Here is a 144,179-nt window from a genome sequence, read left to right on the forward strand (position 1 = left end):
ACTCCTGACCTCAGGCCATCCGCACACTTCGGCCTCCCAAAGTGATGGGATTACAGGCATGAGCCACCACCCTCGGTCCAACGCAATCATTTTCTAGGTGCTATTGATTTCATTTCTGCAGAACCTCCACTATCCCCTTCTCTCCATTTCCATCCCTTTCATTGCTTCTCGCCTGAGTGCGATTGGGGCCTCAGCACTTGTGGTCCCTCACCAGTGGTTCTCTAACTTTGCTGGACATTAAAATCATTTAGGGAGATTTGATTTCCCCATGCCCACCACAGACCAATTACATCAGAATGTGTGGCCATGGACAGAGGTACCAGTATGATCCAGGGGATTCCAATGAGCCTGCAAGGCTGAGAAGCACTGCTCAGTCCATGGCCCACACTACTGCAAGACTGGCCTTTTGAGAAGACAGCTCCACCCAGGCCTCTCCCCTTCTGAAAAACACTGGCGTCCCCCTTCTTTTTCAATTCAAAAGAAATCTTATTGCTGGGAGAATCCATCTATCTTAATAGTTCCAAGCCCTATTTTAAAAATAAGTTCACTGACTTTGCATACGTTAGTAGTTTTCCATTTGCAGAGTATGTGGACTGACGAACAGGTACTATGAATTCAGTAACACTTTTAAATGAATGGTGTTTCTTAGTCATCACTACAGAATCTCCATATACTTGAAAAATAGCACATATTGAGAACTGTTGTGCCACTTATGTATACATAGACTTATTGACTTAACCCAAGAACCCCACAGGCCCCAGGGTCCATAGCCCACAGAAACTGCTAATTATGGTCAAGGTAAAAACTTCACTGAGCATCAACTTGAAGCCATAAAATGGTTAGATAGGTTTTCTAAGGCCATACAACCAGAGGTGGAGCAGGGAGTTGAGCCCCAGTCTTCTGATACCAAGTTCAGTGCTGTTTTTACTGCAGAAGATTCTCAAGACTTTCTATATCTGTCCCAACACACCTGGTATGGTTTGACTCTGTCCCCACCCAAATCTCATCTTGAATTGTAGTTCCCATAATCTCCACATGTCATGGGAGGGACCTGGTGGGAGGTAATTTAATCATGGGGTTGGTTACCCTCATCCTATTCTCATGATACTGAGTGAGTTCTCACAAGATCTGATGGTTTAATAAGGGACTTTTCCCCTTATTACTCAGCACTTCTCCTTGCTGCCACCATAAGAAGAAGGATGTGTTTGCTTCCCTTCCACCATGATTGTAGTTTCCTGAGGGCTCCTCAGTCATGCTGAACTGTGAGCTAATTAAACCTCTTTCCTTTATAAATTTTCCATTCCCGGGTATGTCTTTATTAGCAGCATAAGAACAGACTAATACACCATTTCTTTTGATTTATGTGGCACCATCTCCCAACAAGCACAGATAGGCCTAATAAAATAGATCCTGTTATAGGACCAATATGTTTATATGCCCACTGTGTAGTAAAAACCCAATTACACAGAGACAGTAGGGTTTGCAACAGAGAAAGAGTTTAATGATTACAGAGCACCAAGCTAGGAGATGGAAAGCGATCCTCAAATTCATCTCCCCAAGGAATTCTTGACTGATGTTTTTAAGGGGATTGTGGAGTGGAAGGGGCTGGAGAGTTGCAGTCATTGACTGATTTGGGTAAGAGGGATGAAATCATCAGGAAACTATTTTTTGGTGAGTCAGTTCCTGTGAGGTTCTTCAGACCAGATGATGTCAGTAGTTTCACTGGTATGCAGGACTTGAAAGGAATATCTCAAAGGGAAAACTTAACATCTCATAATGTTAGAGTTGTTATCTATAGAACAGTTGAGGGGAACTATAATCTTATAACAGGGTGTACATGATTCTGAGGCAATAGGCTCCAAACAGCTATGAGGAAGCAGGTCAGAAAGCAAGCTGACCTAATGATTAATGAGGAGTTTGCTGCAAGCTTGGTTTATTTACATATCTCCCCCTCCCTTCTTCCCTGATTTTATAAGGTTTATAGGGGCGGTTTGAATCCCTCACACCATAACTTCTTGTGGTAGCAAGAATGATGGTCCCTAAAGATGTCCATGTCCTAATCCCCAGAAAATGTAAAAATGTTACTTTATATGCCAAAAGAGACTTTGCAAGTATGAACAAGTTTTGCATCTTAAGATAGGGAGATTACCATGAATTATCCACATTGGCCAAAGGTAATCAACAGGATCCGTATGAAAGGGAAATAAAAGAGTCCAGGAAGAACATGTGTCAATGGAAACAGAGGTCAGAGTGATACAGGGTTAGGGCTATGAGCCTAGGAAGTCAGGCAGCCTCTAGAATCTGAAAAAGACAAGGAAGAGACAAATCAAGAGCCTCCAGAAAGAACACAGTCCTGTTGGTACCTTGATTTTACCCCACTGAGACTAATTTTGGACTTCTGACCTTCAGAATTGTAAAATAATAAACTCGCATCATTTTAGACCACTGAGTTTGTGGTAATTTGTTACAGCACAACATGAAACTAAAACACCCTTGTATACACCCCTGGGTTTCTACCTCTACATTTACAAATGAGCTCTGCCTCTTCACCTCACATCACCACTTGTTAAAATGCTACCCGACTCCAGAGTGGAGAAGAAAAACTTATAAAGGAAAAATTACTTAAACACCCAATACATGTATAAAAATATTACAATATTAAAAGGGAGTGTAGTGGTTAATAATACTGAGGTCTTCACAATCAGAGCTGCATTATCCAGCTCTGCCACTTTAACAGCTATGTGATTTGGGGTAAGTTATTGAACCTCTCTTGGGTCCTTGTGATGGTCTTTTGATGTACAACTTGTCCAGACTACAGTCTCCAGTTGTTCCATCACCCCCAATCCAGGTGTTGCTGTAAGGTGTTTTGTGATTACAGCTCATAATCAGTTGCCTTTAAGTAAGATAAATTATCCCAGATAATCTGCATAGGCATAATTTAATCAGTCAAAAGGCCTTAAGAACCGAACTGAGGCTTCCCTGGTGAAGAAGAAATTCCATCTCTGAACTACATCTTCAGCCTGTGCCTAAAATTTTCAGCCTGCCCTTCCAGGGCCTGCCCTACAGATTTCAGACTTGCCCAGCCAGCACCCACAATTGCATACAACCAACTCCTTGCAATAAATCTCTTAATATATATCACATACTTGTTCTGCTTTCAATTGATATAATCCTTAAGCTCTAAAACTGAGATAATAGCACCTACTCACAGGACAGTTGTGAGGATTCCATGAGATAATGCATGGAAACTGTTTGGCGTACAATTAATTGCTAAACAAATATTTGGTATTGTTCTATTTTGTTTGTAATAACCTTGGTAGACTGCCACGAGTTATTTCCCTCATTCTGTTCCAGCCTCTTTGCCATGTGAACAGCAAGGAACCTGCTCCCATGCTGCTACCATGTCACCTGGTTTAGCCAGTGGCATGTTAGCAGGTGCTATTCAAGCAGAGACTCGAAAAGAATTTGTATCTCAGAACTCCTTGCCAGCCACATAAGGAAGCCCTTGATGGATGATGAGAGGTACATTATCCAGTCAGAAACTTCCCTGCCCTTGTTACCCATAAGCAGCAAATCCTTTAAAAGTAGAGCCCTTATCTGATAGTAGCTGCATGAGTGACCCCAACTGAATGTAGCCCAAATTTCAGACTCACAGATCATTAGCTAAATGAATGGTTTTTTTCATAAGCCACTATTTTGGGAATGTTCTGTTATACAACAAAACTAACTGAATCAGGAATAAAAGTGAGATTCTTTTTAAACCTTTCAAATTGGAATTTTCCTTTTTGGTATCAATGACCATTATTAATTTGGGCATAGGAAAACAGATCTTCTCTTAGATTTCTTGTGGGCATATAAATTGTTACAACCTTTTGAAGGGAAGTTGATTAATAGGTATAATATGTTTGAGAACTTTATGTACATATTCTTTAATCCAGTAATTCCAGTTCAATAATGTATTGTAAGAAAAGAATTAGAAATATGCACAAAGATTTATGAATAATGATGTTTAATGAGGTGAGCATTTTGAATGGAAAGTGGAACTATCTACATAATAGTAAAGAAAACAATAAATTTCCAACAATGGAAGATTATTGAACCACTCCTGGTGCAATATAATTGAATACCAAGCAATAAATAAAATTAACATTTCAAAGATTAGTCTTAGAAAATGCTCATAATTTGTTCAATGAAAAATGATACTGTAAACTTGTGAACAGTTTGATCTAAGTTTTATACTGTGTGTGATTGTGTAAACTGATTGATTATATAATTGTACAAGGGAAATTGATTCTATAGGGGAAAGAAAAAGAAAACACATCGAAATATTAATAGTGATTATTTCTGGGTGTGGGATTATTGGTGGTTATTTTATATTTTGCATTTTACAACATTTTTGTGATGAACACATATTATAGTAATATTTATTACCAGAACAGTAAAAAGACTTTAGAAATTCTATCCATTCTTGAAAACCATGTCAAAAGCCAAACCAGCAAAGCCTTTAATTATCCCTGATTGGGAACAAAAGGAACATCCCCTAGTGATTTGCTCCTCTCTGTGTTGCTTATGACATGCCTTGTATTGCAGTTATTTCTTTACTTTTCTTATCACCCCACCTTTATGGTGAGTGCTTCAGGGTCGTGCTGTATTTGCCTTGAATGTAGAAGGCACACGTTGCATATTTGTTAACTAAAGCTGTATTGGATGATTTGTTGTGATATTCAGAATATGCCCCATATCAGACTACTTCTCCACTTCAGCTCTGGTCCCTGGTACCATGCTGACCTCATGTCTTATGACTTTTTCCTAACTCACAGTTCAGCCATACTGGCCTCCTTGCTCTCTTCCATCTCCCCATACAGGTTCCTGTCTCTAATACTTTGTGCTTCTTGGTATTGCTGCCTGAAAGGACTCCTGCCCTGTCATTGGTGTGACTTTTTACTCTCTAATCCTCCTTCAAGTCTTTGCTCAAATGTCTCCTTTACCTCCTAAAACACAATGGCAAAACTTCAAATAACCCAACTTAAAAATGGTCAAAGGACTTGAATAGACATTTCTCCAAAGACAACACACAAATGGCCAACAGGTATATAAAAAGATGTTCAACGCTGCTGAGCATCAGGGAAATGTAAATCAAAATGACAATGAGATATCACCTCACACCTATTTGGCTATTCTTTAAAAACAAAAGATAAGTAGTGGTGAGGATGTGGGGAAATGGGAACCTTTGTACACTGTTGGTGGGAATGTAAAATGGTGTAGCGGTTGTGGAAAACACTATGGCAGTTCCTCGAAAAATTAAAAATAGAACTATCATATGATCCAGCAATCCCACTACTGGGTATATATCAAAGGAAATGAAATCAGTATGTTGAAAATAAGTCTCCAGTCCTATGTTTATTGTAGCATTATTCACCATAGCCACAATAAGGAAACAACCTAAATGTCTATCAATGGATGAATGAATAAAGCAAGTGTGGTATACACACATAATGGAATATTATGAAGCCATAAAAAAGAAGAAAATCCTGCCATATGCCGCAACATGGCTGAACTGGAGGACATTATGCTAAGTGAAATAAGTCAGATACAGGACAAACACTACATGATTTCACTTATATAATGTATCTAAATGTGTCAAACTCATAGAAACAGAGTAGAATGGTAGATGCTAGGGGTTGAGGGAGGGCAATGGGGAGTTACTATTTAAGAGGCATAAAGTTTCAGTTATACAAAATGAGGAAGCCCTGGAGGTCAGCTGCACAACATTGTGCCTATAGTTAACTTAAATTTTTGTTGATGGGATAGATCTCATGTTACCTGTTCTTACCACAATTTTATATATATACATACATATGTCTCCCCTTCTCAGCGAGGCCTACCCTGAACCCCACTCTCCACCCCTAGAACTTTCTTTCTCCTTCTCTTGCTTTGCTTTTCCCTATAGTTCTTTTCACCTCTATATGTTTCACTTATTTGCTGTGGTCCACCTCTCTATTAGGAAGGTCTTCATCAGAGCCCTGCACAGAGGAAGAGCAGGCACTTGATAAATATGTGCTGAATCATTCATGTCTCATGCCACAGCCACTGTGCTTTACTCCTCTTGCTTGACTCTTAGGACATAGCTCCAGTTCCAAGTTTAACTTGAAACTTTGAAAGGCAGTTTCTTTCAAAATGAATAATGTTCAAGTGGCAAAGTTCAGTTGCAGCAAAGCACTATTTGCTCACGTGAACATCAAGGTTTCCAAAGCCTTGTGACCTTGCTTCTCTAAGACCCAGAAAGGGGAGTCCTGGACATCAAAGGAACCCATCAAGTGTTACCGACAATCATTCCAGCGATGCTGAAAGTCTAATGTTTTCAATGACCTCTGGCCTCTCACTTGAGCAATAAACTCAACAGTGATTTTCCTCTTCAAATTTCCTTTCCCTAGTCAGACTAACAGGCACACACAGAAGCATGAAAGGATGGTGAAATAGAACAAGGCTAGACTAAGAACTCAGGGAGCTAACTTCTAATCTAGCCTTCTCCACTTCATATCTGTGAGTATGGGCGAGTCCCTTACTGTCTGAGCCTCAATTTCCTCATTTTAAAAAAGAGAATTTAATCTAGATTATCTCCATATACCCCCTTTTGTTGCTCTGAAATGTTAGTGTCCCATGAAATGCTAAGTCTCTGCAAAGAGGATGCTAGAAACATCCAAGGTTGCATTTCCTCAATTCCTCCATGTGAATCCTGTCGTTTTTCTTCATTTCTTTTCCCCATATAAAACTACCTTCTGTCATATCCCAGGGCAATTCTAATTATGAGGTTCTTAAGAAGATCTCCTGAGCTTATTCCATCCCTAAACTGGAATAGGCCTGAAGACCTGTTGGGGCTCTGTGAGTATGAAATGCACTAATGTGTACAAACCATCTGTCTCAGTGCCGGCATATAACAGGCTCCTGGTAAATATTCATTTTGTCCCTTTCATGTCCTTTTCAGGGTTCTATTCTGATGAGCCCAAGAAAAGAGAGAATGCATGAAATCATTAGCCCAGCCTCCGTCTGATCACACTTGCCATCTCCATCTTCAGAAATGACAGGGCAGCCGCCTTGCCTTGGTCCATACAATTCCCCCAGGGCTTGGTCAGATCACCATGGTGTCAATGAGCGTTTTGTGGATCATTCCCAACGGCTTTATTTTTTGCAACATATATTCTCTCATGTAATCTTCACAACAGTCCTATGAACTAGCTATCATATTCCATTCTACAGATGAGGAAATTGAGGAACACGTGTGGCTGAGGATTATCACAAGCTGGTAAGTGACGAGTTGGGCACTCAAAATCGGGTTTTCCAATGTACAGCTCCTTCCTCCTTCCCAAAGCTGTAGAGTGAAATGGGTTTGAAGGAATGAGTCACTATCTGAAAATGCTGGGTCGACACGCGCCAAGTTGGAGGAGTTAACATTGGCCTGGTCCCTAACGTATTTTTCCGTTAAGGGGTAATAATGAACAAACCTTAACCTGTTAAGCATTCGTATGCACATAGTATTACATCTGATTTCTAATTTTTCCAACAACTCTGAAAGCGAGCTGAGCTCAAAGAGATTAAGGAACCAGCCTGAGGATACCCAGGCAGTGGCTGGTAGAGCTGTGGGCCCTACCCAAGTTCCTCTGGCTCCATGGTTCCCCCTCCCCACTCTGCAATTCTCTCTAGTAATGTCAACTATTGGGCCCTCGGGGTGAGATTTTACCACCATATCATCTGAGTACCTACCCTGCACAGAATCCTGCTTACCCCATCTGAGTCTCTGGCATAGGAACCAACAGCACGAAGTTAGCCTCAGCTCCACCTCCCGTCACCTGAGCACCACCTGAGCCTACCAGATGCCTTCCCTGCTTCAAATGCATAAGATCCTCATGAGCTTCCCTGCTCACCAGGCCTTGAAATTGCCATATTTTGCATCACTCTCAACACTTCCTTATGGACAAGTGATACCTTGAGGGCAAAGCTTATGTGGGGTATGTTTCTGTTTGCTCATGGCACCTGGTATAAAGCCTTTCTTATAAAATCCTGAGAATAGATGGATTTATGCTCAATGCTTTGGGAATTGTAATGAAGCACACTGTGCTTCATTAACATGTTTGTGCATCCTTGCATGGAAGAGGCTATGAAATTTAAGGGTTGAGCAGCAAGAAACTAGGTTGTGAGCAACTCAAGAACAGGAACAATGTCTGATTCAAGGTCTAATGCTTAGGCCAAAAGCCCTTCCCCTAGCGCTTAGGACCTCAATGAACAAACAGACTTCAGCAAGTCCAGCAACCCCCTAAACATGTATGTAAATGTTTTTGAGGATGTTCATTTTTACACTTGTCTGCCGCAAAAACCCAGAGCTTTCATTTAATCCTCAAAGCCTGTTAAGACTCACTCTCCAAGTACACAGTAGATGCACACTCACTCATACATCCAACATATGCTAAATGAGCACTTCCTCAGAACCATTTGCTCTATGGATTGATGAAGGAAGGAAAAGAAGTGTGCAAGGTGCAGACTTTTATAGTTGGATTCATTTATTTCACTGGTTTTAGTTAAAACTTTTGGGGTACTGTTAGGGGGTCAAGTCCTTCTTCCCAATTAGAGTCCCCCTTAAGTCATTTTAAAGGCTAAAATGTAAAAGCAGCAATATTACACAAGCTTCAGGCTAGAAACTGGGACACCTGAATTCTGATTCCAGAGTTATTACTGATTAGTCAGAGTGGCCTTAGGCAAGTCCCTGAAAGCAGGTGGTTTGTGACACTTCTCAAAGTCTGCCACAACCCAATGACAGATGACTTTTCCATAGGAGAAAAAAAAATTATTTTTTTTTTATTATGGAAAAGTAAAATATAACCATAATTCATAAATTCTATACTGACAACATGTTCTGGAAGATTCTTTCTAATACCACACCCTCCATCCCTCTATTCCCCTATATCCCTTACTCACCCATGCCTCCCCTGTCATTTCCACCCAAGAAAGCATGTGAGCAGGTGAGGAATAGTGATTCCTCCTAATTTAAAAGTGAATTGTTTGCAGACATGAGCACTTTGATGGTTGTGTGTTACAGACTCCCGGAACATTCCTCCCAGGATGTCGTGAGTCTTTGGAGCTCAAGAACCTCAATGTAGGTGGAGAGATCCCTGGATTTAGAGTCAAGGCAACTACAGAGCAAATCTCAGCTCTGCTTATTGGCTGTGTGACTTTGGGAAGTTAGATGACTTCTCTGAGCCTCTGTTTTGTCATCTAAAAAATGGAGATGACACCCATTATCTCACAGGGTTGTGAGGGTTAAACAAGGCATAGGGTGGAAAGGGCCAATTAGCACTGTGCCCATCCCATAAATAATGAATTTCAGTGTTTTTCTACTAATTACTTTCTCTGGACCTCAGGTTTCTGGTCATTAAGGTGAAAAGGTTGAATTAGATCAATGTTGGCAGGACCTATATTGGTTTCCCTCACCTCCTGACTCCAGCATGGATCCCAGCTACCGTGGAGGTGAGGCGTTAGTAAGATGGAAAAAAAAAGAGAGGCTGGGCACGGTGGCTCACATCTGTAATCCCAGCACTTCGAGAGGCCAAGGAGGATGGATCACTGAGGCCAGGAGTTTGAGACCAGCCTGGCCAATATGGTGAAAACCCATCTCTACTGAATATATACCAAAAAAATTAGCCAGGCTTGGTAGTATGCACCTGCAGTCCCAGCTACTCAGGAGACTGAGACATGAGAATTGCTTGAACCGAGGAGGCGGAGGTTGCAGTAAGTCAAGATCACGCCACTGCACTCCAGCCTGGGCAACAGAGCAAGACTCTGTTTAGAAAAAAAAAAAAGAAAAGAAAAGAAAAAAAGAGACAGAAACCCTGTTAGCAAAACAATACATCAAAGATTTGCCACTGAGTTAGCCAATATTATCAAGGGAAACTTTTTTGCAGATACTTGTCTCTGAAGGACAGGAAAGGTCATCCTTCACCTCTGTAGCAACCACAAAGGAAAAACTGAAAGAAGTGGCCTGTCCTGGCCTTCCAGTCCCCACAGATAGAATTAAGCAGTTACAAATCTTTGCTTCTCAAACTAAGGGACAGGTATCCTTGCAGGAATGCAGCAGGAGCTAGGGATGCCCGAGGCATGAGAAAGCCAGCTTATCTTGCTGAGACACTGGTTGTATTGCAATTTTTTTAAAAATTATTTTTATTTTTATGCCGTTTTTTAAAATGACAATATAAAACTTTATATTTTGCTTTTATTTTTAAAAACACAGATACATTATGATAAAACTGCTTTTATAGATTTTTAAGACCAGGGTGGGGAGGGGGCATAACCCATTCATATATTCTATTATGAGGTAGAAAAGTTTGAGAAACACAGGCCAAGATGGTCCCTAACATCACGTGTGGTTGTATATCTGTGCCAGCTCCAGGCCTGCCTCTCCAAACAAGACTATCGGAGCTTATCAAAAACAAATAACTAAATTAAAATATAAAACTGGGTCAGAAATTTGAAGTTCACCTTGAAAAGAATTAGCTCAAACACAAGCAAGCCAGGAGCAGCTGAACAAACTAAGTGCTCCCTGGCACAGGCTGCAGGGTTGCATGGTCCTGAGGGAGCATTTCCACTTTGTGCCCAGGACAAAAGGCCTTCATGGACATCACATGGACTGAGGCAGGCGCCCTTGTGATGTTGCAGGCAGATAGGGAATAGGCCAATCGTTTTTATGGTGTGTAAAAGGAAAGCAAGAGCTATAAGCAATCCTGTGGACAGAAAGGTCACAAATCAACTAAACATCAAGAATGATGAAATTCTAATCATTTCTGGATACTGCCTACATGTTGAAAGCAATTCATTTTATTGCATAAAACTGGAGAGATGTAGAAAAGTATAAACTAGAAGTAAAAATCACCCATGATCTCTTTGCTCAGAGAAAATAAAGGAAGAAGTATTAACATTTTGTTGTAGCTTAGACAGATAAACAGATGTGTGTGTGTGTGTGTGTGTGTGTGTGTGTAATTTAAATTTGGGATTATACTATACACAATGTTTTGTTACCTATTTTTTCATTAGACATTAAATTATGGGCAGTTTTCCATGTACTTATTCCAAAAAATTATAGTTTTTTTTGTCCGTTTATGTTTTAGGCAGACTCACTCTATCACCCAGGCTGGTGTGCAGTGGCTCAATCTCAGGTCACTGCAACCTCCACCTCCAGGATTCAAGCAAGTAGCGGGGATTATAGGCACCCACCTTCACACCCGATTAATTTTTGTATTTGTAGTACATACTGGGTTTCACCATGTTGGGCCAGGCTGATCTTGAACTCCCAACCTCAGGTGATCCACCTGCCTTGGCCTCCCAAACTGCTGGGATTACAGATATGAGCCACCACGGCCAACCTAAAATAATAGATTCTAATAATTTCATTACAATGCATTTTATATCTTATTATGATATATAATACATATAAAGTAAATTCATAGAGATATCTCAATTATGCAGTTATATATACACATTTCAATATTAATGTATGTATATGTATACTTAATTTACTTAACCAGTACTTTTGGAAATTTATATCTAAATTTTCACCATTACAAACAATGACAGTAACAATAGCTAATATTTATTGTGTTAAGCACTTTATAAGGATTATCTTATTTCATTATTTCACAAGAATGCCACACACTGGGTATTGTTGTCATCTCCATTGCACAGATGAAGAAATAGAGGCAAAGAGAAATGAAGAAATTTGCCCAAAGTCATAGAGCTAGTAGGGGATATAGCCAGGATATGAACCCAGGCATTCTTTTAATCACTGTGAAATCTGAATTTCTGTTTCTTCATTAGTTAAAAAACAATAGCAACAACAACAATAACAACAAAAAACTTTTCAGCACACTGGTCTAAAAGGTCCCTTCCAACTACATATTCCAGTTAATCCATTTCATCACTAAGAGAGATACAACAATACAACAATAGTAAAAGCGGAGACTTTAAAGCCAGACTTGTCTGAGCTTACAATCCTAGTTATACTACTTACCAGCCTTAACTCTTAAACTTTAGTGTTCTCTTCTTAAAAATGGGAATGATAGAAGTGCTTACTGGGCTGCTTTGAGAAATAATTGAGATGATGCTTGATACATGTCTCAAACAATCCTTATAACTAGTAACACTTAGAAGTGACTTTTAGTGAAAGCACTGTTGCCAATTTAGCCCCAAACTTTCTTCTAGTAATGCAATGGCAATCAATGAGGCCTTTGATAAAGGATAAAGAGTTCGGTTATTCTAGAAGGTTGAAATGAAGCCAAACAATATCCAAGTCACACTAGAAACCTCATCTGCTTCAGGCCAGATTTGACAATCAGGCCCCTCCCTCAAGACCAAGTACTGGTGGGGAGAGTCCTCTGGCCTCCATGAGCCCAGACTGGCCAGTCACAGACCCACAGGGAGACCTGGCCCCTCCAGGCCATATCCAGGGAGAAGTCCTTGCAGAGGGTCCCAGAGGGGCAAGGAAACCAGACTCTAGCATCATCTGCTTCTGGGCCAGGGGTGTGAGCACAAGCAGGCACCAATCATGATCTATGCTTTCTCAAAGGTCTCTGGAAATATGCAACCATAGTCTGCTTACAAAAAAAAGGAAAAAAAAAAAAAAGGCTGGTTTTATTTCTAACCAGTAAGAGGAAGATACTTTTCTCCTTGGATATGTTCAAACTCCTGGAATTCATTATCCCAGCGGGAACACCAGCCCCCTACACAGCCAGGCATTTAGGTAGATGGTGTCTCAAGATGGCATCACATGTAAGAAATGAGGCTTCACTCTCACCATCAAAGGGACTTTTCCCAGGAGACAATGCACTAGTTGCTGATCTACCTACAGGGGCAGGAGCTGCTCTGCAACCACTGCTATGAACACTGGGCAGACACAGCATTGCCAGACCTTGTCACTTTTCAGGTCAACTTAAAAGTTAAGTGATTATATAAAATCTGCCAATTTTTAAATGTTGGCTCAAATTCATAAAACCCTAAAACGGATTGAATCAACCCATGGCCTGCGAGTCCATAACCTCTGGTTTAGGGACTGTTCTTCCAGAAATACTCACAAATCAGGAAAGTAGTAGGAAACAGCCCTGGAAAGGAAGGAAGGAAAGAGGAAAGGGGTCATTACTAGCAGGGTGGAAACACTTAAGCAAGTCAGGAGGTGTTCGTCAACAGAATACAACAAAGAGACTGATTAATCCAGTAAAAAGGATGAGGAGAAAGGAAATAAAACTGGGAGCATAACTTAAGGGAGATCATTGGGAGACCCAAATATTGGTATCTGGAGATTTTATTTTATCCTGGTAATAATAGGGTGCCATTGAAGATGTCTGAGCAAGGGAGTGGCTGACACTTGGCTGCAGAAGGGTTATACAAAATCAGGCCTCTTTTACCAAAGTATGAAAATCTCTCTCTCTCTCTTTAACAAAATGAATACACACGCAATCAAAGGAAGACCTCTGCAGGGCTGCAGCACTTTTTGCAGCACTGGGTCAGCTGAAACTCAAGCCCAAATCAGCTCCACTGATTCACTGACTTGACTTTGTTCTCTTTTCCCAAAACCACTGTCTTGTCGTTCTCTCACTTGCAATGTGTAAGCTGCCTCGAATGAGCCACCTTGAAGTTATTTAATATGAGTTCCAAAAGTCCTGGGACAATGAGTCGTACTCCATGGAGGATGCTATCAGCTCCCTTGAAATCCCAAACGTAGAAAAATGGGATTGCCTGGTAGGATAATGGTTCCAGTGTACAGAAAAGGAGGCCCTGGTGTGAAGTCATGGGTTTGAGTGATATGGAGGAGAGAATTCTGGTTCCACTCAGGATAAGCTCAAGTGCAGAGGGGAGAGAGAGGTCAACATTTGCATTTTCCAGCAGCCATTTGATAGGGGACCTCTACTGGGCCCTGATGAGATTCTGGTGGGCAGCTTATGGGTCACATTGCAGTTAACCCCACCTGACTCCCTTTACCAGCTAGAAAATAAAGATTTTGCTGTAAGTCACCCCTCCCTCAATGGCAATGAGGCTAAGTGAGGTGATTCTTTGAGGCTTCAATTCTACAAACTCCACCTGGGAGAGGACTGAGTACAGACGAGACAGAATCTTGAACTTCCCCTCTTACTCAGTGGTGTGGAGCTCAGGACACCCCTGGCTGTCACAGTTGAATATTTGAGGTTTATTCTATATTTACACATAATCCTGAAAGTTCAAGATGTGAGTCATTTGTTATTTTTCATCATTTGAATTTGAGTTTCAAGCATGGTGAATGGGGTGATAAGATTCAGTTCCATAGTTATTGATGGACCCCAGTCAATGGGCCATGATGGACCCCAGTCAATGGGCAATTGTCATCACGGTCCTAATTTATGGAAAGTAATGGGAAGAGACCCTGAACAGACTCAACTGCTGAGGGAAAGAAAGGAAGGTGTTTCAAAGAAGGGAAGTTTGATTGGGGAAATTATATTCTATGCAAGTGTTAGCAAATATGGAAATTCAAGAAGGTCTGAAGAGCCATCCCCAGTGATCGTCAAGGTTCTACTATGCTGTAATAAAAAATGAGGGTTTAGCAGGATATCAAAACTTCATAAGCAAAGGGCTCTCAATGAATAGTTGAGATCCACCTCCTGTCTGTCTGTCTACCTAGTGTTAGTAGAAAAATGCATAGTTAAAATGCATAGTTGAAAAATAATAACAACAGCACAAGATAGGAAATAGGTCAAAATCTTAACAGAGTTTGACTCAAGAGGATGTAATTCTGTGTTTTTCTCTGCTTCTTTAATATTTTGTACATTTTCTAAATACTTCGGCAATGATCAGTATTACTTCTGTAGTATGAATAAATAAAAACACAAAGGGAAAAGAGGAAGAGGGCAAGAAGCACAAAAGGAAGAAACTGTGGGTGGTAAAAGGCTAAGAAAATGTCTCAGCCTAACCTCAGCCATGCAAACCAGCTCAGTCACTGTTCAAAGCCCCCCTCCACTTACCCCTCCAAGAAATTGCAGTCCGTACAGTGGTCTACCCAGCAGCCTTTTCTCAAGATAAAGGCACCACTAGCCACAGGTGGTGGCTACAGAGCCAATTGCCACAGAGCCAATTAACAGCTTCACTGTTAGAAATTGCAATCTCTAATAGTGCCTTGCATGCACGTGCGACCTTGTAGTTTTCAAAATGCTTTCACAACTTCCACCTACCAGTCTGTCTCTCTACCTAGTGTTAGTAGAAAGAAATGTCATTAATTTACAGGTAGAGGGAGAGGGAGATGTGGCATAATTCCTTATGAGTAATTAGTGCTTTGATATACAACTGGTAATTTTTCGAAACATCTTGTGAATGCCTCTCCTCTGACTTCACCACAGTCTTATGAGAAGTGAAGTGGAAATGAATGACCAAAGAAATGGAACCATTTGCCCAAGATCAGACAGAGAGTTAAGGGAAGAACCAAAACTGGGGGAGAACCTAAGTGCCTCCGAAGTCCAAGTCCTTCTGCCTCTCCAAGGGTAGACCACACTTTGCTGTAGTTACCTTGGAGGTGTGCACACAGCCATACACGGATTTCCTGTCAATTTTAACCATCTTTTAAATCCTCTGAGGAGGATCGATTTTCATAGCTTTCTTAATCCAACGGTAAGAGAACAGAGAGTTGGTTTCAAACCAGAAGCTAAAGTAACGTGAATGGTCGGAGGTCACGGGTAAAGCGATGGAGTGCAGAGGCCAGGGCGTGAAACTGTGGAACTATCCGGTATCAACAATACTTGGAACAAATCGCAGGCCTGACTATGCAGCTCCCAAGTTCCTCAAAATCAGGTTACTGGATTACTCTGTTTTGTTTTTTCTTTCAAAAGAAGAAAAAAATCATTGCACTATATTCTCCCATTAAAAAAAAAAAAAAAAAAAAAAATCTTGCAGCTATGCCCATATGAACACAATGCCGAGTGATCCCAAAATATCACCACCGTTATTGGACCAGCCTGTTGGCTCACTAAGTCACTGACAGACAGAGACCTTTAGTTGCAAATTGTTAATGAAGTAGGGAAATAGTCAATAACCAGAAAATCACTAAATAAATTGGGCCTGTAAAGACAGGGCCAATTAACATGAAAGCGAATGGGAATGCAACCAGAAAGATACCTCCAGCCCCATGTCCCAATACTGCAGGTGGAAAGTGGTAAGGGGTTGGCCTAAATTTCTCCTACAAGCTCAGATCCAGCATGTTCTTCTGCTTTGAACTGGTTTACCAATACTGAGAAGACATAGGCTGGTAAGACAGAATTGATGGATGATTAGTTCTATAGGATGTGATTTAAAAGCAAGTAGTATCAGAAAAGTCTTTAGTATCAGAAAGACTCACTGCAGGGCATGAAGCACTTTGGGACTCGAAGCACCCAAAATCTTGAAAGCAACTGTGCTGGCATCATGTAAAGGTAGGCCATCAGCTCCCCATACATAGAGAGTCCCTAAGAGCCTCACCTGCAGAAGCTGGAAGGACTCAGATAAAAGATGTCATCTAAATGGTTTAAATGTCATTTAAAGACTGAGTAACTTATCCACAGACACAGAGGTGGGTCTGTCTCACATTCACGCCCTGGCTCCTAACCATCCACGTGGCCCCGCCCATCATTACTGAAACAATTGCATCATATTCATGGGCTAAGGCAATGATACTTTCTCCTGGTATGAAAAAGACTCAGACTGCAATCACTGCATTTTATGTCATCATTTAACAATTATTTAGTTAAATGCCAGGCACAAGGCTGGGTGATGGGAATTCAGCTGTGGACAAGCCAGAGACAGTTCCCTGCCCTGCAGCACTTACAGTATAGTGGGAAGACAAGAATTCAACAAAAAATAATAACATGACCATTAACACAAAGTTAACACCTCAAAGGTGCTTAGGAAATAAAAATGCAGGGCCAGGCGTGGTGGTTCACGCCTGTAATCCCAGTACTTTGGGAGGCCGAGATGGGCGGATCACGAGGTCAGCAGATCGAGACCATCCTGGCTAACATGGTGAAATCCCGTCTCTACTAAAAAATACAAAAAATTAGCCAGGGCGTGGTGGCAGGCACCTGTAGTCTCAGCTACTCGGGAGGCTGAGGCAGGAGAATGGCGTGAACCTGGGAAGTGGAGCTTGCAGTGAGCTGAGATCACGCCACTGCACTCCAACCTGGGCGACAGAGCAAGACTCCGTCTCAAAAAAAAAAAAAAATTATAATGTAAGTGGTCTTTTTTTGTAATTAACTTGGACCAGCAGTTCTCAAAATGTTGTCTCCCAGGCTCTTTGCATCTCTAAGATTGTTTCAGAGAGTCAGTGAGGGCAAAACTGTTTTCATTACAATACCAAGATGCTATTTGCCTTTTCCACTAGACAGACATTTGCACCAATCACACAAAAGCAATGGTGGGTAAACTGCTGGCGCCTTGGCAGGAATCAAGGTAGTGGCGCCAAACCAAAAGAGTAGTCGTAATTGTCAATACAACATACTTGTAGTTTTTAAAAAAAGCTGTTTTCATATAAGAATTTTCTTGATGAAGCAGCAAAATTTATTAATCAAAATAAATCCTGACTCTCAAGTAAATAACTTTTTAATATTAATATTGCATATGACAAAATGGAAAGCATGCATGAAGCATTTCTGCTGCCTATCAAAGTATAATAGTTATCTTGAAGTAAAGCACTAAGATCATGTGAATTAAGGGGTGAGCTAGCCACTTTTTAATGAAACAACATTTTTTCTTGAATAAACAATCTACAGAGGAGTTATCACTCTTCAGACTTGCATCTTTGGCAGACATTTTCTCTAAAATGAACAAAGTGAGCTTTTCACTACAAGAAACAACTGACCATGTCTATTGCCAACAACAAAAGTCGAACTTCCACTAGAAAACTGGAATTTCCAAAGTCTAGTTCCACCATCGTGATCTCAATACTCATTGAATTTTCTAATTCTGGCTGTAAGGAATGTGATTTCTAAAAATATCTATAATGAAATGTGTTAACCTTTAGAAGCTCTAATAACTTAGTGAACCAATATTTTCTGAAAGATCAATGCATGGTATTATCAATTCTGCATGAGCAAAAATTCCATTTGAGTGCAACAAAAACCAATGGATTTAAGTGTTACAGAGTACAAAAAGTTTATTGATACGGTTTCGGATTCCACATTGCTACTGATCTGTAAGATAACTACTATATGTTGGCCAGGTACGGTGGCTCATGCCTGTAATCCCAGCACTTTGGGAGGCCGAGGCGGGCTGGTCATGAGGTCAGGAGATAGAGACCATCCTGGCTAACACAGTAAAACCCCGTCTCTACTAAAAAATAAAAAAAAAATTAGCTGGGCATGGTGGCGGGCGCCTGTAGTCCCAGTTACTGGGGAGGCTGAGGCAGGAGAATGGCACGAACCTGGAAGGAGGAGCTTGCAGTGAGCTGAGATAGCACCACTGCACTCCAGCCTCGGCGACAGAGCGAGACTCCGTCTCAAAAAAAAAAAAAAAAAAAAAAAAAAAGAAACTACTATATGTTGAGTTTTGGTGTAGTTATCAAAAAAGAATGTCTACAATCATCTTAAAAAAAATCTAAATTTACAGTTTTTCTAACTATAAATCTCTGTGAAGTCAGATGCTCTTTGTATACTTCAACCAAAACAACATATCTCAGAAGACTGAATGCAAAAGCAGATATTAGAATTTATCTGTCTTCTATTAGGCTAAATTTTAAAGACACTCATAACAATCCAAAAACAGTGGCATTCATGAATTTTTTGTTGTTTTGGAAATATATAGTTATTTTTTGTTAAAAATACATTATTTGCGTTAGCATTTATGGGTTAAGTATTGCTATGTTCAAATAAGTAAATGTTTTTAAAATTTTCAGCTTTAATTTCTAATATAGTTAAATATCAGTGGACATAGCCCACATAACCCAAAGCCCTCAATAATCTTTAAGAGCACAAAAGAATTCTGAGATCAAAAGGTTTAAGAAGTGCTACTGACTTAGATCTCTATAGTCAATACTAAGATTATTAACAAGACAGATAACTGCCTGAATACTTAGGTGTTGCCATTCCAGGGCTTCTCACTTTCTTTTTTTTTTTTTTTTTTTTGAGACGGAGTCTCGCTCTGTCACCCAGGCTGGAGTGCAGTGGTGCAATCTCAGCTCACTGCAAGCTCCGCCTCCCAGGTTCACGCCATTCTCCTGCCTCAGCCTCCTGAGTAGCCGGGACTACAGGTGCCCGCCACCACGTCTGACTAATTTTTTGTATTTTTAGTAGAGATGGGGTTTCACCGTGTTAGCCAGGATTGTCTCGATCTCCTGACCTCGTGATCCGACTGCCTCAGCCTCCCAAAGTGCTGGGATTTACAGGCATGAGCCACCCCGCCCAGCCTTATTTTACTCATTTAATAAATATGTATTAGCTTCCAGGCTGTGCTAATATAATTATTAGCTAGCATTTCTGCTAATAAGACTAGCAGAACTTTTTGCTTTCCTTTTCATGTTACAAATTGAATTGAATTAATAACCAGTTGAATTAATGCAAACCTGGAGCCACACAGCTTAGGGTCATAGTCAGGCTTCCTTAGGCAAGATCCTGAGCTTCTCAGCTGCACATTGAGGATAACCATATATACCCAACCTCATACGACTGTTGCAAAGAGTGAATTTGTCAATGCATGAAAAGTGTTTATGATAGTACTGACATAATAAAGGTTGCATAACTATCAGCTGGAATTGTGATATTATAAAATAGCTTGCTATCACTGCAATTCAAATTTGAAAAATATCGTACAATGGCATTTTTATTTTGAAGAAGAAGAAGTAGGGCCTGTCTGAATGTCCTGGACCTACCACTCTAAGGGTCTTGCACACTTATGACCCTCTCTAAAGGAAGGAAAGAACAAAATTCTCTTATACCTGATCAGCATACTTTATCCAATTTGAACATGGCTCTCTGATCTCAGCTGATTGGACCAGGGATCGAACCACCTATAGGCCAGTCAGCAACCACTGAGATAGCTGTCTTGGCAAAAGAGCTCTGCCAATAGGGTACTAGCTGACCAAGGAGATCCTCCCTTGGGGTGAGACCAGGAATCTACAGAAGGGCTCAGCAGGCACTTCAGTGGGGAAAATGTCTGCCCAGGGCAGGAGAAGATGCAACAGCTTTAGGTCAAGATTAACAATCTCTGGATAGATAATCTCAAAAGTCCCTGTCAGCTTCGACAACCACTGACACATCCAGCCTAGAATCCCAAATTCTTCTCTGCCTTTCCCCCGAGTCTGAAGCTCAGCATGCTGAGGCCTGAGGTTTGGCTGCCTTGGGTCAGAAGACCCAGTCACACTGCAACATGTAAAGTCTTTACACTAACCCCTGCTGCCATGATCTCTACAGGGCCTGCTCTTTAGAGTTCATCACTGGAGGGCAGGAAAGGGAAGATGGGCCCCACACAGTCAGCTGCCATCAAAGCAATCTCCACACTGTCTGCAGATCTTCTGTTGGGCCCGGGCTCAGGAGGTAGCTGCTGGTGGACACTTCTAATGCAGCTGGGATTGGCAGGCATAGCCTTGCAGTGTTTCCAAAGGAAGCTGAGGTGGGAGAAATAGGTGATGAAGAAAAAGAGGCAGAGAACCTCAATACTGCAAAAAGTACATCCTAGGCAGTACAGCAAAAAAGATGGGGATGATTGGAGAAAACCCGGCTTTTCATGATTCACATTGCTCATTTCAATCTTTGATTCAAACAATTAAGATCATTTTCAACCTTATGTAAGGTGCCCTTAATCACTCAAATATCCCACTTTATAACTAGATTGCTGCCTTAAAGCCCTTCCTTAAAGAAAATCTGCTGCCACCCTTGTACATAAACTAGTTTTTCTAGCTAAATCACTGGATTAATTAAACAGAGCCCCTACACAGGCTTGGGAATCCACTGGGACGTTTTCCTCACCCACAGCCAGTGTGCACGGATTAGTGAATTCAAGAGCTGGGTGGCAGGTCCAAAGGCTATTTGTTCTCTTCCTGCCAAAGACTGAGGTCTGTGTGATCAAACCTAAAGGTTTTCAGGGAGTAAGATACCTAACCATTTCTGGAATAAAATCAGGAAAGAAGTTATTCTTCTGATAACCCACAATCAATGGGTTGTTGTTTGTGAGCACAGCCTTCTCCAGGGCTTACCATAGAGTGTTAGGACATTCTGGGACCCAGTGCATATGCTCAGAATTGTCCAGATTCTTTCTGGATAATTCTCTATGGGGGCCTTTGAAATCCAGGCCAAAGCCTTTACTTTTTATTTATTAGGGAGTCAGTTAACAAGTATTTGCTGAGTGTTTACTGAAGGTTTTCAGGCTGTGAATTGATAAGGTCAGAGCTGTCTTTTAAGAAGATTGATCTGTCAATAATTTGCCTGGTCAGCTGACATCAAGAAGACAAGACACATACAAAGCACAAGACACATACAAAGCAGCCATACACATGATGCAGCCATATACATGATGTAGACAACATAAGTTTTAAGTTTAAAAAGTTCAGAGTCCCCAGAAGTAGGGGGATCTGAGATGGCTTTACATAGCAGGTAGCCTTGAGCTTGTCATTGAAGAATGGGTATGAATTGTCTGGATATGGAGACACAACTCATTCACCAACACTTAAAAACATCAATACGAAATCCCCCATCATCCAGTATCCACCCCCATAGTCTGTAGAACACTTTGGCTCTTAATATTTCTCCATTGCTCATGTCTTCTGATTTCCAGAGTGATCTGGTTCCTAGTTTCACATGCGATGGCCTTCAATCATCTGCAGTTACTCCCCATTTCCAAAGGCTCTGGCAAGAAAGCAAGGACCTCTAGCTTCAGAATCTTTTTTTTTTTTTTTTTTTTTTTTTTTGAGACGGAGTCTAGCTCTGTCGCCCAGGCTGAAGTGCAGTGGCGTGATCTTGGCTCACTGCAAGCTCAGTCTCCTGGGTTCACGCCATTCTCCCGCCTCAGCCTCCCGAGTGGCTGGGACTACAGGTGACCACCACCATGCCTGGCTAATTTTTTGTATTTTTAGTAGAGACGGGGTTTCACCATGTTAGCCAGGATGGCCTCAATCTCCTAACCTCATAATCCGCCTGCCTCAGCCTCCCAAAGTGCTGGGATAACAAGCATGAGCCACCGCACCTGGCCTACTTCAGAATCTTTTATATCCTCTCCCATGGGTCCATTACAACCTTGGGTCTGTGGCTTTAAACAAATGGCTGGAAAATGAAACCGTAACTGTATATTTATATTACTCTAGCATTTTGCCATTCTTGTAGCTATGGATCAATTAATCCATTTTAATTACCATTTCCGTCTAGTTAAAGCTTCAGGCTTTAACTCAAAGAATTGCATTTCGGAAATCAGAAGGCTGATCAATCCATTGTATTTTAATTATTACCATGTGAAGAAAGTTTACAACATAAACTTACTGTTCATATTTTCCTCTCTCAAATAACAAATTATAGATGATACAATAGAAAATATGCTATGAATTATAACTCATTTTTGCTTTCCATAATCAAAACTATTGCTTTTTAGTCTTTAAAAGCAGTTGGAGTGCCGTAATACAAACTACCTGTGTAACTTCCTGTTTTCAACTTTCCCCAGAATACTTAACATAGGCATTGCAATTCCTCAAGGTCAGAAATGCTCAATAGTTTTAATTAGCATAATTCTCCCTGCTTATTAAACAAATGAGACTCACATACTTAGGGTCAAGAAGAACAGAAAAATGAAACTACTCAGAATTTGGTACAAAAAATCATTTAAAACTCATTTAATCACAGTGTCAAGCTTGCATTTTGTAGAGAAGGTACTGATGGAGCTGTAGGATTTTGAAAATACTTTCACCCCTGATCTCAAGATGCAAAATTTGGTTCCTGGAACAAAGAAAACATTGGCAAGTGTGTGCACTACAGTTATATAGAAACCCCTTTCTTTTTTTTTTCGGAGATGGAGTTTTGCTCTTGTTGTTCAGACTGGAGTGCAATGGCACAATCTCAGCTCACTGCAACCTCTGCCTCCCAGGTTCAAGCGATACTCCTGCCTCAGCTTGTTCCCAAGTAACTGGGACTACAGGCGCCCACCACCACACGCAGCTAATTTTTGTATTTTTAGTAGAGATGGGGTTTCACCATGTTGGCCAGCTGGTCTCGAACTCCTGACCTCTGGTGATCCACCTGCCTTGGCCTCCCAGGGTGCTGGGATTACAGGCATGAGCCACTGTGCCTGGCCCAGAAACCCCTTTAGTGCAACGTGGAAATGGCCTGCTCCTCAGAAACACTTAAACAATAGTGCCTACAGTAACTGTAGGAATTAAAACTAGTATTGAGAGCTAGTATTGACTGCAAGGAGTTGGCTGAAGAAAACTTAGAGAGGGCCTTGGAAGGAGTCTGTCTGGGTCTACATATGCTAACTGGCCAAAATCTAATTGACTTTAGATGGCCTGGTCAAGAAAATCTCTTTGAAGAGAGACTTAAGATGAGGCCTGAGGCCAGGCGCAGTGGCTCAGGCCTGTAATCCCAGCCCTCTGGGAGGCTGAGGAGGGCGGATCACGAGGTCAGGAGTTTGAGACCAGCCTGACCAACATGATGAAACTCCGTCTCTACTAAAAATACAAAAATTAGCTGGGCATGGTGGCATGGGCAGTTGTGTTGCAACTTGAAAAGTACTTTGACTTATTCCAAAGAACATCTTTGTGTCATTCACACAGTCAGTAAATCATTTGCTAAATCAACTATGTGCTAGGTATTGTGTTGGAAGCTAACGATTTAATGCTGAACAAAAACCCAGATGGAAGGCTTGCTTTAATAGGGCTTTCAGCCTAGTAAAGGAACTTCATGCAAAATAGTCACAACTATCATAGCTATGATAATCATTATGAAGGAGAAAGTGCATGGTGCCATAAGTGTATATCTCTCAGTCTTAGAAGCAGTACAGTTGCTTACACTAGAGATCACAAATGGGTTTCAACTCATATGCTAATTCCAATTGATTAATAATGTCTGCTTGGAGAACGGTGGTGAGAATGCTTCTGAGGTCATGCTAGAGGCTAGAGGGGAAGACTATCTTGATTAATAATGTCTGGCATGGATGCAGAAGGGAGAAGCAGCAAGATGTGTGCCACGTATTTGACATGTCTGGTATCCATCTAAAGCATGTAGGTATCTGGGAACAAAGTGAAAAGAAGTGTGGTTCCAACTGCACAGTCACCTAGCGGTAGCACACAAGATGTTTCTATAGGTCTTTTCTTCGGCTGCTTCTTTCCTCTACCTCTTCTTACTGAGGACTAGGCATAACCTCTACAATAAACTGTCACAGACATGAAGGGAAATGGAACTCACCCCAGGCCTGGCATAATTATGATGATATCTGACTTGGTTAGCCTCTCACTGGGCCTGAGGAAGAAGCCAGGGGGTGTGTATACACACACACACACACACACACACACACGAGGTTGATAAATGAGAGTCTCCGTTTAAGCATCATACCCCCTGTATAGAATACACTGCCCCTACACATATGCGCACTCATGCACACGTGCACACACACACACACGTGCATGCACATCTGCACAAATTCCACTGTCACCCATTCCAGCCTTCAGCCCTCATCTTTTTTTTTTTTTTTTTTGAGACAGAGTCTCACTCTGTTACCCAGGCTGGAGTGCAATAGCACTATCTTGGCTCACTCTGCCTCCCGGGCTCAAGCGATTCTCCTGCCTCAGCCTCCTAGGTAGCTGGGATTACAGGCCCATGCCACCACGCCCAGCTAATTTTTTGTATTTTTAGTAGAGACGGAGTTTCATCATGTTGGTCAGGCTGGTCTCAAACTCCTGACCTGTGATCCGCCCTCCTCAGCCTCCCAGAGGGCTGGGATTACAGGCCTGAGCCACTGCGCCTGGCCTCAGGCCTCATCTTAAATCTCTCTTCAAAGAGATTTTCTTGACCAGGCCATCTAAAGTCAATGACTCCTCTCTGCCCTATTGTTTTTTAATCTCTGAAGCCCACTTGTGCCCTTCCTCCATATCCTTACATTTACCCCAAGTAGAAGATGTAGACACAGATTACAGATGGATAGTTGATTACTGCCCGGCAATAACACACACTCATTACATATTTGGTAGATGAATGAATGGGTAAATAAATAAAAGAATACAGGAATGATTCTTTGGGAGGTTTCAAGAACAGAATAAGTTATTTGCCTTGGATGTTTTAGACCAGTAATGAGATCCCTAAACTTGATCTGAGGAGGAGCAATTTTTAATTCTCCAGTCTGATGATTGCCAGTGGGGGTGAGGAGGGAGAGCGGGAGACAGGTAAGGGAGGGGTTGATGGAGCCATAAGAGATGTGACTGTGGGTCCCCCTTTTCTGAGGGAAAGATCAGAGCATTGCTTAGAAATTAGCCAGAAAAGATTCCAAGATCTCCTGGGGGGGCCGGTTTATCTGCTTGGAGCAATGTGGGTTTCTGAAGCTGATAGCTTCAGGGTCAGGTGAGAGATGGGGGAGGCAGGGTGTCTTACCCTTAATTCCTGACGCACTATTACCAGTGGATCTTTTCTTACTTCTCAGTTCTCCTTTTCTACCGCTTCCTCTGGGGAATTGTTAATTCCTGGGGAGTAGTGTGAAGTTTGAGCCATTGAAGCCTGTATGGAAACACCCACTCATTTGCAAATTGGCAAACAGAGCCTCCCACAAAGTACAAGAAGGCTTGATTCAGAGCTTTAAGGAAACAATGGAGTTTGTTTAACATTTAATGAACTCAAAATAGAGTACTCTAAAAAATAAGTCAATAAAGCAGTTTTTTAATCTTTAATGCACACTTGCTAGCATTATGTCTGAAGTATTATCTGTTAACCGCAGTATGGGTTTACTGGTGGTGTTTATCAAATGATTCATTGCCTGTATGATTTCCAGGCTGTGAATGAAAATATTGATTGGAATTGTGCAAATGGAAACGCTTTTGTTTCTGGCCATAGCTTCCCCAAATCATTCAGGGCTTCGAATAGAATAGGTACCTTCTACTGCTAGGCAATTCACAAAAGAAAGATACAGGACAGACAGGCCTATCTTTCAGATAAGTCTGCCATAAAATTCCCTTTCTTGGGCTCATTCAAGGTCCTGTGAATGTTAAGATCTTCCATTCAGTTTCATTTGTGTGTTTTTGAAGAAATAGCAAAATTCAGTGTGCTTCTCAGTGGGAGACTTTTCTTTTGCATTCCATCTCCCAGTGGCACCCCCTCCCACTCCATCTTCATCTGAGGGAGAGTGTTGGAAAGCAGAAAGGGGATGGGCTGGGGCATTTGTATGGGGGCGGGGGTATTACCAGGAAAAATAGAAGCCTCCTGCCTTTTATCAGAGCAAGTATCAAATACCATTTGGCCCAAGTACATTTTGTCCCATTCTGTTTCTTATGCAAATTAAACATCTAGAGACCAGCCTGCCACAAAAGTTAAATCTACTTCCCAATTTCATTCAGCTTGTCCTTGAAAGGAGTATCATGTACCTGATGGTTAGCTGGATTCCCACCCCAAGAAATTGTAGGCGACATCTCTTTCTCTGTCCCAGGATCTTATCGCTATCAGACTTCTCTAGAAATCAAAAGCACCTTCTCTTTTGAGGTGGGCTTCTAAAGAGAGAAATATTACCATTAGAAAACACCCAGAGTTCACATGAGAACGCCACTGACATGTCCTTCCAGCCTGAGGATACCAACCTCAGAAGAACACACGTCAGGGTGGCGAGTCTTCATAGAGCACTTACTGTGTCCAGGCACTGTGCTCAGCAATTTATATGCCTTATTTTATTCTATCTTTGTAAAAGCTGTAGGCAATGAAAAGCCCCATTTTACAGATTTGAAAACTGTAGGCTTAGAAAGGTTAAGTTATGAACCCACGATAACACCATTGGAAACGTGACAGCACCATGACTTCTAATTTCAGAACCTGTGATCTTAGTTACATATGATGTAATCCAGGGCTGATGACAATAATGTGTGTTATCTAGGGGTGACCCACTCCTACTAGGCTTCCCTCTTTGGATTTCCCAAGTAGAACTGAGCATAGCAACAAAAGACTTTCCTGGTACCTTGCCCTGATTGGGGAAAATAAGCCATGTCTATGCTAGCAGACATATATCTCATTTAATAGTCTGAGTAACACTGTGTCATAGATATTAGCATATCCTTTCAGGAGAGGAGGAAATTAAAACTCCCAGAAGCTAAGTAATCCGCTCAAGAACACACAACTAGTAATGACTGAGGTGGACTTTGGATTCCAGGCCAAACAGCAGAGTCCAACTGTCCAGGCTTCTCCTATCACATCTCATAGCATCTTGCAAGCACCCATCAGACATTTCTGCTGGGAGAGAGGAAAGGTGTTTATATCCACTGCAACCCAGTCCATGAGTGACCTCTGCCCTGCCAAGTCAGAGGTAAGATGACACTGTTGACTTCCCTGGACCAAAGTTGGTTGAAAAGAGATATGTATCTGTAGAATCCTCTTGAAATGGGAACAAGTACTCCAACCCATGTAAAATAGCAATACTGAGGCCAGATACAGTGGCTCATGCCTATAATCCCAGGACTTTGGGAGGCCGAGACGGGTGGATCCCTTGAGCTCAGGAGTTCCAGACCAGCCTGGTCAACATGGTGAAACCCCATCTCTACTAAAAATACAAAAATTAACCAGGTGTGGTGGTGGGTGCCTGTAATCCCAGCTACTCGGGAGACTGAGCCAGGAGAATTGCTTGAACCCAAGAAGCAGATGTTGCTGTGAACTGAGATCATACCACTGCCCTCCAGCCTGGGCGACAGAGTAAGACTCAGTCTCAATTAAAAACAAAAACAAAAAATGAACCAAAAAAAATACTGAATTGCCAGTAATTAATAATCATTTATGTCACATCAGAAGCCCTTCCTTATGCAGTTGGACTATTACACTCTTCTGTGGCTTGACTTACCTGCCAAGCATTTTGATTATCCCTTTTTCCTCCTCTCCATCCCATAGTCCTATTTCTGTGCACTCTCCTCCCCTAGTTCCTCAGGGAAAGAAGCCACATGAAGTGCATGCATCTTCCCAGGGCCTGGTCCAGTATACCACAGGGGCTCAATAAATGCTTACTAAAAAAAGAGGGGAAAAGAAACACAGAGAATTCGTGCTAAGCCTCAGGAAAGAGGAACTCAGAGAATTCACACATATTTTCGAGATTCAAGTGTCTTTTTTCTGCTCAGGAATGAACTATGGAGAACAGTGGAAATATGCCAATGTTACTGTTCACAATAGCAAAGACTTGGAACCAACCCAAATGCCCATCAATGATAGGCTAGATAAAGAAAATGTGACACATATACACCATGGAATACTATGCAGCTGTAAAAAAGGATGAGTTCATGTCCTTTGTAGGGACATGAATGAAGCTGGAAACCATCATTCTCAGCAAACTATCACAAGAACAGAAAACCAAACACCACATGTTCTCACTCATAAGTGGGAGTTGAACAATGAGAACACATGGACACAGGGAGGGGAACATCACACACTGGGGCCTGTCGGTGGGTGGGGGCTAGGGGAGGGAGAGCATTAGGAGAAATACCTAATGTAGATGACCGGTTGATGGGTGCAGCAACCACATGGCACGTGTATACCTATATAACAAACCTGCACCTTCTGCACATGTATCCCACAACTTGAAGTATAATAATAATAAAAAAGAAATATGCTAATGTTTCCAGGCCACAATAAACTTGATCTTACTGTTTAAAAATTTTTTAACTACATTCTTTCTCTTCTCCCTTTCAGCTCACTTATTCATCGTCCATAAAGTATTTTGCATATGTGTTTTACAATACAGATATGCCTCCTGTTACATGAATCATAAATCTACAATCAGTCACTTTGTGGTGCATCTAAGGAAAGGAAAAGTAATTCATGGGACACATACATGTTACCGGAAACTGTTCGTTGTCTTTTCATGTAATCTACTTATTTATCTACTACTTACAGTTTACAAGAGCCTTCATATCATTGCTTTCCTACTCTGTAAGTTCAGCCCAGAACCACAGCCACCATTTTACACAGAAGAAAACAGAGTTACAGAAACTTTTAATGGCTTTCCACATGGCTCTTTCCCTCTTTCTTTGACACTATCATTATAAAACATCCCATCAATTTAACAATAGATTTTGAGGAAATAAGGAAACTGTACTGTATTACGTATGCATATTGCTTATAAGACACCTCCCAATGTTTTGAAACATTAAATGATGTGTAATATCAATAATATATCTGGAACCTTCATGGGAGTAGCCTGTTACCTGTTGTTTTCAGTGGGATCTTGTTGGGTGACAAAGGATTGAATTATAAGAGAGGCTTTCTAAGTTTCTTCTTCCAATGTCATTGCTCTGGGAGACAAATAAAGCTTTAGAAATCTCAATGGTGTACAATTAAAAGTTGTTCTTCAGGATGAAGTTCAAGACACTAGAGTTTTTTTTTTTTTTTAATTAGAAGGAAAAATTCTTTTTTTTTTTTTTTTTTTTTTGAGACGGAGTCTCGCTCTGTAGCCCAGGCTGGAGTGCGGTGGCCGGATCTCAGCTCACTGCAAGCTCCGCCTCCCGGGCTTACGCCATTCTCCAGCCTCAGCCTCCCAAGTAGCTGGGACTACAGGCGCCCGCCACCTTGCCCGGCTAGGTTTTTTTTGTATTTTTTAGTAGAGACGGGGTTTCACCGTATTATCCAGGATGGTCTCGATCTCTTGACCTCGTGATCCGCCCGTCTCGGCCTCCCAAAGTGCTGGGATTACAGGCTTGAGCCACCGAGCCCGGCCGGCAGAAAAATTCTTTAAAATGTTTATGGTCACACACAAACACACACACACACACATATATATATAGTTATCAGGTGCAACAATGTTAAACCTGAATTTTCTTAAGTTCAAAGTTTAGTTCACCTACATACAAAAATAAGAAAGCAGGAAATAAAGCAAAGAAAGCAAGACAAAAGAATTAAAATTGTCACCTGGAATTGTACAGAAGTAGTTTGCCTCCATTCAGAGTTATTTTGTGTACAAAGGGGTAAAAATCAACTTTTCCTCCCAATCTTGGTTGCGGCAGTTAAAAAAAAAAGTTTTTCCAACTCTGTAAAGCAAAAGAAATTAGACTCAAGTAACTGAGCTTCCCATCGGATTACTGTGCAGGCCCCCCTTTTATTCCCCACACAGTGGATAATGCATGCTCATTGTGACTTATCTGGAGCCAGTTTCTTTTACATCCTCGGGCTATATAAAGTCAAACTAGGACTGGGGCAGCAGATTTGGGGAGCATCCAGCAGGCAGCCTCCACAGTCCGGAGAGAATGAAATAGTCGGGAACATGAACAACTCCATGTGTCACTGACTCTTCCAACGGTATGAGCTCCACTTTTTGCCTCTCAGTGCTAACAAGAAACAATTAGAAATGACACAACATCATTGATCTCCCTTGAAAATTTCCCCAGGACTATATGTGTGGCTTTGTTCTTCCCTTGATTTTAACTTTTCATTCATGTTTCTGACTTAGAATGATCGAGGCTCAGGCCCTGGAAGGACCGTAAAATTTGGCCAGCTTGGTTTGGACACCTGGCAAAGACCAGGTTCTGAGAAGCAATGGTGATGAAGGCCTTTGTCCTGTTGGCCATCTTTGCAGAAGCCTCTGCGAAATCATGCGCTCCAAATAAAGCAGGTATGTCCTCGCCACAGTCCATTTTCCTGGGAAGAAAAGTTTCCTTTTACAATGCTCAGCACTTCTGTGCTTAACTTGTTATAAAAATGCAATGATGGAGCCAAGTAGAAAAATACTTAAGTCTCCCCCACCAATATCAATCAGACTTTTCCCAGATGGAGCAAAAATGTATTGGATAAACTCAGACATTTTTTAAATTAGAGAATGCTTGCTGTATTTCACTCTCTTGCTTACACGCTCTCTCCCCACATCCCATTATATATATATATAAAAAAAAAATCTCCACTTGTTTTTCCATTCAACTACGGAATTTCTATCCTGTGCCCTAAATCAGTATTTCACAATATTATGCATGAAATTGACATTTAAAATGTTTAAGTTATGTGCTCATTGTGACGGAGATTTTAATATATATTTATATATGTCTAAAACATCCTATCTGTGGTTTTACAGATATATTCTTTAAAGTTCCAAATGGACTAATTTTAATTCCATGTTAAATGAGCTGCGGTCATTAAATAAATGCAGCAAAAACTGTAGGAGTGACTCTCCAATGACTGAGTTTGGGGAAAACGTTCGTCACAGCTGGTGAATAGCAGGGAAGGTGTTTTTAACCCACTGCTTTTGCATGCTCAGGTGTAGCTGGAACCCACTGTTCTTTATGTAGGTTAGCATGATTACCATAACTGATTTTAAACTATATGTGTGCTCTTTCCAGATGTCATTCTTGTGTTTTGTTATCCCAAAACCATCATCACCAAAATCCCCGAGTGTCCCTATGGATGGGAAGTTCATCAGCTGGCCCTCGGAGGGCTGTGTTACAACGGGGTCCACGAAGGAGGTTACTACCAATTTGTGATCCCAGATTTATCACCTAAAAACAAGTCCTATTGTGGAACCCAGTCTGAGGTAAGACCAGGCCACACAGTGCAGAGTTGTTTAAGGTAAGGCCACTGGATCCAAGAATGAGATGTCCACCATCCGTCCTTGAAAGGATTCAGAATGTACCCACTTCCTTTTAAAGGTCAATCCTGATTCCCAAATATCCTGGAATGTGAGTGTTATTTAACATCTTATCTTCTGCCTAGTTTAGATAACTCTTTTGGCTTGACCCTTATCCTCCTAATTTGTTGCCAAAGCCAGTGAAGCTATCTTCTAGTAGAGCAAAGTACATTTCCCACTTTCAAGTTCTGAGCCTGTGCTCACAAGCTGCCATCCTTCCTGGATTGGATGGGTGAATGGATGAGCCATTCTCTGCCTGAGACCGTAAAGTGGTGATAAAGAGCATTTGGAAGGGCAGTTTAGGGAGTGACCAATGTATAACACAACTTCTAACTCCGTCTTGTGAAGTGCCCAGGATGGGGTATCATAAGATAATTATTAGGAAACAGATGCCCTCTTAACAAGTATCATATGACAGATGAGAAATCTGAGACTCCCCAATAAAGTCACTCATTCAGGGCCACAGAGCCTGTAGGGGTGGAATCACGAAAGGAGGCTAGGTCTCCCAACCTCCCCACCAAGGTCTAGCATTCCTACTGCCCTACCTGCCAGAAGGCTGTGTATCTGTCCATCTCAGAGCATGAGAGCAAAGAGCTTCCAGGGCCAGCTCCTCTTTCTGAAGGCTTCACAAGGATTCAGTGATTTAATGGGAAGAGTCATGAGCATGATTAACAAGACGCCATGTCTTTGAGTATATCCTGGTGAACTAGAAATCATCTGTGTGGTCTCAGGTCGGTCACTTTTCAAGTGGATGTTCAAGATCCCCTCTAGCTCTAATATTCTGTGATTTTAGAGCCCAAAAAGTCAGAGGAAAGAGTCTCAGAAATCGTGCTTATAGTCAGAAGAAGGAAAGAGCAAAGAACCAGAAGGGAACATACTAGAAACTGGAGATGGGTGAAGCATTCATTTAGGATACTTGGACAGGAGAAATGGATGAAGAGTTGACCTTGGGAAATAGAGATTCTTGAGCCAGTTCTTTTTGGTCAGAAGCCCAATGGGAACATGGAGATGTTAAAGCATACAACATCAACCTAGATTGTTTTTAAACACTCGTAGTTGAATAAACTAAGGAACCCTTTACAAAATTATCAGTTTACCCACAGACAAGAAGAGTTGATGCCACTGTCAGTGGCAGACATTCCTGTCTCCCCACTGGACTTGTTTCTGAGCCATCTTTCCGCACTTTTCCCAGAACCCTTATTCCCATCACAGGGACACAGATTCATCCTGACTGTCTCCTTTCTTTGTCCAGTACAAGCCACCTATCTATCACTTCTACAATCACATCGTTTCCAATGACAGCACAGTGATTGTAAAAAACCAGCCTGTCAACTACTCCTTCTCCTGCACCTACCATTCCACCTACTTGGTGAACCAGGCTGCCTTTGACCAGAGGTAAGTTGCTGTGCGGCATGAAGGGCTGGCTGCCTCATGTGTGTGCTGCAGGTCCTATCAATCAGTGTGTTTCAGTCCTTATGCAAAATTCTCTCCCCTTTTCAGAGTGGCCACTGTTCATGTGAAGAACGGGAGCATGGGCACATTTGAAAGCCAATTGTCTCTCAACTTCTACACTGTAAGTAGCCTCCAGGTTCCCATTACTTCCCTGTGGCCTTTCTAGGAGATGGTGGGATGCTTCCTCGGTATTCAGTCTTCCTCAAGCTCTGTGCAGAGCCCCATTCTTAAATTCAAGTTGAAACATAAACTTTGGTTTAGCTTTAAACTTCTTTAAAAACTAAGTGTCACAGAAAGTCAGATTCATAGACTGGATAGAAGAGCTGAAAGGTATAAGATATAAGCTATAAGACCAACCTCCCGGCCAGGCACAGTAGCTAATGCCTGTAATCCCAGCACTTTAGGAGGCTGAGGCAGGCGGATCATTCGAGGTCAGGAGATCAAGACCAGCCTGTCTAACATGGTGAAATCTCATCTCTACTAAAAAAAATACAAAAATTAGCCAGGTGTGGTGGCACGCGCTTGTAGTCCCAGCTACTCGGGAGCCTGGGGCAGAAGAATTACTTGAATCCGGGAGGTGGAGGTTGCAGTGAGCCAAGATGGCACCACAGCACTCCAGCCTGAGAAACAAGAGTGAAACTCTGCCTCAAAAAAAATAAAAAAAAATAAAATAAAATAAAATAAAATAAAAACACCAACCTTCCGCAAAGATATAAGACCAACCTTTCCATTTTACAGATGAGAAAACTGAGGCAAAGTCAATAGACAATAAGACAGCCAATGTCTGATTCTTGGTCAAGATTAGTTTTCACTACAACCCACTCCAGAGATTTATATTTCAGATCTAGCTCTTAAAATTTTTGGCACAAGGTATTGAGGTTCCTGACTGGGACAGGGCTAAAGAGAAGGATTGGGGTCGGCCTCCGCTGCCTAATTCTTTTGTCTCTGAAGCCTTTCAAGTAGCATTTCCTACTTGCTTAATTTAGGCAGGCTGCCTATGTTGACATAGAAGTTAAAGGCACACTTTGGTCTCTCTCAAAATAGAGTGCTCCAGAGAAACTAAATATGCAGTGGCCACTTGCCCAGCTGCCCTCCTCTTTAGAAGGGGTGCTTTGTTTCTTCAAACCTGCAGCTTGCATTGAGGACACATGCACACAGAGACACTGTCCTGGCAGACTAAAGGAAGATGTGGGCAGAAATACAAACCTTTGCATAGAACATTAGAACCAGAGGACCTCCTTGGAAGGGCTTCATGTCCAACCCATTCACTTCTCAAAGGAGAAATATCATACTACCTGTAACTCCATTAACTTTCAACTCTTTAAACTTGCTTAACCTGCTGCCTGGAAGCTATTAGCCCTGCTGAGCTCAGAAGGCGAGAGCTGTAAGGGATCCTAGAATAACCTAGTCTGTTTCACAGATGAGGACCAGAAGCCCAGAAAGAGGAAGGATTAGCCTGAGAGCCCACAGGTAGTTCAGAGCAGTGGCCAGTCTTGAACACAGATCTCCTAGATATGGTCACTTTGCTTACTGCAAAGGGAATGAAACTCATTTCAAGGCCCTTTGAAGACCTTGTGTCTAATTCTGTATTCAAAAATGTGATTCTTTTCATTAAAGAGGACTCTCCACATTGTAAAAGTTTCAAGATCCCAGAAAATCTAGATCTGCCCCTAGCCACATACCACTAGTGGTTAAGTACTGAGAAAAGGAATCCATACAGCCCTTGACCTATAATCGGGGGCTAAATACAGCATGGGTCACCAGGGTGATGATAAGGTGGTGAAACCGCTACGGTCACTGATGAAAGCCATCCGGAGAGGAAAATAGGCTTCCACGCACTGACAACAGTCTCAGGGGACTCCCTGATGACAGGCTGCCTTTGCTACTGAGTCCCTGTCTGGAAGTGAATAATTGTTGTTTTAACCGGACAAAATTATAGATACGATCCTATGAAGGTTTTACAGCAGTAGGCAACACAGAGACACCAGGATTGTCAAAAATCATCGCCCACCATCAGCCTTGTAGAGCTGAGCTTCAGGCATACGCAAAACATCAAGTCTTAGAACTGGAATGAGCTTATGTTCTTTTAAAAATAATAATAATAATAAGAGACATGTCCTCAGCATCCTCCAGGCCATCCTCTGGGCTGGATAGACAGATAACGGGACACCCCCTTCAACAAGTATAAAACTAAGGGTCAAGCCTCCCCTGAGGCCCACCAAGACCCTTCTAGGACAAATAGGCCTCAGCAAAGAAGGGATTGTGCTGTCCTGACACTTTCGTACTGATTAATATTCCCGCCATGGGCTCAGTTCCCTATGCCTGACCCATGTGGTTGGTATTTTTTTCTCCTCCCTTCTTCCGCTTTCAGAGAATTCTTATGTGTTTCTGAAGCAACAACTGCTCCCTGCATATATTTCCATCAAATTACCAGAAAGAGAGCTGTGCCCTAGATAACACAATGGAATCAATGCACTGCTAATTGCTTAGGATCCTGAGAGCTTCAAATGCTGGGCTCTAAAAGCACCAGTTCTACTCAGCAGGCTTCCTCTTTCTTTTCTCTCCATCCCCCTCCCACTCACTCTTGACAATATCCCATGGTTGGTATTCCTAGTGAAAAGTTATTTTGACCCTCAATACAAAATGAAGGAAGGTAGTTGGCTTACGGAAACACCCTAGTGCTGTGGTTAAGAAAATGGGCCTTCTCAACAGACCACTAGTTTGAAGCCTTGTTCAATCATTTACTAGTTGTGTGACTTTGGGCAAGTGAGTTAACCTCTCTGGGTTTCTATCTCTGCATTTGTTAAACAGGGATAATAATAGCACTTAACCCACTGGTTTGTTATAGGATTAAATGAAATAATCTTTCGGAAGCACTTAGCACAGTGCCTGGCACACGTTAAGTGCCCAAGAAAGTAGCCCTTCTCATCATTGCAGACTTTGACTCTATTTAAAGTGGAAACTCTGAGGGCTTCTAGCATTGTTACCTTTATAAGGCTGAACATCGATGTTAGTGTGGGATTATGTACTTTTATTCAGTCAAAAGAGTACTGATCATTCCTCTTAGAGAGAGAGAGAAATAAAAAAGCTTAAGATGGAAAAAATGCAAGCAATAGAGGCCAAAATCATAGACTGCAAGAGTCAAAACAAACCTCCGAGGTGGTGAACCTCGGCTTTCCACCCAAAGCCCAAAACCCTTCTGCAAGATTGCTGTGGGGTGGCCTCCCTGCCTCTTCCAAAGAATGATATTTGGGCCTTCCCATTTTAGATCAGCTCTGATATCTGACACCCTGAACTCTCGCGCATGTGTCCTGGTTCTGTCTTCTGAAATAATATCATATAATTATGTGGCTGACAGTCCTCCAAATATCTCCACCTTCTCCAAGCTAAACCTCTTGTCTCTGTTGGTGGTTCATTCACCATCCTAGTCACTCTTCTCTGAATATGATCCAGTTGCTCAGTACCTCTATTAAAAAATGAAGCCCAGAGTTGAAGTGTTATATTCTAGACTTTATCAGACCTGTGCAAGCCATCAAGGGTCAGAGGTGACCTTCTAGGTTTTGGAAGATTCCAGGAATGTGTCCTAGGAAAATAACTTTAGGGCAGTTTTTTTTTCACCACTATTTCACATGGAGCTTATAAGCAAAAGCAACTCAGAGATTTTTCCACATGAACTATTGTTAAGCCAGGTGTACTCATCCTTAACTTGTGACACCGGCTAGTTGTGACTCAACCGTTCGGTAAAGTAGTCCCCTCTTACCCACAGTTTTGCTTTTCATGGTTTCACTTACTGGTCAACTGTGGTCCAAAAATATTAAATGGAAAATTCTAGAAATAAACAATTCTTAAGTTTTAAATTGCACACCTGTTCTGAGTAGCATGATGAAATCTTGCACCACTCGCTCTGTATTTCCTGGGATGTAAATCATCCCTTTGTCTAGAATATCTACACTGTAGACACTACCTATCTGTCAGTCACTCAGTAGCCATCTATGTTATCAGATAAAAAAAAAAGTGATATATATACGGTTTGGTACTCTCTGCAGTTTCAGGCATCCACTGGGGATCTTGAAACATATCTCCTGTGGATAAAGGGAGGTTACTGGATCTGGAATAGGTTTCTAATTTTCACATTATAGAGAAGGTAGGGGAAAAATTATTCCAAGCATTGCCTGAGCTGCTGGATGAGAATATAAAGAACTCAATCATTAGTGTTCTATTTCAGAAATTGCATTAAGGGTGCCAGCTCTGTTCTTCACTTTGTAACAGAATCAGGCAGGTTCTCCCATGAGGAGAGGTGTTATTCCAATATTCTAACATTCTGCTGGCTGGTCCCTGGCAGAAAGAGTTGGGAGTAATACCTCTGACAGGCTTGGGGACTACATCAGGGTCCCCAGGTAAGTTCCCATATTTGAAAATGGCCTCTCAAAATATGACAAATCTCAGAACATAACAAGGAACATTAAAAACCACTGTAAATCTGCCACTTCAACCTGCATATTAAGCCAGTACATCCCTTATGATTAAAAACATTATTATCCGATTATTGCAGCCATTTAAATGGTGCAGGGGCTGACAAATGGGAGGAAGCAACTGACTTCTAGGTGACTGAGTCAGGGAGCCCTTGCTGGACTTGCCATCAGTAAAATACTGTCAGAGGCACTAGGAAACTAAAGAGATTCTGAGTCCTCTCAGCAAAGTCTCTGTGCATTTGACATGTGAGGGGTGAAGTCCATTTTATTTTGTTTTTGTTTTTTTATCTTTATTTGTTATTTTTATTTTAAGTTTAGGGGTACATGTGCAGGTTTGTTACATCGGTAAACGTGTGTCATGGTGATTTGCTGCACCTATCAACCCATCACCGAGGTACTGAGCCCAGCATGCATTAGCTATTTTTCCAAATGCTCTCCCTCCCCCAACCCCACCTGCCAACAGGCCCCAGTGTGTGTTGTTCCCCTGCCTGCGTCCATGTGTTCTCATTGTTCAGCTCCCACTTATAAGTGAGAACATGCACTGTTCCTGTGTTAGTTTGCTGAGGATAATGGCTTCTAACTCCATCCATGTCTTTGCAAAGGACAAGAACAACCATTTGACCCAGCAATCCCTTTACTGGGCATATACCCAAAGGAATATAAATCATTCTATTACAAAGATACATGCAACCCAAAGGAATATTAATCATTCTATTACAAAGATGCATGCCTGCATATGTTCATTGCAACACTATTCACAATAGCAAAGCCATGGAATCAACCCAAATACCCATCAATGATAGACTAGATAAAGAAAATGTGGTATGTATACACCATGGAATACTATAAAGTCCATTTAAACTAAACATCCTTGCTGAAATCCGTTCCTCCTGCCACTGTCTACCTATTGCAGTTCTGCAAATCTCCAGGTCTATGAAACTCAATCTTTCAAACAGTAACCTGGTCTAAGCTTTATTCCTCTATTACATAAAGTCACAAAGGTTATGCCCATTTTGCACAGGAAGAAACTGAGGCCTGAAAGGCTGACTTGCCTATAGTGTGTCCCAAGTTAGCAGTGGGAGCTCGGATTAGCCCAGCATCCCTGCCCTTCCATGGTAATGCTTTTGTCTCTGAAAGCTAATCCACAGAGCAGTTCAAGATTGTTACTAGAATTGAATGAACTCAAGACTAAGAGAATGGAGAAATCAGCCTCCTTTGAGTAAGTCAAACAGAAACACTGCTGTTACTCCTAACAGCTCACCCAGCATGTCTTGATGAGAATGGTAGGCAAATATCACATATGCCAGGCCAGTGATCAGCACCTGCTGTTCCTATGCTCAAATCATGGTGTTGACTCCTTATTGCCCCTCTGCACTCAGAGTGTAAGATCCAGTGTTTAGTTTTTTGAGGTGTTTTTTTTTAGAGTCTCACTCTGTCACCCAGGCTGGAGTGCAATGGTGCAATCTTGGCTCATGGCAACCTCCACCTCCCAGGTTCAGGAGCTCTTCCTGCCTCAACCTCCAGAGTAGCTGGGACTACAGGGATTACAGATGCCTGCCACCACACCCAGTTAATTTTTGTATTTTAATAGGGATGGGGTTTTGTCATGTTGGCCAGGCTAGTCTCGAACTCGTGGCCTCAAGTGATCTGCTTGCCTCGGCCTTCCAAAGTGCTGGGACTACAAGTGTGAGCCACAGTGCCCAGCCAGCCCCAGTCTTCTTGATCAGTCCCCATAACTTCTCTAACCTCACCCAAGCCCCGCTCCCCACTCTCCACCCTCCTGACTCACTTACTTACTCCAGCCACACTGGCCTCCTTGCTGTGCTGCCAGCCACGCTCCTGCCCCAGGGCCTTTGTCCTGACTCAAGCATTCTTCCATGGATGGCCACATGGCCCCAATCTTCACTTCCTCCAAATCTTGCTCAAATGTCACATCCTCAGTGAGGCCTCCCCAACCACTGTATTTAAAACTGCAACCTGCCCTTCCTCATACTCCTGATCTTCCTTATCCTGTTCTGCATATTTTGCAGCTTTTCTAGATAATGTCCTATGGTCTAGAGTTGCATATTATATCATTTACTTACTTATTGTTTGTCTCCCCTGCTAGAATATGCCAGATCGTTGGAGGCAGATACCTTTGCTTTGTTCGCTAACAAAATCCTGACTTAGAGTCCATCCCAATACACAGAACAGTGCCCAATACGTAGTAGTTGATCAATCCATTGTGGCTGTGATTGTTATTGTTGATGATTGTACTGGGAATCAGATCCTACACTTCCCAACCCACGCTGAAATCTGCTCAGGCAAAAAGTAGAAACAAGTGAGGGCGGGGGGGGGTGTTGTATGTGCTCGGTCCCTGTGTCCTTGGGCGATTCAGTATAACACAGTGCCTTAATATCCCTGAATTTCACTTGTTTCCCATTAGTCAAATTTCATTGGTGTAAATGAGACATACGGTGTGTGCCTCACCATAATGAGAAAATCTAGAATACACGATTATATGATATCCTCATCCCTTCTAAGACGGCAGAGCATCCTAAAAGACAGAGTTTCTCTGCTCCTGGAGGATCGCTCTGTGGTCTCACGTGCTTCTGTCTTTGGGTTGATTCTCATCCCCACCCCATCCCAATTCATCTGCTCCTGGCAGACCCAGCTGCTCAATCTGAATGGTCATAATGCCCAGTGTCAATTTCCTTCCAAAGAATGCCAAGTTCTCCATCAAGAAAGAAGCTCCCTTTGTCCTGGAGACATCCGAAATCGGTTCAGACCTCTTTGCAGGAGTAGAAGCCAAAGGGTTAAGCATTAGGTAAGTACATTTCCTCCAAGTTTATATGTTTAAATGCAAAGAAATAAAAAAAAGACTAGCTGACATACTTTTTAATCATCAGATATTTGCAGGCATAAGATTCTCTGTTTCAAAGTGATGCCATTTTGTTTTATTTCCAGGTTTAAAGTGGTCTTGAACAGCTGTTGGGCCACCCCCTCGGCTGACTTCATGTATCCCTTGCAGTGGCAGCTGATCAACAAGGGGTAGGTACACTGTCTAGAAACAGGGCTGAGCGGTGGAACCGGTCATTTATTGGGCTACTTTGCTCTGGCGTGGCAAAGCTTGGGAGGAAGAGGTGAAGCCTGCTGGAGCTACATCAGTGATATCCTCTGTGGTTCCAGGCAAAGGACAAATACTAAGAAACAGGACATAGTGCATTCTAGGGACTAGATACTGTTCTGAGAGCTTTACCTTGTATCAACTTCTTTAAGCCTTACAACAAGGAAGGTAGTTTTCCTATCATCCTCATTTTACAGATGAGGATACTGAGGCACAAGAGAGGGTAAGGTCTCATAGTAAATGTGTGTGTGCGTGTATGTGTGCATGTGTGTATGTGTGCAAGAGGAAGTGAGCAGGCTGAATTCAAATCCAATTATTCTGACAACAGAACCACGGTGATGATGACTAAATTAAATAATCCATATCGAAAGCTTAGCTGATGGTACCTGCTAGAGAGTCCAACCATTTTAAATAAGATCATTGTTTTTATTACTAATTAGGTAGATAACCAGGAGCTCTTACAATCTGGAGTAAAGCACTAAAGTAGTACTACAAGTGCGCCCTAGAAAAGCAACGCTGGAAGTCACACACAGGATGGTTTAGAAACATGCATGGAAGGGAGAAAGACCAGATTACAGGCCCTGGCAGCTATTGTGCAAGAGCGATAAGACATGAACTGCTATTGTAGCCAAGTGAATGAAACAAGGTAATAAAAAGTAGGGAGATGCTTCTACAGGAATGAGAAAATGTAAGAACAAATCAGATAGGAAGTGGAGGAAAGGACAGTGCGAGAAACATGGGGAGTAATGGAAAAAAAATGGCTTTGTGTTCTTAAATCTCTGAACTACGAAGCTGAGGAAGAGTATTTGGATTTGGCTGTTGGAGAAGGAGGTTTTTGGATAAGGAAATATGGATTCTCGCTGAATTCACTAACAGACGTGTTAAGCTTCAAATGATGATTGCCCAGAAGTACTTAGAATTGTACCATTGGAAATCAGAGGAGAGACAGAGCTAGACAAGAGATGTGGACATCATGCACATAATTAGCAGTAAACAAAGAAGAGAACATTCTCTAAATACAGCACATAACAGACCAATGTGCCTGTGTTATTCTCAGAACCCATCAGGCCAAGGACAAATTAATGTCAAGGATAAAGATAATTAGATAACTAAAGTGGAGCTATTTTGAACCTGTATTTTTATTTAGCAAACACTTATACAGCTCTTACAATATACCAAATATTGTTCTAGGTAGGTGTATTACAAATATTAATTTATCTAAATGTCATTAATTAAATCCTCTATAAAGTAGATAGTATAATAATCATTATTTTATAGAGGAGAAAACTGAGGCACAGGTCCAGAAACGTGCCCGAGATACGGAGCTAGTAAGGAGAAGGCCTGGGATTCGTACTCAGTCAGTGTTACCTCCTGAGTGGCCTGGACAGGACAGGCTGGCCGAGGCACGTCTACGCAGCCCAGCAATGCCTCCTGTAGAGATGGCAGCTTAATTTGGGTGTTTACCTCACATCTGCCATTGAGTGATTCAATTCATTTAGCCTCTGTTAGCAATGGTGCAATTAAATGACTTCAGGAATTCTGAAATAACTTATTGACCTGCAGGGACCTGAAATTGCTATCAGGCACTGGGAACCTCTCTCAGGCAGTGGTCACACTAGGCAAAGGCTTCTGCCACCCCTGGAATCATCTCTCTGCAGGGAGTTCTAGTGCTGTTGTTCCCCTCTGGCAGATGTCCAACATGGCTGAAAAAGGGATGCCTGTGGCTTTGGGTGGTCTGCACAATTGTCCTCGAGCTCTAGTGTACACACAAACTGCCTAGGGTGCTATTACATATGCAGGTGCACTGTAAACCTACTGGATCAGGACTCTGGGGAAACCCAGGGAATCTGCATTTCAGCACAGTCAGATGTAAGACATCCCGATCCATTTCTACATTCTTCCTAATTGACATGGCACCTCAAAGTTGGAGATACATGCACAAAGTTCAGTGTCAAAGGGGAGAATGGAAAAGTCCACTCCCACAATCTCCAGATGATTTTTGCTCACACTGGGCCCCTTTGGAAAAAAACCCAGTTTACAAAAGTTCCTGGACAGATGGTAGGAGATATATCATCAGGAATTTCCCTGTACACATGGATGCCCTGAAAGCAGCATACTTATCTCAAAGAGCAATCCGACATGGGAAAGGAGGCTCGTGCAGAGAGGGCATAAAAGCCTCCTATGGGCTTCCACCATCTAGAGGCAGCTGCCACTGAAATGTGGGTACTGCAGCTGGTGCCAAGAAGCAGCAGTGCCAAGGCATCTAGACCTGCCTATTTTTTGCCTGCTCCCCACCCCCTGACAAAGCTCTGCTTACATTATTTTCCACTGGCTGACACCATGCCTGGGGCACTCTGGCTGCAAAGAGCTATTTTAAGAACTCCCATCTTGAGTTCATATGAGGATCTCGGGTTTATTGACAAAATGATCCTACAGAAGTATTGTTTCACAACTTGGAAAATGCCACAGTTTCATCACTGTTCAGAGCCCACCACACACAGACCCAGCTCTGACCCCTGGTCCAGATAAAAACATACGGCATTCCCTCACTTTACTCCCTCACTCTCACACTTGACTTCCTTAGCTCCTGGCTTTAGCTTGGCTCCCTGTTGTCCGTTTCTGAGGGAATGGGGGTGGGGTAGAAAACATCGTGAAGGTTCCCTGGGGTAACTGGACCACTCTCTGGCATGTGTGCCGAGTTTACAATACAGGAAGAAAGATGCTTCAGTGTCGCATTAATCTGGGGCTTGCTGTGGTGCTACTCAGGGGTCTGATGCTTTCGATACATAGACCTTTTCCTGCAGAGGGACAGACACTGGTACCCCTTGTTAACTGCAGATAACAAACCCCCACAATGGTATGGGCTTCTCTGTACAGTCCCAAGAATGATTGTGTCTGTTTCCAATACCTAGTTAAAGGAATGGCACTTAGGTAATCAGTCTTTGTTAAATGAAAAAGTACGTTTGCGAAACCAAGATTTCTTTTTTTTTTTTTTTTTTTTTTTGAGACGGAGTCTTGCTCTGTCGCCCAGGCTGGAGTGCAGTGGCCAGATCTCGGCTCACTGCAAGCTCCGCCTCCCGGGTTCACGCCATTCTCCTGCCTCAGCCTCCCGAGTAGCTGGGACTACAGGCACCCGCCACCTCGCCCGGCTAGTTTTTTTTTTTTGTAATATTTAGTAGAGACGGGGTTTCACCATGTTAGCCAGGATGGTCTCGATCTCCTGACCTCGTGATCCACCCGTCTCCGCCTCCCAAAGTGCTGGGATTACAGGCTTGAGCCACCGCGCCCGGCCACCAAGATTTCTTAATGTTGGCACCTTGACATTTGGGGTGGGACCATTCTCTATTGTGGGGGCTGTGCTGTGCACTGTAGGATGTTCAGCAGCAGCCCTGGTCTCTGCCCATTCACTAGATGCCAGCAGCACTTCCCCCAGTCTGGATAATCACAGTGCCAAATGTCTCCTGGGGCACAAAGTAGACTCCCAAGTGAGAACCACCAGCTTAAACAAATGTCCATCTGTGTCATTTTTTTAACTGAATTATTACCTTTGAGACTTTGGAATATTATACAAATATCTCTATATTCTCATTATAGAGAATTTGGAAAAACACATGAAAATACAAAGAAGAAAACCAAAAATGTCTGTAATTTTATCACTTTGTATCAGCCTGTGTTAACATTTAGATGGTATCCTTCAGTCATTATTTCTGTACTTATATTAAAAACGTGACCACATTTTTACAAAGGTAACTATGTAGATATATATATATAATTTAAATAATATACCATAAATACAAATTTTCAATGCAAAACCTCACAGTTCACACACAGAAATGTGTTGGGTGTGACTTGAGCTTAGGCAGCTGTGGCAACAGGGGCAATGCTGCTCCTGGTGCCATTGTCCTTACTTTGTATATCCCTCAAGGGCTGGACATATTTCAGGGCTGTATATCCCTCAAGGGCTGGACATATACTTTGTATATCCCTCAAGGCTGGACATATTTATCTCCTAGGGATTTGCTTTCTTTGGGACACAGGTGCAACTTACTAAAAGTGTGGCTCTTATAAGTCACTCCCCTCCCATTGTACCTTGTCTGTAGAATGTGGACAGTCATACCCACTTCCTAGCTCATCAACTTGACCTCACAGTTGTGAGGATCAAGTGAGGTGCTGCTAATCAAAATGCCTGGGAAGGTTAGAGGCCACATAACCACCTCGGGAGCCTTGTGTGTAAATTGCTCAGCAACTCTTGCTGGAGTTCCAGGAGGTGACAGTTCACTCTTCTTCCCCCATCTGCCTCAGCTGCCCCACGGATGAAACCGTCCTCGTGCATGAGAATGGGAAAGATCACAGGGCAACCTTCCAATTCAATGCTTTCCGGTTCCAGAACATCCCCAAACTCTCCAAGGTGTGGTTACACTGTGAGACGTTCATCTGCGACAGTGAGAAACTCTCCTGCCCAGTGGTGAGCTGTCTCTCTCCAGGAGGAAAATGTTACCCAAAGGGCACCAGAATTGGAGGAGCTGGAGTTTAAGCGGGGAAATCAAAACCAGGCCAGGGCAGCTGTGTGCCGAGGGCATCTGGAGGAAATGGCACTGAGTGTAAGGGCTCGTGGGGACAGATGCTCTGGACCCTATCCGCCCTGCCTCCAACAACCCACATGGTCTGGCATGTGTCACCTAACCTGCCGGGACCTGCTTTCTCATCCTTAAGTAGAGTGTGGTCAGTAGTGATGGCCCTTCCCTCATCAGAGAGCAGTGTCGGTAAATGAAAGTGATAACAGACATGGAAATACTTTGAAGAAGTGGAAAGGGCAAGGGAAATTCAAGGTCTAGGTGGCAGGGACAGGCTGTGGGCATAACTTAAAGGGTGAGTGCTTTTAGTCTTGACTGCACAGCCCGAGGGTTCACCTCTGTGACTTCAGAGAGATGCTGTAGAAAATTCCGACACTGGGTCATGGCTGATTTGACCATTGTGACCTGACAGGCTGTGCTTTAACAAGCCAGCAGTCATCCTGGTGCTCACTCAAACCTGAGAACCACCACTTAGACACAGACATGCCAAATCTCAAACTGTTCTCCTTTCTGGTCTCTTTCAACTGGAGACCTCGGTGTTTCCAAAGAGGCTGCTACCCACACAGCCTATCGTAACCAACAAAAATAAGGTCATAATCTCTATTGCTATTGATTCATTTGGCCAGAAAATGGTTCTTTATGAGCACAAATAGCAAAAGGGAAAGAAATCAGAGAGTGCAGAGCCAGGGAGAGGACGGGAGAGACACTGTACAGTTGATCAAAGGATAAGTATCGGTGCCATATTTTTAAAGAGAAAGAAACGAAAATGAACCAGAATACATTTGCAAGTGTCCGCTTCTCTAATTATAGTGGCGGGAGTGATAGTAAGTAAAAGCCTTATCAAAGGAAACGGTATCAATCCCTTCCACACTCGATGACCTCTTCCAGCAGGATTCCCTCTGGCTTGAAGAGTTAACAAAGTAAAGCTTTCTTTTTGAATTCAAGTTGGAGAAGGGATGAACAGTGTCTCTCTTTTTTAAAAAAGTAACTCATATCTGTTGACTGGGGAATTGTGGCTCCATCCCATTTGTGACCTTTTTAAAATGTCTTTTCTTTCTCTTTTCTCCCCTTTGCTCACTCGTCATCCCACCTTCCCCGCTTCTCTCCCCTCTGCCTCTCTGGGTCTTCAGACCTGCGATAAAAGGAAGCGCCTCCTGCGAGACCAGACCGGGGGAGTCCTGGTCGTGGAGCTCTCCCTGCGGAGTAAGCGTCTCTGTTTTCCAAACGGTTGAGTTCACTCTGGGCTGCATCCACAGGCACAGCCGGTTTGAGCATTTTTACTGAATTGCCAAACCAGTTGTGCCTGTGGGCACAACCTTTGCCTGCTCCTGGAGTCTTCTAGCCAGGGGTGGGGAAGAGCTCAAGCCAAATGAAGGAGTTGAGGTTTGTTATCTACTCTGGAAGTTCTATCTGCACCCTAAATTCAAATACCCCCAAGGAATGAGGAAGTGCTGAGCTTCCAAACAGAGCATGCAGTGAGCAACAATAATAGAAAATGAGATGTCATGGGGCCGGGCATGGTGGCTCACGCCTGTAATCCCAGGACTTTGGGAGGCCAAGGTGGGCGGATCACTTGAGGTCAGGAGTTCCAGACCAGCCTGACCAACATGGTGAAATCCCATCTCTACTAAAAATACAAAATTACCTGGGCTTGGTGGGCCATGCCTGTAATCCCAACTATCAGGAGGCTGAGGCAGGAGAATCGCTTGAATCTGGGCGGCAGAGGTTGCAGTGAGCTGAGATCACCACTGCACTCCAGCCTGGGCAGCAAGAATGAAACTCCGTCTCAAAAAAAAGAAAAGAAAGAAAGAGAGAGGAAAGAAAGAAAAAGAGGAAAGAAAGAAAGAAAAAGAAGAGAGAAAGAGAGAAAGAAAAAGAGAGAAAGAAAGAAAAAGAAAGAAAGAAAGAGGGAGGGAGGAAGGGAGGGAGGGAAGGAAAGAAAGAAAGAGGGAGGGAAGGAAGGAAGGAAGGAAAAGAAAAAGAAGAAAGAGAAAGAAAAAAGAAAGAAGGAAGGAAGGAAAGAAAGAAAGAAAAAGAAAGGAAGAAAGGAAGAAAGAAAGAAAAAGAAAGAAAAGAAAGAAAGAAAGAAAGAAAGAAAGAAAGAAAGAAAGAAAGAAAGAAAGAAAGAAAGAAAGAAAATAATATGTCATGAGAATGTCATGTGCACGTCAAAAAACCTTTACTGAGTATCCAGCACTGTCTGGCCTGGGCAGGGTGCTAGGATTTCAGAAACAAATGTGACCCACGCAAGCCCTGTCCTCAAGGGATTTACTCTCTAGCAAGGAGAGAGATGTTAGACACTAAGGGAAAGAGAAATTACTGTTAAGGGGGTGACAGTGGGCTGGTGCCATGGTTGCACAGTTGATCATCACTAATGTGAAAATCCAAAATCCGAATGCTCCCAAATCTGAAACTTTTTGAGCACCCACATGATGCTCAAAGGTCATGGTTACAGGAAATGCTCATTGTAGCATTTTAGATCTCAGATTCAAGGTTTTCAAGTTAGGGATGCTCAACCAGTATAATGCAAAGATTCCACAAAAAAAAAAAAAATCTGAAATCTGAAACACTTCTGGTCCCAAGCATTCTGGATAAGGGATATTCATCCTGAACAGAGCAAAGGGATTCAACCTAGTGCAGGGCTTTGCAGAAGAGCTCTGCTGACAATCTCCAAGTGAGACCCAAAGGATAGTGTGACATGAAGGGTGGGCAAAACCTGTGGGAAGGCAGGAAGCAGTAGCGGCTCTATCTTAGAGGACAGTCACCAAGCTAAGGCCAAGGGCCAAGGCCCAGATGCCACCTGGTTTTGTGGCCTGCAAACTAAGAACAGTTTTCACATTTTTATATGGTTCAAAAACAGAATCAAAACAACAATATTTTGTGACATGTAAAAATTATATGAAATTCAGGGCCAGGCTTGGTGGCTCATGCCTGTAATCCCAGCACTTTGGGAGGCCAAGGCAGGTGGATCACCTGAGGTCAGGAGTTCGAGACCCAGCCTGGCCAACATGGCAAAACTGTGTCCCTACTAAAATACAAAAAGTAGCCGGGAGTGGTGGTGCACACCTGTAGTCCCAGCTACATGGGAGACTGAGGCCAGAGAATCACTTGAACCTGGGAGGCAGAGGTTGTAGTGAACAGAGATCGCGCTACTACACTCCAGCCTGGGCAACAAGAGTGAAACTCTGTCTCAAAAAAAAAAAAAATATGAAATTCTAGTTTCAGTGCCTTTAAAGAAAGTTTTATTAGAACACAGCAGCACTCGTTCACGTAGATACTGTCTACAGCTGCGCACTGCAACTACAGGGTGAATTTGTGGCAGCAGAGATGGTATGGCCGGCAAAGCTGACAATATTTACTATCTGGTTCTTTTCAGAAAGCTTACCAACCCTTGCCATGGAGAGAAAGTGTTGTGAGATGAAACTTTGTAAACCTCCAGTATAAACTGTCTGAAAGGCAATGGAGCACCTGATGGTTTAATCAGGGGAGGATTGCGGTCAGGTTTTGTGTTTTACTTACTTATTTATTATTTATTTATTTACTTATTTATTTTTTGAGACTGAGTTTCGCTCTGTTGCCCAGGTTGGAGCGCAATGGTGTGATGTCAGCTTCAAGCAATTCTCCTGACTCAGACTCCTGAGTAGCTGGGATTACAGGCACGTGCCACCACACCCGGTTCATTTTTGTATTTTTGGTAGAGACAGGGTTTCATTATGCTGCCCAGGCTGGCCTCAAACTCCCAGCCTCAAGTGATCCGCCCACCTCGGCTTCCCAAAGTGCTGGGATTACAGGTGTGAGCCGCCGCCCCCAGCCAGGTTTTGTGTTTTAGAAACATCACTCTGAGACTTCTTTCCGTGATCTTTTCTTAAACTTGCTGCATTCTCTCTCTTTACTCACTACAGGCAGGGGATTTTCCAGTCTCTATAGCTTCTCAGGTAAGGAAAAGAGACACTTCTGGGATTTCCTGGGGCTGTGCTGTTAAAAGGCAGTGAGTATTTTAAGAGAAACTTAACTTTGGCCCCAGCAAAACTTTTAAGGATTGAAAATTATAGTTTAAAGCACACCCGAGTGGGGCAGAGGGGGCGAGATCAAGAGGTCTCCCTCTGACCAGCCCCTGAACTCTGAAGAGAGGGAGGAACTGAAGGTAAATTGGATGAAGCAGAACTGGACCTCACTTCCCCGTCTCAATAAAGGCTTCCCTTGGGTTCCAACATTTGGAGAACAAGATTTTCAGTGATCTGTTCATTCAACAAATATTTGGATTCCTGTTATGGCTCTGTCTTTCATTAACTGAGTGACCTTGGGCAATGACCTCACCCCTCCATACCCCAGTTTCCTCTGTGGAATTGGGCTAATAATTGCCCCTGTCTACATGGCTGTGGTATAGATATTTAATTACAGCTAAGGGCACTGAACGATGCCCAGCAAACAGCAAATACCCAGTCAGGGTGAGCCATGATCATGATGACTGTACCAGGAGCTGGTCTTGTGGCTACTGCCGTGAACAAGACAGACAAAGCCTCTTCTTTTGCTAGTATGTGCAAAGTATTTGGGGTGCGATGGGGGACGTGATTTAGAGAGCGGCCAGGGAAGCCCCTTAGAGGAAGAAACATTTCAGCTAAGACCCAAGATCTCACCTGAACAAGAAGGAAGCAACTACATGAGGAGATGGGGTAAGACAGTTCATTTATTCAAAATCTCACAGCCAGATTTTGCTCTCATCATTACAGGAAAATCATGTAAATCAACTTCTAAAACTCTAGTCCTAGATTCTCATCATTTTTAAGTTCTATAGTGAAAGCCCTAGAGTACAATGCACCATCACTGATTTCTATCTGTCAGAGGTCCACAACCTAGGTTCATCTGTCAAGTTCTTTGAACTGATAAAAGTGAGCTACAGAATCCCCAAGAGATGAACAAAATAGACTTTGTCTAAAATGTATGGAATTTTATGAAGACCCCTGAGTTGACTCTTGTTGAGTTAATTCTTTTGTTAACCCTTTCAGAACTGTCTCTGAGTGCCATCTCCCTCCCCTTCTGGTCCGCAGACGTTCTCCACCACCTCATCATGATGTTGGGGATTTGTGCCATATTGTAAGAGTTAGCCAGGCCACTGCCACTCCTCCACCCACAATCATCCTCAGCAAATGACAAACACGTTTATTGTGCTGCCAAAAAGAACAAACAGAAGACCACATTGTTGGGGAGCAGAGAATAGCACTTTGCCAAATATGTGCTCCAATCATTTCTGTGAATTCAGTGATGCTTTCTTCTTTCTAAGAAAAACTTAGGTTACTTCCCATGGCCCTTAGATCTCACAGTCCTTCTAAAGCTGTGGGAGGAGTCTCCTTTCTCCATACTCAAGTCAGGGCTGCAGTGAATTCGTTTGAAAGCTATTTTAACTTTAAAAGGTTAGCATACCCAACCACGTACCGCTGAGCATTTTGAAGAGAATATAGGGTGCAACTACAAAGTCAACGCTAAATACAGAACACACATTAATAGCTGACTTTGCCGAAAAGGGGCTTTGTCATTGAGGCAGTATCATTCTACCTAAGGACCAGAGCTGAGCTCCTAGGCAGGGGGTTCCAAACTTTCAACTGATGACGTGGGAGATGATGTGGGAATCAGAGTGGAATACAATAGTGTCGCTCAAACCTAATGATATAAAGGAAATGGATTCTTGAAAACGCCTAGTACTGACCTAATTTGTATGTATTATACCATCTGTTAAATACATAAACATGATATAGGTATAAACTCTGTGTTTTTATAGCAGATGTATACTTCTAAAGTCAAAATAAAATTACAAATTAAATAGGAATATTTGCAAAAAGAATAACCACAAGAAGAATACAACTCACATTAATTTAACCTAATAACATGGCATTGCCCCCAGTGAAACCGCTGCTGGAAACATGACTATAAGGTGACTCCAATGACACAGGTGTTGTGAGTTTGGTGACTCAATCCTACAAATAAATGCCTTGTGACACTCAATGCTATTTTTCTCTATTTGCTCTACTAAAAAGTTTTCATTTATAAGAAATGGTCTGATCTCATTTAGCTTTCACTTAAACATCGAAGCTTACATCTCTGGTTTTGTCTCATTCACTTAAGATGATTAGAATGAAGCTAACACAAAATCAGAAACACAAATGCAAATGTGGCCAATGAAATTATGCAGTAGCACATCTTGGTAACTGGCCACCCCAGTGATCCAGAAAATGCCCATATGATTTACATTGTCAACAAAATACAAACTGAAATTCTGGTAGAGAATTGGCTGGATTGTGATAGGAAAAGGCAGAGTTCTAAGTTCTTAGTTATGTAAAGACTTAATTAGGAGGCTTATAATTTGAAAACAACACATGCGTTTGTCTCTCTGTATTTAATGTATTTGAGAAGTTTTGCAATCTGCAGTTTGATGATTCTTTTACAACTTGTGTTAGTGAACTCAGAAATTAAACTAGTTATGAAATCTCCAGATACATGAAGTATATGTTTGTTGAGCAATAGGCTAGAGTAAAATGACTCAATCTAATCTAGACTTGGTGCCTAAGCTGGAGTTCCAACGAGTTTAGGATCTCTTCTTTCTGTAAATTCAGATTTTTTGTAGTCAGGAAAAACAGAAGACATATTTTATTGGTTCTAGTAGAAAACTCTTAAATAGCATGCTCATAGCCATGTTCAAATCCTTTGCTGTCAGAATAAACCAATGTTCTATTAGTTTTGCTGTATTTCATCATTGTGTTTTATGATCTTGTATCTCTACCTGGTGCTATGGAATAAATAAAATGCCTTAAAATAAATAACCTATGACTACAGTTTACAGTGTTAATATATCATGTTGATAGCTAATTCCCCAATTCTCCCAGGGGCTTCTACAACTAGAACTTCTTAGACTCGCATGTATGCCACAGACTTTTTTTTTTGAGATGGAGTCTAGCTCTGTCACCCAGGCTGGAGTGCAGTGGCACAATCTCAGCTCACTGCAAGCTCCGTCTCCCGGGTTCGTGCCATTCTCCTGCCTCAGCTTCCGGAGTAGCTGGGACTACAGGCGCCCGCCACCACGCCCAGCTGATTTTTTGTATTTTTAGTAGAGACAGGGTTTCACCATGTTAGCCAGGATGGTTAAGACATTGATTAACATTTTGGGGAAAAGGTCTTTGGGTCATCCCTGCCTATAAAGCCCGAATGTCTCTCACCAGCAACTGGATGTGTTTTGACTTGACATTAACTAACAGCCTCATGATGTTTGATAACCCTTCTTCTCTCATAACTTCTCCTTTGAGAAAATAAGATAAAGTACTCTCAAAACAAACTCTTGTAAATTCTCATTAGTTCTAAACACAACAGAAACATTAAGGAAAAGAAGAAAAGTAATTCTCCCCTAGGTATCCTTAGCTGACATAGAAAAAATACTGAATATAGATTTAGAAGAGTGTTCTTATCAAAATTCTTAGTTGTGATCCATAAAGACACTCTCGCTTTCTCCTTCTCCATGTACGTATGTGTGTGTATGTATGCATGTGTATGTGTATATAGGAGGGTGTGCATATATATATGTGCATGTGTGTGCATATGGATGTCTGTGTGTGCACACGTGTGTTTTTGTGTGTATGAGTGTCTAGATGCCAAAGGTTTATGTTATGATGTTCAATAGGAAAGGCAGAACTAAATCTATATTACATGAACACAACTTATGTAAGCATATGGGCTAGGGCTGGAAGAAAAAAAGACACACACACACAATACGAAGACATGATAATAATAGGCAACTGCCTTACCTGGCCCCATTCCTTCATCTGCATATTATTTTCTAATGTTCTTTTAATGTCACAGTGATGGATTGCTTAGTTACTGCTACGCTTTTATGTATAGCTCTATTAGTCCTTAATATTGCTTTATGACATGCAATTATACTGTCTTCTCCCTAACTAGACTGCAAGCTAAAGATCAAGAGAAAGTTTATATTCTCTTGTGTACTCCAGAATGGCACAGGGCAAGTGCTTAATAAATGCTCCTTGGATTAAAGAATGTTCACATGAATAGGTGGACGGGTGGATGGATGAATGGATGGATGGATGGATGGATGGATGGATGGATGGATGGATAAGTGGATGGATGGATGGATGGATGGATGGATGGATGGATGGATAAGTGGATGGATGGATGGATGGATGGATGGATGGATGGATGAGGACTATCCTAGCTCTCTAGGAGGCCTCATAGTAGAGGTGGCCTTGTTTCCTTTCATGGTTGAGCAAGGTGTTTGGGATCCAGAGCCATTATCTCAAGAAAAGGAGTTATGGAGAATGAGAAGATAAATTTGGCCTACTGTCTCCATGCTAAAGTAGCAGGAGAAAGTCTTCCTCTTCTCTCCACATAAAAACCTTCTGCCTTCTCTCCCTTTAAGTATCAGTCTAAAGCCTTCAGTCCCCAATGCTGAAGGCCTCTGGGGAGGAGCGAAGCCTACCACAATGAAAACAAAATTTTCATATAGAAAACGGAGGCTGTGATGGATGTAGAATTCAGTCTTCCCTCTCTGGGCAGAAGCAAAATACTGCTAATGGAAATGCTTAGGAGCTCAATGAAGACTGGATTATTTGGGAAGTGAGAGTGCTTTTGTGTCCCTCTTCCTAAAGAAAGGCAAGAATTCCACCAAATCTTTTATATAATTTGGTGTCAAAAGCTTCAATAAACCAAAAAGTAGTTTATTTCCCATACAGGTCTCAAAAGTATCTCAGCAAAGGCAGCTCAGAGACCCAGCAAGAAAGAAACTATTTCTGGTCTCATTGATTTTTGCTCCTTCAATCATGGGAAGTTCAACAGGAAAAGTCTCAAACACAATATTTCATTCAAATTGCTCTGCCAGATTCAGGAGCAACCACATGAAAGATATCTGGATGTGAGGAGTTGCAAGAGATGAAGAAAGAAGTACTATAAATGCATTAGTGGTTCAGCAAATCTATTAAAAGATCCACTCAATAAAACAACATGGAATCCTATTCATTATGTAGAAGGGAAAACTATCGTAGCAGGAATGGATGGGTTCGTCTTTGTCTACTGGAACTTTTTTTAAATTAAAGTCTTCATAAATGACTGAGAAATTCTTCTTAAAATTCAAGCCTTGACTGCAGGAGTTTTTGCTCGGTGAGTAGGAAAGAAATTAGGCAATACATTAGGAAGAGGGCATTATGCATTTGGAGCTGCCCCTCTCACAGTAACTCAGGGTTCAGAACCAGGCTTTTCAGTAACTGCAGAGGGCCTGGCTGCTTGAAATAGTCTCGGCCCTGTTGGATTTCAGGGGCTGCTCATGCCTTAGAGCTTTTTTTTCCTGAACACATTCTCAAGATGCTGTCAGATATGGGTTCCTATCTCCTTGCAAGCTGATTAACTGATAAGGAAAATCAGCACCAAAGGTTAGAGAGCAGGCACCTTGCACAGGAAAGACAGGCTTCATCCTCTCCACTTTCCCCTCCTGCAGAATGAAACTGGGTTCACTGCAAATTCTCAAGTTAATGGGCTGTAAATATCTGGCAGCTAGGGCAGTTGTACAGGGCTGAGAGCCACAGGCCAGCCCTGGCACCCCATGAAATGAGTTCACCATCTTCAGCTCCTCCAAGCCTACATTTGCTGGAGGCACAGGCAGGGAGCAAACACCGGGATTGGAAGAGGCCAGCTAGAAGGCTCCCCCTAGTGGGAGACTGGACCAATGCCCCGGAAACACACCTCTTAAATGGGATATTGACTGCGTCTCAAAGAAGGGTTCCCAAAGACTTTCACATGACTCCACAAATTCACAAGCATCTTGAAAGAAAACACTCACCTCACAATATCTCTGGGACTTTGGCTTTTTCCTGAGTAAATTCGGGGAGTGGAAGAGTAAAGCCTCCTTTACCTTTCAACCAGAAAGTTGTTTGCTCTCCTTTGCCCTGTGGAAAATTTACAAATTTAAAACAAAACAATGTTAATCACCTAAACCTTTTTGAAACTTACATCACTGAGTAATTCTTTTTTACATGTCCCAACTGATAAACAGCATACAAGTGCCTGGCAATGGTCAATGCAATAAAATTACTATAAAGCAAAAGGGTGTAATATTCCCTGGAGGTCCTGGCTATAGATTTCTTCTGTACCACCAAGAATACACTCTACCTTGGAGAAGGGCAGATTATCACCTATGGGCCAAATTCAGCCCACTACTTGTGTTTGCAAATAAAGTTTTATTGGAACATGGCCATGCCTGTTGATTGACATATTGTCTATTGCTGCTTTTGAGCTACAACAGCAGTTAAGTAGTTACAACAAAGACTCTACGGCCCCTGAAGCCTGAAATATTTACTGTCTGGCCCTGTATAGAAAAGGTTTTCCAGGCCAGATGCAGTGGCTGATGCCAGCTAATCCCAGCACTTTGGGAGGCTGAAGTGGGTGGATCGCTTGAGGTCAGGAGTTCAAGACCAGCCTGACCAACATGGTGAAACTCAGTCTCTACTAAAAATCCAAAACAAAAACCAAAACAAAACAAAAAAAAAGCCGGGTGTGGTGGCACATGCCTGTAATCCCAGCGACTTGGGAGGCTGAGGCAGGAGAATCCCTTGAACCCAGGAGGCAGAGGTCACAATGAACTAAGATCACACGACTGTACTCCAGCCTGGGTGACACAGTAAGACTCCATCTCAAAAAAAAGAAAGAAAGAAAGAAAAAGTTTTCCAACTCCTGCTCTTCATTTAAGTGATTTTATTATATGCACGTGTGATTGCTTAGAATGGAAAGTCACAGAAGAAAGGAGGGTATATGTATTTGCATGGTTCTAATGAGAGCACAGTGCAAAACCCTGTCTATAAAGTGTGTGATCAGTGTTGCCTGAAGTGGATAATGATCTTATCCTCCAGAAGGAAAACAGTAGGCAAAAAGCAAATGCCTCTTCTAAAAGTATCCCCTGGTTAAAGCTAGGGGCCTGGAGGGATAACAATATTGTGTTTACGAAGTGTCATCAGTGATACCCACGCAAACTGCTGCTCTCCATTCTGGATGCCATGTTCACAGTGTCTCCAAATAGACAGTATCTGGGCATGGTAATTCCCACCACACCAGCCACCACAGGACCTGAAGAGTGGAGAACCAAAGACCGTAACTGCTCTGCATTGCCCGAGGCTGGACTCTACGATGCGCATCAAATTAACAAATGTAGTGATGCGCCCTCTTGGGGCAAAGTTTGGCAATAGGTTTTAGGGTTTACAGAAAGGAAACCGACAGAACCCACAAACTCCTGCTGGAAAGCGACATCATCACGGTCATTAAATGACCATGTCACTCATGAACTAGAGCTGTGAACAATGCCAACAGTGGCACAAACATGGGAGCAATTCATTCTGAGGATGGGGTTTTGTTTTTGTTGAGCCCTGGAAGATAGGTAGTAGCATAACTGGCTACAAAATTTGCTGGAACAGGTGCAGAGTGAAAACACAGGATACTTTGTGCAAAGATGATTAAAAATTGCCAGACGGTAACAGAAGAGCATGAAACGAAGCATGGACCACTTCTGCACAGATCACATGCCCATGAGTTGGCAAACACAGACCACATCAAAGGGCATTTGATGTTGAGGCGTGGAGGAAAAGTAGCCCTATATAACCCATCCTGGGGTTTGGTCTCTTCCTTTTTATTCTCTCTCTTTTTTCTTTTCTTTTCTTTTTTTTGACAGAGTTTCGCTTTGTTGCCCAGGCTGGAGTACAGTGGCACAATGTCAGCTCACTGCAACCTCCGCCTCCCAGGTTCAAGCAATTCTTGTGCCTCAGCCTCCTAAGTAGCTGAGATTACAGGTGCCTGCCACCACACCTGGCTGGTTTTCTGTATTTTAGTACAGACAGGGTTTCACCATGTTGCTAAGGTTGGTCTCAAACTCCTGAGCTCAGGCAATCCATCCATCTCGGCCTTCCAATTTGCTAGGACTACAGTCCTTATTTTTGGTTGAATATATTGAAGCCACTGTGTGACCTTGTTGTTACCAAGCAACCTAGCTAAATAGAAACACACATGCAGAGACAATTCAATCTTTTATTTCCCCTAAAGAGGTTACCGTTCAATGTCCAGGTTCCTAAAAGCCTTGGACATAGGAATGGAACCCAGAATGACCTGCCGTCATGCCTGCACCATCAGGCCATCCGTTTTGTCTACCTGTGTGGAAGCCAATCCGAAGCTGGAGCTTCTCCTAGAGCAAGCGCCCAGTCTGGAAGCAAATGAATGGTGGCACTGAGAAGTGCAGGGACATGGTGGCAATCTCAGCCACATGCTGGCTTCCATTGCAGATAGGGAGTCTACTAGCCACCATGTATGCGTCTCCAGTGGTCTCAACCTGAAAACAAAGCGACAGAGTGACCTTTGTTTCCCATGAGGGAGGCCAAGGGTAGGGGTGGGTCAGAGATTAAGGCCCCTCATTTGTTCTCAGCCTCGAGGCCCTGTTTTTGGATGTGTCACACTCCCTGACCTCCGCCCCATGCAAGTTCCAGCATTTCTTCAGTTCCTGCCCTTGTAATGGCTCTTCCACAAAGCCCACCTCACCCTCCTTCCCCCAGCCTCCCTCCCCACAGTCACTGTTTCCTCCTCTGAAATCCAATAGCAGCAGTGACTATATTTCCCCAGCCCAAATTCAGAACCAGTGAGACAGGGAGCAGTGTGCTCCTGGAGTCAACCTGGAAGGGTGAGGTGGATCGGTCAAGCAGAGACCATCCCCCCCCAACCTGAAATGTCCACGCCCCACACAAGGGCTCTTAGACACATTTATACATGGGTACGCATTATACATTATACAAAATGTATTCATATATGTGTAGCATGTATCTGCCTGTCTGTCCTCTTCCCCCTCTATCCTCCTAATAAAATCAGCTTTCAGATCTGTCATTCACAATAGAGAAATAAATGACAAGTAGTTACAGCCCTTTCCAGACACATTTGCATTTTAGCAGAATCCAAAGATGATGTGGTGAAGGTTGAATTGCGGGCATCAGCCTGATGGTAAGAACACCTCTGTTCTGGTGACCCCGAAATGATGCGAAGTCAACCAGTCAACAAGCCTCACCTGCTTCTGGGTTTCCTCTCCCCACCGTGATAACATCCTTCAGAAATACAAACTAAGTTTTAAAATGAGCTCAAGCAAAACACAACTGAGCAGGTAAACACTAAGAGGAAAATCCCAGAAGACGTCCTCCTAAGCAGGGAGGGTTCTGATTTTGTTGGGTGTGTGTGGTCTGCTCTTCAAGGTTATCTATACTATCCTTTCTTTCACCCTTGAACAGAGGCATCATTTGTGGGGAACACTGGGAGATCAACATTGAAGACGTGTCACTCTGTCACTGAGATATGTGACCATATGACCACACTGTCCCCCAAATCTCGCTGTCCCCAGGTCCACAGGCAGAGGCAGGGCCCTGGGATTGTGGTCGGAGCTGGTGCACTTGTGGCTGCCCACCAGGCATATATGAGCACAGGCACATGGTACTGTGCCCGGAGTCATGATCTGACCCCTTCTAAAGAGTCAGAACACACAGAAGGCAGCCCTCATCACCACCACCACCCAGCAGTCATGAAGAGCCAAAACGTTTCTGTTTTCCCCATCAAAAATGGCTTTCACTCTAGGTGACCATGTCCTTCTGTCTCCCAGAGTAGCACCCAGCAGGCAATTGTTGTTGCCCCCCTTTTAGCCATGCGTCTGCTAGTCTAAAATTGGGAGTCTTTCTTCACTCTGAATTGCTAAGGATCAGGACAACAGAGGTGAGACCCACACAAGATCCAAGGACAATCTTTGAAGGGGAGTAAACAGGAGCCTCTCTGCCTCGGAAGGAAACGTATTTAGGAAAGACGGGAAGGAATTAGTCAGTGGAAGGTCAATGCCTCTTTTTAAAAAGTGTTTACTGTGAGATGAAATAATGGAAGGAAACAGAGGAAAAACAGAGGAAACTGGTGATTTTTGACAAGCACATACATCTGTGACTAATCAAGACCTCTTCCAACAAAACAAACAAATAAAATATTGAGTATTGAGTTTCTGCCATGAAGTGACATAGACTGAAATGGAGTTTCCTCCTGGCTGATGTCTGGAATCAGTTCCATCCTCCATCAGGCCCCGGAGACAGCCCGCAAGAAGCACGAATGACCTCACAGCCAGGATGAGACGTCTCACCTTATACTCACGGTAATTTGTGATGATGTGATCGAATAAACTGTACAGGTCATTGAGGAGCTTGACGACTTGCGAGGGGGAGCTGAGAGAACAAAGCTTTGTGAATCCAACAATGTCAGAGAAAAAGATTGTCACAGACTCGAAATGTTCTGGTTCCACGGACCTTCCAGCTAGGAGTTGTTCTCCAGTGAAGCTGAAACCAGAGAAAGGGATCATTTTTGAATGGATCTTATTCATCTCCTCTCCTACAGACTCCCACAAAGTTGTCCTCATTGGTCCTTTTGCTTCAATGGCTAAGCTTTTGGTTAACAAAATTCATTATTTAGAGGAATTCTTTCAACATCCACTTCTCCACTTGCATTCTCTCCAAAGAGATATTTTAATTGACGGGTATAAATGGTGGGGGCGGGGTAGGAGAGAGGGTCACATAATGCCCTTACAAAAAGGATTTTCTTGATGTATATTGGTTATAGAGTTAGAGTGTAAAGACTCTGCAGTTGTGGAAGCGAATATAACCATTCACCAATCCACAAATCAATTTCATTTCAGTCAACCGATCTCACTAAAAATCCCTGCCCCCACTTCTTTGGTCTAGACATGCAAGAAGTGCACAGGAATTTTAACAGCAAATACTTCTGCCAAGTGTTAAGAGAGTGAACATGTAGAAACAGAACCAAAAATGGAGCAATATTTGAATGTGAAGCCACAGGTACATATTAAACTGTGCAAAGGTTTTGGACCTACAATCAAATACAGGGGAGTTAGCAATTAGTCAGACTCGTGAAACGAGGGCGCCATCTAGTGGCTACTCTCCTGTTGCTGCATCCGCCACCCTTCACATAAAAGACGAACTGCAGCCTCTATTTCTATGGATTCAGGAGAGTTTGCTTCTGTCTCCCTTTACAGGTGTACCAAACTGCACAAAAAATGCCTGACCCTTTTTAGAAGAGCCTGACATCCTCTTAGAAAAGTAATCATGGAAATTATCCCGCCTATGTGGGGCTGCTAGATGGTAATGCTGCAGCTTCGTCAAGTCCCCACTGCTTCCGAATACCTGGGCACCATAGTGGACAGAAGCTTCTCCACCTTCCTCTTCTCTGCAGTCAGCCGGCTGGTCCTCTCTTGCACCCATTCCTCCAGGTGATTGGCATACACTTCCAGCTTGCTCATCATACTGGCCAGTATGCTCACATGGCTTTAAAAGAAATCAGACATTGATGTTTTCTCCCAAGACCCTTAGGGCCTCAGTGGAACAGAGCTTCCAACTACACATTCCAGGAAAATATTTCTCACCTTTCAGGTGTCCTAGTTAAGGGTTGGCAGTGGACATTGGGGAGGTGACAATGGCAATGCAGCTGCGTGACAGGACAGAGCCTTTCACCAGCCCTCTGAGCTTAAGCTGCCTCCTTCATTTCTCTGAGTCTCACTTCACTCATTTGGAAAATGAAGACAATCACACGTACCTCATGTATGTACGATTACGCTGTTGTTCTGAGGATGTAGGGAGATAACATGCATAAAGTGTCTAGGGCCACATCCATCCACAGGTACTCAACAAACAGCGGCCTTCAATGGCCCATTCCCTGCCTCCCAACAGACATTGAGAATGAAGATTGTGGGATGGGTCATTTCTTTCTTTTCAGACGGTCTAATGTAAGGGGCAGTTCTAGATTCTATTAGTCCTTTGTTTTCGAAGGGTCTTCAGAGAACTCATTTAAATTCCTCATCTTCAGATGAGGAGACCTAGACTCACATAGGTAAATAGACTTGTAACATTGAGGTCCATATTTTCTAAGTAAAAAATCAGGATGTATCTTAAGCTTACTTAAGATGTACCTTTAGGTTAACTACCTTGATTTAATCATTCCACACAGTATATATGTCCCAAAACATCAGGTATACCATAAATATAAACAATGTTTCATTTGTTAATTTTATTTTTATTTAATTTTTTTGAGATGGAGTCTTGCTGTGTCACCCAGGCTGGAGTACAGTGCTGCGATCTCAGCTCACAACAACCTCCCCCTCCCAGGTTCAAACGATTCTCCTGTCTCAGCCTCCCGAGTAGCTGGGATTACAGGTGTGTGCCATCACGTCGGCTAATTTTTGTATTTTAAGTAGAGATGGGGTTTCACCATGTTGGTTAGCCTGGTCTCAATCTCCTGACCTCAGGTGATCCACCTGCCTCAGCCTCCCAAAGTGCTGGGATTACAGGCTTGAGCCACCACATCCAGCCTCATTTGTTAATTTTAAAAACAATATAAAAATAATTTTTAAAATTTAAAAACTATTATGAGCTTGGAAATGCAGAACACGGGGCTATTGCGTTAAGAATGCATAGCTGGCCGGGCGCGGTGGCTCACGCCTGTAATCCCAGCACTTTGGGAGGCTGAGGTGGGTGGATCGCGAGGTCAGGAGATTGAGACCATCCTGGCTAACACAGTGAAACCCTGTCTCTACTAAAAAAAATACAAAAAAATTAGCCAGGCATGGTGGCGGGCACCTGTAGTCCCAGCTACTCAGAAGGCTGAAGCAGGAGAATGGTGTGAACCCAGGAGGCGGAGCTTGCAGTGAGCTGAGCTTGCACCACTGCACTCCAGCCTGGGCGACAGAGCGAGACTCCATCTCAAAAAAAAAAAAAAAAAAAAGAAAGAAAGAAAAAGAAAGAGAGACATAGCTGAAGCCAGGTGTGGTGACTCACGCCTGCAATCCCAGCACTTTGGGAGCCCAAGGCGGGCAGATCACCTGAGGTTAGGAGTCTGAGATCAGCTGGGCCAACATAGCAAAACCCTGTCTCTATTAAAAATATGAAAATTAGCCAGGCGTAGTGGCACACACCTACAGTCCTAGCTACTCAGGAGGCTGAGGCATGAGAATCACTTGAAGCCAGGAGGCAGAGATTGCGGTGAGCCAAGATCACACCACTGCACTCCAGCCTGTGTAACAGAGCAAGACCCTGACCCAAAAAATGTTTTGTTTGTTTAAAAAAAATGCATAGCTGAAGGTCCAAATTAAGAGTAGACACCTGACTCCCAGCCTGGGGCTCTTTCCACCAACTGAAGCTACCTCTAACATGGGCATGTCTTCCTAAATTCATGTACTGAAAGATGATACAATTATGTGGTGTAAAGGAAGCTACTATTGAGAAAGTTGTTGGAGACGCATGAATGATTTAAGTCATAACCTACCCTACAGATGGTGAGTAATTTTTATCTCATAGTCCAGTCCGAACTGATTAGCCTAACCCTTGGAATGCTGATTTGAAACAGATTCTGAAGCCATGTCAAAACTCCCTAGAAACAAGGACCTTAACTGATTAGTGACATCTGAGATAGACAAAGAAGGCAGTAAAATTATTAATATCTGATCCATTTTTGTGGCATTTATGAAATAAAGGGCAAATTTCTCACTCCACTGCAACCAGCATGTAGTACAGTGCTTTGTGTATGGTAAGCCCTGAGTGAGTGTATGAGGAAGGAAGGAAGGAAGGAAGGAAGGAAGGAAGGAAGGAAGGAAGGAAGGAAGGAAGGAAGGAAGGAAGGAAGGAAGGGAGGGAGCGAGGGAGGGAGGGAGGGAGAGAGGGAGGGAGGGAGGGAATGAGTTGCATAGAACCAATCACAGCCACATAGTTTCAAATTTTTTTTTTGTTTTTTAGAAACGGTCTCGTTCTGTCACCCAGGCTGCAGTACAGTGGCACAATCATAGCTCACTGGAGCCTTGACCTCCAGGGCTCAAGCGATTCTCAGCCCCCTAAGAAACTAAAACTATAGGCTCACACCACCACACCTGGCTAATTTTTTATTTTATTTTTTATAGATATAGAATCTCACCATGTTGACCAGGCTGGTCTTGAACTCCTGGCCTCAAGGGATCCTCCTGCCTTAGCCTCCTAAAGCACTGGGATTACATGCATGAGCCACCATGCCTGGCAGCTCTAAAATCCTAATGGTTAACTGAGTGAGAGTAAATATCTGTTGCACATCTAACTTACCCTCTGGGAATGGCCTCTCATAAAGTTTTCTTGATGGAAGAGGAACTAGGTCTTTTCTCCAGAGATTCCTCCCAACATACCCTCACCATGGCCATGATGTTTTCATTGCCCTTCTCCTCAGGCAGGGAAGGTCGCAGTGGGACTGCTGCTGCAGGGTCTTTGATTTGGTTGATGATTTCTGAAATTCATGTTGGGTTTAGACAGCCAAACATCAGAGCTTTGTGCCACTTACTACACTTCATTTTCAATAGTAATTGTGCTCTTATATTTGTAAACTGAGTTTTTAAATAAATAGAACACATTGGAATTCCAAAGTAATCTGGATATTTTAATAGGATACTCTGAATCTGCCTGGAAAATGAACAATTCTAATGAAAAACATATAAACACCCTCCTAATTAATTTGTTTTCAAATCACGATTTTTAAAAATAGAACTTTGCTTGATGTGAAGCATATCTCCATATAATTTCAGGAATGTATAGGCATTTCGTGTTGGAAACCCCCAAACTGTGCTTCATGCAATTTTGTTAAATTTTCTGCAATATGTTGCATAAATGTTATTTTAACACATAATAAACATTGCCATCATGTCCTGCCTCTCTGTCCAATTTTGTAAACCTAATTTTTCCCACTTCTTCACTGGCCCCTACTGACATTTACTAAACATTCTGCTTAACCAGATGTTGTCAAGGGAATAATACTTTGAGAAAAATGTATACATGTTTTGGTATAAAAATAATAAAAATACTGTGCATGCAACAACATGGATAAGTCTTATATGCATTATTACTAAGTTAGAGAAACCAGTCAGAAAAGGCTGTGTACTGTATGATTCTATTTACATGGCACCCCAGAAGCAACAACACCCCAGCAGCAATGGGCATATCTGGTGTCATTTCTTTTCTTTTTTTTTTTTTTTTTTGAGATAGACTCTGGCCCTAGTGCCCAGGCTGGAGTGCAGTGGCGTGATCTTGGCTCACTGCAACCTCCGCCTCCCAGGTTCAAGCAATTCTCCTGCCTCAGCTTCCCCAGTAGCTGGGACTAAGGCGTGTGCCACCATGCCCAGCTAATTTTTGTACTTTTAATAGAGATGGGGTTTCACCATGTTGGCCAGGATGGTCTTGATCTCTTGACCTTGTGATTCTCTTACTTTCTAATACCTTTAACCAACAAAAGAAGTCATGGCTTCTTGGCGAATTGACTGCTTCTAGCACTGGGGCAGGAGATACGCAAAATGAGACTTTCTTGTTTTCCCAGAAAGTAAGGAAATATACATTCTAGAAAAGACAAAATGTTAGAGACAGAAAACAAACCAGTGGTTGCCAAGAGTATGGGGAGCAGAGAGCATTGACTATATGAAATGCCGGGGATACTTTTAGGATGAGGAAAGTTTTCTGTAGGATACTACAGTGGTGGCTAGATTACACTATATATTTGCCAAAACCCATAGAGTTTTATAGCACAAAAGTAAGCCATAAGGAAAGCAAACTTTAAAATATACCAATTGGGAAATTATGCAACCCCAAGATAGAATGCAGACAGCAATAAAAGAATCTAACAGCGTTACAAATATACGGCATAATCTTACTGATGGGATGAGTGAGAAAGAATGCTGACCTACATACATCGCCTCTGAAATGACTAGAGACTTTAAGACTAAAGACAAAAGGAACTATTCATAATCATCGCACTCTAGTTGGTAAAACTGTTTCTCATGGGGATGCAGATTAACAAGTCTGAAATCACTGAACACACATATGGGGACTGAACAAAGTACATGGGTGGTGGATGGTGGGAGCCAGGATCTCAATGTTGGAATTTACAGAAAAGTAATGGGAAGACTGCAATGAACCATGATGGTGATGAGTTACATTTCGAGACATCAATGGGAACTCATGTTTAGTTTAATGTAGATGCAGATATATGTGTATGTGTGCATGTGTAATTATAGAGATATGTATACACACGGGTTATTACATATACATATTTCCTTACTCTGTCCACCGAGAGGGCCCGTAAGTAACAACCCCCTAGTAGCAGTGAGCACATCTAGTGTCAGCTCTAACTTTCTAATACCTTTCTCCAACAAAAGAAGCCAGGGCTTGTTGGAGAGATTTGGTTGCTTGTTTCTGCCCCTAGCACTGGGGCAGGGGATATGCAAAATGAGACTTTCTTGTCTTACCAGAAAGTAAGGAAATATGCAGAAACAAGACAAAACACCACAGTGATGGCTACACATACAAGAGACACAGAAGCTACCTGAAACTGAATGGCGAAAATTGGAACAATTTAAGCTACAAAATAAATAAAGTGATATTCAGTTATAACCCAAAGTATAAAATATCCATGAGTTCATGCTGACATAAGTACTTGAAGAAATAAATGAATGGGCAGAGTAGACAAATCTCCCACGGAGAAGAATTCCAAATACTCCTTCCTCAAAGAGGTGGAGCCTGACTCCCCACCCTTTTTTTTCTTTTTTTTCTCTCTTTTTTTGAGACAGGGTCTCTGTCACCCAGACTGGAGTGCAGTGGCAGGATCTTTACTCCGCCTCCCGGGCTCAAGCAATCTTCGCACCTCAGCTTCCAGAGTAGCTGCTAGGACGCTGCCACACTTGGGTAATTTTTGTATTTTTGTAAAGACTGGGTCTCCCTATATGCCCAGGTTGCTCTCAAACTCCTGGACTCAAGCGATCCTCCCTCTTTGGCCTCCCACAATGTTGGGATTACAGGCGTGAGCCACCACACCCAGCCTAACTCCTCACTCAGTCCTAGACTAAGTATGGAAGGGAGAAATCAGAGTAACTTTATGGTGGAGAAATTGACAAACACTTCCCCAGCCAAGTGATCAAGGTCAACATCAACAGCAATAATCAATGAAAAGGACAATTTACCTGTGCAGTCATCCTTCAAAACACACAAACGCCAAACCACGAGAAAAGAAAAACAAATCAGACAAATTCCACATGAAAGAACTTCTACAAAATATCCGACCAGTACTCCTCAGAAGTGTCAAGGTCATTGAAAATAAAGTCTGAGAAATTTTCCCAGAGAAGCTTAAGGAGACATGATGACCAATTGTAACGTGGTACCTTGGATGGGGTTCAGAGACAGAAAAAGGACATTAGGCAAGAACTAGGAAATCTGAATAATATATGGCTGTTAGTTTAATATAATAAAAAAAATACAGGTTACAAAACTGTGCATAAAATGTCATCTTGTTTAAGTGTACATGTTTAACGCCTAAAACTATTCTGAAAGTATGTGCATTAAAAAGCACTCTAGGAGCCAGGCACGGTGGCTCACACCTGTAATCCCAACACTTTGGGAACCCAAGGCGGGGGGGATCACTTGAGGTCAACAGTTTGTGAGACCAGCCTACCAACATGGCAAAACCCCATCTCTACTAAAAATATAAAAATTAGCCAAGCATGGTGGTGGATGCCTGTAGTCCTAGCTACTTAGGAGGCCGAGGCAGGAGAATCACTTGAACCGGGGGGTGGAGGTTGCAGTGAGCTGAGATCACGCCATCACACTCCAGCCTGGGTGACAGAGAGAGATTCCATCTCAAAAAAAAAGTACTCTGGAAAATTGTGTTTTACTTCCCAAATGAAGTACATTTTGAGACATGAGACAGCAATGGCTTCAAAAGCAGTGACTGAATTACTATGGCATCTTCTGCTTTCTGTGTTTAGCTCTAAGAAATGAAAGAATCAGAAAAATGATACAGGACTTCGAGAGCAAATTCGAACCCATGGGTCTGCACTTCAGAGAACTTGTGTGAATTACCTAGTAACTTCTAGCCAGCTGTTTCCATCCTATAATCTTTAACCGTCTACTAGACAAGTTAGCACCGTTGCTCATTTGCTTTGGCAATGTGCATCAGAATCGCTGGGGAGCTTGCTGAAACACAGATTTCTGGACCAATTCCTCCACAGTTTTTCCAATGAAGCAGGTCAGGAGTGGGGCCTGAAAATGTGCATTTCTGACACGTTTCCAGCTGATGCTGATGCTGCTGGTCCAAGGACCACAAGGACCAAGGCCAGTGCTTCTCTGTGGCTTTATCAGCATCACCTGGGAGGGTGATGGAAATGCACATTCTCAAGCCTCACCCCAGACCTCCTGAGTCAGAAACCCCAAGAGTGGAACCCAACAATGTTGTGTTTTAACCACCTCCGGGTGATTCTGATGCCCGCCACAGTTTGAGAACCACGGGTCTTGTGTGCCCAGAGAATCAATAGCTACTCCGTTCCCAGGACAAGCTTTGTTTGTAGGAAAGTGTCGGAAGTTAATTGAAGAAGTGTTTGCCCATAAATTAGTGGTTGTAGTCCTGTGAATACACAGTCCCATGTAGCCAGCTCTCAGTTAATTTTGTGAGCTCAACAATGAAGGGGAAATACACTGATTGTCCACAGTATCTTCCCTTACAGAACCGAACTGGCAAAACTAGGCGGTGATGGGGTTGAGGGACTGTGGATGGGCTCCTGCCTGGGCTCAGTCTGGGAATATTTGTGTGTGTGCTTGATGCCAAAGTTAGATGCACTTGGATTTTGAGTTACTGTTTTTCATTAATCTCACCTCTCCTTTATTTAACTGGAAACTAGAAACTGGAATCTGGTCTAAAAGCAATTGCATATCCTCACAATGGGCTCCTGACTCAAAAAGTCTCCAGGTAATAGATAATGACCTAAAGCCGAGGCTTGAGAAAGGCCACTGAGGATAGGCTAGAAATGGTAGGCAAAGCAAGAAAAAAAAAAAAAATTCGAGAGAAAGTGGGTTGAGTTTACTTAGAAACTCACACTCACATGTGTGCACACACACACTGGTATCTTCTCTCCAAGCAGCCTGAGCTGCTACATATTACAATCACGCCAGGAGCTTTGAAACCCTGACACTTAGGCAGCACCCCAAACCAATGATATCAGAATCTCAGGCTGAGATCCAGGCATCAGCCGTTAAGAGACAATCCAGCAAAAAGAAAAAAAAAAAAAAGCCCAAAAATATCCTTTGTAAGTGGACAACTGAACAGCATTTATCATGGATTTTAAATATATTTAAAATATATTTATCTCCTCAATTTCATGGCTAGAAATCTAGCCTGAAGAAACATTCACCCATGTGTGCAAAGATATAGAGCTGCTCATTGCAGCAATTTCCAAAATGTGTATCAAGGTACCATTTATGGCATATTCTCACAATAAAAAATATTGCAAACCTTAAGAAAGAATAGGGCAAATTTGTATATAGGAATATGAGGTGAGAGGTGTCCAGGCAGAGGGAACAGTACACACAAAGGGTCTGGGGTAGAAATGTGTCTGGAGTGGTAGAAACATTTCCATCACTCCAAAGTAAACCCCTTGCTCATGAAGCAGTTTCTCCCTGTTCTCCCGACCCCCAACCCCTGGTAACCACCACCAACCTGCATTCTGTCTTTATAAATCTGTCTATGTTGGTGACGCATGAAGGTGGCCAGCGTGACTGAAAGGAGTGAGCCATAAGAGGTGACAGTAGGAAGGTGCGGTGGGCTGAATCGTGGTTCCTAAAGGGAAATGTCCAAATCCGAATGCCCAGAATCTACAAATGTTTCCTTATTTGGGAAAGGGGATATAAACCAACTATGCAAATAGAATTAAGTTAAGGATCTCAGGTTGAAGAGGTCATCTTGGATGCCAGGGGTGGGACCCAAATCCAATGACAAATATCCTCATAAGCGGCACAGCCAGGATAAGTACACAGAGGAGGAGACAATGTGAAGACAGAGCTGGAGGTTGAGGCCATGCAGCCACAAACCCAGGAATGCTGGGGCAGCCACCAGTAGCTGAAAGAGGCAGAGAATGGAACCTTCCCTAGAGCTTCCAGAGGGAGCAGACCCTTGACAACGCTTTGACTTTAGACATCTGGCCTCTAGAACTGCCAGAGAATAAACATCGGTGTTTCAAGCCACCAAGCTTGTGGTCACTGTTATACTCCCCTAGGAAACTAATCCAGAAGGCCACAGAGGTTACACGGTTTCAAGGCCTTCGGTGGTCTTGTAGGCCAATGAGGAGGACTTAGTTTTCACTCCTCAGATAGGAAGCCAGGGGAGGATTCTGATAGAGAAGTGACATAATCTGCCTCATTTTCTAATAGGGTCCCTCTGGCTGCTGTAATACAATAAATTATATAATTAGGGGTCCCTTGATTTTTTTTTGGTAACCAAAATGGAATTCGTTTTCTAATTTAAAAAAGAATATGAATTTTTCTTTTTCTTTCTTTTTTTTTTTTTTTCCTGAGTCTGCTTGCTAGGGAAAGAACATGAATTTTTCAATAAAAAATAATGGAATAAATTGTAAATTAATAAAACAATTAATTTTAAAAACCAGCATTTCAAAGCTAGCCCAGACAACCAAAACTTCCCAAGTAGGCTCTCCCACTTTACCATCCGGTGCCTCATAGAGGTCATCAGAGGGCCCATGGTCCCAGTGTGGATCAGTTCCCTCATCAGAATGGTGAAGCTATAAACATCTCCTTGTGGGGTACCCGACCAGGGCACCTCCGGGAGCCGCAGCTGCTCTGGGGCAGTCCAGTAGAGCTCTGCAGAGCAATGGGATGTCCACATCGATTGAGGGTGCTGCTGGGCAAAACTGGAAAAGCCACCCCTTCATCCTTGGGGGCACAGGAGAAAGGAAGGCATCCAGCCCTGAGCCATCAGCCCCAATGGTGTCTGGTTTGAAGAGCAGATAGGGGTCCGTGTGTGTGAATATGGAGAAAATCAGCAGGAAGGATGTGCACTAACATGTTAATGGTGGTTTACTCAAGACTAAAATTACAGCTGGTTTTCATGTTCATGTTCCTTCTCTGTATTGCCTTCATTTTTAAAAACAATTGTGGTATGATTCATAGAACATAAAATTAACCATTTTAGGCTGGGTGCACTTCACGCCTGTAATCCCAGCACTGTGGGAGGCTGAGGCGGGAGGATAAATTGAGGTCAGGAGTTCCAGACCAGCCTGGCCAACATGGTGAAACCCCTCATCTATTAAAAATACAAAAATTGCTGGGCATGGTGGCTCATGTCTATAATCCCAGCACTTTGGGTAGCCAAGGCAGGTGGATCACCTGAGGTCAGGAGTTCAAGACGAGTCTGACCAACATGGAGAAACCCCATCTCTCCTAAAATTACAAAATTAGCTGGTCATGGTGGCACATGCCTGTAATCCCAGCACCTTGGGAGGTTGAGGCAGGAGAATCGCTTGAACCCAGGTGGCAGAGGTTGTGGTGAGCCAAGATCATGCCATTGCACTCCAGTCTGGGCAACAAGAGTAAAACTCTGTCTCTAATAAATAAATAATAAAAATAAATAAAAATACAAAAATTAGCCGGGCATGGTGGAGCACATCTGTACTCCCAGCTACTCGGAGGGCTGAGGCAGGAGAATCACTAGAACCCAGGAGGCAAAGGTTGCAGTGAGTCGAGATCGCACCACTGCCCTCCAGCCTGGGCAACAGATCAAGACTTCATCTCAAAAAAAATAAATAAAAAAAATAAAATAACCATTTTAAATGAACAATTCGGTGGCCTTTAGCACATTCATAATGTTATGCAACCACCACCACCTCTATCTAGCTCCAAAACATTTCCATCACTCCAAAGTAAACTCCTTATTCATGAAGCAGTTTCTCCTTGTTCTCCCGACCCTCAACCCCTGATAACCACCACCAACTTGCATTCTGTCTCTATAGATGTATCTATCTATTCTAGATATTTCACACACCTTCCTTTTTTGCAGTGAAGTCTAAAAGCTTATGTCATTATAGGTCATAGTCATTAAAAGAAAAGATAAATATTAGAGGATGTGGAAGGTGAACTAGGACAGCTGCTAGCAGGTCTCAGTTGGGCACGGTGGCTCATGCCTATAATCCCAGCACTTTGGGACGCTGAGGAGAGCAAATCACCTGAGGTCAGGAATTCAAGACTGGCCTGGCCAACACGACGAAATCCCGTCTCCATTAAAATTACAGAAATTAGTCAGGCGTGATGGCGTATGCCTGTAATCCCCAGCTACACGGGAGGCTGAGGCATGAGAATTGCTTGAACCCAGGAGACAAGAGTTTGCAATGAGTCAAGATTGCACCACTGCACTCCAGCCTGGGCAACAGAGTGAGACTCTGTCTCATAATTAATTAATTACTTAATTAATAATAATAACAAAATTTCTCCCCTTGTCCTTTTTTTTTTTTTTTTTTTTTTTTTGACAGGGTCTCTAAAGGCTGGAGTGCAGTGGTGCAATCACAGCTCACTGCAGCCTCGACCTCCCAGGCTCAAGTGATCCTCCTACCTCAGCCTCACATGTCACCACACCAGCTAATTTTTTTTTTAAGTATAGGTGTTGGAGGGAAGTCTCACTATGTTCCCCAGGCTGGTATCAAACTCCTGGACTGAAGCAATCCTCCTACCTTAGCCTCCCAAAGTGCTGGGATTTCAGGCATAAGCCACCACTCCCATCCCCCTTGTCTTTCTGTAAGACATCATTCTATCATATGTTATAGAAACCTCCCAAATTGACACAAAAAAAGCTGCTGGTGACATGCTGCTCCAGCAAAAAGGGGATCGGGGCTAAGAACATTGGTCTTAAGGGAGCCCAGGATACATGCAGAGGTAACAATCCAGGGCATTCAATTAACCGGACAGGTAGGAAGAGTCATTGAACCCCACTTGGCACATATGGAAGGGAAAAGTGGACTTGAGGCAGTGGTTTTGTCTTCAGATGCACAGCAGAATTTCTTGGGAGCATTTAAAAAACAATTCAGAGGCCAAGACCCCATCTTCAGATATTCTGATTCAGTTGATAGTTGGTCGGGGGTGGAGGGACCAGGTACCTAGAAGACAGAACTATAGAACTCGATTATCTCTAAAATGTCTGACAAATCTTATGCTATAAGCTGAGAACATAGGATGAATGTGGGAAGGAACAAAGAGAACTAAAGAGACAGGCAATTGTTGCTCCAGGTGGCCCAGCTAAGCTAGGACAAGAACCAGTCTCCAAACCCAGACATCACCCCACGAACTGGTGCCACCTGCAGAGACTATTTTTTTTCCTCGTTCTCCTCAGGTGAACAGAACCACCACATATCATCAGCTCCAGAGGAAGGCCCACGTGTGGATACCTGCACAGATGAGCACCAGGAAGCAAAGATGGAGCTAGGAACCTCTGGCCATGCTGCCAATAGCTAGTGGGTGCAAAATCAACCACTGTCTCATCATATGTTCTGTATGTCCGGCCATACTTGAGTTCCCACAGTCCGAATCCCGACAGCTTCACCTGCAGCCGACCATTCACCAGGCAGCTGGAAGGTTTCAGGTTGCCATGGGAGCCCAGGAAGCTCCTATGGAGGAAGAGCATGCCCTGCAAGGGTGAAAATGAGCAAATGAGGGAGACCGGGTGCTGATAACACTGCTGGAAGGAACCGAGGCAGAGAGACAGATGGGCAGAAACACAGAGAGGCCTGGGCAGAGGATGTGCCCATCTCTGTGTTCATTTGTTCAGGAACCACCAGCATAGCCCCTTGTCCCTGGAGTCAACTGGGGCTGGGACACCCAAAATGGAGAAAACTATTTCCAGCTCCTTTGTGTGAAGCCAAGAAGGCCAAGCCAGCTTAAAATAAATACATCCTAGTGATCAGGCTAGGACGAGTAAATTTGGAGTGTTAAATTGCTCCCAAGAAGTCAGGACCAGAGCTGGGATACAAACCCAGGTGGGACTGGTTAGAAGCCTTGCTTCTAAACCACTAGATTCTCCTGTTCCCTGTGCCCTGGGTGATGGGAGAGAAAAAGGGGGAGGAGGGAGGAGGGAGGAAGGAGGGTCAAAGCACATACTCCCCCTGCACAACTACACAACCCCAATGTGTAATTACACAATTACACAACCTAGCTGAGAAGGGGCAGTGAAGTCATGTGTGGGAGGGGCTATGAGGAGGTCCTGGAGAGGAATGGAGTAGGGGGGAACATCCTGAACAGAGAAGTGAACCCAGGGACAGGGTCTTGGGCCTCTCGGGCACCAGTGACATAAGAGTTAGAAAGAGGCTGGGCATGATGTCTCATGCCTGGAATCTCAGCAGTTTAGGAGACTGAGGTGGGTGGATCACAAGGTCAGAAGTTCAAGACCAGCCTGACCAATATGGTGAAACCCCATCTCTACTAAAAATACAAAAATTATCCAGGCGTGGTGGCTAATTTTTACACACCAGGCACCTGTAATCCTAGCTACTCAGGAGGCTGAGGCAGGAGAATCACTTGAACTCAGGAGGCAGAGGTTGCAATGAGCCAAGATTGTGCCACTGCACTCCAGCCTGGGCAACAAAGCGAGACTCCGTCACAAAAAAAAAAAAAAAAAAAAAAAAAAGAGTTAATAAAGAAATTATTTAGACACTTAGTGAGTGTATGGGAGTCCTCAGTAAGGTTTTTCTTTAAATGAAAAGCAGCCCATCAGGCCTCTGAGCCAAAGCTTAGCCATTGTAACCCCTGTGACCTGCACATATATGTCCAGATGGCCTGCAGGAGCCAAGAAGTCTGGAGTAGTTGAAAAACCACACAGAAGTGAAACAGCCAGTTCCTGCCTTAACTAATTGACCCATCTTACGACATTCTACCATTATGACTTGTTCATACCCTGCCCCAGCTGATCAATCGGCCCCGTGACTTTCTTCTTCTGGACAATGAGTCTTATGATCTCCCCACCAAACATGTTGTGACCCCCTCCCCTGCTAACAATAGATAACCACCTCCAACTATAACTTTCCATAAAGCTGCCCCTCTCCTATCTCCCTTCACTGACTCTCTTTTTGGACTCAGCCCACTTGCACCCAAGTGAATAAACAGCCTTATTGCTCACACAAAGCATATTTAGGTGGTCTTCTATATGGACACGCGTGACAGCCCCCAAATCATTTTCTTTTCTAACAAAAAGCAGCCTGTAGAATCGAGCTGCAGACATAGAAAGCCAGGCTAGAAGCTTGCATGGGTGAATGCCTGCAGCTGTGCTAACAGGAAAGGGGCTACCTAGGGAGTAGTCATGTTCAGATAGGGGATCCGTTGTCCCTTTTCCTTGTAAACCACGTGTACAGTAAGGAGCAGGCAACATGGTGCCAGGTGGGCAAAGACTTCATTTGCATAATAGAAGATTAAGGTAGGGCAGCCAGCTTCATTGCTGGCTATGTAAACGTCACGCCTGGTCCAACCAATCTTTCGGCCCTATGTAAATCAGACACCGCCTCCTCAAGCCAGTCTATAAAATCTGGTGCACTTCGCTGTGGACCCCCTCTCTCGCATAGAAGAGCTATTCTCCTTTCTCTTTCTTTTGCCTGTTAAACCTGTGCTCCTAAACCCACTTCTGGTGTGTCCGAGTACTCGATTTCCTTGGCGTGATACTATGAACCTCAGATATTTACCCCAGACAACAACCAGCTTCACCAGAACAGGGGGGCACCTCTTCCTCCAGTAGTGCTTGACAGGCCAAGTCACTATCCCACCTGAGCCAGAGCCCTGAGGCCAATATTGCATTAGAAATATGGGATAGGGGCTGGGCATGGTAGCTTATGCCTGTAATCCCAGCACTCTGGGAGGCTAAGGTGGGCGGATCATGAGGTCAGGAGTTCGAGACCAGCCTGACCAACATGGTGAAACCCTGTCTTTACTAAAAATACAAAAATTAGCCTGGCATGGTGGCACACATCTGTAATCCCAGCTACTCAGGAGGCTGAAGGAGGAGAATTGCTTGAACCCAGGAGGCAGAGGTTGCAGTGACCTGAGATTGTGCCATTGCACTCCAGCCTGGGCTACAGAGTGAGACTCCGCCTCAAAAAAAAAAAAAAAAAAAAAAGCCTCAAGTTGGCTGGGTGCAGTGGCTCATGCCTGTAATCCCAGCATTCTGGGAGGCCGAGGCAGGGGGATCACTCAAAGTCAGGAGTTCAGGACCAGCCTGGCCAACATGGTGAAACCCCGTCTCTACTAAAAATATAAAAATTAGCTGGACATGGTGGTGGGTGCCTGTAATCCTAGCTGCTCTGGAGGCTGAGGCATGAGAATCGCTTGAACCCGGAAGGCAGAGATTGCAGTGAGCCTAGATCCCGCCACTGCACTCCAGCCTGAGCAATAAAGTGAGGCTCTGTCTCAAAAAAACAAATAACAACAACAAAAAAGAAATATGGGATAATACAGAAAACATCCAAGAGAATGGATACATGCCCCCAGCGCTGCCCCAATCACTCTCCACCCCCTACGCCATGTTCCTTTATCAAAGTGCCTTATTTGTTTTTAGATGGTAACGTTGAATCACATTTTGAAATTGCCGCCCACTCAACTGCACCTGGAGGGGCCTGGCTGGGGTTGCCCCTGGGACTTCCCCAGGGAGGCTCCAATAGGCTAAGGTCCAAGCTTGAAGTCGGGTGAGACCTGTGTCTAACCCAGAGTTCGCTCTGATGCCAGCAGGAGACCACTCCATTCAACAGAACTGTCCCTGATACACACAAGGTTTTTTCTGCTTTCCTCCTGCCCTTGCTAGTTCCAGGCCTACATCAAGCATGAGATATTTTACAGTCAACAATTTTACATTCTAGGATTTTAGCAGAACTCCTTCCATTAGGGTAAAAACGACATGCTGAGGGATGCTTGGAATCCTGGGTGTGCATTCCTCTCCAAGAGATGGCATGCATGTCTTTATTTTCTATCTTGATGGAAATGTATGATTTTTATGTATATTGTCATAGAGCAAATAGAGCTACGAAAGGATTCATTATTTACATGTCAGATTTTATACACTTTTGGCAGCTCTGAGACAGGAATAACACAGGGTGACCGCAGGAGAACAGAAAATTCCAGGTCTGTTACACATGGCTAGCAAAAAGGAATTGAAATAGCTGCATAAGCTATTATTTTCAGGGCTGATAAGACCCTGAAAAGAACAGGGTGTGGGCCAAGCAGGCTAAGACCAATTGGACCCAACATGGTGCTGGATTTGGCCTAAGTTTCACCTGGGACCTTATTATAAGCTCATTAACATACTAGGTCACACACCCACTGGTGCCACAACAGTTCCAGGAATAGCCATATTTGATGTAAAAATGGGTAGCACCGCAGTTCCCAGAAATCTCCACCTTTTTCCAGGAATCCTCATGAATATTCTACCCCTTGGTTAAAGAAACTCAAGAAGGTAGAAGCCTCAAATCCCATTGCGCAACTCTTTCCCTCTTGAGTCCGCCCACACTCCCCTTTCCTGAGTGTGTACTTTTCACTTTGCAGTAAATCTCCATACTTTCACTGTTTTCTGATTTATCCTTGAATTCCTTCTCACAATGGTGTTAAGAGCTTTCACATTGGCTGGGGTCGAGGTCCCACCAGCATTTGGGGACCTCCCCTAGCCCGCCAGTATCAGTCCAATCATCTGTCTGTTAGGTACATTTCTTGCCCTACTGAAAATTCCTGGGTGGCAGACAGGGCTCCTACCTCTGGGCCCCATATCTGTACTCTCTGGTACTTAGCAGGGAGGAAGCATCACATAGAAGAGCAAACACAGCCTTTGGAGACGGACTGGCTACAAATCCCAATCTGTGTCTTACCAGCTGGGCAGGTGACTTCACCTCATTAAGCCTCACTTTTTCCCTCTTGGAAATGGAGATCATGTCACTCCAATATTACTATGATTGGAGCTAAAAATGAATTAATAATGGAGTTCATTGTTAATTATTGAGATCACTGTCCAATAGAAACATAATACAAGCCACATGTGTATTTTTACATTTTCAGCAGCCATGTTATAAACCAAACAGGTGAAGTGTATTTTATAATGTTTTATTTAACCCAATGCATTGAAAAATCTTATTTCAGCAAGTAACCAACATAAATATATTAGCAAGATATTTTATATTTTATTATTCTTGCTAAGTCTACAAAATCCAGTATAAACTTTATAGCACATCTCAAATTGAACTAGCTACAATTGCAGTGCTCATTATCCACATGTGGCTGGTGGCTATCATATTTGGACAGTGCAGACTTACCTCATAAGAGTGTTGGGGAAATTAAAACAAGAAAATGTACTTCTTTTAATATCAGTAATAGAATTATCTATGATCATGATAATACTACTGCTACTACTAACAATCAACATTTACTGGACGCCTGTTACAGGCAGGGCATGGCACTAAGCATTTTGCATACATTAGGCCTCACGCAACCCTATGAGTCAGGTACTGATGTTATCTTTACATAGAGGAAATATGAGGCCCAGGGTTGTTAAGGTCACCTGGCCAATAAGTGGCAGTCAGGGTTTAAACTCCAAAGACAACTTCTATACTGAACTATCCTTCATCCTCTTAATCCATCGAGACTTCTCTTACTTAGACATGAAGCCCTATTTGTAACTCAAGGAGAGTATTATACTCTCCAAACTCCTTCCCAGGCTTGCCCAACTGGGTTGAACTTTTTGGGGACAGGACAATGAGGTTCATTCGTCTGTGCCTCCTATGCCCAGAATCGGGTCTGATCCAAATTAGGCACTCACAATCAATATATGTTTGTTGCCTTGAAATGTCTATGGCATCTTGGAGTCCCTCTGATACCTGATATAGAGGAGGTGCTGATCAAATAGACATTGAGAGACTTGTTTCCAAAGTACAATCGCCCTCATGGAGCTTGGCCCAATGCCCAGACTCCTGGGAAGGCTCTAAGAGAACATTACATTTTCTGTTACTTGCAATCCCCTTTCAAAGAACATTGGCAGAGTAATTAACCTCAAAGGTCCTACCTGTGCCTATTGTGACCTAGCCTATTGTGTCATCAGTAGTGACCCTACATGATCCCAGAATGTGCACACTCCGTCTCAGGAGGTAATGATCCTGCCAAAGCAAAATGCCAAGCTGTCCTCTGTTTTCCTGGCACAGAGTAGAGGGTAGACTCAGTGAGCTAGAGTAGGTGATGACCACCAGGGAGCTCTTCCCCTTCAAAATGCCATGCCCACCTGCCATAGCGTTTTTCCAGAGAAACCTTTGGGTTAATGCTTCTTGAAATCTGATGCCTACACTAAAGAGGTCAAATCTGTTAGTCATTCATGGCTTGGTGAGAACCTACTAGCTTACTCTTCACTTCCAAAATAAATGATGTCGGCTATTTTGATGGGGGCAGGAGGCAGATAATTGGAGTCCAGAATGTTTCTCTATGTTTGGTGGGAAAAGAAAGGAAAAGTGAGTGAAGGGAAGGAGAGAATATTCCAGGGTAGGAAAAGATGCCACGTCACATCCTCCCAGTTTACAATCACTGCCACTTAAAGAATTTTATAGGTACATCTCCAGACTGTTTTATTTTCCCCTAGATTTTAAGCCATTCAAAGCTGGAAACAAGTCCTTTCTTCCTACAAAAGTGACCAGAGTAGGACAAACTCTTAACAGATGCTCAATAAAATTTTAATGAAATAATAACAGTGGTGGTCCAGGGTTGCCAGTGAAGACCCAATCACAGAGATGGTTCTGTTTATTGACCTTGCTTGACAACAATCTGCTGGCTTCCTGCTAAAGCCTAGGAAATCAAAGTCTCACAGAGCTATAGGACTCAGCTCCCTAGAAACAAAAAGCAATAAAATCCTTGTTGAAGGAAAGCCCTTAGACTTCAATTGGGCCAACCTCATTCATTCTACCTACGTAGAGGTCGAGGTCTAGAGAGGGGAAGTGTCCTGGCAAAATCACTCAATAAGTCGGTGGCCCATTAATCCAGGAGGGCACAGCCTGTGTTTCATTCTTTTTGCCCTCTCAACACCCAGGTGAGTCTTCCCCACAGGAGTCTGTTGGTTGATTGATGGTTGGACTATTGACTAGCAGTGGACCACTATCCTTCACCGTGCTGCCCATGACTGAGAGGTTTCCTCACCAGACTGACTCCCAGGTCACTAGCTTTGTCCTGGCGGTAAAAGTACAGGCAGCAAGCTTAAGAACAGCTGGATTTAGCGCAGGTGGGAGAGAGCAGCCTCAGGATGCTGGTCCATACTGACAGGGCTCGTCCCACAGCGAATCTCCTCCCATTCCTGCCCTCTCCATCCCTCATCACCAGCTGCATACCTAGGGCATGGCCCTTCAAGACAGTGTCACCTTGGACTTTGGATCCAGCTGCCACCTCTCAGCATTTCCACTGCCTTCCTGGCAACAGGCAGGAATTGGTCTCTCTCCAACTCCCTCTGAATTACCCCTCCCCAGCCCCTAATGGGCTTCTAGATATGAGACTGACTTCTCCCTGTGGTAAAACACAAAAGCAAGCTCTCGTGCTTCCTACTCAGAGGCAGTATGGTACGGTGGTTAAGGGTATAGGACTTGAAAATGGCTGGGTTTGAATCCTAACTCCACTAGTTCATAGCTATGAGACTTCAGGAAGGTCATAGGAACTTTCTGTGCTTTGTGTTTCTTTAATCTGTAAAACAGAAGTAACAATAGATCTATCTTATATTTTTGTGAGAATTCAATAAATTAATATATACAAAGTACTAGAAAGTGCCTGGCCCAAAGTAGGCACTCTATATATTTTAGTGTTACTATTATTCCCTTCTTCTTTGCAGCCACCATAGCCCCCTGGGCCAAAGCAAAGGTTCTACCTCCTCCGATCAGCATCTCTGGCCCACCTCTTAGGTCAGCAGCTTTGTGGTTAATGTGGCATCCCCATTTCCTACGGAAAGAAATCAGGGGCTACAGAGCAGGGAAGGATATCAGGAATCACCTCCCCCAGTCCAATTTATAATCTAGTGATGAGATGCTCTTTGAGATAGAAAGTTCTACCCTACAATGTAAATATTCTGCTCTTTTCTGATTGGGTAAACTTAGCAACCATTCCAACTTTAGTGTAAAATACTTTCCTCTCTCTATATTTATTTGCAATCAGGGAAGAGGAAAAGAAAAAATCGGATAGAAATGATAGATTTTAGAGCTAGAATCACCTTGAAGAGGAGATCTGAAGAGGTCCAACATTTTCAAGAAGAATTACAGTTCAATTAAATTCAAGACACAGCAACTCAAAAATACTATCACATTTATTCTTTGGTAAGTTTATGTTATACGCACATTGACTATGTCATATGCAAATGAGAGTTTGAATATCCAATCTATTTCATGATCCGAGTTTCTCAAAACATCCTGAAAAACACAGTTATTCAAAAGATTCCTAGTGACCCAACGTGAAGCACAGTGAGCTTTAATGACTGAACAGATATGACTGTAACATAGCTTATATTTTTGGCCAGAGCTAATGCAATGTGGGGCAGAAGACTTTAAACCTAATAACCGGAAATCTTCCCAGGAGATACCATAACCTGACTCAATATTGAGAATGCACGCAGTCTTGAGTTTTACAAACACTTCCTTGTTCCTGACAGAAAGCTGTCGTCACATACCATAATAGGATGGGCCCAGGAACACAGTTCAAGAGTAGCCATAACATCTTAAGAGAAGAAACCAAGCTCAGTTTCCCCCCAGAACAAAAGAAGCAGACACTTGGCTAATTTGATTCCCAGAAGGTAGCCTGACAACATAATTCAGGCCTTGCAATTAGACCAGAGAGGAACTGGCCTTGGATGAACAGCAGAGGTCACTGAGAAACTTCTTTATTATCTATCACTAATCAAACCTAAGGTGCACTTTACTGTTTTCCTTACCTTAGGACTTCGTTTTTTGCAATACTGAGTGACAATGCAGATGTTAGGTGGTTTGGTGCACATACCAAAGAAGGGAACAATGTTCTCGTGCCTTAATTCACCCATCTGGAAATAATCATGGTTACAATAGCTCATGTATAGAGTGTGTCTCTATGTCCAGGACCATGCTGTGTGCTTTGCATATTTTCAGTCAATTCTTATTAAGACCTTGTTAGATAAAAACTGTTACAGATCCCATTTTACAGATGAGGGAACTGGCACTGAAAGGTAAAGTAAAGGAACGCCTATAAGTGGCAGAGCTGGGAGGTAAACCCAGGAAGTCTGTCTCCAGCAAATAAATCAGAGGAATGATCAAAGTCTAACCTCAGTCATGGGGATTAACTCAACCACGTCACAGTAACTGGACTCAGCCCTGCTTCCATGCTTATGGCTGTCAATGCCAGTGTAGGGCCCACTGCAGATCACAGAGAAGGAGCAGGAAGTCAGGCCCATGAACCTGACTCACTCCAAGGACCAGGTTCAAGGCTGGCAGGCAGGCAAGCAGCCATCACAGACAGAGAGGATGAAGGGCCAGAATCAAGGCCAGGAAGAATGATGGGGAAGAAACAGAGGTAGGAGTGATCCTAGGCTTCAGGTACCTGGGAGAGGCCAGGGGTCTGAGATTCAAAGCCTGGGCTGTCGAGGGGAGGGAGAGGTAGGTCACGTTAAGGGAAGCAGCCTCCCATCTCTGCTCCTTTGGGACCAGGGAGCTGGCAGAGGAGGGGCAGAGAGCATCACTGCTTTGTCTCTCCACTGACCCTGGGCAGGGGGCCTTACCAGCTGTATTTCCTGGAGCACAGTCAGCTTCCTAACCCAGGCTTCTGCTTGGTGACCACCATAGCGGATGGCCACGTGGTTTCCCTAGAATCAGAGAAAAAGTGAAATGTTCTTAACTCAGGATGAACCAGAAAAAGCTCCACTTAGGGCTAGGGAGGGGAGCAAGAAAACTGGAAAGAAATGCACCTAGGAGCCAATCATCAAGCTCCTCACTGCCCAAAAAAACCCCTTTGGTGACCCTGTGTACGGCCAGGCACTGAGCTAGCTGCTTAGCACGTAAGATCTCCTTTAACTGGCATCACAGCCCTGCGAGGTAGGTATGATTGGCCCATTCCCAGATGGGATTGTTGAGGTTACGAAACTTGCCCAAGTTGCATATTTGTAGGTAGTACAGCCAGAACTTGAAAGTCTGACTCCAAGACTACGCGCTTTCTATTGTATAATAATATCCCATTATCATTCAGAGGAAACAGTGAGTTACAGTGATAAGTGTAGGTTTGGAGTCAGTTGCCTGATTCTAAGCCCAGTGCTACCACTTACTACCTGAACAAGCTTGAGTTGTTCTTAACTTCTCTAAGCCTTTATTTTCTCATCTGTAAAATGGGAGTGAAAATAACACCAAACCTAAAATAAGTTTAAAAAAAAAAAACCCACACCCATCTCATATGGTTTTCTGAGCATTAAATCAGTTAAAATACCACTGGTAACTCCAGGCCTGGCACATAATAAATTTTCAGTAAATGGCATATTTGTATTGCCTATGGAGTCTGCTTTTAGAGAGTCACTTAATCAGGCATCACAAAAACATATCATAATGTGGTAAGAGCTGGATGGAAGAAGGCATAGAATCTGGACCCAAGAGAAGGTAAGCCATAAGAGAAGACAAATATCACGTTTCGTATGAGGGCAATGACAAAGGACTAGGACTGTGATGGGAGGGCCACGGAGGAAGGAATGCCTGGGGGATGAAGAAAAGGATTCTTGGAGGGGTGATGCTTAGGCTGAACCTTGAAGGATAAGAAGGTTCCACATGGGTTGGGTGGAAGGGGAGTGGCATCGTCAGAAGGTGAAACATACATGGCAAAATTGGCAAGACCAATTGGGTGAGCACAGGATTTAAGCCAGGGGGAAAAAAGATTAGAAAAATAGGTAGGGACTAGCGATTTAAGAGGCTTGAGTCCTTTATTAAAGAGTTTGGGCACTATCACGCAGGCAACAGAGGTAGGGAATCCAGTGATGGTGTTTGACAGAGGAAAGAGGAGACATATTTTCGGAAGATCAATCAGACAGTGATATGCTATATGTTGCTACTTCCTTCTTTATGTGGCTGGGTGACCACCACATAGAGTTTTGTATGGATGGTGGTCCCTAAGGTATTTGGTAATATCCCAGGAGGTTTTTGTAGTTTGAGAACTCAAGTAAGCAAACATTTAAAAAATCAAGTTTCATTGCATAGGGGATAATTTGGCTCTAGCCTTTTCTAACCCCAATTTAGAGCAATGAACAATTCTTCCCTTGCTCAAAGCTTTCTGTCCTTACTCTCTGGGACCCCCATTTTAAATAATAAATACAATTTTGTACATACTCTTCCCCCAAAGGGACTTGAATTTTGGAAGGACTGCTAGGTACAGGCAGCAATCATGGTCTGGGTGTAGGAGGGAAGGTGAGAAAGGACAAGCGGGAATTATGTTCCAGGCTACAGCAGCAGTCACTGTCTACACCACAGAAGCATCAGGCCCCACGACTGATTCATCCATGCCAAAGTAACAAGGATGAAATAATCCACACTCTAGGACTGCACTGTCCATTCACAGAGCCACTAGCCACATGGGGCTATTTAAATTTAAATTAATTAACATTAAACAAAATTTAAAATTCAGTTGCCCAGACACACTAATGTTCAGTAATCACAGGAAGCTAGTGGCCACTTTATTGGACAGTGCAGATCTGCGTCATTTCCATCATCACAGAAGGTTGTATCAGACAAAGCTAAGTCTAATCTAGAAGCCAGCTTGGGAATCACCTAGAAGATTCTTTAAAATGCAGACTCTCCGGCGCCACACCACACCTATCGACCAAGAATCTGCATTTTAATAAGAGCCCCAGGTGATCCTTCCGCACATTAAAGTTTGGGAAGCACTAGTCTGGAGTCACAAGACCACCTTGGCTTTTGCTTGGAGAACGTTCTCCTATTCAGAATGCCCCGCCTGGCAGAAATGATGCAGAGAACAGGACAGAGATATACTAAGATCTATAGGCAACCACCTGGCCTCAGAAATACCTGATAAAGCCCTATTGGGGCATAGAAGAGCTCTTCCCCCTGCTGGCTCTTGACAAAAGAGCTGAGGTCCACAGAAATCACCACACTAGATGAGTTACTGGTGATGCCTCTTGACACAGGTGTGCCTCTCTGGGGTGGCTGTAAAACGGGAAATGATTTGGTCACTCTCAGTAGCAAGGTCAAGTACTAAAGGGAATGCATTTTATAGAGGAGGAAGCTGAGTGCCAAGGTCAGACGGTTAATAATAAGAGAGTCAGGATTTGAACCGTGATCTTTCTGACCTGCTACATGCATCACTCTAAGACAGCACCGTCCCATCCTCCATGCCCTCTATGGCGTCTGTACCACCATGGAGGTGTAGGTTAAGAGGGAAGGCTCTGAGGTCAGACTGCCCAGACTTAAGTTCTGGCTGTGGCACTTAATTAGATGTGTGGCCTGGGGTTAGTGTCATTTTCTTAAAGAACATCTAACCAGGTTGTCTCTGTTTAATACCCTCAGTGCCTCCCAACACCTAGAAAACATCTTCAAAGCATAGGAATCTTGTTTTCAAGGAGAATCTTATCTGGAACCCTCATGTAGAAATCAGGTATATCAAAGCAGAGCTGCTTTGGTGGAACAGGAAAGAGTAAGTGTCTGAATCCCCGGGGATGTTTGGAGATGAGTTACTAATAAATCGCAGTCACCTGCTCTTAGCATGTTGAAGCCTCCCTCACTTGGTACCAGCCAAGCTTCCCAGCCCTGAGCATCACACATCTCGTTATATCCCGTGTGACTTCACTTTTTTTCACCACTTGCAAACTCACTCTTTTCAAATGTCCCCTCCTCTCCAAAGTCTTCCAGATGCTGAGACCTTAAGTCCCTCTATCTGCAGGGCTTCCGTCTCACCGTGGAAACACCTCTCTGACACTTGCCTCCCTCTGGAGGCATCTCATTTGTGGGATATCCCCATGCCTTGTATGATGCTTGGCTTGTAGTTAATGGTCAAGTCCTTGTCAAACAAATGAACATTACTGTATTAGTCATCAATTGATTAAAGGAGTTAATGTGGTTTTGAAAAAAACTAAATCCAGCCGGGCATGATGGCTCATGCCTGTAATCCCTGCACTTTGGGAGGCTGAGGCAGGTGGATCACCTGAAGTCAGGAGTTCGAGACCAGCCTGACCAAGGTGGTGAAACCCCATCTCTACTAAAAAAAAATACAAAAACTTAGCCGGGTGTGGTTAGAGGCACTTTGTAATACCAGCTACTTGGGAGGCTGAGGCAGGAGAATCACTTGAACTTGGGAGGCAGAGGTTGGAGTGAGAGCCGAGATTGTGCCGTTGCACTCCAGCCTGGGCAACAAGAGTGAAACTCCATCTCAAAAAAAAAACCAAAATAAAAAATAAAATAACTAAATCCTCCCCAGGAGACAGCTTTAATATCTGAACAGCATCTACAGTTCTCACCCACAGAGTAACAGAGCAAATGGAACTTTAGAGACTGTCAATCATTTGTAAGTATTTAGAAACTGAGTCTTGGGGAGGTAAAATGACATTCTCAGATTCAGCAAGCAAGTGGGAGGCCTAGAACCAGAACTCAGGCCTGGAGACTCTTCATGAAGTATTCACTTTATAAATTAGCCTCTTGCTCTTATAAGCTCCTAGATGAAGCACCTTCCACAAATCTCCAGCAGTGACCAGGAAAGGGGACATCTGGGTCATATGTGGCCTCACCTTGTTCTGGGGAAGAATGATGATATCGTCAAAATTGATTTGCCACCAGATGTCTTTGTTTTGCCTCTGCAGTTTTCCCCTCTGTGTCCTTAAAATCAGACCTATGATGGCAGCCCCCAAGACAGGAATCAGGATCATCATTGTGAGAACCACAGCAGTCACGCCTGGAGGGTAGAGGCATATTACCCAGGCCTTGCCTAAGAGCAGTAGCATGTACCTCCCTGCCCAGCTGGGCCCTGCCAAGCAGGCTCCTCAAAGGCTGTCCTCCAGAAGGTCTGGGTTAGGACACATGAAGTCTACTCTGACTTGTCTCTTCCAGGAATTTTTCCCCGACTAGCACCCTAGTTCCCATTGGAACTGCATTCACCTCCCACTTTGTACAGAAAGTTCCACTGCAGAGAAATAATAATGATGACTTCTAACTCCACCACCAGTGTTTACTGAACACTTACTGTGTGTTCTCCTTAGGGTGGTTCTCCAGGCAAGATCCATCTAATTCCAGGGCTGAGCTCCTAACCACTGGGGCACACTCCCCTGCCCAGACTCTTTCAACCTCCCTAGAGGTGAAGTTCCTGAGACTCAAATCTCAGGAGCCAGGTTCCCTTAGAGCAGTGATTCTCCGCAGGGGAGGAAGGTGATTTTGCTTCCTAGGGGATATCTGGCCATGTCTGGAGACATTTCTCGTTGTTCCAACTAGAGGGCTGCTACAGGCATCTGTGGGTAGAGGCCAGGGATGCTGCTAAACAAAATATACAGGAACGTGTGACTTGAAATGCCAGGCTCACCATACACAAAAATTATCTGGCCCAAAATGTCAACAGTGCTGCCTGCCATAGAGACACCCTACTATAGAAAGTCTTTCCCTGTTACCTTCTCCAAGCAGCCATATTTACCCGTAAAAGCAGGCTCAGTTTCACAGAGCTCATTATAAAATCCACAGCCAGGTCTGTCTTCAGGAAGGGAGCCAGGGGTCCAGGCCATATTGGAGAAATTCCTTGTAGTCTTTAAAAAAAAAATAAAGGTCAGTGTCAGCTCAATTTATTCTATTTGACTCTACCTCATGTACAGCACGGACAATGGAAAAATGCATGTTATTTGCAAAACTCAGGCCCTGGTCTCTCAATTCAAACTTCTGTCCAGTTTGCCCAACTCTCCTAGGCTCTTCAAATCCAGCCTTCAGGTAATTTGATTCAATGAAGGCAATATCTTTTTGCCGTTGAAATAGCTTCCTCAATCTTTTGACTTAAACCACGTCACTTTTGGTTTAAAAGATGACATGCCAAGTCGATGTTGCTGGGACTTTCGCCTGTGTTTGATGTAGAGAAATCTTGTTACATAGCAGCTTGAGATCTCGAAGCACAGCTTCACTTGAAGCACAGCTCCTTCACACCCCAAACTAGTACATAGGCTCTGACAAAGGACATATTGCTGATTTTGTCTCACAGGGGACAGGACACAAAATTACCACTGATAAAGCACCTAATAAGTGCACAGCACTGGCAGTGGTGTTGACTTCCTATGTCTAATCCTAATTAACCCTTCAGAGGGGGCACCATCATCTATCTGTTCCCAACAAGCAAAGCTTGGAGGCACAAACTCCTTGAGTCTTCCTGCCAGGGCCAGGAAGTGGCACAGCTGGTACACAAACCCAGGCCTATCGGGCCCCAGTGCCGTGTTCTTTCCAGCATGCCATACTGCCTTTCTGTGTACATATCTGTGGGCATCCTGAATGGGGTTATTGAGCCCGAGGTTTCACGGGAAAGGCCAGAGCTCCTGCGACAACCTGGGCCACTGCTTTCAGTGTGCATTGCGTTCACGGAGCCAAAGCCAGTGGGGTTTGGGGGTTCTGCTCCCTAATTCGGTCTCCTAGAGGAGGCCTTCCTTCTGGAATGGTCCAAAAGCCCTGCGGCACTGGCCCATGGAATGGATGCTACCATGTGGCAGAAATGAACAGAGGAAACAGAGACAAATACTCCAGTTCTGCCAAGGCTAGTCCTGTAGCCCATAAAGGAACAGAAGCCAGTCTGGAGGGGTGAGGAGGGCCCTTTGGTCATGAGTCCCTGAAAGGTGTCCACGGGCCCCAGAACCAAAGTGGGATGACTCAGGCTCTCTAAGGGCCTCACTGCTCTTCACACCCTCCCCTCATCCCAGCATGAAGAATTCCTAAAACCACAGGAAAGATGAATTAATTGATCTGGCAGAGAGGATTAAATTGAGAGCAGAAAGAAGGACCCCCCCCCCCCACTTGTGACCTCTCCCTTTTTCAAGCAAATGCTTTAGGGTCTGAAAGGAAAGAAGAGAGAGCAGTTGGTGAATATTTCCACTTGCAAAAAGTATCAATACGGTAAACGAGACCCGCTTCTACGAAATAGAAAAATATAAAATAGAAAGTATAAAAATAGGGACCATTTGGCCGGGCACAGCGGCTCACGCCTATGATCCCAGCACTCTGAGACACCGAGGTGGGAGGATCCCGTAAGCCCAGGAGTTTAAGACCAACCTGGGTGACAGAGCAAGACCCCGTCTCAAAAAGAAAAAAACAGAACCTACTATTTAATGAGCACATACTCTGTGCCAGGTGCATGTCATATTCTCATTATGCCTATGTTACAGGATAGCGAAGAACATAAGCCCTGGAGAAGGCAGGCTTGATTTTGAATCCTGGCTCCACCATCTAATAACTTTGTGACCTTAGACAAGGTACATAACCTTTGTAACCTCGGTTTACTCATCTGAATAATACAGATAGAAACAGTACCTGCCTCATGGGCTGTGTGAGGATTCAATTAGGTAATTCTCAAAAGCTCTTAGCACTTGGGCTAGTGTAAGGTAAGCCCTCCCTAAATGTCAGTTATTATTGTTTCTGTATGTGGTAGCAGGTGTTATCCCTATCTTACAGGTGACAAAACTAGAGCAAGAAAGATCAAAGCAGTTGGTCAGCTGAGTGTGATTTGAAAGCAGTTCACTCCCCAGCAGGGAGTGAACTCATCCCCACCAGGAAAGCAAGAATGAGACTACAACCCATCTTTAGAAGTCTGTGGCGCCAGGGTCCCCATCACAGAGGCTGCAGACGGGAAGTGACCCCGGGAGACGGCTCTCACATTTCTGAATTTTATTCTTGATGGACTCAGTTTCAATGGAACTGAGGGGGAGAATTCCCAAAAGGGGATAAGGTGCCCAGCGGCCTCCTCTCCTGGTCTGGGCAGGCTCCGGCCGGAAGGCTGAGTGAACTGGGGGAACTGGGAGGTCTTAATCTCAACTACCCTTACAGAAGGAAGACTGGAATCCCCACAAGAAAGATGAATTCTGGAGTTCAGTGCAAGGCAGGCCCTGAAAGAGGCCTTTAATTACATGCCCAAGATCTCAAAGCCCCCACCGACCGGAGCCGCAGGTCTGAGTTTAGAACACCCCCCCAGCAGTAAGCCAGCTACCCTGCACCCTGGCCGGACTGGAACCCTTCAGAGCGCTGACCAGCTGCCGCCCGTCCTGGAAGTCGCCTTCAGCCTTTACCATCTGCTTCACGGCCTCAGCATAGAGCAGGACGGCGTCGTGAAGGTAGGCAGAGTAAAGGCTCACCTTCAATAAGACAAGCAAAGCAGGGTCTCAAGAGGTTCATGGCCTCTTGAGTCACCGTCCAGCGCTGTTAGGAGGAATCTCTCTTCGTCCGCCTGACAGTGGCACACAGCACTTTCTTCCCCCATTCCACACAGCAGAGGGCCCAGCACACGCCTGCGCCTGCGCCTGCGCCTGCGCTGTGAAACCCAGACGTCACGGTAGGTCGTCTTCATTTTCCTTCTGATTTCCTCCTGATCCTTCAGGGACGCTCTTCAGGCCTCAGGTGGGAGGGAGCATGGTTTCAGGGGAAGAGGGTACATGTTGGAACTAGACCAGCTCAGCTCCCTACTGGCTATGGGTAAGTTCCATAACCTCTCTGAATCTCAGCTCACTGCTTTATAAAATGGGGATAGGCCAGGTGCGGTGTCTCACGCCTGTAATCCCAGCACTTTAGGAGGCCAAAGCGGGCGGATCATGAGGTCAGGAGTTCGAGACCAGCGAAACTCCTGACATAGTGAAACCCCATCTTTACTAAAAATACAAAAATTAGCCGGGCGTGGTGGCGGGTGCCTGTAATCCCAGCTACTCAGGAGGCTGAGGCAGGAGAATCACTTGAACCCGGGAGGTGGAGGTTGCTGTGAGCCAAGATTGTACCACTGCACTCCAGCCTAGGTGACAGAGCGAGACTCCATCTCAAAAAAAAAAAAAAAAGGATAAAACCGCTGTTGGGTTGAATGTGACAATAGTTAAATAAGGCATAATAGGTAAACTATCCATTGCAGTCCCTGACCCTTAGTAGGTCTTCAGGACATGATGTCTTCTATTGATCAGTCAAGGAAAATACAAGTGCCTACTAAGTGCCAGGCACTGTTCTCCCAACAGTACCAGGTACAACGCTGACACTTAGTAGATTGTTCCTCAAATATTCTTTAACTGGTTATCTTGTCTTATATGTTGGGATCCACGATCGGCCCCCTCATTTCGAATCAAACTCCTTGTCATCAGTGGCCTGTGGTCACCTTAGGGCTTCAGCTTGGCCCCATACTGGAAGTAGCTCTAGCTCTGTACAAAGGTCTGTCTTCAAAAAATTCTCTGTAGGAGCCAGACACTGTGCCTCCTCATCACACACATACTGGGATTACCATAGGCAGACCCTCTCCCTCCTGACCATCTTCTCCCTGTTTCAGTCCATCTGCTGGCCCTGACCTGTCCTAGCTCCACATCTCTGACCACTCCATCCTGGGTCTAGGTCCTGGCATCCTCCTGGGGAAGGAAATTGTCATGGTCTGAGTAGCCATTAATAGCCACGCCTGTAGTGGCTCACGCCTGTAATTCTAGCACTTTGGGAGGCCAGGGTGGAAGGATTGCTTGAGCCCAGGAGTTCAAGAGCTGCCTCGGCAACATAGAGAAATCACATCTGTACAAAAAAAAAATTTTTTTTTAATTATCAAGGCATGATGGCATGTGTCTGTATTTCCAGCTACTTGAGAGGCTGAAGTGGGAGGATTGCTGGAGCCCAGGAAGTCGAGGATGTAGTGAGCATGACTGCACCACTGCACTCTAGCCTGGGTGACACAGCAAGACCCTCCCTCAAAAAGGAAGATACCTGCTTTGCTAGTACCATGGACAATGTTACTAAATACACAACACCACAGCCTGGGAGGTAGATGCCATCATCAGTCCCGTTTCACAGATGAAGAGACCAAGGTGTAGGGAGGTTAAGCAATTCGCTACAAGGTCCAACAGTTAGCAAATAGCAGCAGTAGGATGGGGGCATAGGCCTCTGCTCCAAAGGCCTTTCACCCAGTAACCTCTGAAGTATAAATTCACAGGAGAGCATCAAACTGCTGTTTATTTTGGGCGTGGAAGATGGGGAAGTGCATGTGTGTGTGCACCTGCATGTGTGTAAGGGAGGTGGGGAGAGATGAGGAGAAATAAGAGGGAGAAATGCAAAAGCCAAACACAAATATCATCAAAGAAGGGGAGGAGGGAGCCTGAGCTGGAAGACCCGACATCATCCCTGCTCCTCCGAGGAGATGGTGCTGCGGAAAGGCGGCCTCCTCAGGGTTTGGTAGACTTGTTTCCAAAAGCCTTCGTCTCCACGGCCTTCTCCGTAGGAGCTGAGGGCAATGAGAGAAGCACTGACCCATACTTCTTTGGGAGGTGCATCATTTTCTGATTTGTCAGTACTTCCTTCCAAAAATGGTCCTAAAAAGTAATGAAATAAATGTTGGTATTTGGTAGGAAATGCCTTAGCAAGGGAACTGCGTGTAACGCAATGTTTAATTTGAACCACTACATTCTAATCCTTGGAAACACAGTGATTCCAGAAGGCCTGCAATACAAGGTCCATGTTCTCTAGCTGGCATATAAGCAGTGGAAGGAAAGCCATAAATAAAAAAGTAAAAATGTACTTGGTGCATTCAGCAGCTAAGATGCAGAGAGCTTACCTACTAACAATGATTATAAAAGCTTAAAAAGCTTGAGACTATAGATTCTTGCTTTTTTTTTTTTTACTTGTGACATAGGTGTTTTGTTATCATCATTATAATCTATATTATTACTATTATGAATAGTATATACCCACTCATTATATATATGTGTGTGTATATATCCATATATACTTTGACATCTCACACACACACACACACACACACACATATATATGATGATATCATACCATAATGTTCTGCAGCTTGATTTTTTTCCAAAAAAGCTATACTGGGAATACTTTTATAAAATAGATTTATGCTATTCTTTCATGAAGCAGCATGAATTCAATTGCATGGACATTGGTGTATTCTTAGTTCTATTTTCTGCCACTACACACCAGTTAGAACTGGATCATCAAGGTGTGGGAGAAGGCAACAGGGGAGTTGAAAAGTTTCCCTGCCAATACTAAATGTGGTCCATCCTCTCCTCTCCTCAACTGCCTGAAGGCAGAGATGAGGAGAAAAGTAAAGAGAAAGGGAAGTGGTCACAATGGAAATCTAAGGTAAGCGAGTATTCTGGAAAGTCTGGCATGCCTTTAGAATTCCAGCTCACCACCCAAAGAAATCTGAGATGTTTTTGTGCATCTGAAAGACTTCATGATAAAGAAGGAAAAATCTGGGATGTTACTATATATCTCCCTTTATTTTCTTCTGTCCTATTTCAGCTTCTTGTGATCATAGTTTTAAAAAGCTTGTTTTAGAAAAATAAAACTGCTAGAAAAATAATGCAGTGTGTCCACAGGAAAAGGCAAGTGGCTTTTGTAGATGCCTGTTGTATAAGATGCTTACAAGCACAGACACAATAGCCCTGTGAGGCAGATACTACTTGCATTATTTCCATGCATCAGTGCACTTGATGAGAGGTGGAAAAGGAGCCCAGACCACCTGGGTTTGAATGCCAGCTCTCCCTCATACTAGTTGGATGGCCTTGGCCAAGTTTTGGCACCTCTCTGAACCTCAGTTTCCTCTTCTGTAAAATGAGGATGATAAAAGTATCTACTCCATAGGGTGGCTGTGAGCTGAAATAAGCTTTAATGTATTAAGCACTCACAGTGAGGCCCAGCACTCCATAAACCCTCCAGAAAGCAGAGTTGTGTAGGGTGAGCTCAGAGTCTGAAAGGCTCAGTCTGGAATACTAGCTATGCCACTTGGGAGCTCTGAGATCTTAGGTAAGGTACCTTAATTATTTAAGCCTTGGCTTTTCTTCCTGTACATTGGAATGCTAATAATATCTACTTTCCAAGGCTGTTGGAAATACCAAGTACAAAAGGTACAGGTACATAAATAATGCATTTAATAACTGCCTCGCAAAACCATTGAGTATATTAAGTGCAATCATGTGCGTAAACCGTGTAACTCAGTCCTTGTAGTAAGCAATTGTATTTTTAGCCATTCTCATCATTACCAAAAGAATCAGACCGCCTAAGAATTGCCTCATTGCATCAATATGTTGGTCTTTCCAGCCCTTTGTTAGAGCTTCAGCAGGGACACAGGGAGGTAGCTGTGGAAGAAAAAGAAGTGAGAGCCACTTGTGTCTGAGAGTCCCTTGGGAAGGTCTTAGCTACCCGGTAGAAATGACAGTTCTTCCTCAACCACTGTTGTCTGATATGGCATACAGAGGACCAGGCCCTCAAGCCAGCCGACCTAGTTCAAGACCTGGTTCAGCCTTTCACTAGCGGTACAGAAGAACTCTGGGTAAATTCTTCCAGCTCCGTCTTAGTCTCCTAATTTTAAGATGAGAATGCAAGAGTTCCTACCTCATAGGGTTGTAGTGAGTGCTCAGTGAGCTGATGCATCCGGGTCATAGCGAGTACTCCATACTTGCTACCTCTTACTACCGGAGCCATTGAGTGGTCGACGGGACCCACCTCCAACTGCTGCAAAATGATGAAAATGAATTCTCCAGTGTTGAGTCCCAGGTTCTCTGTAGCCAGCAGAATAATATTTGCATCCTCTGAGCTGCAGATTAAGATGATAACTATAAGAATGAAAATCAGAGTCAGCCAGTTGCACATGTTCGTGTATGTGTACGCTCTCATACATGCTCTCACTCTCTCTAAGTCTAGCCTAAAGCCACTGTAAAAGAGACATGAACTTTTTCTTTCCTTGGGCATGTTTTAGGAAACAGGAATGCCTAAACTAGTCCCTGAGGTTTTGCTTCTTTGACTAAGCCTGCATTGTACAAACTAGCAGCTATAGCACTGAAGTCTTTGCTGCAGCCTCCTCACAATGTACAAGTCAAAAAAGTTTGAGATCACTTCTGTGCTCTAGGTTTTTTCTTCTTTTTGGCTCAAAAATCAGAACAGTAGACCTGGCTTGTGACTTGTCAGCCACACCTCAATTAAGAGGAGTTCACAAAGGACCTAGAATCAAGGGCATTTGGACTTTCTGAGCTGGGCTGGCCGGAGGGAGGAGTAGGCCGTGGTACTTTTCTACCATTTAATCACATCACTGTTCATTTTCAGAATATACAAATGAAGTAGTGGGTTTTATTTTTTTATTTATTTATTTTTGAGACAGAATCTCGCTCTACTGGCCAGGCTGGATGGAGTACAGTGGCATGATCTTGGCTCACTGCAACCTCTGCCTCCTGGGTTCAAGCAATTCTCATGTCTCAGCCTCCAGGATAGCTGGGATTACAGGCGTGTACCACCACACCTGGCTAATTTTTGTATTTTTAGTAGAGACAGCATTTCACCATGTTGGCCAGGCTGGTCTCCAACTCTTGGCCTTGAGTGATCTGCCCGCCTCAGCCTCCCAAAGTGCTGGGATTACAGGCGTGAGCCACCACACCAGGCCAGTTTATTTTTTAAATGAAGTAAATTATAGTCTATTTATCTGAGCTCCAATGTTGTGTCAGGCACTGTGCTGGGCACAGACATAGCAGTGAACGAGCCATCAGACAAACAGCATACAAGTGAACAGATTAAAGAGATCACTGAAGATTCTAATTAGTGAGGTTGGAAATGGATGCTGTGATGCTAATGGGTGGGGAGGGGAAGCAACTTCACATCGTGTCATTAGAGAAAGCCTCCCTGAGGAGGTGGACTCTGGATCCAGTCAGCAATGATGCAAGGATGAGAGGAAGCTACCCTCAAGAAGGTGCTGGGTAGGCTGGAGTGTGACTCAGACCACATAAGAATTGCCTCATTGGATCAGTATGTTGGTCTTTCAAGCCCTTTATTAGAGCTTCAACAGGGACACAGGGAGGTGGCCGTGGAAGAAAAAGAAGTGAGAGCCACTTGTGTCTGAGAGTCCCACATTAGCATTACTGGGTGGAGTGGGTGCAGGTGACACCCTAGGCCAAGGGAGTAGAAAACCCTAAAGTCTCAAGGCTGGAGAGAGTTTAGTTTATTTGAGGAACAGAAAGGAGTCAGTTACTAATTCACGCTAGAAAGCTGAGCCTTATAGATATCACCACAAAAATAATTGCTGTCATATGTTGACTAACTACTTGTCCAGACATGGTGCTAAGCACTTTAGAGATGTAACCTTATTTAATCCTCCCCTTTCTATGACATAAGTAGGATGGTTGTCTCCATTTTATAGATAAGATACTTGAGACACAGAGAGATTAAGGTACTTACCCAAGGAGGACACAGTTTAAAAGTGTCAGAGACTGGATTCAAACCTAGGTCTGTCAGTCTGCAGAGCCCCTACTGTAAACAAATAGTGAACTCCAGGACCCAGCCCACCTGGAAGATGCTTCTAGAACTTACTCTGTGTTTCATAACACTGTAGCATGTGGGGTTTTACTTTAGACCAAAAAAAAAAAAAAAAAAACCACAACAACAACAACAAAAAAACCAACCCACAGTTTTTTGTTAGTGATGTCAAGCAATAAAGGAAATTGCTTTTATATATTATTAATTTTGTACCTTGTTTCCATCTGCTTTTACACTCAGAGAAAAATGAAGAGTTTTTGTTTTTTGGTTTTTGTTTTTTTCAAATAACCTTCTTGTCCCATTTTTCTCTCCAAATAAAAGCAACAGAAGACTTTTCTACTTACTCCTGGCAATTGATGATATCCTCCAAAGATGCTCTTGAAGAAGGACTAAACTATTTTTGGAGTATCTCATGCTGGCAGTGATGATAAAATGGGAATTGAGTTCATTCTCTACAACCCTCCACAATTCATCCACTCCATCCCAGGAGGAAGCCCCAGAGTAGCCTCCAAACATCCCAATGTGTTTCCAGCCCAGGTACTGGAGACTTTTCTGGAGCACGTCACCAATGTCCTGCTTGGGTGGCACAAGTTTCACACAGGTGTCACACAGCTTTTTGGTTTGTCCAACAAAGTCAAACATGGAGATGTTCCACTCAGAGGCCAGCAAACCGATAACCTTGAAAATAACCCAGAGGATGTCTTTGCATGATTGAGTTTATGTACACGCAAACCCCAGTGTAAGATATCTGCATAAACCTCAGATTCTGTGAGTCTGTGGGTCATACTGGGCCCTCGCTTTTGTAATGTTGATGACAATGTCAGTCTCAGAGAACAAAGATAACAAAAGCGAGCATTAATTGAGCACTTACTGTGTGCTGAGCACTCTAACAGCTTACATATATCATTTCAACTTTCACAACATTTCTAGGTGTTATTATTACCCCCTTTTTAAGATAAAACAGGAAGACACAGAGATGTAAGTTACATAGCTAGCAAATAGTGGAGCAGGGTTGGAATTCAGGTAATATGGTTCCAAGGTCCACACTCATAGTTACTCATCCTCTCTTTCTTTCTTAATTTCTCCCTTATTCATTTTTCATTCATTTTAATTAGGGGCCTATCACATACAAAAAACTTTGGAGACCTTGCTCTTAAAGGAGCTCATGGTTTATTACAAGAACCAAGGTATATAAAAAATAGCTTTAAAGTGAAATATATTCTTTAAGTTGTATAGATAATAGATTTATAGGCATTTAGAGAAGTAAACAATTACTTTTGATTGGGGAATTAGGGATATGGAGGGCAGAGATGAAGGGATAAAGAAAGGCTCCATGACGTTTGATATTAACTCTTAGGTAGCCTTTGAACAGATAGAAATGTGTTGATGGGGAATTCCAGGAAAGACGGGCTCAAATTTAAATGTAAACTTAGTTCTGCAGCTCCAACTAATGATAGTTCTACAATATTGTTGAGAGTAAGACCTGTGCTGCTCCTTCCTGTTCACCTTTTGCATCAACACTTTTCAGGTGACATGACACCCAAGGACACCAACAAAGCTCATCCCAACAACCAAACAAATACAGGTCATTCATTTCCCTCATTTTCTTACTGTAGGTAAGGTAGTTTGCCGTACTTGATTCTTTCTCATTTACTTGCATTTTCACTGATTAATTTATTATACGCACCAAAGAAAAGCCTACTCAAACAATTGATAGTTTTCTATTTAAAACCACGCATTTGTTTCTTCTTAGTTTCCTAAGCCTTATAGCTTAGGAACATGAGAGTAAACAATAAGAGTCTATATGCAACAGCATCAAGTTCAAACAATCAACAAGAGGAGGAAGAGAGTAGGTGAATGAACAATTATTGATCTGAAAGGCTTTCTGGCCAGATATGGTGGCTCACACCTGTAATCCCAGCACTTTAGGAGACCGAGACCGGTGGATCACCTGAGTCACGAGTTTGAGACCAGCCTGGCCAACATGGTGAAACCTTATCTCTATTAAAAATACAAAAATTAGCTGAGTATGGTGGGGCACTCCTGTAATCCTAGCTACTCAGGAGGCTGAGGTGGGAGAATCACTTAAACTTGGGAGGCAGAGGCTGCAGTCAGCTGAGATCATGCCACTGCACTGCAGCCTGGGCAACAGAGCAATACTCCATCTAAAAAAAAAAGAAGGAAAGAAAGAAGAAAAGAAAGAAAGAAGAGAAAGAAAGAGAGAAAAAGACTTTCTAAAGAGAATGTTAACTCTTCTAATTATATAGTCTAATTGCATCTCAAAAATGGTATTCAAGGTCTACATGGTTATTATTACAATAATGTGACCCTTGCCAGGAGATTATTCAAATCTGTACCATCATCTTGAAGGCCACCCCTTCCAATGGAAACCCAAAGTTTCCAGAGGCTATATATATATTCTATCTCAGTTGCTTCTGGGAATGCTGGTCCAAACAGGGCAGAAATCTGTTCTCTCTGGACCTGGTTATTGAAAACAGCAAGAGACTCCTTGGTGCTGCAGGCTGAGTTGGTGTAAGTGAACTCCCAGCTGAAATTTCCAAGGTCCACTAGCTCTGAGTTGACCTTGTCCAGGGCAATCTGGAGGCCTGCACCCAACCTTTACATGCTGAATGGATGGGAGATGTTCCAGGGGGCCTGGAAGCCTACAGTGAGTTTAGCAGCCTCAAGGCAAGTCACTAGCACACTGGCAAAGAGCATCAGAACTAGTGTTGGGTGGTCACCCTGGCATTCAATCCCTGAACAGAGCCCCGACTCAACTGGGGCCTCAAGACATGTTTTGAGAGCCATGGATGGCATCTAACACCTGTATCACTGCAGAACTGTGAGAGGCTTAGCCTCCTGATTACTCCTGCCAGGAACTTATATGACAGTGTAGAGTTCCCTGAGGATCACAGCTTGCTTTCTATCCAGTGCCATTAATTAACCGAAACTCTCCCTTTTCAGAGTCTGTCTTAATACCATCTAGAAGCAGCAACCTTGCAGAAGGAGGCCGAAGCAGCTAGTCAGTAGGATCCTGTAGGATCCAGTGATATCCCTGACAAACTTCACGTTCCTGGGCAAGTCACATGATCCCTCTGTCCCTCTCCACCTGTAAAATAAGAACCATAGAAACTACTCAAATGGAGTCAGATGGCCCGGGCTGGAATTCTGACTCCATCACACATTAGTTGAGTGACATAGGACATATTACTTCCCCTTTCTATGCCTTCTTCTCCTGCTCTGTAAAACAGGGATAAAACTGTAATGAGGTCTTCCCCTAAGTGATATGGTAAAGACTAAAAGAGATCATACAAGACTAGCCCTTGGCAAAATATCTGGGCAAAGAGAGCCAGTCCATCAATGTTAGATTTGACAATGGTGTTGATGACGACGATGATCCCAGTAATAGTGATAATAATTATCACTTGTTGATTCCATCTTCTAGGACATTTTTATAAAATAAGTAAGCTTATGGCTATAAGGTTTCCTGACAAGTTGGCACAGTCTGTATCCCTCACTCAGGCTTTTAGGATGCTACTGATTGGTTATTGATGCATGAAATACTAACCCTCCCTCTACACAGGTCAGGGCAAGGAGCTGGGGGCAGCTCTTAATTGTCTGACATATCACAGGGATGACAGGACCCTTGGGAAGCCATTGCTACTCCCAAGTAAGATGGCCCAGCTCTTAGCCAGGAAAATCCACATGAGTATAAAGGGTTGAATTCCCGCCTACTGTGGGCTTGCTTTCTGATTACTCTGGCAGGGAAGGAGCTGGCGTTTCACATTCATCTCAGGATTATGTGAGCACAGTCAACTTGCTATGAGTCTCAAGGCTTGATCTAAGGACCACCTACATCAGTCTCTCCTGATGGTTAGAAATGCAGATTCCAGGGCTTCTCTCCAGACCCTCTGAACCAGAATGTTTTGAGGTTGCTCTGGGAATCCATGTTCAACAGGTCCTCATATATCCCTAAGTAGACTGAAGTATGAGAACCCCTGGCAGTCTGAAGTGAGAAGAGGGAAAGAATAGCCAATAGCTATTCTCTACTTATCTTCCTTGAGTAGCAAGCCCCCAGGATGGAATTAAGAAGTCTTAGCTTTGGCCTGTCTCAGGGGGTCATTTCTAAACCCACGGACTGGGGGGTTGCTTCTCTCCAAACCAAATTCATCATAACTGCTTCTTCCCTAACCTGCAGTTTCTCTCTCTCCTCTGCTAGGACAGCTTGGGGTCAATTTGCGAAATCATCTGAGTCCAAAAGCTCACTGGAACCATAAGCAAAATCCCATGAATGTTTTTTGGCTCAGACGCTTACCGGTGTACATGACCCTGGACAAGTCAGTTAAATCTGTGCCTCAGTCTCCTGAATATCAAAATGAGCAGAGTAACACTCCTCCTGGAGGGATGTTATAAAGATACTGTGAGATTGCATAATTACTTAGAATGGTACCTCACATTTATTAGGAATCAATAAGGGAATTCTGTTAATAAATGTGTCATTGCACACGTCATGATCTCAAAACTAGGGCACTGGGAATAATATGTTATCTATGCACTTTGTGTTCCCTCCCCCCTTCCATATGTATCCTTTCTTTGATTTGTATTCCCACACTGGGTAATTTCTGATTCTTTGTGTTTACAGATTGCCTTTGTCCTGAGAATCTTTGAGCCAGGTGACTGTGTGTGTCCTTTTTGGATCCTAACATCAGCACAGTGTTAGGCCTCTAGGCATGCAAATTAATATCAATCATAATAAGTATAAGGATTTTGTATTTTTTTTTTTTTTTTGAGACGGAGTCTCTCTCTGTCCCCCAGGCTGGAGTGCAGTGGCGTGATCTTGGTTCACTGCAAGCTCTGCCTCCTGGGTTCACGCCATTCTCCTGCCTCAGCCTCCTGAGTAGCTGGGACTACAGGCGCCCGCCACCAAGCCCGGCTAATATTTTTGTATTTTTAGTAGAGATGGGGTTTCACTGTGTTAGCCAGGTTGGTCTCGATCTCCTGACCTCGTGATCCACCCGCCTCGGCCTCCCAAAGTGCTGGGATTACAGGCGTGAACCACCGTGCCCGGCCTAGGATTTTGTATTCTTAAATGCTTACAAGTGAGCATGGTCAAAACCAGAAGAAAATACCAATGGTGTTCAGTGTTGTTGTGAGTTTGAGAAACAGACATACACTGGCCGGTAGGAATGTTCATTAACAGCAGTTCTTCAATATGCACCAAACCTTAAGAATGTGTGCATATTGGACTCAAAATTCTAATTTGAGGTATTTATTACAAATAAATAAAATCATATGATCAGATTTAACGAGTGTGATTTCTAATAGTCAAAATTTAGATGCAGCTTCAATGTCCAACAGAGGGACCAGGATGAATAACACGTAGTGAATTCACACGACTAAGTGGCATGAAATCACTAAAAATAATATTTTATATACATATTCTCTTAGAAAGATAACCACAGTGTACTGCTAACTGATGAAGCGCATCATACAACAATATATATTAGTATTCCATTTTGTTTTTTTTTTTTCAAAAGGAAAGATTACATACAACAAACGATTAAACGTGGCTCACTCTGTGTGACAGAAATGGGTGGTTTGTCCTTTGTTTATATTAATTTTCATTTTTTGTCTTAATGTCTTTGCAATAAGAAAGAAAAGTGAATATTTTAATTAAAAATAAACCCTACAGAATTGTACTTCTGGAGGATCAACACAGAAGGTGAAATTCAGCCACCTTAAACCCTCAGGTCAGGAGCACCCCACACTTACAGACACCTGGCTTACCTCTGTAGGCCCTAATTATTCTCTGCTGAGCTCAGCCCCTTCCATTTCTCCATTGCCCTCAGAGACAGAGATGCAGCGGTCCAGGTAATGGCCACTATGAGCTGGAAAATCATTGCGGTAGTTACTAGCCCAATTTGTGTGATACCTTTGATTGGCGGGAATGGAAAGGCTGAGGTTAAAACCAAGTTGGGGGGCGGTGGGTGTTGTAAGGACTGTGGCTGCCGGAGGGGGCACACTGTCCTCTACTTTGCTTCCCAGCCCTCCTTCCTTCTAGGGGATTCTTAGGCCTAGAAGTTACCCGTATGATTGGGAGAGTTACCCGTATGATTCATCAGATGATGCTTTGGAACAGAAGTTGTCTGTGCTTGGCCAGCAGAGGTTCAAAGTGCAGCCCCCTCTGCCTGGGGTAACTCTTTAATTCCTTGCTACTTTATCCCATCTCTGTTTCCTGAACAGACTATTACTGAGGGAGGGTTCTTTCTGCCTGATTTGTGGCTTCCTCAATAGCGACCAGCCTAGTCCATAAACCAGATGCAAGGCCAGCTGTTCAGCATCCGAGATCAGATAAGATGAGCTGTATCCAGGATGGTGGGTTTTAGTAAAACCTCTAGCAACTTTCTAGCTGCCCTTCCTCCAGCTCCCCCTTTCTCCCTGCCTCACTTCAATTTCTAAATCAGTGGCCTGATCAAGTTTAGGTGAAAAGTAAAGGTTTGGCATGTTTGGGCTCTACTTCTCCCCCAGGGAAAAGGTGAGAGGCAGAAAGAGGTGCTTGACCTAAGTAGAATGCAATGCAGTGAGCCTGTGATCACGTTGGGGGAGAGGCAAAGTGAGCCCCTACTGGTGTGTTCCTGGAAAAGGCTTCAGCAAGTCCGTAAGACTACCTGAGCCTCAGTTTCCTTATCTGTGAAATGAGAAAAAGGCAGAGGGCAGCGAGCTCTGACCTTACCAGCCTCCTGCCCTAAGATACTAGACATCTGGTGGATTCCTAATGAATGGAAGACAGTAGTCCTGGGGGCCCTGCTGGGTGATGACAGCAAGTTTCTCTTCAGTTCGGGCTTACAGGTTCCTAACGGGAACATTCCTGAAGGTAGAGCACACTGTGTACTCACTATTCCAGAAATAAGAGCAAGTAAACGTGGCTGTAACCTGTCAGGGTGTGAACTGCAAACTTCCCCTGTGTCCTCAGCTCTTACAAACAGCTGTGGTGCCAGTTCTGAAGATGCAGCTTCTACTAAGCAAAAGTTTGAGGAGCCAGAGGAAAGCAGAGTTAAGATCAAACTGAAAGATCGTGGCTCTTAAGGCTGCAACAAAACAAAATCCCCGGGATGCAAATCCTGTTAGTAATCACGCACACAGGCACCCACGACTCCCACAAGGCTGAGGATGAGGTGAGGCCTTGGCTGACTGACAAGAACGCTCTGGTCTTGTTTCTGAAAACGTTTGTGCCAAGAGAAGAAAATTCCTCCCTCCTGGAAGCCCTACCTGTCTTCTGTGTGCTTCAATCGTCTGCTATTTATCCTGTGTGGCTGAAATAGACTTTCTCATGACTGTGTCCTAATGGAATGAGTCTTTGACACCTGAGCAAACTTGGGGCTTTAAGAAATACTTTAAACAACCAAGCGTTCTCCCAGATATCACTATAATCTCAGGGGAAGAAGCTAGTCTGGCCTCAATGCCAGATTTCTGAATATTTATTTCGCAGTCTCTGTTTCTACTATTTCATAGTCTCTGCTCCTCCTCCTGCCCACATTATGCCTTCGTATGAAGAGCAAAAACTTTCAGAGGTTGTGAGGAGGAGAAGCAACCACCTGCTCCAGGTACTCGGTATTCAAAGATACGGAAGGACTAACAGTGATGTTATTAATTCCAAAGCCACTTCCCATAAAATTTTAGGTTTGCCAAGACAGCTTTGCTGTCATAGTGTCCCAAACACTGAGCAAATAAAGAATATGTCCTAGCCGGGAGCAGTGGCTCACGCCTGTAATCCCAGCACTTTGGGAAGCTGAGGTGGGCAGATCACCTGAGGTCAGGAGTTCGAGTCCAGCTTGGTCAACATGGTGAAACCCCATCTCTACTCAAAACACAAAAATTAGCCAGGCATAGTGGCAGATGCCTGTAATCCCAGCTACTCAGGAGGCTGAGGCAGAAGAATCACTTGAACCCTAGAGGCAGAGGTTGCAGTGAGCAGAGATCATACCACTGCACTCCAGCCTGGGCAACAGAGCAAGACTCCTTCTCAAAAAAAAAAAAAAAAAGAATATGTACTAATCCATCTTTCTCTGGTGATGACACACTCTTGACCCATAGAATGTTTCTCCATCTGTGCAATTGGCTACCTGTGTGGCACTGGGCTTGGCATCTGGCAGCTTCTTTCTGGTGGATAGCCATCCATCTAAAGTGACGCAGGATGTCCCTGACTCCTCCGCCCTCTCCAGTTTCTTGTCTGGAGAAACCAGGAGCCCTCTCACTTCCTGGCATTTCCTCTCTACTCCTGGTAAAGGCTCTTGAGCCAAACACGTGGTGTGGCTCTCCCTAGGCTGTGAGCCCGGGAAAGGAAAGCTTGCAAAGCAGAGGATAATATCCTTAAAGGCTTGAAGAGGAGGGAGGTGCTGACCTCCCTCCAGAGTACTGGTATTCCTATCTACGGCACAGGAACCCCGGCTTCTCCCACCACCTTCCTGTAGAAGGCAGTGTCACAGAATGGCTATGAGCATAGGTTTTGGAATGAGAAAAGCTGGCATGGACAAGTTATGTATTATCTGAACCCGATTTCCTCATTTGTAATTACTCTGAAAACCTTATGCAAGGATTAAATGAAGTAGTAAATGTAAAATACACAGCATAGTGCCTGGCATGTAACAACAGCCAGTACATGGTAGCAGTTTTAAAATAAGGATCTATTGCTCCAGGCAAAAGATCATAAAGTCTGTTGGATGGATTCTGTGTTGACCCAAAGGAACAAATTGCTGCTGCTGCAGAAACCAGAGGAACTGGTAAAAGATGTTGCTGGGACAGGTTTCTGAAGATGTCTGGATTTATCATTGCTAATGTATACATGCACATACATAGTTTTCAAGCATGACATGGGATGATGAAGCTCTGGCTGGTTATTAGGGGGGAAAAAAGTTCTCCCAGAACAATTACAACATGTTCACTGCTGCTGCTGGGTAACACTACCTTTTGCTTATATCCTGTAGGTATTAAGTCAAAGGGCCTTTAGTTTCTTTTTCTTTTTTATTGGACTGAGTCTCACTCTGTCAACCAGGCTGCAGTGCAGTGGCGTGATCTCAGCTCACTGCAACCTCCGCCTTCCAGGTTCAAGCTATTCTCATGCCTCAGGCCAGGTTGGTCTCAAACTCCCGACCTCAAGCGACCCATCCACCTTGGCCTCCCAAGGTGCTGTGATTACAGGCATGAGTCACCACGCCTGGCCAGGGCCTTTAGTCTCTAAATCAGCACTGTCCAAAAAAATAACATGAGCAATATATATTATTTAAGATTTTCTAGCAGACACATTAAAAAAAGAGTAAAAAAGCTGTTAAGATTACTTATCAAGAGTATTCTAAATATTATAATTTCAATACATAATCAATATTTTAAACATTGAGATTTTATGTTATTTTCTTTATACCACATCTGGAAAATTTGGTGTGTGTTTTATACTTAAACACATCTCAATTTAGATTTGCCTCATTTCAACTGCTCAGTAGCCACGTGTAGTTAGTGGTTACAGTCTTGAACAGTAAATCTTCACTCTGAGCGACCCTTCGAGTCCCCTGCAAGATAGTGATGTTTCCTCTGGGGTGTTGAAGGTCCTGGGAATTTCAACTTGACACCTCTCTCAGTGGCCTCAATTCTGTCCCTCTGATTCTTTAGTGCTCTTTGGAAGCTCTTGCTGATAAAGGAACAAGCTGCCTGTATCATGACACTGAGAATAATATTTACTCAACATACTTAAAGCCTGAGATGGGGCCGGACATGGTGTCTCACACCCGTAATCCCAGCACTTTGGGAGGCCGATGTGGGCGGATCACCTGAGGTCAGGAGTTTGAGACTGGCCTGGCCGACATGGCGAAACTCCTTCGCTACTAAAAATACAAAAATTAGCCTGATGTGGTGGCAGGCACCTGTAATCCCAGCTACTTGGGAGGCTGAGGTGGGAGAGTCACTTGGACCTGGAAGGCAGAGGTTGCAGTGAGCCGAGATCACACCACTGCACTCCAGCCTGGGCAACAGGGCAAGACTCCACCTCAGGGGGGAAAAAAAAAAAAGGCTGAGATGGGGCCGTTCATAAGCACATTCTGAGGGTTGAGGGGGATCGGTGTCTATTGGCCCTTCCATGTGTCATGTATCTTGCCTCACCCATTGGACAGCTGAAATCTAAGGCTGAAAGGCAATTTGCTTTATGTGTGTGGTTCAGGAAAGGGGAGGGGTGCCTGGGGTTGGGGGAGCTTTCATTGTAATCTGGGCAAACACCATTCTTGTCAGCCAAGTGCTCACACTTGGGTAACACTTCCTTCCTACAAAGAATAAGCACGTGTTCTCAAGAGCATGCATGCCCAAGCAATTGCTATCAGCAGCTACAGTTAAGAGAAAGAGTTGCTGCCATCGCCGAGCTGTGGGGTCAGCTTCTTCCTCATGCCCTGTGAAGTTCACATGGTGCAGGGTTCACCACAGGGCCCAGAATGGAGCTGTGAGCCCTTGCCACATAGCAGATGGCTAAGAAGAAAGAGCTAGGGGGTCGCACAGCTGGGACGTGTGGAGCATTGGCCCCTGCAGTGGAGTGAAGCAAGGCTCTGAGTTGGTAATGGGCTCTGCAGCAGGCAGGATGTCCAGGTTGCTAGGGAGCCCTTCTCAAGGGGGAAGGTAGCTGTTGCCCCACCCTTGGCATCAGGTCCACATGTCTAGTATTGGGTCTGGCTTCCTGTAGGGCAATGGATCTTAGTTTTCTTTGAGAGACCAGTAAAAATTCCCAAAAGAAATGCACATATAAACACACCAGTTTGCTAGGGGATCTTGGAATAGATGGTATGCAGTCACAGATATGTGCTTGGGCTCTGAACTCAAGACTACCTGAGCTCAAAATCTGACTCTGATACTCAGCCAGCTGTTAGCTGTGTACCTTGGACAAGTTACTTGGACTCTCTTAGACTTTCCTCTCCTTCTAAATAGCAATAAAAACTTCTGTAGGGCTGCTGTGTGATTAAATGAGATAGTACAGACAAAGCTCTTCAATGCAGTGTTGCCACCACACGGTAGGAGCTCAGTCATGTTCACCATCATGAAGGCCTTCAGAGAGGATCTGGCATGAAAGCCTTGGATCACTGCCCTGTAAGTTGTACTTTGGGTGTCATTAGCCTTTTGAAATAGCAGATAACCAGGTAAAGGGTGGACATGAAATTCCATGGCTGATTATGACACCCTCATTATGAGTTAAGGGACTTCGCACCTTCCTTCTCATATCTCAGTACGAGGATAAACTTCAGAGTCAACTCTGCCATGTGGGATGCTAAAGGTCAGTGCAACACAGCTCTGTTTTTGCCCACTACATGCCATCACAACCTCTGCCCTGCTGTTCAGCTAACTCTAGGAAGGGACATCTCCCCTCTTTCTTTGTGATCCATCCTTGTGAAGTTTACAAGAATAGATCCAGCCCATAGCTCTAGGTCTTTGCTTCTCTTGCCTGTTGAGTCATGTTGTTTGAAAAGATTTGGCGTAGGGGTCAAAACAGCCTAAGATCCTTCCTAAATAAGTGTTTCCCATGCTTTACATGTCTCAGCTACTGCAGACATCATGTGCTTCCCCTTTTCTCTCTGATCCTCACGTTTCTTCTTTGCCCTCACCAAAAATGCTTATGGTAAGCATTATTTTGTGACTGTTCCATCATCTTAATCCAATGAAATATTCTAAAACAAAAGATCTAGAGGTTTAAGATGAATTTTCTAGATTCTGAGGTCAGAAGTTATATTAAAAGGAGAAATTTGGGGCTGGGCATGGTGGCTGACATCTGTAATCCTAGCACTTTGGGAGGCCGAGGCATGTGGATCACTTGAGGTCAGGAGTTCAAGACCAGCCTGGCCAACATGGTGAAACCCTGTCTCTACTAAAAGTACAACAACAAAACAAAATTAGCTGGGTGTGATGGCAGGTGCCTGTAATCCCAGCTACTCAAGAGGCTGAGGTAGGAGAATTGCTTGAACTCAGGAAGCAGAGGTTGCAGTGAGCCAAGATTGTGTCAATGTACTCCAGCCTGGGCAACAGAGTAAGACCCTCTTCATTAGGTTCAGTGGTCTCTGGAATCTGGACATATTCGCTAAGACCTTTAAATAACATTTGGTTGCCCTGCCTGACTCCTCTCAACCTGCTGTGAAATCTGCTTTGCAACCAGCTGTGCTTCCGAAAGAAAGGCAGATTTTCAGAGACAAGCTGCAAATCACTTGGCTTTGCAAAATCGCCTGAAAGTATTAAAAAATAACCCTTGGCCCCACCAGCACCATCATCACACTTACCAAGCTATAGGATCTCGGGAAGGGATGTCATTTCTCTGAGCTTCTATTTTTCTTGTCTGTACAAATCATAACTAACTTCCGAGTATATTGTGAGGGTCGAATGAAGCGTTTGTCACGGGACCTGGTTCCCAGCAGCCACTGGAAATTTGGATGTTGAAAGTATTGTTCCCACTCAGACCTCACAGGTTTGCTAAGAGACAAGCTAGAAGCATTTTATACACTGGGAGGAGCTATGTGAATGCATGATGGCACCATGTAAAGTTAGTCTGCTTATATTGTCTGTCTTTCTCTGCTTTCTGAAACAGGGGGGTGCTGGGTGCGGTGGCTCACGCCTGTAATCCCAACACTTTGGGAAGCCAAGTCAGGCGGATCACTTGAGGTCAGGAGTTTGAGACCAACGTGGTGAAACTCCGTCTCTACTAAAAATACAAAAAAAAAAAAAAAAATTTAGCCAGGCATGGTGGCAGGTGCCTGTAATCCCAGCTACTCGAAAGGCTGAGGTAGGAGAATCGCTTAAACCCAGGAGGCAGAGGTTGCAGTGAGCCGAGATTGTGCCATTGCATTGTAGCCTGGGCAACAGAGTGAGACTTCATCTCAAAAATAAAGTAAAATAAAATAAAATAAAATAAAATAAAATAAAATAAAATAAAATAAAATAAAGGGAAAGCCTGGTTTCTGTTTCTGAAGAGCTGCCAGCCTCTGCCATTAAAGATAAAATGGCTGTTTCCAGGCTGTGCTACAAAACTCTAGAATGTTAGACTCTAGTATTCTAGAAAAACATTGTGTAGTACATGTGTGGTTGGGAACAGGATTGGAGTGTATACAAACAGTTCCCAGCAGCATGGTTGTGAGTATGTCAGCATTGTAGCTGTGGGGCAGACTCCTCACTCCTCCGGATCTCACCTATGAATGACCTTAAAAGTGAAAGTTTGTACTTTTTAGGGGTTGCAGGATGCCCAAGCCTAAAGGTTACTTATTTTTATATTGGGTTCTAAATGGATATGGCAGCAGGAGGGGAGGGAGTGACAGAGCGTGTTGCAAAGAAGCTTATCTAACACGTTTTTGAAGAGAGAGGCTGTAGGAAGCAGTGGTTTATCAAGAGCTGGTGTAGCCTGCTCAGGCACTGGAGACCTGGGTTCTGGGCTTATCTCTCTCATTAGTTAATTCATCACCTGAGCCAGCTGCCTCACGTTCTGGCATTTTAGATACGCTCATAAGTAAAATGAATGTTGTTGGAGCAGCTGATGTCCCCCACACACCCACTCTCCTACCCACCTGGGCTGTCTAGTGGTGATACTGTGCATCTTTGTTTTATATTTACCTAAAGAAGTGCAACCGTGACTGCCAATACCTCCTGCTGTGGCCAAAGCACTGCTCTGAGACTTGGCCTGCAGGCTGCTCTTGAAGACCGCCTCTCTCCTGGAGCATCTGAGGTTCCATTCTGTGTCAAGTTTCCCCCTACCTGCAGGCTCACCATAGCAAATGCAATCCCTGTGACATTTCAGTAGCTGGGCCCTTTGAAGCCAGGATAGCTGCTTGAAGCAGAGATGCTCCTAAATGTGGTCCAAGGGTGGTCCCCAGACCAGCAGAATCCATATCACCTGGAATTGTTAGAAATACAGATTCTTGGAACCTAGATCAGACCTAAGGAGTTAGAAATTCTAGCCAGAAATCTATGTTGTAACTAACAAGCCCTCCCTGAGGATTGTGATGCTGAAGTTTGGGAACCCCTGGCTTGGAGTATCTTGCTCTCTGGTAAGTGTGGTGTCAAAGCAGTTCAGTGGGTTGCTACTTAACACAACTGGGCCCTAGTCCAGTCAAGTAGTTCTCACACCCCCAATCCCCATTGAACTGTCTTCTTTAGCCACTTCTTAGAAGCCCTTTTCTTTCACATGCTAAGGAAGGACTAAGATTCTGTAGCAAAAAGGTGACCTTCAAGAGTTAATGAACAGGCTGGGCACAGTGGCTCATGCCTGTAATCCCAGCACCTTGGGAGGCCGAGGCGGGCAGATCACCTGAGGTCAGGAGTTTGAGGCCAGCCTGGTGAACATACAGTGAAATTCCGTCTATACTAAAAAAATACAAAACTTAGCCAAGCATGGTGGTGCATGCCTGTAGTCCCAGCTACTCAGGAGGCTGAGGCAGGAGAATCACTTGAACCCAGAGGGCGGAGGTTGCAGTGAGCTGAGATCACACCACTGCACCCCAGCCTGGGTGACAGAGCAAAACTCCATCTCTAAGATTAAAAAAAAAAAAAAAAAAAAAAAGAGTTAGCGAACCAGGTTGGGTGCAGAGGCCCACACCTGTAATCCTAGCATTTTGGGAGGCCACGGTGGGTGGATGACTTCAGCCCAAGAGTAAGAGGTCAGCCTGGGGAACATGGCAAAATCCGTATCTAGTAAAAATTTAAAAATTAATCAGGTATGGCGGTACATGCCTATAGTCCCAGCTACTCTGGAGGTTGAGGTGGGAGGATAACCTGAGCCCAGAAAGTGGAAGTTGCAGTGAGCTGAGATTGCACCACTGTACTCCAGCCTGGGTGACAGAGCAAGACCCTATCTCAAAAAAAGAAAAATCCTGTGTGTTGAAGAATCCAGGCCTCTGTGGCTCAGCAAAGGTAGGTGACTGGAGAGAGGACTGTTACCTAAATGGTGTGGTGGCAATGACCTGTGGTCCCAGCTGCTCACGAACCCGAGGTAGGAGGATTACCTGAGCCCAGGAAGTCAAGGCTGCAGTAAGCCATGATGTTGCCACTGCCTGAGTGACAGGAGTGAGACCCTGTCTTAAAAAAAAAAAAAAAAAAAGCCAGGCACAGTGGCTCACACCTGTAATCCCAGCACTTTGGAAGGCCGAGGCAGGCAGATCACTTCAGGTCAGGAGTTCAAGACCAGCCACGGCCAACATGGTGAAACCCCATCCCTACTAAAATATAAAAGTCAGCCAGTCGTGGTGACACACATCTGTAGTCCCAGCTACTTAGGAGATTGAGGTAAGAGAATGGCTTGAACCCAGGAGGCAGAGGTTGCAGTGAGCCAAGATAGAGTTGCTGCACTCTAGCCTGGGCAACAGAGTGAGACTCTGTCTCAAAAAAAAAAAAAAAAAAAAAGTGAATGCACATGAGAATCTGACCTAAGAAGGCTTCTGTGTTAATATTCTAGTCTCTCCTCCACACACGAGTCAACAGGAAGTGGTATTAGCTTCTGATTTTGATATTGGCCACCTGACCAAATACAGTAAGAAGAAACCTAATGAAGCATTTCCCTGAATTTCTGCAAAACTGATGCACAGAAAGCTTTCGAGGATCTAAGGTCTGCTGGTAGCTGAACATACACAGATCAATGGGGCAACCTAGAGGCCAAGGTGCTGCAGCAGTTCTTCGTGACTCTGAGTCAGGCGCTGTCTTGACCAACTGGTTGTGTGATTCCAGAAGCCTTCTTTCACCTGAAAAGGCCTCATTGGCCTCACCCATACAGTAGAGGTTGCACATCGTCTCCAGGGCTTCTTTCATTTCTACCCACTGTTTTTGTTTAGTAATGATGCCTTGCAGTCCTAATGATCTTGGAATCAAGAACGGCGACTAGGGAACTTCAAAATGGAAAGAGAGGCTGAGCGTGGTGGCTCATGCCTATGATCCCAGCACTTCAGGAGGCCGAGGCGGGCAGATCACTTGAAGTCAGGAGTTCGAAACCAGCCTGGCCAACATGGTGAAACCCTGTCTCTGCTAAAAAAAAAAGAAAAATTAGCCGGGCATTGTGGTACATGCCTATAATCGCAGCTACTCCAGAGGCTGAGGCAGGAGAATTGCTTGAACCCAGGAAGCGGAGGTTGTGGTGAGCTGAGATTGCACCACTGCGCTCCAGCCTGGACAACAGAGTGAGACTCCATCTCAAAAAAAAAGAGAGGAAAGAGAGTAAGATGGCTGAACCATGATGCAGTAGCAATGCTTCTTATTTGAGCACCTTGCTGGACTATGTGTGCTGCAGACTGTGTTCATGATTCCGAATCCTAAACACAACTCTTCTAGAGTTGTATTTAGTCTCTCAGACTAGACTCTAGACTGATTTGGCTCATTTGGTTGTCTTGGAGACGTTCTAATGCTGAAGGGGACAGTAGTCCCTTCTAGAAGATAGCTGGTCTCCAAATGCACACCTCTGCTTAGTCTGAATCCTAAAGTTATAGCTTGAGCCAATTAAAGTGGCTTCTCATTTTTCTCTCACTCTGATCTCAAGGAGCCCTTTTTCCTCTAGTAATCTAGACCTTCCTCTTCCTATCACAGTCTCAAGGATTGTGCCCCCAAAGCAGATGCAAAGCCCTGTCTACCCCTTCTTCTTCCCCTGAGGTAGAGCTTTATCGAAGGTTTCTCTTGGTAAACGTTAGCTTTCTGAACTGAGGGCTGTCTTTTTATTTTTTCCCTCTTAAGCCCATTGCATAACAATCTCTTGTTGTAATCTTTTGCCGAACACTGCTTTTCTTACTGTCAGAGGTTACTACAAGGGTTTGAACAGGTAACTTCTACCTTTGAACTTCTATTGCGACAGATTCAAAGGTTCCAGGGGAGTGTGTTGGCCACTCTCAGGACAGTACACAGTAGCTTCGGGTGTGTCCCAGTCAGTCCCAGGAGCTGTGGAAAGAGTAGAAGTGCCTGAATGTGGTGCTGAATCAGTACAGCCAGCTGTGAGGGGAGCGCTTCCTCGACCCAGGAAGGAAGAGTCTTCTTCCAAGGTAAGCCGCAATGGTACTACCTGCTCTATATTGAATATATCTGTGAGGTAGTAGGGAGGGGGGTGGTGTGGGGAAAGAAAGTGGGATTTCTTACTCTCAGCCTAAGGCTCTTTTATAATATGAAATTACATTTAGTTGAATAGTAATCTCAGCTGACTTGTGTGGGAGGCAAAGAAAAAAATCCGTTGGAAAGGGGGTGGAGATACATGAGCTGTCCAAATGCTAGCAGGGGATGGAATTGGAAGGGAACACTGATTTTGCTAAGTGTACTAAAGCACACAAAGCCAGAATATGGGTCTCCTTCATCTTCCATTGAGAAGTTTCTGTCTCAGTGTAGTTAGAAGGATCATGTGTCAGCTGCTGACGGCAGAGAGTCCCATTTGGCAGAGAGAGAGGAAAGGAATCAGCAGATATTCAGTTAGGTGCTGGGGACTGTTCTGGGTAGATGATGTATGTTACTTCATTGGTGTATCTCCTCCTGTAAAGCAGGTGGTATCATTCCCATTTCACAGATGCATAGTGCGTCTCCAGGCTGTTAAACAGCATGGCCTAAGCTACATAGCTCAAAGGTGGTGTGGCTAGAATTTGAGTCTTGACTGGTCAGTTTCCGCAGCCTGCCCAACAACACAGAATTCTTGTGGGTTGCCAAAACTTCTAGTTACCCCCTGAAATCCTGAGGGTGTCACTCATGTGCACAGAGGATTGATAGGAATACAACTGATGGGCCTTTAGAATGAGTCAACCTTCCTGAACTTGAGCATTTTTATTGGTGGAGGTCAATTAAAAATAAATAAATATGTATCTTCTCCTAGCCCTGAGCCCTTTGGTGAAGGAAGACAGCACCCGGTGAAGGGCCCAGAGGTATTAGCATGGTTGAGATTCAACACCCACTCTGCCATCCTCTGCTCTCCTCTAGAGGAAGTTGCCTCTTGGGGTGCTGAGTTCCTGAAACTAAGCAAAAGCCAAGTGCTCCTCCAGTCGTGAGATGAGCTGGAGGATGGAATGCCACGGGCGCCCCTTCATCTCCCAGCCCTTCATCTTTCTTCCATGTCCAAAGGCAGCTCCCCGGAGGCCAAGGGCTCAGCTCTTGTGTTCTCTGAGATTGTGGCACAGCTCACCCTGGCTTCCTCAGTTGGAAGCTTTTAAGACCCTGCTCTGTAGAAAGAACGAACCCGAATCTAGCTCCAGCAAAGAGCCAGGATCAGGCTGAATTTCCTGTGAGCCTTCGTGGGGGATCGAGGAGAAAGTGCTGCTTCATTCTGAGGTATCTGTGAGGTGGGGAAGGGGCAGGAAAATTTGTTATTTCTGCTTCCTAATCTGCAAATGGCAGCTCCAGGGCCCATCTGTGGCCACAGCCTTAGGCAGATCAAAAATGAGACTAATACAGGTCCTGGTAATACTGGGGGTGACCAAGGCAGCGGAATCGACTTTTAAGTTAAGTTTTGAGGTGTGAATGTGTCAGAGGGAAAGAAATCATGCCAACTGAACGACTCACAGCCCTGTCATTCCTGACTTGCTTGTTTGTTTTCTTGGCTTTGCCAGAACAGCTTCAGGGACCAAGGCAGGCAGCTCTGGCAACTGGAGAGATGGGGTGAAAGGTCTTTGTGTGGGTCTGAGGGCTGAGGTACCCTCTAGCCAGACTTTCCTGTCCTCCAAATTCAGCAGGGAACAGCGCCACTTCTGCCTTTGTGAGGCTTCTGATCTGAGGGGCACCTTGAGTTATTTTAGTTTGTTTTTTTTTCATCTTAGTTGAAAGGTGATTGGCCACAGGAGGACAGGGTAAATTGTGTTGAGGCAAGCTGGCTTTTGTATCGGCCCTTAGGGGCTGAGGTGAAAGGCTTTGACACTGAGCCAGGGTAGCCTTGGCAGCTTCTCCCGTCCTGGTCAGAACACTTCCACTTTCAGTTGTGAAAAAAAAAAAAAAAAAAATTAAAACCAGGAAGTGAAGTCCCTGAGCACGTTAGAAAGCCTGACATGGCCTGACTCGGGACAGCTCAGAGCAGGGCAGAACTGGAGACGCTCTGGGCCGGACTTCTGCCCGCATGGATGTTCTGAAGCCACCCTGTCTCTGGAGGAACCGGGAGTGAGGGAAGAAGGACAGGGACTTGTGTGGCAGGAAGAACCTGGAGCCGGGAAGTCCCTGTTGGCTAGAAGCACTGAGAGATGTGGCCCCCTCCCAGGGTAAGGGGACCATCAAGGGGGTGTTATTCAGCAAGGGTGTCTTGTGAGGGTGTGACAGAGGCCAAGGGGGCATCCTGACCCCCAACTTTCATGAAGCGACTTAGAATCAAGGGCCGGCTGAGTTCTACGAGCACACCATGCTCTCTCCCTCCTGGTCTCAGGCATGCCTTCAGATCCTGTGTCAGGAGGAGCAACGGGAAAGAAGGATGTGGGGCATGCTTTCTCCCAGCTCTCTTGGGGGAGGTGAACCACAACAGAGACCTCTTTTTGTGGGTCTGAGCAGCCAGCATAGCTCCCCTGAGGTGGGCTGGGGGTTTGCCCTCAATTTTATGTTGGATAAGACTGATGAATGAGACCCATGGGGTGGGAGAGACAGATGAATGGAGTTGAGTGTATTTTAGGAAGCAGGGTTACAGGTTAAGTATCAGGTACTGCTTAATTCCTAAGTACTTCCTTCCTGATGCCCACTGCCTGAGGGTCCTAAGGTGAACCTCAAAGACCCTCAGGGAGTAAGCACTAGAAAGGGACTCTACCGCCGGGGCTTGGTACCTTCTGAGATATCAACCTTTTTTTGGTAGTCTGAAAGGTAGGATGGAATCTGTAGCTCCAATGTGTAGGTGACTGGTATTCTATATCAGAGGCAGAGTCTTAAAAAATAACATTAAGGCCAGGCGCAGTGACTCACACCTGTAATCCCAGAACTCTGGGAGGCCGAGGCAGGTGGATCACCTGAAGCCAGGAGTTAGAGACCAGCCTGGCCAACAGGGAGAAACCCCATCTCTACTGAAAATACAAAATGTAGCCGGGTGTGGTGGCATATGCCTGTAACCCCAGCAACTCAGGAGGCAGGACAATTGCTCGAACCTGGGAGGCGGAGGTTGCAGTGAGCTGAGATGGTGCCACTGCACTCCAGTTTGGACGACAGAGCGAGACTCTGGCTCAAAAACAACAAACAAAAAAAAAACCATTGAAAACTGGCTTAGTTTTTTTTGTTTGTTTGTTTCTTTCTCCCTCCATATTCTGATATGGAGTCACTCCGTGGTAGTCCCCTCCGACTGATCAGTATTCGAGGTTAAACACAGAACATGTCTTGAAAGAGGCGTGGTGTAAAATTTTGTAGGCATCTTTTGTGTATTTGGCATAATAAAAGGAACAAAAACCTAAATAAAACAAGAAGTATAAATGCAAATGCTTATAGGACAGGCAGTAATAAACAGAAGGAAAGTAGATGGTGTGTAATAAGATGCTAATGGTGGAAACTTTAGCAAAATTCAGAGCAGTCATACCCCAGAAAAATGTATTCAAATTTAATTATTAAAAAAAGAAAACATCTTTAAATCCAGATCAAACAGAATGTTTCAGCCTGGCCTGACCTAAAATAGTCTCTCCCAGGCTATATTATAATTTCTTGAGGGCAAAGACACCAACAACAGTATCAGTGTGTCACTGCATACTAACCATCCACCTACAGTGAGACCACAGATACTACAAGGAGGCTGGAGATGGGGAAGGAGAGAGAAATGAATGTAGAGAGGGAAGATGAGGCCAGGGAACAACCAGTACATAGGTATTCTTATATTTAATCTAGACAATCTTCTTCTTCTTTCTTTTTTTTTTCTTTTTCTTTTTTTTTTTTTTTTTTAAGAATGAGCCTTGCTCTGTCACCTAGGCTCCCAGGCTTGAAGGCAGTGGCAACATCTCGGTTCACTGCAACCTCCGCCTCCCCGGTTCAAGCATTTCTCCTGCCTCAGCCTCCTGAATAGCTGGGATTATGGGCATGCGCCACCACGCCCAACTAGTTTTTGTATTTTTAATAGAGACGGGGTTTCACCATATTGGCCAAGCTGGTCTCAAACTCCTGACCTCAAGTGATCTGCCTGCCTAGGCCTCCCAAAGTGCTGGGATTACAGGTGTGAGCCACTGCACCTGGCCTACAGGATTTGCCGACTTTTTAGAAACCAGGAATACAGTGTCTGCTCCTGTCTGTCTCTCATATGCCTCCTCAGCAGATGGGCAGACCCTCAGCTGGAGTGCAGCCAGAGGTGACTTTTGTGCCTGACAGCACCCAGCAAGGGTGAGGCAATGCCCGCAGCAGTGAGTCCAGCCATCACTGCTTATCACATTCTGCTGGAAATGCGTCTGGGTCTATTTCTCCATTGTATGTCCGCACATCCTGAGTTCGGAAAGGGACTCTCTCACCAACTTGTCCCCCTGGCACAGGGCCTGACACTTCCCAGATTCTCAACTCATTGTTTGAATAAATGCACGAGATCTGGAGTTTGGAAGGTCAGACAGCCCATGCACTGCTGTGGTCAGGCCATAATATCAGCCTTCTTTGCGGGGAGCTGGTGGATCTCCCAGTCTTCATGGATTATTCTATTCTAAGAGTTGTGAGGTTGCGAGTGGCTCAAGTTGAGGATGTGGGGGCTAAGGGAAAGCTAGGTCAGAGACAGGCCATGGTTCCTACAACTAGAAGTGCTCTGTTTAAATAGAAGAGAGGGCTTGTTGGCCAGGCGCAGTGGCTCACACCTATAATCCCAGCACTTTGGGAGGCCTAGGATCAGGAGTCTGAGACCAGCCTGGCCAACATGGTGAAACCCCATCTCTGCTAAAAATACAAAAACTAGCTGGGCATGGTGGTGGTCACCTGTAATCCCAGCTACTTGGGAGGCTGAGGCAGGAGAATCGCTTGAACCCAGGAGGCGGAGGTTGCAGTGAGCTGAGATCTCGCCACTACACTGCAGCCTGAGTGACAAGAGTGAATCTCCGTCTCAAAAAAAAAGGAAAAAAAGAAAAAAGAAACAAGGGGCTTGTTAAGACCTTTGCACAGAAGTGGAGGGACAGTAATCGTTCAAGACCGTGATCATCTCTTTTCTTTGGGACATCTCATAATAGAACATCTGATATTGGCAAGGATGTGAAAACTGAGGAAAAGGGAAGGAAAAGGGAGCTAGACTTGATTGAGGACTTCCCATGTGCCTGACAGCATACCTGCAGTTCTATACACAGCATCTCCTTTAAGTAGTGATTTTCACCTGCTCCTTCTGCGTACAGTGGCGGGGAACTGATGCTCAGTGACTTTAAGTAACTATCCCCAGGGCTACACATGTAGTAAGTGAGGAGCTGTTGCTCTGGTACCTGGACGGACATGACCTTGAAAGGTTGTCCCTGGAAATGACACCATTGACAAGAAAGCTTGTTGCCTGCACTATGAAACTGTTGACCCTTGACCACTGGTTGTGACAGGCAGTGCAAGGGCTGATTCTGCAGAGAACCAACGCAAGAAGTCCGCTTTCCCAACCTCTTGCCTCACCCTGGCACAGGTGACGGGGTCCTAGCACTTTGTCCGGCCTATCTTTTTACAGACCCCCTTATCAGATCCAGTGGATTTCTGACACTACTTCCTCTTACCCCAGTTCTCTCATAATATACTTGGTCAGCAGGCCTGGGATGCCCTTTGGGGGTGTCACTCATACAAGTTGTCCCGGGGTCAGGATTTGGACTGTGACTCACTTCAAGACCAGTGGTGGATCAAGGTTGACTCTATCGACCTGAGCTCCTGTGGGATTTGTCACTTCTGGGGTCACATCCTGTGGGTGACTCAACTATCCTATGCTATCTTAATGGACTGACTTGAGAGGCTCTTGGTATTTGACTTAACATGACATTTCCCGATAAATGCTACTCAGCTCAACTGGCCAAGGCCTGGCCCCACCCAGGCTCTTTGGAGTATGTGAAGGCAATGGCTCCAGTGGTGCAGTGTCTGCACTGGGCCCCATGCACCATCTCATTCATCCTTGAAGACTTTTTCTTCCCCCACCCCCCCGCTTTTAACTGCAGATGGACCCTCCACCTCCAGCAGAAATACCTCTTCACCATTTACCTCCCCTAAATGTCCCACTTGCCCCACTTTAGTGCCTCTAGCACATCTGGCCATTCCCCTTCTCCACTTCCACTTGGCTCCATCCAACCTAATGAGATGATTGGTCTCTCCATGAGGAAAGTAGATAGACACAGCAACAGTTGAGAAAGATGGTTTGGTGGCAGGGCCACTGGCTGGAATCATAGTTGAGATCTTACTAGACATCAGCTTGATTGGTAGAACTCTCATCCTTTTTTTTTTTTTTTTTTTTTTTCCAGACAGGTCTCACTCTTGTCACTCCGCACATCCAGGCTCCCAGGCTGGAGTGCAGTGGCGGGATCATGGATCACTGCAACCTCGACCTCCCAGGCTCAACAGTCCTCCTACCTCATTTTCCTGAGTACCTGGGAGTATAGGCATGCCCAGCTAAATTTTTTATTTTTGTAAAGATGGGGTCACACTATGTTGCCCAGGCTGGTCTCGAAATCCTGGCCTCAAACGATCCTCCAGCCTCAGCCTCCCAAAGTACTGAGATCACAGGGATGGACCATCATGTCTGGCCAGATCATCATCTTTGCCCCTGGAAAAGAGACAATTGGCAATAAAGCCAGGGGATCAAGGATCACACATCTTTGAGGTTCTAGTGTTCCATCAGCCATCTTAATGTGCTCCAGTCTGCAATGGCCTCTTCCTCCTTCAAACCCATGAGCTCACTGCACACACTGAAGCATTCTGTAAGAGTTTCTAGGACTAGATAGACCCATAAGTACCCAGATGGCAGGAACTATATCAGCCAAGTGTTTGTCCCTCAGCACATGGCACAGTGCTGAACAGGCAGGTCCACAATTTTTGTTTACTTTGCTGAAAATAAATGTGTAGGCTGGGTACAGTGGCTCATACCTGTAATCCCAGCACTTTGGGAGGCCAAGGCGGGTAGATCACTTGAGGTCACAGTTCGAGACCAGCCTGACCAACATGGTGAAACCCCCTCTACTAAAAATACAAAACTTAGCCAGGTGTGGTGATGCACACTTGTAATCCCAGCTACTCAGGAGGCTGAGGCAGGAGAATTGCTTGAGCCCTGGAGGCAGATGTTGCAGTGAACTGAGATCGTACCACTGCACTCCAGCCTGGGTGACAGCGTGAGACTGTCTCAAAAAAAAAAAAAAAAAAAAAGAGGCCGGGTGTGGTGGCTCACGCCTGTAATCCTAGCACTTTGCGAGGTCGAGGTGGGCAGATCACGAGGTCAGGAGTTTAAGACCAGACTGGTCAATATGGCGAAACCCAGTCTCTACTAAAAATACAAAAATTAGCTGGGCATGGTGGCGTGCCCCTGTAGTCCCAGCTACTCAGGAGGCTGAGGCAAAAGAATCGCTTGACTCTGTCTCAAAAAATAAATAATTAATTAATTTTTAAAAAAAACGTATAAATAAGTTAAAAGTGCAGAGGGTAAATGTATCCCTTGCCACACACACACTTCTCCAGCCCACCAGGTGCTGCCAAAGTTGAGCACATCCCATAGAGCACTGGTTTCAAAAGCATCATGACTGCCTGGGGAATTGGCTTAATCTTCTACTGGACCAGAAGTTCTGAGCATGTTTTCCTGTGCTAAACACACTGCCTGGCACACAGTAGGTGCTTGAATACCCAAATGGATGCATTATAAGGGAACCCTGACCTCACTCAGGTTAGGTTGCTTAGCATTGCTCTTCTCGTGGCATGAAGCCCCTGGCTGTGGCATTCCTGAGGAAGACTCCGCCGACCCTGTCCTGCTCTGTGCATAGAAGCACGTTCAGTTCCTTGTGGGATTGAACACTGCAGACTTTCCTTCAGCAGACTCTCCTCGCTAGTTGCCTTTCTCTCAAATTGTGCCAACAGTGAGTAAAAGGTGAAAGTGGTTTGGTAACAGCAGCTTCCCATGTTGTCTTAGGTGCTGCGCTAGGTGCAGTGGAATCCACAGGTGAGGATGGTCACTATGTGTGTGAGTCTGTAGTGCGTGAGTCTATAGTCTATAGGAATAGACCTCACAGCACAGGGAGGTCTATTGACACACAGATGTTCATGAGTCACTGGAAGCCTCACTGGGACCCAAACCTGAGGAAAGGGCTTACTCTGTTCCACCTCTCCTAACTCTTCCGAGCTCTGGCTCCTGTAGCTTTTCCTGTGCAATTCAGCAGCAAAGATCTCACCAGTGGATCTGCATCGAATGCCCTAATGATTTATTTGTGGTATGCTTGCATATGGTCCAGGACACCTGTCTGAAGCCTAGACTCTTAACCCTTTCTCTGCCAGCTGTCTTACACGTTGGGACTGTTAGATGCCGTCTAACAATTGGGCTTGGAAGAGAGATATGAGAGGTTATTATCACTTACCTTTTAAAAAATTATCTAAGCAATCAAATTGAATCTTTCCATGGTGTGGAAACGACTACTTAGCTACCACCTGGTGTTTTAATAGGGCTCCCTTTGGTAATGCTGTTTCCCTGCTCTATCCACCACATCTCTGCGGAGATGATAAGAAGGACCTGCCCCGCTGGGTGCCACGGCTCATGCCTGTAATCCCAGAACTTTAGGAGGCTGAGACAGGTGGATCACTTGAGCCCAGGAGTTCAAGGCCAGGCTGGGCAACTTAGGGAGACCCCATCTCTACAAAAAACTTAAAAATTAGCCGAGTGTGGTGGTGCACACCTGTAGTCTCAGATACTTGGAGGGCTGAGGTGGATCACTTAAGCCTGGGAAGTTAACGCTGCAGTGAGCTGAGCGTGGGAGGATGGGGTTGCCATGACCTGTGATAGCGTCACTGCATTCCAGCCTGAGCAACAAAATAAATACATAAATAAATAACATAAGGCCCCTCCCATCTGCCTGGGGCCATGGCTATTATAAGACAGTGGCTTGAGCATCCATGCATGCTGGTGAGTGGCTGGGAAATTATCAGCAGGCTGTAGGTCAGGATCTCAGACCATCCTTCCTTCTTAGCTACTTGGAATGAACATTGAAAGACACACTTTCAGGGCCGCTCGGCCCTGTGACTCAGCATTCACCTTTGCTCTGGTTTCTTATCGGCTAGGGAAATGGATGAAAAAGGTTTCCACCCACAGAGCTGCTGTCCAGCTGGATTACTTAGTGGCTGAGAAGCATTTTACACAACATGAGGGCTTGGAAGAGGCTGTGTGTCGAATGTAGTTTTGGTAGTGGGAGAGCCACGCTTGTAGAAACAAAGCTGAGGTATATGCTTAGGTGCATTCACGTGAAATGCCACCAACCAAGGTGGTAGGATTTTCCAAATTAGCTGCCTGTGTTGGAGGTGGGATTATATGGAGCTGTTCATTTTATTCTTTTCTTTTTTTTTGAGCATGAATATTTCAGAAGGAACAGTACACGTCAAGTGTTACCTTCCCAGTGAGACTACTCTAAACCTCCCTAATTCAAACTCATCTGCTGGATGCAGTGGTTCACGCCTGTAATCCCAACACTTTGGGAGGCTGAGGCAGGTGGATCACTTGATACCAGGAGCTCAAGTCCAGCCTGGACAACATGGCAAAAACTGTCTCTACTAAAAATATAAGAATTAGCCAGGCATACATCCGTAATCCCAGCTACTTGGAAGGCTGAGTCATGAGAATCGCTTGAACCCAGGAGGCAGAGGTTGCAGTGAGCTGAGATCACACCACTGCGTTCCAGCCCGGGCAACAGAGAGAGACTCTGTCTCAAAAAAAAAAAAATAATAATAAATAAATAGATAATGAAAACCAATAAAAACTCATCTCCCTGCTGTATTCCCAATTCTCTTTCCCTGCTCTTGTTGTTTTTGTTGTTTCGTAGTCCTATATAATCTAGTTGTTGCTCAGGCTTGTTGTCAAACTCCCCAATATAATTCAACCTCACAAGGGCAGGGTTTTCCCTGCTGTATCCCCAGCACCTGGCACAATACCACATATACAGCCAAGTCCTTGAGTAACTTTTGGCTGAATGATGGAGTAGCCAAGACTTTCAAGAAATCCAGTCATGAGTCCTCCTCTTCCATCTGTCTTTTTCTTGTTTTTTGTTTTGTTTTGTTGTTTTGTTTTTGAGACAGGGTCTTGCTCTGTTGCCCTGGCTGGAGTGCAGTGGCACAGTTACAGTTCACTGCAGCCTTGACCTCCCTGGCTCAAGTGATCCTCCCACCTCAGGCTCCCAAGTAGCTGGGACTATAGGCATACACCACCAAGCCAGGCTAATGTTTGTAATTTTTGTAGAGACAGGGCCTCACCGTGTTCCCCAGACTGGTCTCAAACTCCTGAGATCAAGCAATACATCCACCTCAGCCTTCCAAAGTACTGGGATTTTAGGCGTGAGCCACCGCACCCAACCTCCATCTCTCTTTTTCTGTGAGGATTATCTTTTCAGAAACACAAATGCGTATATAATTCATTGCAATTGAGAAGATAATGTACACACTGTCCAAATATTTTTTTCTTTCTCCTGGCAGCACATCATAAGCTCTTTTCATGTTATTACCTACAGATCGACTTTCTTTTTTAAAATACCTGGCCAGAATTCCATTGTGTGGAAGTATTATAATTTGTTTCATTATTCTCCTATCAAGGAAGGCTTTCCTAGGCTTTTGGATTAGCCTGTATGGAAAAAGTCCAGTAGATTGTCCCCCAGGGAAAGCTATTCTCAGCTACCCAAGCTATTTAAAATGATACAAAATCCAAAGGGTCAACAATTCTATAGCTTTAATGATGATAAATATAATAGCTAAATACATGAACCTATGTGCCAGGCATGGTTCTAAGCACTTTATATATCCATTAACTCTTTTAATCATAGTGACAGCCTTAGAAGGGAGATAACATTATTGTCATTTTGTAGATGAGAAACCACAGAGAATTAAATTACAAAGAAAATGACCAAGAAGAGCTTGAGCCCAACTAGTCTGAGCCAACATTCTTAACCTGTACTTTACATGTCATTTGTGATGTAGTTTATTGATCTGATGTCTTTCTATGAGATAAGTTGATAGTAGAATTACTAGGTGAAGGGGCATACATTTTATGATGTGGTAGAGGGCAATGGGGACTTCTCTAAGAGATGGCACCAAATGTACATTTCCACAATTCATGTTGCATTTCTCACTGTTTCATCCCTGGAATCGATGCACGGGGGAAAGGCATGTCATTTAAATTTGCATTCTTAAGAACTGTAAGCAAAGTTGAATGTCTTTCCCTAATTGTAAGTAACTTGCTTGTTTTGCTGTGAACGTTCAGGACATCCCCTCTGCCCTTGCCTTACTGGGTTGAATTTTGTTTTTCATTGACTTTTGAGTTTCTTATTAAAGAAATTAACTCTTAGCCTGTCTGAGGGGTTTGATACTTTTTCCTCAAGTGTCTTTGTCTCTGGTATCTTTTCTGTGGGGGAAGTTTTTATTTTTATATAATTAAACTTGCCAACATTTCTGTTTATAGATTTTAGGTGTTATGTCTGTCTTGAGTCTTCTCTGTGCCAAATTATAAGAGAAAAATCTCTCCATGCTTTTTCACTCCAACTATTCTTATGGTTTTCATTGTTTTATACTTAAGTCTTTGACCTATCTTCAACTTATTTTTGTTATAGGAATAAGAGAGTAGACAGCTTAATGTATTCTCTCCGAATGGCTAACCAGTTGTCTCAGTATATTTATTTTAAGTGAAAAAAAACTATTTTGATTGAAATGCAATTTAGTACATGATAATAGCATCTACTGGGCGTGTTTCAAGATGATTTTATTAAATAGGTTTGTCTATTCATGACCAATAGAAAACTCCTATAGCTGTTTTTTTATTTGTTTGTTTTGTTTTGTTTTTTGAGGTAGAGTCTGGCTCTGTTGCCCATGCTGGAGTGCAGTGGTGCAATCTTGGCTCACTGCAACCTCCACTTCCTGGGTTCAAGCAATTCTTCTGCCTCAGCCTCCCAAGTAGCTGAGCTTATAAGCGCATGCCACCACGCCCAGTTAATTTTTGTATTTTGAGTAGGCACAGGGTTTCACCATGTTGGCCAGGCTGGTCTTGAACTCCTGACCTCAAGTGACCTGCTCGCCTCGGCCTTCCAAAGTGCTGGGATTACAGGCATGAGCCACTGCGCCCGACCAGAAAACTCCTATAGCTCTATAGTAAGTATTTAAATTTGGTAATGATTACTGCACTGCTACCTACCCAATTCTTGCTATTTTTCAAAATTGTTTCACTCTTTGTTAAGTTTTATTTTTTTCTGGATGTACTTTATAATTGGCATTTTAGTTCCCAAGAAAGTCTTCATTAGGGTTGCATTAAATGTATAGATACCTTTAAGGTGACAGGAACCTTGAATATTTCAGGTATGTCTTTCCATTTTTCTAGCCTTCTTAGGTACTTCAGATCTAAACTTTTAAAATAGAGGTTTTACACATTTATTCTTATATACAATATTGTGAATAGCATCTTTTTCATGACTTCTAAATTAGTTATTTGTATAAAATAAAGGAAAACTATTAACTTTCTACATACCAATGTTAGTAACTGGCCACCTTTGAATTATCTCAGTAATTATAAAAATGAAATATACTAATTACCTCTTATTTCCTTAGAGGGTTTTTAGAATTTCTCCTCTCAGTTCTTTTTTTAAGTTTTGTTTTGTTTTTTAATTGGGAGAGATGACCACAGATTTTTATCTCAGATCTGAATGTTGACCCTTTGGATTTTGAATCATTTTAAGTAGCTTGGGTAGCTGAGAATAGCTTCCCTTGGGGGACAATCTACTGGGCTTTTTCCATATGATGCTTTTCTCTGACTGAGTTTTGTGAAACAGGATCATTGTCTCAAATCACCTCATCTGTCATTTCCCTAGTAGAAGAAATCTACTTGTGATACAGGAAAGCAAACTAGTTTAAGAAAATATTTTTTAAAAGCCTTTCACCCCGGGGCTCTGAGGAAATTGGGTGAAGGATCTTGCAACTGAACACACACCTGGTTCACGTTCATAGCGTATAAAGGAAAAGGTTATCAGATCTTTCCAGGTGTGCTCATGATGCTAATGGTTTGTAATTTCATGTTGACCTTTTGTCATTACTTTTGGGTTTGTCTAGAAATACTGACTCTGTAATCAAGGACTGAGAGAGAGGTTTTCTAGGTTGAGGGTAGCAGGAATGCAGAAAAAATGATTTTGGAAGCTGGGTTAGAAATGGAAAGGCCAGCTCAAAAAGTAAAACTTTCATATACAGTCTCCTAAATAACAAACAGGTCCCTCTGGAGTCATAAGTTGTAAAGACTTTTGACATGGTCTCTAGGAGAGAGTAGGTTTTCCTAGTATGGAAAAATGTGTTAACTAATTGGGTGTAAGAACTTGAGGATGCTGGTCTCCTTTTTAATTAGCTTTCTATCACCATAGGATGAGCCCGTACATGCAAGAGAACACAGAAATCAATTAAATACAAATTAACGAAGGCAGATTTTTTTTTTTTTAAGTTTTCTTTTCTTTTCTTTTTTATTATACTTTATGTTCTAGGGTACATGTGCACAACGTGCAGGTTTGTTACATATGTATACATGTGCCGTGTTGGTGTGCTGCATCCATTAACTCGTCATTTACATTAGGTATATCTCCTAATGCTATATCCCTCCCGCTCTCCTCACCCCACAACAGGCCCCAGTGTGTGATGTTCCCCTTCCTGTGTCCAAGTGATGTCATTGTTCAATTCCCACCTATGAGTGAGAACATGCAGTGTTTGGTTTTCTGTTCTTGTGATAATTTGCTGAGAATGATGGTTTCCAGCTGCATCCATGTCCCTACAAAGGACACGAACTCATCCTTTTTTATGGCTGCATAGTATTCCATGGTGTGTATGTGCCACATTTTCTTAATCCAGTCTGTCATTGATGGACATTTGGGTTGGTTCCAAGTCTTTGCTATTGTGAATAGTGCCGCAATAAACATACGTGTGCATGTGTCTTTATAGCAGCATGATTTATAATCCTTTGGGTATATACCCAGTAATGGGATGGCTGGGTCAAATGGTATTTCTAGTTCTAGATCCTTGAGGAATGGCCACACTGTCTTCCACAATGGTTGAACTAGTTTACAGTCCCACCAATAGTGTAAAAGTGTTCCTATTTCTCCACATCCTCTCCAGCACCTGTTGTTTCCTGATGAAGGCAGATTTTTTAAAGCTTATCATTGCAATTTATATCTTATTATTGCACACACAAAAAAATAGTTCTCCAGGCCTAAAAGCAAAGATAATTTGCTTTATTGTCCTTAGACTTCCAGAAACTCAAGGTAACAGAATGATTTCTTTCTTCCTTTTTTTTTTTTTTTTTTTTTTTTTTTTGAGACAGAGTCTTGCTCTGTCACCCCCCAGGCTGGAGTACAGCGGTGTGATCTTGGCTCGCTGCAACTTCTGCCTCCCAGGTTCAAGGAATTCTTGTGCCTGAGCCTCCCGAGTAGCTGGGATTACAGGCATGCACCACCACGCCTGGCTAACTTTTTGTATTTTTGGTAGAGACGGGGGTTTCACCATGTTGGCCAGGCTGGTCTTGAACTCCTGGCCTCAAGTGATCTGCCCTCCTTGGCCTCCCAAAGTGCTGGGATTACAGGTGTGAGTCACCACTCTTAGTCCAGTATGATTTATTTCTTGGCTGGACTTTCTACCTACTTAAACCATGTAGATAACTTCATTCCAACTCTTCTAAGCCTGGAGGAGTAGATGGATCTTGAATGGTCCTTAATGTGTGTCAGAAATACACCCCTGTCACCATCCACCATCCCTATCCAATACCTTGCCAAAGTATTTATTAGGGAGTAATCCTCTCCAGATTTGCCTGAATGACTTCTTATGATCTAAGATTTGGGAGTTTGAGGGTGGGGTGTTTGTACTGCAGGGAAAAATGAGTTAACTGAGAGTGTATGGAATAAGCAATTGTGACCTAGAAAATGTTCATTTGCTCAACAACCACTTGTTGAAAGTTTTTTTATGTGCCCGGCATGGTGAGGGCATGAGAGGCATGGCAGTAAACAAAATTAACATCTCTGTTCCAAAGAGAACATCAGCTCTGTGGGCACAATGAATGGTAAGGAGCTAGGACTATTTCCCAGTGAACAGTGTTGTGGAGAAGAGAACACAAAGTCCATGACACTGACTAGAAAGGAAAAGACAATATTCAATGAGGTGATCAGAAACAGTGGGCCTTGGAGGAAGTGACGTTTGAGGTGAGGCCTGACTGCTCAGCAGTACACAAAAATTTCAGATCTGGGGAAACGTTCCAGGCAAAGAGAAGAGCAAATCCAGAGGCTCTGGGGTGGGAACAGACTTCAAAGAGGATTTGAGTGGGATATACATAGGAAAAATGCAATCTTTTCAAGGATAGAGACTATCAAAAGAAAATGGTATTTAGCCAATAGGGATCGTATGAAAGATTCAGAGCAATAAACATAGTTGACCAAAAATTTAAATATTAGAGTAGAAGGAGCCATGTAGGACATTTATCCAAAGAAAAGGAGACTAAATGAAGACATGCTGCCCCAAGTCCACAAAGGGAAAAAAATTCAAAGCTGAATATGGGGTGATCATAACCTAGACACCAAGAATGGTCCAGGAAGCGTGCACAGAGGTGTGAAGGCAGAAGGCATCCTTCAGCTAACTTGGGAATAAAACATGTTAGGAGCCAGGAGATGAGTGACTGTGGCTCCAGTTATCCATCCACAGGGAAGGGGAAGGCCCTGGAGTGGATCAAGGACAACGATGGTGGACAAATGGGTATCCTGGGGTCTGAGGCCATCACCACATCAAAAAGTGGAGTAAGCCTTTTGACATGGGCCATCCTGGAGTGTGTTGTGGCTTGTTCAGCCATTTGTATATTACATGAAACAGGAAATCCCAGATACAGCATGACAGAGCTCTCTTTCCTCTTTTCTTTACCACTGTTGTGCTTCTCCCTACCCTAACCAGGAGTAATGTTAAAAGGAAGAGGAAATGACAGTCACGCCCACTGCTTGCAGGGGATCCTGTGGAGTGACTAAACCAGAACTGTAGTTTGAGTCACACAGGACATGTGACAAAAGGGGGTGACTTTTTTTCCCCTTGTTTATTTGAACTTCCTTGGAAGTGTCAACAGATTCTAGTAGTCAGAATGGTAACCAGAGCTTCCCATTCCTGTCATGGTTTGACCCAGGGGTCTCACCTTCTCTCAGGCCCTTAGTTTCTCCCCCTTAAACAGTGAGAGAGTTACATGATACAGTTGCAAATCCTCTCAGCACTAACCTTGTAAGGTTAAACATGTTTGAGTGTATTGGGCATTTAAAAGGAGACTATACACCAGGCACAGTGGCTCACGCCTGTAATCCCAGCACTTTGGGAAGCTAAGGTGGGAAGATCACTTGAGCCCAGCAGTTCGGAACCAGCCAAGCGAGACCCCATATCTAAAAAAATATTGTTAATTGTAAAACAATAAAAATAAAAAGAGATTATCAAGATAGTAAAAAGACAACCTACAGAATGGAAGAAAATATTGCAAATCATATCTCTGATAAGTGTTGTGTATATATACATATATGACCCAATTTTTACATGGGCAAAAGACTTGAGTAGACATTTCTTCAAAAAAGAAATACAAATGGCCAAGAAGCACATAAAAAAATGATCAACATCCTTAGTCATTAGAGAAATGCAAATCAAACCCACAATGAGATGCCACTTCACACCTATTAGAATGGCTATTTAAATAGACAAACAAACAAAAAGAAAGTAGCAGTGTTAGGGAGAATGGAATGGAGAGAAATTGGAACCCTCTTACATTGCTGGTTGGATATAAAATGGTGCAGCTACTGTGGAAAACAGTTTGGTGGTTCCTCAAAAAGTTAAATATAAAATTAGCATTGACGCAGCAATTTCTCTCCTAGTTCTACACCCTAAAGAATTGGAAAAAGATATTCCAACAAAAACTGTATAGAAATGCCCATAATAGCTCTGTTCACAATATCAAAAGTAGAAACAACCCAAATATTCATCAACTGGTAGGTTGGTTGGTAGATAGATAGATAGATCGATAGATCGATAGATAGAGTGTAGTCTATCCGTACAATGGGATAACATTAGCCATCAAAAGAAACGAAGTACAGACATACTACCGCATGAATGAATCTTAAAATTATACTATGTAAAAGAAGTCAGACACAAAAAGTCATATATATGGTTTCATTTATATGAAACATTTAGAATAGATAAATCCATAGCAACAGAAAGCAGCCTAGTCCTTTCTCTAGAGGCTGGGCATTGAAGGGATTGGGAAATGACTGTTAACGTGTTCAGGATTTCTTATTTTATGGTGATGAAAATGTTTTGGAACTAAATAGACGTGATGGTTGCACAACATTGCGAACGTACTAAATACTGCCCGATTGTACATTTTAAAGTGGTTAGTTCTACATTATGTAAATTGTATCTCAATTTTTTAAAAAAACTGAAGAAAGGCCGGGTGCAGTGGCTCACGCCTGTAATCCCAGCACTTTGGGAGGCCAAGGCGGGTGGATCACATGAGGTCAGGAGTTTGAGACCAGCCTGGCCAACATGGTGAAACCCTCGTCTCTACTAAAAATGCAAAAAATTAGATGGGCATGGTGCCGGGCAACTGTAATCCCAGCTACTCAGGAGACTGAGGCAGGAGAATCGCCTGAACCCGACAGGCAGAGGTTGTAGTCAGTCGAGATCACACCACTGCACTCCAGCCAGACTCTGCCTCAAAAAAAAAAAATTTTTTTTGAGGAAGAAACCATGTGAAATTCTGTGCACCTCCTACTTGAGTTGGATACCTGGTCAGTGGTAGCAAACTAAGTAAGCTATTTCCATTGACAAATACAAATAAATCCTTCCTCATTGTCTTCCTCAAATAAAATCCCTTGCCAATATAGGCAAGGTACTCTCATTCTCATGAAACTGTGGCTTTGAAATATGTAAATATCTCTCTTGTTTGTAATGAAGTGGTCAGTCTTGTTCTATTTGTGGGCAATATGATTGAAGTCTGTCTCCAAGGAGTAGTCAAACATTAACAGACCGTGATCCAGATTAAACTACGAAATATGTTCTCGTTTATCCCATGCCAGACCCTTAAAAATGGATGTTAGTTAAAATTGAGGTTTCACAAAAATGCAATCTTCTGGGTTTTCTGGCGGTGGGGGGCAGAATTCTGACAATCTGTGACCCATAGTATTGTTACTATGTGGTAACAATCACCTGAGATTTACAGCAAGTGCCCCAATGAGACTGGCTGTAGATTCTCTGTCCGTTTTCTCCCCTATGTATTACCAGTCAGGTTATTCACTCTCCTTCCTGACCCCACCCCCACGTCACCACAACTGAAAAGAAATTCAATTTTTAGACCCTAATTCAAAGACATTTTTTGCAAAGTCTCCTATTAAAATATACATGTGCCATCTGGAAGAAGAGGGCAGAAATCCTTAGTGCAACCATTTTTTCCCATAGTTGAACAGGAGGGTGTTGGTAAGGATCTCTTCATTTGTGGGTGGGATTGAGGCAGAGGGAAAAAGCCCAGATAAAATATCACCAGTCTGGGGTGGTCATGGTGGCTCACACCTGTAATCCCAGCACTTCGGGAGGCCAAGGTAGGAGGACCGCTTGAGCCCAGGAGTTTGAAACCAGCCTGGGCAGCATGGTGAGGCCGTGTCTTTACAAAAAATTAAAGAATTGGCTGGGCGCAGTGGCTCACACCTGTAATCCCAGCACTTTGGGAGGGTGGATCACGAGGTCAGGAGATCGAGACCATCCTGGCTAACACGGTGAAATGCCATCTCTACTAAAAATACAAAAAATTAGCCAGGCGTGGTGGTGGGCACCTGTAGTCCCAGCTACTTGGGAGGCTGAGGCAGGAGAATGGCATCAACCTGGGAGGCGGAGCTTGCACTGAGCCAAGATCGCACCACTGCACTCCAGCCTGGGTGACAGAGCAAGACTCCGTCTCAAAAAAAAAAAAAAACAAAAAACAAAAAACTACAGAATTAACTGGGTGTGGTGGCACACACCTGTGGTCCCAGTTACTCAGGAGGCTGAGGTGGGAGGTTCACCTGAGCCCACGAGGTTGAGGCTGCAGTGAGCCAGAATTGTGCCACTGTACGCCAGCCTGGGCAACAGAGTAAGACCCTGTCTCAAACATATATATATATATCTCCAGTCTTGTCACAGTATCCCAGCCTGCAGGGGGTGGCTGGTGGCGGACTGGACGGGAGAGCACAAAACAGGCATAGGCTTCTCCTCCCCTTTAGCACTGCCACCTGCTTTTTCTTTTTCTTTTTCCTTTTTTTTTTTTTTTTTTGAGACGGAGTCTCGCTCTGTCGCCCAGGCTGGAGTGCAGTGGCCGGATCTCAGCTCACTGCAAGCTCCGCCTCCTGGGTCCACGCCATTCTCCTGCCTCAGCCTCCCGAGTAGCTGGGACTACAGGCGCCCGCCACCTTGCCCGGCTAGTATTTTTTTGTATTTTTTAGTAGAGACGGGGTTTCACCGTGTTAGCCAGGATGGTCTCGATCTCCTGACCTCGTGATCCACCTGTCTTGGCCTCCCAAAGTGCTGGGATTACAGGCTTGAGCCACCACGCCCGGCCCCTGCTTTTTCAATTTCACAATCTTCCCTGAGGCAGTCCCCCTTCTCTGCCTGGGCTTTATGGCTAGCTTTTGAATGCTTTTGCATCCTGGAGTGCCACCTCATCATACAAGCCCAGGTAAGGCTGAATTCCAAAAATCCCAGCTTTCAGAATCCTGCCAGATGGTCGGTCACAGTAGCACCCTTGTTATTATGTAACCTAGCATCTGTGGGACTTTGCTTTTATTTTTGTTTTGACTTCTTTCTCTCCCCTTGAATGCAATATGGAAAGAACCAAGGAGTTGAGGACTATTATCCCAGTTTCTGAAAGTTCAGTTTTCTCCTCTAAAATGGAAAAGGACTCTCCAAAGTCAGGTAATAACTAATCAAGGGGCAGAAAGATAGTAAGAGTGGTCCAGGATTTCTTGTGACTGTTCCTGCCCCCACACAAAATTCCTGCACCTTGTGGCCTTTCTCAGACTACAGTGAAGTGTGTTTCCCTTGTTAAAGAAGTTTCCAGGTGGCAGCTAATGGCAGCTCTCCAAAGCTCTAAGGGCAACTGTGATCTTGATCTGATCCAACTTTTAATTGAGCTTGCTTTGTTCTTTTGATTTTCAGTGGGCATGTGCGGCCTCATCTCTGAGCTATTGTTTCATCAGGCATTGCAGTAAACTTTGAAGAATGCAAATTCTGAGCTTCATGTGCTGTCACCTGTAAGGTGCTAGGCACATTCAATCCCCTTGAATTCTGTGACTAGAACCTATAAGAAAAAGTGAATTGGCTTTTTGTAGATGTTCATAGAGAAGTAGCAATAGGGAATGATGGGTGGTGAATTTGGACAAGTCACTTTATCCCACAGCGTTCATTTCCACTTCTGTGAAATACTACTTTATAGTGTTGTTTGGCCTAAATTAAACAAACCATGCAAAAAGCCCAGTCCTATGCCTGGCATACAGTAAGTGCTCATGTGTTTGCTGCTATTATATTCTCCTAATCCTGTTTGAAAGCTGTGAGGCAGCAACTTTCCAGGAAAAGATGGCTTCGATAAGGGTATGCTCCTAAGACCTACCCGAAAGTAGTCTCTCCTATTAGAGTAGTTTGAAACTGAACTTGGCTGAAAACTATAAGAAAGGCTGGGTTGGGGGAAGCCTTTGTTGCTTTTAGTTTCTTGAGATCTCTTCTTGACCTAACTCTTCAATGCTTGCCACGTGTCACCCATTCTCCAGCACTGTTTCTGTGCACCTGACTGACGTTTGCCTCATAGTAAAATGATTCCACTGGGCTCCCTGGGGGAGAGAATGTTGGGCATAGCAAGCTGTAATGCTGTTGATCTCGGAAACCCTTCCGATGCTCCAAAAAATAAAGCAATGAGCAAGACATATCTAGCCAGCAGGAAATACCCTTCATACAAAATGGTTAATTTCTAAAACCTGTGGCATCACATCGACCGATCTCTTCTGTTTGGTTTATATGGGGGAAAGCCAGCTGGAAGAGTCCTTCCTGACCTGTGGTCTGCCTGGGCAGAGGAGGTACTGTCCTCTGACCACCAGGTTCTGTTGGGTCTAGCAGGCTGCCTTCTTCCAGGCTTTGTACACCAACATTAAAAGGGCAGTCGTTTCTCAAAATTGTCTGGGAAATGATTAACTTGTTTCCTTTGATCCTTCCTGCTTTGTGTGAGGACAGTCAAGTAGCAGGGGTGGAGAATGTGTTCTATTATTTTCAACAGTGCTAAGTAAACAATGGGGGAAATTCTGCTACTAGAGAAGTACAACTCTATTTGAGGGTTTGAAGGCGTGTGTGTGTGTGTGTGTGTGTCCTTCTGTAAACATAGAGCTATTGAGTACAAAAATATGGCCGTTTCCTCTAAATTTTCTTTCCCCTGTTTTTTTTTTAAGGTCTGAATTTCCTGCTGCTATTCACAAAGATGCTTTTTATCTTCAACTTTTTGTTTTCCCCACTTCCAACCCCGGCATTGATCTGCATCCTGACATTTGGAGCTGCCATCTTCCTGTGGCTAATCACCAGACCTCAACCCGTCTTACCTCTTCTTGACCTGAACAATCAGTCTGTGGGAATTGAGGTAATTTACCAGTCATCCTTTTAGTTTGTTAACCTTCATCAAACTCAAACTGTAACTCCAAACCTAGGGATAACTCTTGAAGGGGATTGGGTGTGGCATGGGAAAGCTTTCATGTTACTGATCAACAGGCAATATACAAATTTAAACTTCTATTACTGGCACATTTTCTTTTGTAATAAGGAAGGTTGTTGTATGACGTCAGTAATCTAGATTGGAGTTGGCAAACTATAGCCATGAACAAAATCCATCTTTTTTTGTGCATCTGGCAAGTAAAGAATAGTTTTTACCTTTTTTAAGGGATGAGTTAAAAACAAAAATGGGCAAGATGAGGCATGTCCCACAAAGCCTAAAGTGTTTGCTATCTAGCCCTTTACACAAGTAATTTGACAACCCATGATCTAAATAATAGTGTCAGAACTTTGGGGACAGGAGAACATTTTCATCGAGATACCCAGTGTCTGAGAACAATTAAGCCATTTCCTCCAGTTAAATTCTAGCTTTGAGTTAAATTTATTTTTCTGAAAACTATAGAAATTGAACTAGGCTCACTCCCCTGGCTTTCAGCAAATTCCCCAGCTTCCTACATCTATGAACAAATTGAAAGTTCCAACAATGTTCTCATTTCTCCTTCCTTCTGCGCCCATGAATATCTTCATCTGTTTTCATTTTCTACCCTCTTCAGAGGAAAAAAAGCATTCCTGTTCCTTCACAAGGCTAACTTCTTCTGTTCTTTTTACAGTCTTCTTTCTCCAAGATAGAGGGAATCTTACTCCAAGCTACCTCTACTCTCCAGCTCCTCTCCCACCTGTGGGTATCTCTGCATGTTCAATGTCTTCATTGACATCTTCTTGTCCCGCTGCATTCCACCACCACCTCTCACTCCTTTCCTTTCCCACCAGAGTTCTTTGAGAGTAGTTTGCATATTGATTTCCTCTTCTGAACTTCAACCCACTGAGATCTGAGTGTTTACCACTACCATCTCCTCCACAGTGCTCTCAATCACTCATAACCTAACTTCCAAATTCAATGGCGTCTCTTTCAGCTTTCCTCTCGTTTGACTTGAGACTTCTTTCTTGAAACTCCTCCTTTTGCCTTTTATGATATCCTTCCATGAGATTTCTTCCTAATTTCAAGACAGTCTTTCTTTGTCACTTGGGTTCTTTCCTCTCCTCATACTAGGGTTTTATTCTCAGCATCTCTTGATTCCTCTGCAGCAGGGGTTGGCAGACATATTCTGTAAAGGCCAGGCAGTAAATGGTATAGAATTTGCAGATCACATGGGTTCTTTTGCATCGACTCAATACTGACTGCTGTTGTAGAATGAGAGTACAGTACCAGACAACATGTAAACAAATGAGCGTGACTGTGTTCCGATAAAAGTTTACTTATAAAGGCAGGTGGTAGGCCAGATTCAGTGTGCGGATTATAGTCTGCCAAACCCTCATCTAAATTCTCACAGCTGAGAAAATATCTCCTTTTTTATGACTTGAAAATGTGCCTAAGTCTGTGACACTGAAATCTGATTTTCTATTCTGACCTCAGTGATACTTAAGTAACTTAAGCTCTCCAGGTCTCTTTATGCATGTTTTCTCCCTTCTCTCTCTCTCTCACACACACACACACACGCACATGCACACGCACACTCACACACACCTTCTTTCCTATTCTATTTCAGTTAAATGGATATCTTTTTACCCAGTTGCCAAAGTTAAGAGTCTGAAACATCTTGGATTCTTCCTTCCTTACACTAGGCACGTAAACAGACAGCAAGACCCTGTCTTCCTTCACTAGACAAGGAGCTTTATTTATGCTATTTTTGTCTTAATGTGATAGCCCATGGAAATTTTCCCTGATGTCCTAGACTAAGTCAGATCTCTTGTTACAGCCTCGTGTGTTTTCCTGTACTTTTATAGCTCTCACTTTGGATACTAATTTACATTGTTGAATGCTTATTTAATTGTTGCCTGTTCTTCTCTAGATGAAACTTCATGAGGGTTGGACCACTGGACCACACCCGGAGTGCCTACTGTAGCTCCAGGGTCCATCCCAGGGCCCTGATCCTGTAGCTCCAGCTGACATTTCTAGATGGATTCCTAGCTACTCCCTTTTTCTTTTTTTTTTTTTTTTAGAGGAATTCTTTCTCTTGTCCCCTAGGCTGGAGTACAAATGGTGGGATCTTGGCTCACTGCAACCTCTGCTTCCCAGGTTCAAGCAATTCTCCTGCCTCAGCCTCCTGAGTAGCTGGGATTACAGGTGCCCGCCACTACACCTGGCTAATTTTTGTATTTTTAGTATAGAGGGGGTTTCACCATGTTGGCCAGGCTGGTCTTGAACTCCTTACCTCCGATGATCCGCCCACTTTGGCATCTCAAAGTGCTGAAATTACAGGCATGAGCCACAGCGCCCAGCCAGCTAACCCCTTTTTCTTGAATACACCGTCCTCTAGCTGCCCACCCAACTCTGTGCTGCGTTTTCTTACCTCCATGCCTTTGCTCAGGCTGTTCCTCCACTCTGGAATTTTCTTTTTTCTCCTTTACCCTATCCAAATCATATCTTTTTGCCAAATGCCTACTTGTCTTAGAAGTCTGTATTGAAATACCATTTCTTCTCTGTAATCTTTCTGCTTAATACAGCACTGGTTGCTTCATTTCCCCCACAAATCCATTTCCTCCAAACTCATTATAGCATGTACATCATGGTATTGTATTTCCATTTTTTCCTTATGACCTACTCGTACTCCAACAACCCTAGTGTATGAGGTGCTTAAGGGCAGCTATTTTGTCTTAACTCACATCTACAGTATTTACAGACTACCTAGAACACATAGTATACATTCAGTAGAAGTTTAAACTCGATACTATAAAAAAGACATAAAACTATACATATCATCTCTCCTCCATATGCATACACAGATGGATGCCAGGAGGGTTACCAAAAACATAACAGTGGCAATCTCTGGGTGGGATTACAGATCCACTTTTTTTAAGCCTTTATTACAGTTTTGTATTTTCTCTTTTTTTTTCTGAGACGGAGTCTAGCTCCGTTGCCCAGGCTGGAGTGCAGTGGCACGATCTTGCCTCACTGCAACCTCTGCCTCCCCAGTTCAAGCAATTCTCCTGTCTCAGCCTCCCAAGTAGCTGGGACTACAGGCATCTGCCACCACGCCTGGCTAATTTTTGTATTTTTAGTAGAGACGGGGTTTCACATTGTTGGCCAGGCTGGTCTCAAACTCCTGACCTCCACCCGCCTCGGCCTCCCAAAGTGCTGGGATTACAGGCGTGAGCCACCGAGCCCAGCCTCTTTCCTATTTTCTAAAATGTCTACAATGTAAATATACTATGATTTGGGGATTTTTAAAAATCAATTGACTAGCAAAGAGAACATTCCCGTGACCTCAAAATCAGCATTTATGGTCTCTTTAATTCAATTCATAAAGGTTTTGGAAAGAGTGAGGGGAGACTTGGACTTGGCCTAAACTTGGTCTTGTGTCCTAGGGAGGAGCGCGGAAGGGTATTTCCCAGAAGAACAATGACCTAATAAGTCACTGCTTCTCAGATGCCATGACTATGTATGAGGTTTTCCAAAGAGGACTCGCTATATCTGGTAAGCCTGGTGGTCTGTCCTTGCCTGAAGAAGACAAGGTGGGGTCTGTGGCACATCTCTCTTTCTCTGTCTCACTTCTAAAACCCCAGCTATTTAGATGCAGTGATCTAAATAGAATCGCAACATGCAAAATAGAGGCAGCATTAGAACACAGTGTCAGGATGGGTGTTGGAACCAGTGTAAGACAGACTTAGGTTGGAAGCCCGGTTCTTCCATTTCCACCTTCATAACCTTATGCAAACCACTTTGCTTTTCTGAATCTGTTTCTCAACACAAGAAGAACGTCCCTGCCAAAACTGTTGTTAAAGGGTCAAGGAGATAATAATAGAGGACGGTGTCTTTAACTCACTAGTACCTCATATTTGTTTAGAAACATGCCTTTCATTAATGCAATTCCCTGCATTTACAGATAGACAATCTGAGCCAGGACTAGCAGTCCAGGACTCCTGATATCTTACATTGTCCTTGACTCTGATACCATCCTACTGGCCCAAGTTACCACTTCTTTGGACTTTTTCAGAGACTACCAAATGGGCTTTGACACATTCATTTGGAATACATCAAGCCTTAATATTTATATCTTATATCATTGAACATAATGCCTGGCACACACACGTTTACTTTTAAAAGCTACTGGCTTATAGCTCTTTCTGTGCCTTTGGTCTTTTGGGTGACATTCTGGTCATGTAACTTTTATCCGTTCCTTGACTTCTGTGTGTTAACTAACACTAAGAGGATATTCATAACCAACTCTTGTCAAGTGTTAACTATACAATAACTACTGTACATATATTACTTCATTTTCCCTAAACCGTAGAGATTAGTTACCATCATTGCCATTTTTAAAGATGAGGACCCAGACTCACAGTTTCAAGACCATTACCAAGGTCGAACTAGAAAATGTCAGAGCTGATAGGAAAATCTAAGTGTGTCTGTTTGACTAGGTTGTTCTATTTTAGGTTGGCTCTTAAGTGTTTTATAAAAGTAGCTACTCCTCCAGACAATTAAATATTTATTATCAAGAAAACATCTATCTGAAGACTCCCCTGGGGCCTATACTTAGTATATCTGGTTCCAAATCAGCATTTATTTATAGACTCCATGCAAATAACAAATAAAAACAAACCAAACATCAGTTTGTTTACTTCTCTGGCAATTTAAGATAGTATATATCTAATACAGTATAATTTCCTTTGGGATTTTTTCTTTTTTTTTTTCAGAGACAGGATCTTCCTCTGTTACCCAGGCTGGAGTGCAGTGGTATGATGGAATATAGCTCACTACAACTTCAAACTCTGGGACTCAAGCAGTCCTCCCACCTCAACTTCTCAAGTAGCTAGGACAACAGGCATGTGCTGCCACACCTGGCTAAATTTTTTTTTTTCTTTGAGATGGAGTCTCACTCTGTTGCCCAGGCTGGAGTGCCGTAGTGCGATCTTGGCTCACTACAACCTCCGCCTCCCAGATTCAAGCAATTCTCTGCCTCAGCCTCCCGAGTAGCTGGGATTACAGGCGCCTGCCACCATGCCTGGCTGATTTTTGTATTTTTAGTAGAGATGGGGTTTCACCATCTTGGCCAGCCTGGTCCTGAATTCCTGACCTTGTGATCTTCCTGCCTTGATCTCCCCAAGTGCTGGGATTACAGGCGTGAGCCACCGCGCCTGGCCTACACCTGGTTAATTTTTTAATTTTTTATAGAGACAAGGTCTCACTATGTTGCCCAAGCTAGTCTCAAACTGACTTCAAGAGATAACCCCCTCCCTGACTCCAGCCTCCCAAAATGCTGGGATTACAGGAGTGGGCCACTATGCCCAGCTCGAGTGATTTTCTGTTTTTAGGAGTTTTCTTTATTGATGATGTGTTGTTATTGTGACTAAAACAAGCCATTTAGCATGTGATATGTGGCACATGAGATATATAATTTAGGATTTTTTAAAATACTAAATCCTAAAGCAATACTGTTAAAATGGCTTCTCATGGAAGCAGGCACGAGAAATCTGGTGTGGCTACTTACATAGAAAAATGATAGCCGGGCATGGTGGTGGTGCCTGTAATCCCAGCTACTTGGGAGGCTGAGGTAGGAGAATCACTTGAACCTGGGAAGTGGAGGTTGCAGTGAGCTGGGATCGTGCCACTGCACTTCAGCCTGGGTGACACAGGGACACTGTGTCTCAAAAAAAATAAAAAAAGAAAAATGACACTTCTGGGCCTATCTGGGGTTGAATACATTAGCCTTAGCTAGTAGTTTGTTTATCTTGAGAATCACTTGGGGCTATTGTTTAAAATGTATATCTTCTGGTTACACTTTAGGTTCACTGAATTAAATTTCAGATAATGAAACCTAAAAATCCTCAGGAAGCTTTGTATTTTTAGCAAAGCTTCCAGGAGATTCTGTATACCAGAGTTGGAATTCTACTTAGTATAGAGTGACAACTTTGCCAAGAATTTGTTAATGGATGGGCTGTTTGTAGATGGCCACAGCTTAGAACAAACAGGTCTGAGTTGACTTAGTTAATGAAAGACTAGGCTGTTGCCTGGTCAGGTTGAAGCTGATCAAGTCACAGAGTTTAATGAGACCTGAGTTGTTGCCCCTTTGGGACAATTATTTGACTTGTTCCTTAGACACCAGCCTCTGCTAGCATTTTTATCAATCAAGACGTGATAAGATACAGTATAATTCCTTCCTTCCTTCCTTCCTTCCTTCCTTCCTTCCTTCCTTCCTTCCTTCCTTCCTTCCTTCCTTCCTTCCTTCCTTCCTCTCTTTCTCCTCCTTTCTTTCTTTCTTTCTCTTTCTTTCTTTTTTTCTTTTCTTTCCTTCCTTCCTTCCTTCCTTCCTTCCTTCCTTCCTTCCTTCCTTCCTTCCTTCCTCCCTTCCTCCCTCCCTCCCTTCCTCCTTTTCTCCCTCCCTCCCTTCTTCTCTCTCTCTCTCTCTCTCTCTCTCTGTCTTTCTTTCTTCAGCATCTGGCTCTGTTGCCCAGGCTGGAGTGCAGTGGCATGATCTAAGCTCACTGCAACCTCCACCTCTTGGGCTCAAGCCATCCTTCCACCTCAGTCTCTCAAGTAGCTGGGACTGCAGGCTCATGCCACCACCCATGGCTAATTTTTTATATTTTTTGTAGAGATGGACTTTTGCCATGTTGCCCAGGCTGGTCTTGAACTCTTGAGCTCAAGTGATCTGCCAACTTCTGCCTCCCAAAGTGCTGGAATTACAGGCATGAGCCACTGTGACCAGGCCCCAGTATACTTTCTTAGACATTCATCAGCTCTACTACTTGCTGAGTGAGCTTGACCAAGCTGTCCCAGTCCTTCATAATTCTTAGTACAATGCAAATGATAATAGCTGGAAAGATGAGTTAATATGCTTGGCATGGAGTAAGCATTCAGTAAATGGTAGCTATCATTAGTGATTAATGTTAGTACAAATGATCTCATTGGTAGACCACCCAAGGCACACAGCCTGGGGGAGCAAGTGACTTCCACTCTGACAAAGCCATGCTTCAGGGAAAGTTAGTCTGAGACGTCACTTCTTAGGCTTTCATGCAGCTGTTTCAATTGGAAGCTAAAGTACTAACATTTTCTGTACAGGGCCTCCTCATTCATTTTTATATCTCTTTAATCAGAGTGGGTCTCTCTTTCCTGCTTTCCTTCTTATTTTTTCCATCACTTAGTCTAGAAGTTTACTTACTTGCCTCCGAATTCCTAGTAACTCTCTTTACGAATACTTCCTTTTGGCAAGACCTGAATTCCTCTTAGTAATTTGGCTAGATCCTCTCCATACATTTTCCTGCCCTTCTACTTGTCTACTTATAACAGCCTCCTTCTGGCTTAGACATGAGGGCTTCTAAGCCACTTAATGTGTTCTTCAGCCTAATACCATTACTTCCTTGAGTTAGCTTTAAAAACTGAGATGCCATTTATTCTTGCAAATGGATGTTCCCAAACTTATTTTAAGAAAGACTGAGTAGTTTAGATGTTCAGAAGTTTAATTCTTTTATTGTCAAATGCAAGGTGTAAATTGAAAAAATACTGAAGACAAATGCATGAGTATGTGCACACCTGCGTGTGTGTCTCCGTGTTTTTTACAAGCTTTGATATCTTAGAAGATACTCTCATACAAATGGGCAAAGTATATGAACAAATAAGTCATGAGAGTAAATAAAACCTAACAAGGAAAAAGGTGCCACTTTACTAGCTGTTAAAGAAACTTAGACTACAGTAATAACCTTTCAAACCTATCAAACCTGAAAATAATTTTGTTTTGTTTTGTTTTGAGACCGAGTTTCGCTTTTGTTGCCCAGGCTGGAATGCGACGGTGAGATCTCAGCTCATCGCAACCTCTGCCTCCCAGGTTGAAGCGATTCTCCTGCCTCAGCCTTCCCAGTAGCTGGGATTACAGGCATGTGCCACTGCGCCCAGCTAATTTTGTATTTTTAGTAGAGACAGGGTTTTTCCATGTTGGTCAGGCTGGTCTCGAACTCCCAACCTCAGGTGATCTGCCCGCCTTGGCCTCCCAAAGTGCTGAGATTACAGGCATGAGCCACCGTGCCCGGCCTTGAAGATAGTTTTTAAAGACACTATTTAGCGGTCTATGAGAGTATGTTAAAACTTGATATGATAGGAGAAAAGTGAATTGTCACATCTGCTTAAGTAAGCAGTGTGGTCTAGGTATCAAAAACCTGACTGTTCTGAGCCCCCATTCCCTTCCCTTATTACATTTTAGGGGCTCTAAGGAAATGTTCTAAATTTAAAAGGATCAATTTGAAAATACTTAGCATAATTTAAGGTATCAAACTTGAAAACAATCTAAATACCCACAATGAAATAAAGTCAACTACAATAGAACCCTTCATTGACTGACCATTGAAACCACTACAGAGAAGAAATAATGACATGAAAATACTTATGTCAGATTGGGAGAGGAAGCAAGGTATCAAAGTATTATATTCATTCTATATATGGGGAATGAACATAACTGTAAAACTATGCAAAAGGGCCATAGAATAATATATCAGTGTTAATAATGGTATTTGGGTGATGAGATTGATGATTCATATTTTATTTTATTTTATTTTTATGAGCATAGTTTTTATTGTAGGGAAATTCAATCCAAGATTGTTCAATACAGGCTGTTTGTGTTTACTTGTAGGCTTTTACTTGGTCACGTTTTGTGGGCTAACCCCATATGGATGGTTTTCTCTGAATGTCTACATTATCATGCCGGTTACATATTCAACACTGAACCGCTCCTGTTTTATGTAGCATTTCCTAAATGTTTCAAGTATAATTTATAGGACTCTTCATCTTTGAGAACTCAGTGCTTTCTGACTTTGAATTTCCTGATCATATAAGAGAAGCTCAAATCCTCATTGGACTTATCCTTTGTGTCTTGCCCCTTCTTAATCTCCTTTTAGCTTCCTTGGTCCAGAGAATTTGCAACTGGAGTTGATTTTCTTTTAATATTATGTTTTTAGACAATGGGCCCTGCTTGGGATATAGAAAACCAAACCAGCCCTACAGATGGCTATCCTACAAGCAGGTAAGTTGAGTCCATGGTTTTAGACAGATTCTTTCTAACATAGTATTCTGAACTACAGGTTACCGTATTGGTCAGTTTTGAGTCTTGACCTCTTCTCCCTCTCTCTCTCACCCCATCTCTCTTTTTTGTAGGTGTCTGATAGAGCGGAGTACCTGGGTTCCTGTCTCTTGCATAAAGGATATAAATCGTCACCGGACCAATTTGTCGGCATCTTTGCTCAGAATAGGCCAGAGGTAACTCTGTTGAAGCTAACTAAAGGAAATGAGTCAGGGTTAAGTTTAAAAACTTCAAATGTGATTCCCCATCCAGCACTCCAACACTCGTTAATGCTTTACCAAAGCTATTGTTAAAATTTTCTAATGCTTATTCTGCTTGAAAGAGTTACAACTCAGAACCTACTTAATTTCTGGTTAAGTGTCTAGCACTGTCACCTAGGTGTTCGGACTTCTCTTGTTTCCCAGTCTATCATGCGTCATTTGAAGTTGGTCTGATTGTTACATGAGGAAAATAAGGAAACTAGGAGGGACCGCCAAATAAGATCTTGAAGATATTGTGGAAAGTATGTGCTAGTACTAGAAC

General features: G+C 43.6%; 3 protein-coding genes across 3 annotated transcripts in view; 2 read left to right on the plus strand and 1 right to left on the minus strand.

Moving 5' to 3' along the window:
* The first annotated feature begins 6,270 nt into the window (after nt 1-6,270).
* TECTB (tectorin beta) lies at nt 6,271-52,173 on the plus strand. Its single transcript, XM_007964098.3, has 12 exons — nt 6,271-6,543; nt 6,986-7,303; nt 30,613-30,774; nt 31,493-31,683; nt 33,029-33,171; nt 33,277-33,349; nt 40,403-40,506; nt 40,647-40,730; nt 45,109-45,271; nt 46,511-46,583; nt 49,283-49,315; nt 50,387-52,173. Exons 3-12 carry the CDS (start codon nt 30,699-30,701, stop codon nt 50,476-50,478), a joined length of 1,032 nt encoding a protein of 343 aa, XP_007962289.1. The 5' UTR covers nt 6,271-6,543; nt 6,986-7,303; nt 30,613-30,698; the 3' UTR covers nt 50,479-52,173.
* A 2,559-nt stretch (nt 52,174-54,732) lies between these two features.
* LOC103216524 (guanylate cyclase 2G-like) lies at nt 54,733-98,547 on the minus strand. Its single transcript, XM_073019532.1, is given in 21 exon segments — nt 54,733-55,019; nt 56,394-56,492; nt 57,564-57,741; nt 59,566-59,758; nt 60,620-60,760; nt 63,557-63,734; nt 69,975-70,016; nt 70,019-70,129; nt 72,719-72,941; nt 80,629-80,700; nt 81,219-81,323; nt 82,035-82,118; nt 84,316-84,453; nt 86,028-86,191; nt 86,921-87,029; nt 89,466-89,603; nt 91,591-91,698; nt 91,701-91,790; nt 93,943-94,052; nt 96,084-96,419; nt 98,166-98,547. Coding segments are annotated over 21 exon segments (3,288 nt in total).
* Nucleotides 98,548-114,681: 16,134 nt separating this feature from the next.
* The window catches only part of ACSL5 (acyl-CoA synthetase long chain family member 5), a 52,007-nt gene continuing 22,509 nt past the window's right edge, over nt 114,682-144,179 (plus strand). Inside the window, exons 1-5 of the mRNA XM_007964103.3 lie at nt 114,682-114,938; nt 134,277-134,461; nt 137,956-138,064; nt 143,536-143,600; nt 143,732-143,833. Coding sequence (XP_007962294.2) covers nt 134,306-134,461; nt 137,956-138,064; nt 143,536-143,600; nt 143,732-143,833 — 432 coding nt within the window. The 5' untranslated portion in view covers nt 114,682-114,938; nt 134,277-134,305. The remainder of the gene's footprint in view (nt 114,939-134,276; nt 134,462-137,955; nt 138,065-143,535; nt 143,601-143,731; nt 143,834-144,179) is intronic.

This window comes from Chlorocebus sabaeus, chromosome 9 (assembly GCF_047675955.1).
Source record: "Chlorocebus sabaeus isolate Y175 chromosome 9, mChlSab1.0.hap1, whole genome shotgun sequence".
Classification (NCBI taxonomy): Eukaryota; Metazoa; Chordata; class Mammalia; order Primates; family Cercopithecidae; genus Chlorocebus; species Chlorocebus sabaeus.

Coding starts and splice junctions, on each gene's coding strand:
- TECTB (XM_007964098.3), top strand. CDS start 30,699: ATGGTGATGAAGGCCTTTGTCCTGTTGGCCATCTTTGCAGAAGCCTCT. Junction 33,172..33,276: donor CAGGCTGCCTTTGACCAGAG/GTAAGTTGCTGT, acceptor TCCCCTTTTCAG/AGTGGCCACTGTTCATGTGA. Junction 40,731..45,108: donor TGGCAGCTGATCAACAAGGG/GTAGGTACACTG, acceptor CATCTGCCTCAG/CTGCCCCACGGATGAAACCG.